This window comes from Caretta caretta, chromosome 7, assembly GCF_965140235.1.
Source record: "Caretta caretta isolate rCarCar2 chromosome 7, rCarCar1.hap1, whole genome shotgun sequence".
Taxonomy (NCBI): Eukaryota; Metazoa; Chordata; order Testudines; family Cheloniidae; genus Caretta; species Caretta caretta.
Genome location: NC_134212.1, coordinates 48,717,591 through 48,855,992, shown reverse-complemented (window position 1 = coordinate 48,855,992; position 138,402 = coordinate 48,717,591). Strand labels below are relative to the sequence as shown.

Genomic DNA, 138,402 nt, shown 5'->3' with positions numbered 1-138,402 from the left:
GAGCACAGAAACAAACCATCCCGATGTGCAGAAAGAATAGCAAATATGGCAGGCGACCAACTTGGCTTAACACTGAAATCTTTGGTGAGCTTAAACGCAAAAAGAAGCTTACAAGAAGTGGAAATTTGGACAGATGACTAGGGAGGAGTATAAAAATATTGCTAGAGCATGCAGGGGTGTAATCAGGAAGGCCAAGGCACAATTAGAGTTGCAGCTAGCAAGGGATGTGAAGGGTAACAAGAAGGGTTTCTACAGGTATGTTAACAACAAGAAGAAGGTCAGGGAAAGTGTGGGCCCCTTACTGAATGGGGGAGGCAACCTAGTGACAGATGATGTGGAAAAAGTTGAAGTACTCAATGTTTTTTTTGCCTCGGTCTTCACAGACAAGGGCAGCTCCCAGACTGCTGCACTTGGCAACACAACATGGGGAGGAGGTGAGCAGCCCTCAGTGGTGAAAGAACAGGTTAAGGACTATTTAGAAAAGCTGGACATGTACAAGTCCTGGGCCCGGATGTAATGCATCCAAGGGTGCTGAAGGAGTTGGCGGATGTGATTGCAGAGCCATTGGCCATTATCTTTGAAAACTCATGGCGATCAGGGGAGATCCCAGACGATTGGAAAAAGACAAATATAGTGCCCATCTCTAAAAAATGGAAGAAGGAGAATCTGGGGAACTACAGGCCAGTCAGCCTCACCTCAGTCCCTGGAAAAATCATGGAGCAGATCCTCAAGGAAACCATTTTGAAGCACTTGGAGGAGACGAAGGTGATCAGGAACTGTCAACATGGATTCACCAAGGGCAAGTCATGCCTGACTAACCCGATTGCCTTCTATGATGAGAAAACTGGCTCTGTGGATATGGTGAAAGCAGTGGATGTGATATACCTTGACTTTAGCAAAGCTTTTGATACAATCTCCCACTACAGAAAGGATGTGGACAAATGGAGAGAGTCCAGCGGAGGGCAACAAAAATGATCAGGGAGCTGGGGCACATGACTTATGAGGAGAAGCTGAGGGAACTGGGCTTATTTAGTCTGCAGAAGAGACGAGTGAGGGAGGATTTGATAGCAGCCTTCAACTACCTGAAGGGGGGTTCAAAAAGGATGGAGCTCGGCTGTTCTCAGTGGTGGCAGATGACAGAACAAGGAGCAATGGTCTCAAGTTGCAGTGGGGGAGGTCTAGGTTGGATATAAGGAAACACTATTTCACTAGGAGGGTGGTGAAGCACTGGAACGGGTTACCTAGGGAGGTAGTGGAATCTCCATCCTTAGAGGTTTTTAAGGCCTGGCTTGACAAAGCCCTGGCTGGGATGATTTAGTTGGGGTTGGTCCTGCTTTGAGCAGGGGATTGGACTAGATGACCTCCTGAGGTCTCTTCCAACCCTAATCTTCTATGATTATATGACTTAACGCTGCATTTGCCCCACCCCTCTGAGCTCAACTTGGACCCTGCCCAAGACCTGGGCATTGATATTTATTCTTACTTTGTTGGTTGTTTCCCTTCGCGGGAGGTATGAGTCATCTGGCCAGAGGTGCATGTGTGTCGAGGGGAGATGTACCAGCCAGGCACCCCCAACTCCATGTGTGAGAGCGGAGCAGAGGCAGCCTGCGGGCAGCAGTCTGTATTGTGTCTCGTTTCTCGCCCTGCATTTCTGCTGTGGAAGAATGTTCCTGATCGGCTTAATGGCCCCTTGAATCCATTCCGAAGGGAAGTTCAGCTGTGCCTTGTGCCAGCTAATTCCCAGAGGCGTCCTGGGGGGGGGCAGGGGGGGCTGCCCGGACAGTAAGCTGGGGGGCGAGGGGGGAAGGCAAGTATGCATTTGCAGATTAGCCGCTGACTCTCCTTTGCTGCCCACTCCAGCTCTTTTCTTAAAGGCACCTCCTCCAAATTCTCTGCTCCTCTCTAAACCCTGGACTATGGGGTCGCTGTCAGGACGGATTGGCTGTGCCTTCCCTTCCAGCATCCCTCCTTCCCACACAGACCCAGCAGAGCCCCATTTCCTCGCTCCCCGTGGATCTTGGGAGCAGGATTAAGCGGGTGTCTCTCTGCAACAGTGTATGCCATCCTGTTTGCCCCGCCATGCTCCCCAGATGCCTGCCCCCGAGCTTCCTCTAGTGTTTTCAGGTAGTTATTACAGGTGCTCGCTCCTGCTCTGTTCCATTATTATGCGTTAAACAAGATGGGGTCTGCTTCAAGGGGGCCCAAAAGGGGGTTTTTAATGGTGCATGGGCCCGGTGTCGCTCCGTTACCATAGATAAATACAGGCTGGAAAGGGTTTTCTTTTCAAAAGCAGGGCAGCATTTCTCTTTCCGCTTGTCTTTTATCCTAGGCCTCATCTGCGTGTGAAATCTCTCCTCTTCTTGTTTCTGTTGATGGTATTAAAGTGATGGATCAAAGCCCTGAACAGGCAACCACACAGAGCTTTGTATCCACACAGGGCGACGCGCTGCTGCCCCAAGCACGTGGCATTCTGGGTGGGACTTGCAGGGTGCCCATAGCTGCTGCTAGGCTCTGTGCAGTAATTTGGGGCTAGATGTGGGGGTCTCCTTCAGTGCCTGCAGGGACATGAAGACCCTCCTGGTGTATCCCAGAATTCCTCTGGCACTCTTGGACAGCTGTCAGCCAGCATGGAGGGGGGAAAGGACCCTTCTATCGCCACACTCTGTCAGCTAGCCAATCCCTTAGCAATGTCCAGACTTGGGAGCCCGATGATCCTGGCCATCACTGGGGGCTCTCCGGGAACTATGGTTACTGGGATTTCGAACACACTAAACAAAGGGGCGAGAGTGTCATGTCTTTAACCCGGGCTTCCTTTATTCGAGCTGTGAGCTAGCTGTAGCAGTTAAATGGGCATTAATGAACAGCACCAGGTTTAGCGCAGCGCCCCGCATATCCCTTCCCCTTGCTATGGTCTGACTTTCCCTCTTGTTTCTCTAGTCCTCCAGTCACCACCGTCTGCCCGACTAGACAGGACCCACGTTTCTAATGCCAAAACAAGCTGGACCCCCCTGTTCCCCAAAAGCCTTTCCAGACTCGTCCCTTCTTTGGCCAGCACCCCAAGGGCCGGAGCGATATGCTGCTTGCAGCCTGTCTCTTCCTACCACTTCCCCCAGCAGGATCTCTCCGCTCTGCTGAGTTTGTTGGCATCGCTCTCTTCTCCTAATGGGATCCAGACCAGCACTCCCGGCCCGGCCCCTCCCGGGCAGTGCTGGGATCGTGTCATTCCCGGTCACCCCAGCCCCCTCCCTCCCTTTCCAGCAGGGGGAAGCTGGAACTCACGTCCCAGCCACACATCACTTTCCACACGTTCCCAGCGGAAACGGAGCCTGGCCGGCAGAAACTGCAGCCTGTGCTGTGCAAAACAACGGCCTTGTTCATCTCCCCCTGCCAGCCAACCTCAGCCAACGCTCCCCGGGTCCACCACGCCCTGTGCAGCATCCGAGCCCCCAGGGAAGGACGAGGGTGAGAGGCCCCGGCTATGCCCCGTCCCCCGATCTGCCGGCACAGGCTCCAGCTGGCTTCGCAGGACGTGCTGCAAGTCTGTACAGTGAATCGAGCAGAACAGCCAAGGAAGGGGGAATGTGGCAGGGGCCAGGCCAGCACAGTAATACTTTCAATCTGTCATGTGCACCGCCAGGCTAATTTCACAGGCAGTTTAGGAATCCCCTGGCCACTGTCTCTTTTCCCCGTGTGGGTGGGTGCACAGGTCGGGGCTGCAATTAGTTGTCAGTGGCTCAGCTCTGGCAGAAAAGTGAGCCCGTGTCTCCTCCGTGAGCTTCTGGGTGCTGACTGTATGAAAATCTCACCCGCTTTGCTAGTGCCATGGATATTACGCCCATTTCACAACCCGTTCCTCACCTGCACCAGCATCACCCGCTGATTTGACGTGTGTAAATGCAGTACAAGAATCACTGCAGCTCTCCTTTGATTCCTAGGAATTGGCCTCTGCTATTTTCCTAACCCTACTACTTACCCTCAGGGCCAGTGTGTCTTGGATCCTCCAGCTGGAGGGTTCATCTAACCCAAACAAGGCCTACCAGAAAGGGATGTTCTCATTTTTATCCTACCTCGGGTGGTCACTCGGCAGGAGTGATAACAAGACAGAAATGGCAGCTTTACCCACAACATCTTCATGCTTCTGAATTCTGGGGCTTGCTGAAACCCGCCAAGCTTGAGGTTATCCAAACCTTTCTCCTCCAGTGGAGCCTGGAGAGATGTTTCCACAACATTCCCCCTGGCCTGGATCCATCTGGGAATGGCTTTGGTACAGAGACAAGTACTCACTGCATTTCGGGTCCTTCGGATTTTAACTCACGATGTACAGCTCTGCATCACAGGCGTCTCCAGCATTGCCTGGATTGAGCTATGGAGGCTGCACTCCTGATGAATCTCTTTCATTTCTCTGGGTTGGGTTTCCTTTGACTCCTAGGGTAGAATTAGCATATACACAATCTCCTCTAAGAAAGTCAAGCATATGGTGGTTTTTAAATGTGACCATGGGACACCAGTAGGATATTGCATCTCTCACTATCACAATAAGTTTGGCAGGATGGGAACTTTCTGCAGCTCCGAGATGTATCTGAAATTGGCTAATGCTGTGGAAACCTCCTAGCACCTCCCGTAGAGAGCGGGATTTCCATTGGCCAGTCCATGCTCCCACTGAAGTCACTGGGGGCTCTCCCAGCAATTTCAGTGGCAGCAAAGTTCAGCCGAGGCTGGGCATACTTGGAAATGCTGCCCATTGATTCCAGCTTTTGGAGTGGAAGGCTGGTTCAGTGGTTAGGGCTCCAGCCTCGATCTCGGGAGCCCTGAGCTCAAGTCTCTGCCCTTCCACAGATTCCCATGTGCCCTTGGGCAAGTCTCTCTGGGCTGCAGTTTGTCATCTGCCCAAAGGGGATATCAGCAGTGCCCTATCCCACAAAGGCGTTGCCAGGCTACTGGAGATTACAGCAGTGGGGGCCAGAGACGTCCCTGGTCTACACTTAAAATTTAGACCAAACTAGCTACTTCGCTCCGGGATGTGAAAAATTCACCCTCCACGCTGTCTTCCGCAGTTTGGCCCTGATCCTTCCACTTTTAAACCCATGGGAGTGGGGGAGAGAGGGGAAAGAGCTAGTGACTCTGAAGGACAACACTGGCAAGAGACCAAATGGGGATAAACTGGCTGTGCGTAGAGGCTGGCCGTGAGACAAAAGTTTTGAAGGCAGACAGGCTCTGGAATAGCCTCTCAGTCGAGGATGGGGGCAAACAACTGACCTAGTTTTAAGACGGTGCTTGGTAAGTTTAGGAATGGGATGATCGGCTGGGGCTGCCTGCTATCACAGGGTTTGGACTCTGGGACCCAGGAGGTCCCTTCCAATCCCATGTAATTTACAGACTGGACACTGCAGGATTGGGGCTTTTGACCAGAGAACTCTGGAGGGGCGGAGGTGCCAACATGAGACCTTCACTGCGTGCTGGCAGCTAAATGTAAGGGGACTGTTGCCCCCTTACTAACATTCAGTGGGGGTGTTTTAGTTGCTAGCTCCCAGTACTAAAAAGGGGGAAGGGTCGATGGGGAATCAGGACCCTGAGACTGACAGCCCCCAGAAACAATGGGGAGAAGCCAATGCTCCAGGTCAGCCTGAATGACAGGGCGGGCAGGCTAATCAGGGAGTCAGGAGGCCAGGGTGGGTCCTGTCCTCCCTGTGAGCTGGATTTGCCTGAGACAGACAGAGTGGGGCCGAGCTAAGGAGAAAGCAGGGGCCTGAGCTGAGCTGGGGAGCAGAGCCATGCCAGATCCAGAGGGACCAGAAAAGCGGCCCAGAGAGAGCAGACCCTGTCCTGGGAGCAGAGCTGCAGCCCCAAAGCCGGAGGCACAGCCCAGAGAGAGCAGACTTGCCCTGGGAGCAGAGCTGCAGCAACCAGAGCCAGGGAGGCCAGAAAAGCAGCCCAGGAAGCAGGTCAGTGCTGGGAGCAGAGTCACAGAAGAAGCCTGCAGAGCAGACCTGTCCTAGGAGCAGAGCTGCAGCAACCAGAGGCAGAGGGGCCAGAGAAACAGCCCAGGGAGCTGGAGGCAGAGCAGCAGCAGCAGTGCAGAGACCGAGGGGTGGAGCTGGGGCTGGAGCAGTCTGGAGCTGGGTGCGGTGAGCAGCTGGGGAGACCGAGGGGGACCCTGGGCAGTGGGCCCAGCACTGGGAGATGCCTCAGCCAAGAGGCTCTGCAGGCCAGGCTTGGATCGTAACCCCGACAGGGTGCGGGCGACACTGGGAAGAAGGGTCCCACCACTTAGAGCCTGAGAGCATGTGGCCACCACCAGAGCAAGTGTCCAACCCACAGCATCCCTGCAGCACAGCCAGGGCCTGAGATGAAGGCCTGGGACTTACAAGGAACAGACTGTGAATGGCCCTGACATTCCAGAGACACTGTTTGTGATGTTCCCTGCCATAGAACGGGGTGATGTGTTTCATTTAACCTTTCCCATTTTCCCTTATTCTTTTTAAAATTAATTGTTGATTAAATAACGTGTATTTGCTTTAACTTGTATGTAATGGTCAGTGATTCAGAGAAGTACCCAGTGCAGAGAGAGTACCCCAGAGTGGGGACACCCTAGCCCCTGTCCTAGGTGACCACAGCAGGGTTGGGGGTTGAGCCCCCAGGAATCCTGGGCCCAGCCTTGTTGGGGTTACGAGGACTCTGCCAGACAGGAGAGTGGAAGGGGAGTCCTCAAGGGCAGCTAGGCCACTAGGTAAAGGAAGTGGGAGCGAGGACTCAGATCCTTTCACTAGCCCACTTCACCGGGGTAGTGCAGAAGCCAGGAAAGTTCCCCACAATAGCAGGACTATTCCCCCTCTTACATAATTCCTCCCAACACGTAGCCACTGCCTCGTCCCCTGCTCACCTTCCCAAGGAGCACCGGCTCCAACAGGCATTGGATCGGGCTGGTCCCTTTGTGTGTTTGTGTGGCCCAAGTAAACCCCATGACTTCACTGGAGTTACTCTGAAGAGAGTGTGGCCCAAGCTGTCTTGTGTGTGTCTGGCTGAACACTCAGCATGCTGGCTGCACTTACAATAATAATTCACTGCAGCTGGAGGGAGAAAACGCTGGCAGATCTTTAAAGGCAGGGCCCAAATTCTCTGGTTCAGATGAGCTGTGCTCAGCTCAGGCAGGGGGCAACAGATACTTTCTGCTACCTTCAAGGTTCCCAGATCTAGAAGCTGGTTGGGGGTTGCTGTGACCCACCCACAGTAACTTAGATCTGCCTCAGGGTGGCTCTAAATTGCACTCAGCTGCCTATGCCCACAAGGGGTCCTATGGACAGCTGGGGATCACCAGGGCATAAGGATGCCAAGGCCACACACCCTTTCCCTGAATGCATCCGATGAAGTGAGCTGTAGCTCACGAAAGCTTATGCTCAATTAAATTTGTTAGTCTCTAAGGTGCCACAAGTACTCCTTTTCTTTTTGCCCTTTCCCTCTTATCACTGCCTGCACCAGGACCAGTAGAGGGTGATGTAGAGCCATTACTCTGGCCCTGGGCCACTGGGGGATTCCCACTATGTTGGGAGAATCTTACAGGAGCCAGATCCATGTTTCTGGTTCTTTGTGCCCCCAGAGCAGGGCAAAGCAGCCAGAATAGAGGTGAGTGTCAGGTGCCGAGGCTGGAGTCGTGTATGGTACCTGGTGTCTTCCCTCGTGAATGGCAGCAGGTAACGCAGAGACCAGCAGGCCAGGGCAGCAAGCTCCATGGTGCTGCCTGTCAGACACAGCCCCAGCGTGCATGCCAGAGGCGACTTTCCATACAATCACCTGAGAGACAATTTTTGCCATTCGCAGAGGATCAGCAGAGGCCTGAGGATTACTAGCCTTGTTACCAACTGGCGCTGGGGGGTTATAGCCGGGGAAGTGCCCGCTGGGGGTCCAGCTCTTAGACATGGGATGCCAGAAACTGAGGGAGGCCGATGGCTGTTCTGGCAGAGAGCCCCAGCACAGGGAGTGGTTCAGTGGCATCTCGCCTCGTCGCTCAGCCCTCTCAGAAAGGCTGGATCTCCCAGTGAGACATGGAGACAGGCCCCATCCAGTCTCTACACGGTCACTCTCTCCTCCCCACCCCCAGCTCTGCCATGCGGACCCAACACCCAAGCTCCCAGTGCTGGGCTGGGACCCAGGAGCCCTGGGGAAGCTCAGATCCAGACTCGAACTCTGCACCTGGACCCTACGTCTGTAATAGGCAGAGCCAAACCCCTGGACAGATCTGGAACCCAGGCGAGCTGGGATCTGGATTGGAACCCCTTAGCACCAGCCCAGCTGTCCTTTCAAAGGAAAGGCATTTTCCATTCACAGCAATGCAGCCCGGAACTGGGGAAGGGCCTCTTCTGGACGGGAAACCCTGCTGGTGCATTAGTTGGGGAAGAGCCAGAGAAATTCATCCCTGGGAACATCCCAGAATGTCCCTGAGGAACAGTTTGCGCCCCCCCCCCTTGTTGGATCATAAAGAAGTTCTGTATTAAAATCACAAATGAGTTTGATTCCCCATAGTTTAAATTCCAGGGTATTACTAATTAAGTGGTCTCTTGGTTTTTGGTACTGTTTCTCTCCCTCTCTGTGTGAAACTTGCAAGCTGCTAATTGTGTTAATACATTCTAAGACAAGTCTGTTTGCAAAGCAATTCTTTGTAACAACAACTACTCACAGAGAGAGAGACTCAAAGCAATACTCTGTAACAACAGAAAGAGCACCCAGAGACTCCCCGCCCTTTTGTTGTATTCATCTCGCTTTGTTAACAATTGTGATTAAAATAGAGATAGAGGATGTATGTGGATGGATGCTTGGTGTGGATAATAACTGAATGATCAGGGAGGTGCCAGCCTAAGAATCCAGTGTCCATCGGCTGAAGAAGGCATCAAGTGGAAATAACCAGAGGACCCCCGGAGGGCAGACTGGAATCCACCCAACAGCCTCAAGGATGGAAGAACCAAAGAACAAGATAACATCTGGCAGCACAGAGCCGTCAGGAATGTGCCATCTGCTGATTGATTCAGCAACAGCATGATGAAGCAATTCCCATAGACTGGCATAGGAAGAAATTCCTATAAAAATGGACTCTAGAAAGTGAGAACTTTGGGGTCTGATTCTGCAAACCAACTTCCAGGAGCATCAGATGTGCATCTGACGAGGCCCTGCTCCCTCCTCATGTCCAGGCCACCTGGCCAGTGGCTTGACATGAGCAACGCTAAGGCTGGTAACTATGATAACAACCTTGCAGAACCTGTGTGTGTGTGTGTGTGTGTGTGTGTGTGTGTGTGTGAATGAATGTGTGAATAAATATGAGATTGAATGGAATGTTATAGCTATAACTAACTGCTTACTATGATTCTCTCTGTATTCACAATAAATGTGGTATTTTGCCTTTTCCCCTTTAATAAGATCCTGCGGGTTTTTATTTTATTGGTATAACACCCTCATCCTTTGGTGCTGGAGAGCCCACCCCTGGCTGGGCCATGAGCTGCAGGGACTGAAGCCAGGAGCTCTAGATCTCAGAGCATGGGCAGCTACTTCACAAGCTCAGAGACCCGACCCAGGAGCTGAGGCTGTTGCAGGCTCATCAGCCTTTACGGGGGGCTTGGCCCATGGTCACCGGCACATTGCTCCGTCCCACTCCATATACCCCTCTCACCTAAGGGGAAGGGCAAGTCCAGCCCTATCCCTCCCGCCTCGCATCCTCATAGCAGGACCTGCCGCTCCCCAGCCCCCTGACGAGAATCTGACCCCACGCCCACCAGCCCCACGAGCTGTGAGCTCTCACACCCCATAGCTTGTGACACACAAAGAACAGTCAATGATACGCTGCTCAAGGACCCACATATTTCCTGGCTAGTCCATGCACAGGAGCCCGAGCCGTCAAGTTCAGATCTGGGTGCCTGTGCCTCTGCCTGGCCATTCCCTGGGCACAAGAGCTGCAGAACCCCCTTTCCCTTCACAGACTGCCCATGCAGAGAACATGGCAGGGGGATCTTATACTCAGCTATCTGCCCAGCCCCACTTCCCTTTGACAGACAGGTGACTCAGCCAGTCGCTGCCTCCCCTTTGCACAGAGTGATGGTTTCACAGCCTCCCGTTCCAATTCCTGAGCTGGGATGGGGGGTGTCTTGTTGCTCAATGGCTGGCCGCTGTTTCACCACAGCCCAGGGCTCAGCTGGCCTGGGCTGTAGACGTGAAGGAAGGAGGTGTCTGGGGTTGGGAGACTTACTGCTTTATCCAGGTTCTGCCTGTGCTGAGTGCCCATGGCACTTCCCCCTCGGCGCTCAGTAGTACAGACAGAGGAGAAGACAGTTCCCAACCACCCCTCCCCAGGCTCGGGGAGCCCTCCAGCTTCCAGCATATGGGCCCCTGAGTCTCTTCTGGCCCAGTTCTCTCCGAGGCACCTCAGGCTCCCGAAGGGGAGAAGAGAACACGTGCTGCTTCTCCTCCACCCCTGCCTATCCCCCTGCATTGCAACAGCCTGGCCCCTTGACAGCGATTTCTCTGGGGCAAGGCCTCTCAACCTCTGAAAGGGGCCAGGGCTGCCCTCCTACGTGCTGCCCAGGGGCCCTGCTTTCCTCTCTCCCCTTCCACAAGGAGCCATGCATGCTTTCCATCTAGCCCAGTCCCCCGTGCTGGAGGGCAATTAAAAAGGGATTAGCCGGCCCCGGAGCATCTGGGAGCTGGCGCCTAATCCAAGCAAGAATTCTGCACATGGCTAGGGCTGTATTTGGGGGCCCCTGAGTGACAATGGTGATAGGAGGCTTCCCCTGCGAGATCCCCCATGTCCCACCCCTTTAAACCTCAGAGGAAAACCTGGGCACTGAGGTAGCTTTGACCAGCCACAGGTGCTTGGTCTTCTCTGATGCGTTTGTGCCATGGCAGGTACTTCATGATGGGAAAGCAGGGAGACCAACTACCTCTCTGGCAAAGAGTTGGCTGCTGTGTTTGTACCACTGTCCTCTACTGGGCGGAACTCAACTGTGTGTCATAGGCTCTGTACTACTATTGGAAATTCTCTGCTAGCTCAAGTGGCAGAATCTTTTAGCTCAAGCAGGAGGAGGGAGCTGAATTTTAATGGATTTTATTATCACAGCACCCCTGTGAGGTACGGGAGCATTACCCCCTTTTAGAGGTGGAAAACTGAGGCATGGGACAGATTGAGTGATTTGCCCAAGGTCATACAGCAGGGCCATGGCAAAATCAGGTCTCCTGAGGCACAGTCCAATGCTTTACTCACTAGTCCATCCTCCCTACCATGTGTTGTTACGGGATACTCCCTGGGGTTCTGGACAGATGTGTCCACTGCTCTGGAAACTCAGCAAACACAGACAACAGAAAACCAAAGCTGTTGGGAAGGGACCGAGGCCCAGATCCTCAAAGGCGTATGACTCCCATTGAGCTCGCTCTGTCCCACCCAGCCAGCTGGCCAGTTAGACTCCTTGTTAAAGACACCTGAATAGCATGCAAAGTGGAGGCTGGTCGAGAGGAGATAGTACTGCCCTCTGGCCTCCTAGAACACGCCTGGAGAGCACCTCACCACTTCCCTCTTTTGGCGGCGGGAAGATGCAGCCTCCGTCTGACGCATTAGAAGCCAGGACAGGATGAGACCTTCATGACAGGGAGGGGAAACCTGCCTGAGGCCGCCGAGAAGGAGCCACACATCGTCCACTGCACAGCAAAGCTTGCACTAGTGTCCACAGAGAAGCATGGGGGTGGGTTGAAAGGCTCGGGCAACACGTGACGCTGGTAGCAATCTTGAGAAAAGATCCAACCTGTCAAGCATGGAGCCTTGGAAATGTCTGTCGCCCTATCCCAACGGTATCTGCAGATATAACTGGTAGCTATGTAGGTTCATGTCCTGCAGATAGCACGATCTTTGCCCTTCCACTTAGTGCCAAGGGTTTGACCTTCCAGCCCTGAGCTCCTGGGGGAAGCAGCAAGCGACGCATTTCCAGCCATGCTGGGGGCATCTGACACAGCTGCTTTCCTGGCGGATTCCCTGACTAAGGAGATCCCAGGCATTTGCTGCCGTTTGGAATCTGCTCAGACCTTGGGGCATTCCACAGAAGCCTCCTCCAGTGCCAGGACGTGCACCAATGCAATTCTTATCCTGGGCTGCATGGCAAGAATGCCACATGTGTCTTGGCACCAGGCTGGCAAGGGCGAGGGGCTGGAATGGAATAAAGCAGCTCCAGGGACCAGTGCTCTCTTCTTTGGGAGCAATTAGCAGGATCAGACCAGATCCGCTCAGAATCCAAGCCAGGCCCAGAAAGCCTAGTTCAAAGGGCTTGCATGGCTACCAGGGGCCGGGCCACAGGGCATCTGCCTGCTAAAAGAGAGATGCAAGAAAATTGCTTGTCAAGGCCGAAGTGGGCTGGGGGACAGGAAAGTGAATACAAAGGATCCTGTTCCCACAGAGCCATGGCGATGGGTCCTGCCCCACAGAAACATCTAGGGATGCTTCAAAGGCTGCATTGGGTCTGGGACAGGCTGGGACTGGACACCCCTAGCACAGGCAACAATGCCCATTGGATTCTGCCGCAGAAAGGAATGGGCACCCCAGCATCAGATCTGGGCTCTGAACGCTGGGGACTTGCCTTTGGGTTGGCCCCATGATAAAGATGGAGGCCGAGTTCTCCATCTGGGGCCTGGCTTGGGACCCTTCAAAGGGGCCTGAGGCTCAGAGGGCTGGTGTGCCCCAGTGGCTGAACAATTAGGCCCCTGGAAGATGTCTCGATTGGGGCCCCCAAATCACTAACCACTCATGGAAACCTTGGCCAGATGGAGTGACCCCTCTCCCCTGAGCTGAGCGGTTTTGGGTGGTGGGGTAGGGCAGGCCCAGCCCTGGTCACTTCTACGCTAGTTCCTAGATCGTCATTGGGGTCGCCTCGTCTGGTCTGATCTGGAAGGGGAGGGGTCAAACTTATAAGGCTTGGAGCTGGTTCAGTGGCCAAAGTACATCCCCTAGAGCCACTCACAGTCACCCGGGGTGTCTGCAGCATGGATTGCTTCCAGCACCCTGACTCCCACTGGGGTTCTTCATCGCTAGGCCAACCTTCCCCTCTGCCATGTGCTAGCTGTGGTCCCCCCCAGACACAGATCCTCTAGGCTCAGAGCATGTGTGTATGTTCCGGTGCTTGTGTTCACGTGGGCGGGGGGAGAGGGGGTTCATGGCATGAGTGGCTTGGAGCATGTGGGGTAGGGAGGGGGCCCTGGCCTGTGTCTCCTCACCCACCCTCCACTCCCCAGCATTATTTTCCTCTCTTGGTGAACAAGCAGAGCCTCCACCCCCGGCTGTTCCTCGTCCCAGTACACACAGCACAGCAGCTGAACGAGGCAGGTGCGACTGGGCATTTGTCCATCTTGCCACTCGCCAACTTCTGGCTCCTCTTCAGCCCTTCCCACCCCCCCCCATTTGTTTGTCTCCCTTGTGCCATTTGTCCTGCTCCCTTTCCGCAGCAGCATTTGGACTCAGCCATTCCCCAGCTCCCCACGAGGCAAGGGGGCAAAACATTTGTTAGATGTGGAGACCGGGGCTTTCACTGCGCCGCTGGGGCATGCTGCCCCTTCCACTGACGAGCCTGGCATGGGGCACTCTGCCCTTCTGCTTCTGTGTCACTCTAACTGGGTGAGGGGTCAGCGTGGGACAGCCCAGTCTGTCCTCGGGTCGGGATGGTGCTGCGTGGCCAACATGCCGTAGGCCTGCTGACTACCCAGTGCTTGGTCTCTCTGCCAGCATAGCGCCGGGGATTGGGTGCCAGTGGGCTCAGGAGCTGGACAGACAGGTCCTGAACGCATTTCATGTGGGCCACCTGGCAAGCCTCAGAGGATTGTTTCTGGAGGTGCCCTCAGCTGGATTTGAACTGGTAACTGGGAAACCTCCGTAGCTCATTCCTAGGCCCATGAGCCCCCAGTTCCCATGCAGCACTTGCTGCCATGCTCCTGCATTGCAGAGTGGCTTTGACTGGCTGAGTTGTACGGGGTCATGTGCTGCCAGAGATCCTGACCATTTGTGGTTATCAGAGAGCTCCAAGTGGAGGGGCCTTAACTGCTGTGTCCCAGCCAAATCCCCTTTGTGGTAACTGTATTCGGCCTCCCTGCATTCCCACTGAAGTTTTAGATGGACACAGGATGCTTCTTCCCTTCCTGTCCTAAGCGGTTGTTGCCGTGCACTATTAAATAGCTGCCGTGTTCCTCCCCAGCAGTGGATGAATTCCAGTAACGAGAGAAAGGACCGTACTAGATACTGTAGCAAGAAAGGGCTTTGGGGTCCTATGGGGTGGGACGTGCTAGATGAACGCATGACACTGTGATGATGCCATTAGGCCAGTGCACTCGCTCTGCCTTCTGAGAGATGGGGCTAGGGTGACCAGACCCCAAGTGTGAAAAATCAGGACGGGGGTGGGGGGTAATAGGCTTTTATCTAAGAAAAAGCCTCAAATATCAGGACTGTCCCTATAAAATTGGGACATCTGGTCACCCTAGACGAGGCAGATCTCACCTTAACCGTGATGGGCTCAGATGAGAGTCTTAGTCCATGAAGTTTGTGCCAGGATCTGACAGCCCTGGGGCAGAAGGGCTCTGTTACCTGGCCTGGATTCCTGTATCCCCTGGAACTGGCTCTGGGTGCAGCCAGTGCACCAGGAAGTACAGCACTTGGAAGAGTTTTCCCGTTGATTTCCGATTCTGAGATGGATGCTGCGACCCAGATCCGGGCTAACATGGGCCGGGGTGATAGAGCCCCCTCGGCCCTGCAGCCGCCATCAGCCTTTGTTTCTGCTGGCGCCGGGGGCGGGATGGTGGAGGGAGGGGCAGGAAGTGGGTCAGCCTTTGGGTTTCCATAACCAAGAAGAGGAGCCTGTGAGTTCCTCGGCAAAGACAGGCATGTCTGGCTAGTTACTGGGCAAATAAGCGACCCCTGGATCCTCAGCAAGAGGGAATCCTTGGAGGATTGGGCCAAAAGAAATCTGATGAGGTTCAATAAGGATAAGTGCAGGGTCCTGCACTTAGGATGGAAGAACCCAATGCACAGCTACAGACTAGGGACCGAATGGCTAGGCAGCAGTTCTGCGGAAAAGGACCTAGGGGTGACAGTGGACGAGAAGCTGGATATGAGTCAGCAGTGTGCCCTTGTTGCCAAGAAGGCCAATGGCATTTTGGGATGTATAAGTAGGGGCATAGCGAGCAGATCGAGGGACGTGATGGTTCCCCTCTATTCGACATTGGTGAGGCCTCATATGGAGTACTGTGTCCAGTTTTGGGCCCCACACTTCAAGAAGGATATGGATAAATTGGAGAGAGTCCAGCGAAGGGCAACAAAAATGATTAGGGGTCTAGAACACATGACTTATGAGGAGAGGCTGAGGGAGCTGGGATTGTTTAGCCTGCAGAAGAGAAGAATGAGGGGGGATTTGATAGCTGCTTTCAACTACCTGAAAGGGGGTTCCAAAGAGGATGGCTCTAGACTGTTCTCAATGGTAGCAGATGACAGAACGAGGAGTAATGGTCTCAAGTTGCAGTGGGGGAGGTTTAGATTGGATATTAGGAAAAACTTTTTCACTAAGAGGGTGGTGAAACACTGGAATGCGTTACCTAGGGAGGTGGTAGAATCTCCTTCCTTAGAGGTTTTTAAGGTCAGGCTTGACAAAGCCCTGGCTGGGATGATTTAACTGGGAATTGGTCCTGCTTCGAGCAGGGGGTTGGACTAGATGACCTTCAGGGGTCCCTTCCAACCCTGAGATTCTATGATTCTATGATTCTTCTTAAAAGGACTGTGTCAAAACAGCCCCTCTCTCACCCCGCAGGCCTGCTCCCTGGGTGTGTCTCAAAGTCAGATCTGCCAACTTTAGTGTTACTGACCAGAACACAGTATTGCAGCTTTTTGGTAACAATGGTTCCGAAATGAGGGTTTTCCCCCCCAAAATTTCATGTTTTCAGCAAAAAACTGAAATGCAAAATACTTCGGCCAAAAAAGGTTAATTTGGGATTGGCACCATGGTGCCTCATGGGAGCTGTAGTTTGGTTACCTCAGGCTCCCATTCTCCTCTACAGGGCCAGGCTCCCTCAACCGACTATATCACCCATGCTGCGCCTCAGTCTCTCCTCTTGGTGCATCATGGGAGATGTAGTCCGGCTGGAGAGCCCAGAGAGGAGAGGAGAATGGGGACACAAGGCAGCCAAACAACAAATCCTACAAGGCACCACAACAGCGCTGCAGTATTAAAATATTTTGGCTTTCAGGTTGGTTCAGTTCTTCGATAACAACTCGCAAATGCCATCTTTCGACCTCTGAGCAGAGCCTGTCTGATCTGGAGTACCCAAGAGACCCCAGCCATGCAGCCCACATGCCCATCAGCCATGTCCCCGGGCAGAGCCACATTTTAACCACCAATCTTGTAGTCCAATGAGATTTTGTCTCCTGTCACACCGGGCAGAAGCAGGGAACCAGGGCTCTGGGGTTTGCTGCTCACAGAGCCAGTGCAAACCCCAGACAGAACAGCTCTTTCAAAGCAATCTTCTGCGTTTCATGGGGGCATGGGGAGCTGGCCAGACGGCCCTGCGTCCCCTCCTCCGTCCAAGTCAACTCATGGGGCTTAGCTGGGACATGAGCTCATGGAGGTGAATTTCACCTGTCTCCAGGACCGGTGCTGTATGAGTAACTTCTGCCACCTCCCCGGCTGCTACCATGCCTCAGCGCTGACCCGGGTGCCTGCTCCAGGGCCGAGCAGCCAGGTCACTCTTGCAGACCACTTGGATCTTGGCCCCTCTGTTGCGTCTGCCCACCAGGGGGCAATTAGTGTCTGACGAAGCAATGGGCTCTGTGCCCACCACCTCAGAGAGCTTCCGTCTGTTGGTTAGGGTTGGAGCAATCACCCTTGGGCCTTGCCCTGCATTTTCCAGCTGGGAGGAGAGATGGGCTGTTGACATCTGTCTCCTAACTCACCAAAGACAGCTCTGTGGAGAGAGACAATCCCGGGCCTGTTTTATTTATTTCCCTCACACCCTAGCCTGCTCCTGGGTGCCAGTGAGTGAGGACAAAAGCCCTTTTCCTGCAATCTCACTGGTGCTGGCCCCATTTTGTTAAAGGACAAAACACTGTTTGAAAAGCAGCCGTTGTGGATAATTAATGAGTTTCCCCCACCACGATAGCAGGAGTAGGAAAGAACTAAAGACTGGCAAGATAGACAGACAGTTCAGGAGAGATCAAAAAGATTGGGACTGTTTAGTTAGAGATGAGACGTGTAACGGGGGATACAGTGAAGACATACAAAGTTGTGAGCAGTATGGAGGACAAAACTCCTGTTTACCAGCTCGCAATACAAAAGCAGGGGGATGGCCGAAGCCAATACATTTAAAACAGATGCCAGGAAATATATTGTTGTTAACCTGAGGGACACCCGGCCACATGATATTATCAAACTTTTCAAAGGATTTCAATGGGAGTAAGGTGCCTAAATACCTTTGACATCAAAGCTACATTTATCAGGATTTACTTTAATCTTCCCCTTGCTAAGATACTTTCAGGAGGACAAACACCCCCTCTGGTCAATGGCTCCTGTCCCTTCCAGCGTCCCTCCCGGAAGAGAGTGTTAGATCTTAGCAGCGAAGGGAGATGTGTGGGTGTGGAAACGCCTCCCTGCCAGCAGCACCAGGTGGGCTCTAAATAGCCAAGGCTCCCGCAGGAGGTGAAGGTGCATTGATCAGGCCATCGCTGTCCAGCCCCCGGCACAGCCGTTCTCCGCCCCTCCAGCCGGGGGGGAAGCTGAACAGAGGTTATTTCAATATTGTGCGAGCCATTAGTCAAGCGAGTTTAAACCTGTCAGGGTGTCTGCTGGGCGCCTCCAAAAGGCAGCCTCTGATGGATTCCCCCTGCGGCAAGAGCCAGCGCACCAGGCTTGTCTTTAACCTCCTTCCCCGGGTGATAGATTACATTTTTGGCTGGGGAGCTCTCCTGAGTTCTGTTCTGGCACAGGGGACGCATGGCAGCAGAGACGAAGGAAGTGCACCCTGGCACAAGCCGTGCCCTAGGCAGGCCAGTAGGTTGGAGTCCCAGCTGGCATTGTCAGGGCATTCACTATATCTGCAGTCCCAGAGAGCTAAGCCATAGTGATGTTTCTGTATAGCTGGCAAGAGCAGGGCACTGCTGTGAGGAAGCTCACAGCATCTCAGTGGTGGCTTATGGCACCAGGGCCAATCAGAGGGGCGGGCCAGGAGAGCCATTTGGCCTGGGCCTCAAGCTCAAAGGGGGCTTCAAATTTAGACACTTGTTAATTTTTTGGCATTTGATAAATTTCACAATTTGTTTTTATGAGCATCACTATCGGACCAAAATGTGACACTCTCCCAGCTTAGAGCTGTAAATTTAAGTAAATAAGAGAACTATTCAAATTATGTCTCACTCTTTTTTTGGTGCCTTGTTTTGTTTTCATGTGTCATCATTTTTTATTTTTATTATGGCTAGGAGCCTCAAAAGCTGGAAGTGGCCCAGGCCTCTCTGGACCTCTGAGAGGGGCTGCATGGCACCACCTGGCCCCCATCACCGTAGTCTCGGGGGCCTCACAAGCTCCGATGTATTTCTCCGTACCCCTGTGCGGCAGGGCAGCTCAGCACCTGAGGGCAGGCTTGCATGGGCAAATGGCACTGCCCTCCCAGGAGCTGAGAGTAACAGAGGGGAAAGGGCCAGAGGGGGTTTGGCGGGGCAGGAGCATAAAACCCAAAAGCTGCAGTGATGGATTAGGGGGAGGGGCCTGACTTCCAGATGTGGCAGTGGTGACTGATGAGCCCCCCAGAAGGGTTAAATGCACATCTCAAAACTGCAAAGGCTTATCAGGGAAAGGCTCCAGAATTCAGGCTGGGGAGGAGCCAGCAATAACCGGCCTCTTCCTTATGGTGCCAGGCAATCCCTCCAGCGAGAGGCAGCTCCAAGCTGCGGCTTCCCCCCCCATACGCAGTGGCTGCTGCGCTCGCGGGGGCTGGGCTCTGTGCTGGGGGCTTTTCTCTCTGGTCCCGCAGCTGCCTTGCACTGCTACACACGCAGCTCTGCCAGTGCCCCTCAGTCCCGACATGCAGCCCCCTGCCATCCCAGCCCTGGGTCCCTCTACCCAGCTCTTCCATTCCACCTTTAAGTCTCTCCTGAGCCTAGAGCTGGGAAAGCCCCGTTAAATGTCCTCTAATCCACTGCCTTTGGGCCCAGAAGGATTCTTTCCTACAGCACAATCTTAATGCCTGTCTGCATTTAAATTTCCCAAATGAGGGAGCTTTCACCCCTTCCATGGGGGAGAGGAAGGAGGCCATGTGATCAAGGTGCTAGACCAGCACTTGGGAGTGCAATTCCTGCTTTGCCATAGACCTCTTGTGGGGTCTCAAGCAAGCTGCTTACGTCTTGTCTGCACAACTCTGGCAGAGCCCACTGGAGAGGTGCGAATAGCAAAGAATGCTCTACCTGCCTCGCCCAGACCCTGCTGGTGTGCTCTAATGGTACCGCATTCACATTCACGCGGTCCTGTTTGAAACAGGCCAACGGGAGCCGGATACCTCTTAGCATGTGCCACCAGCTGGCTCTACACAGGGCGGGGTAAGCACACCACGGGAGCACGTTTCACAAATCATGCCCCTCTAGTGCACTTTGCCGGCGCTGCGTGGATAAGCCCCTTCGTCTCACCATGCCTCACATCCCCATCTGGTGATGACAGCCCTGCCCTGCCTCACTGGGATGTGTGCGGCTAAAAGGTTAAAGATAGGGAGGTGCCCAGATACTAGGGTGAGGGAGGCCAGAGAAGCCCCTAGCTAGATTGGAGATGCTGCCACAGCTTCATACGTCCAGAAAGGTTTTCCTGATAGTCACCTACCCTGAATTTCAGCCCATCCTTCCTAGTTACTCCCCCCCAACACCCCGCCAGGCTGTTGTTGCCCCTTTTTTGACCTGAGGGGCTGCTCATGGTTCGGGGTCCTGGGGCCGTTCCGTCTGGAAGGAAAAATTGGCAGAGTCTGGTATTTTCTTTGGTGCTGGCTTGTTTATTTCCAAGGCCCATCCAGCCTCTGCTTCAGGAGGATCCTGGGAACTACAGGCCAGTCAGCCTCACCTCAGTCCCTGGAAAAATCATGGAGCAGGTCCTCAAAGAATCAATCCTGAAGCACTTGCATGAGAGGAAAGTGATCAGGAACAGCCAGCATGGATTCACCAAGGGAAGGTCATGCCTGACTAATCTAATTGCCTTTTATGATGAGATTACTGGTTCTGTGGATGAAGGGAAAGCAGTGGATGTATTGTTTCTTGACTTTAGCAAAGCTTTTGACACGGTCTCCCACAGTATTCTTGTCAGCAAGTTAAGGAAGTATGGGCTGGAAGAATGCACTATAAGGTGGGTAGAAAGCTGGCTAGATTGTCGGGCTCAACGGGTAGTTATCAATGGTTCCATGTCTAGTTGGCAGCCGGTATCAAGTGGAGTGCCCCAAGGGTCGGTCCTGGGGCCGGTTTTGTTCAATATCTTTATAAATGATCTGGAGGATGGTGTGGATTGCACTCTCAGCAAATTTGCGGATGATACTAAACTGGGAGGAGTGGTAGATACGCTGGAGGGGAGGGATAGGATACAGAAGGACCTAGACAAATTGGAGGATTGGGCCAAAAGAAATCTGATGAGGTTCAATAAGGATAAGTGCAGGGTCCTGCACTTAGGACGGAAGAACCCAATGCACAGCTACAGACTAGGGACCGAATGGCTAGGCAGCAGTTCTGCGGAAAAGGACCTAGGGGTGACAGTGGACGAGAAGCTGGATATGAGTCAGCAGTGTGCCCTTGTTGCCAAGAAGGCCAATGGCATTTTGGGATGTATAAGTAGGGGCATAGCGAGCAGATCGAGGGACGTGATGGTTCCCCTCTATTCGACATTGGTGAGGCCTCATATGGAGTACTGTGTCCAGTTTTGGGCCCCACACTTCAAGAAGGATGTGGATAAATTGGAGAGAGTCCAGCGAAGGGCAACAAAAATGATTAGGGGTCTGGAACACATGACTTATGAGGAGAGGCTGAGGGAGCTGGGATTGTTTAGCCTGCAGAAGAAAAGAATGAGGGGGGATTTGATAGCTGCTTTCAACTACCTGAAAGGGGGTTCCACAGAGGATGGCTCTAGACTGTTCTCAATGGTAGCAGATGACAGAACGAGGAGTAATGGTCTCAAGTTGCAGTGGGGGAGGTTTAGATTGGATATTAGGAAAAACTTTTTCACTAAGAGGGTGGTGAAACACTGGAATGCGTTACCTAGGGAGGTGGTAGAATCTCCTTCCTTAGAGGTTTTTAAGGTCAGGCTTGACAAAGCCCTGGCTGGGATGATTTAACTGGGATTTGGTCCTGCTTCGAGCAGGGGGTTGGACTAGATGACCTTCAGGGGTCCCTTCCAACCCTTATATTCTATGATTCTATGATTCTCTCTGACCGCAGGAGAAACAAAGAACAAGAGCATGCAGCTGCAGGCCTCAGGAGCCAGCAGACCCTGGAGCTCCCTCTCTAGCTTTTCCTTGCTCAGAGGTGACTGCTCGGCTGCCCTGCGATTTGCCTCTGCCTCTCTCTGTTCTGGGCTGTTCTCAGGGTCCCTGCGTTCTGTCTTTTGTCACACATCCACCTCCTTGCCCAAATCAATACCTAGCAAAGCCCACACCGCCCACAGCTCTGGGGTGGGTTCACATAACCTGCCTTAGGCGGGTGCTGGTGAGGAATGCTGTTATGTTAATTGAAAGGGCAGTTCACACCCAGGCCCCCTCAGAGGTCCAAAGAGGCCTGGGCCACTTCCAGCTTTTGAGGCCCCTAGCCATAATAAAAATAAAAAATGACAACACATGAAAACAAAATAAGGCACCAAAAAAAGAGTGAGACATAATTTGAAATTTTTTTTATTTAACAAATGCTTTTCTAGCCTTTTTCTGTGCAAATGCACAAATTATTGAGGAAAAATCTAGATTTCGTGCAATGTTACAGTTGATATAAAGCATGGCAAGCCCATTCAAATGCTCTTGTCCCATAGTTGAAGAGTGATAGTTTTTTACCTGCTTCAACACGTTTAAGGTGCATTCACCTGAAGCCACTGATGCAGGCAAACTGACAAAAATACCCAATGAAATTGTGCTATTAGGAAACATCCCAGAGAGTCCAAGTTTGAGTATTTCTTGAAGCAATTCCTTTGGCTTGCAATCCAATCTAAAGTTCATAGAATATATTTGCTTCATAGAATATCAGGGTTGGAAGGGACAGACCTCAGGAGATCATCTAGTCTAACCCCCTGCTGAAAGCAGGGCCAATCCCCAATTTTTGCCCCAGATCCCTAAATGGCCCCCTCAAGGATTGAACTCCCAGCCCTGGGTTTAGCAGGCTAATGCTCAAACCACTGAGCTCTCCCTTCTTTGTTGTAGACGTTGTTCAGCAGCAGAAAGTAGATCTTCATTACTCAGTCTGTTGAACTGACAAAGAAATCCCAAAAGGGTACAAATTAGTCACAGTGACTCAAATCAACACATAAGACCTGACTGAATAGAGTCAATGATGACAAGGAAGACATTGACCCTATAATGCTGCTTGGCATCGGACTCAGTAGGTTAGTTGTGATTGGAGGAGAACTCAGATGAAAGGCCAGTATTCTGTGCTACTAATTTGGACTCAGTCAGGATCGCATCCCATTATTCACGAATCTGTTGAATGTCATCGGGATGAAAGTAACTTAAAGGACTTACTGGTACGCTGGAGTCCTGAGCCGGGGGGGGCGGGACCTCAATTGGAAGGGGTGGGGCCTCAACTGGAAGAGGCGTGGCCTTTAAAGCCCTGGGCTCTTTAAATTGCAGACGGAGCCCCGGGGGCTCCAGGCTGCCACCACTACCCTGAGGCTCCGGCAGCAGGGCTCTGGAGAGATTTAAAGGACTTGGGGCTCCGCTGTGGTAGCGGCAGCCAGGAGCCCTGGGCCCTTTAAATCACCGCCGGAGCCCCGGGCCGCCGCCACTACCCCAGGGCTCTGGCACCGGGGCTCGGTGGCGATTTAAGGGGCCCGGGGCTTTAAAATATTGCAATTGAGCAGCATTGCTCTTGTCAATAGTTCCAGTGTCAGTCACAGTCAAACCTGTAGTACTCATGAATTGCTCTTGCTGTGTAAGATCTACGTCCTGATCTTCCTGTTGCTGTTGAGTTTCTTGATTGTACACAGGATCTTCTGCTGCATCTGTTACTGTTGGCACATCTCCTTCTTGACTACTGTCCTCACGTTCAGGTATTGGCATTAAAATATCACAGACACAGATAGAGACAGAGGGATAATGGCCAAAATTTTCAAACGTGTGTCCTCATGAAACTCACTGTACAAGATTGTCCTCACAAATTTTCACCTTGAAAATATAGACTATGGCCTATAGACTATGATGGCCTAGGCCTATAGACTATGATGGCCAAGCTACCAAGCTAGGCCTCAACCAACCAACCAGTCACCTCTTTTAGGTACCATATGAAGATAATAATGAAAAATTGTCACACGTAAATAATTCCTTAGTCAACTAGACGTAAAACTATAAAGAAACTAACATGTAACAATTCTCTACCTTTCAACACACACTTGATCCAGCATTGGGGGGAGGGATAGTTCAGTGGTTTGAGCACTGGCCTTCTAAACCCAGGGTTGTGAGTTCAATCCTTAAGGAGGCCATTTAGGGATCTGGGGCAAAAATTGGGGCTTGGTCCTGCTTTGAGCAGGGGCTTGGACTAGATGACCTCCTGAGGTCCCTTCCAACCCTGAGATTCTAGGATCAGCCACTAGTAGCAGTTCATTTATATAATCACTTGATCTGAGAGGACATGTTCATCATGGTCTAATCTTGTGCCATCAGAAGAGATATATTTTTATGAACATTTTTAACTCTTTAATATGACAAAATCTATATCAATTAACAAAAAATTGTGTATTTTACCAAATCACATCTCTTATTTGCTTAAATTTGCAGCTCTAAGCTGTAGCTCACGAAAGCTCATGCTCAAATAAATTGGTTAGTCTCTAAGGTGCCACAAGTACTCCTTTTCTTTTTGCGAAGACAGACTAACACGGCTGTTACTCTGTAAGCTAGGAGAGTGTCACATTTTGGTCCGATAGGGATGCGCATAAAAACAAGTTGCGAAATTTATCAAATGCCAAAAAATTAACAAGGTCTACATTTGAGGCCCCCTTTGAGCTTGAGGCCTAGGCCAAATGGCGCTCCTGGCCCCTCCTCTGATTAGCCCTGTTCACACCCATCTATCTCAGGCAGGTTTGAACTTGACCCATGCCAAGGTTTCACCCAACTCATTACACTGTAATTCATCTCTCTCTTTTGGGTGTCCCCCTGGCCTTTTGGGTACCTCCACCATTTCTCCCCTCTGTGCTGTCAGTGTAGGCCCAGTAAGGAGGAGCCCTGAGCCTGACATGATAGTCCAGGTGCAGCAGCTGGTGGTGCAGAGCCCGGCCCTTCCGTTGACTCCACTTGGCTTCGTGCCATGACCCGCCGCTGTGAGCTCATTTCTCCTGCAGGACCCAGCCAAGTGCCCTCAGCCCTTCCGTTGCCTGGTCGCCTTCTCCTGCTGCAATGCCCCGCTGCTGCCTTTAGACAAGGGGCAAAAACATCTCTTCACAGCACGGAGGTGCCAGGAGCACATCTTATCCACCCTCTGTACTCTGGCCAGCAGTGGGAGACGGACTGTCCGAGCGGGCACCACCCAATGCAGGAGGGCACTCAGGCTCTGACGAGGCAGCTCAGATCCCCTGAGGAAGGCCCGTCAGACTGGGCCGATCCCCATGGGGGCAGTGGTTTCCCGTGACAGCCGTCTCTCGGGGCTCATGCCTGGCTCTGGACGATACCCCATGTTTGTCAGACTCAGAACAGCCACCAGAAACTCCATAGAGTCTGCCCCATGGCAGCTGGCCCTTGCAAAGGAGATGGGGCTCTGCCCCACCTGGGACACAGCCCCCTCCCCAGCTGGGGAGAATGAAGATGATGGGCCTCAGCCAGGCCTCTGCCCTATCCAGCCGTGAGGACAGCGAAGGGAGGGGTGCTGATGGGCTGGCAGATGGCTGCCGATGCTGCAGGGAGGAAACCAGACCCTGCAGTGGACCCCGAGCATCAGGGGAGGGAAGGACTCCAGCTAGGTAGGGCTGGGAGCGACCTGCCCAGGCAGGCAAGAGGCCAGCCACTAGGAAAAGCCCTCGGAGCCAGCATGAGAGAGCTGGGAGCTGAGCCTGGAGGGGTGAAAGACCTTTTGTTTATTTAGTTGGGTTCTCTTATCCAAGGTAGTGATGGAGGTATCCAAGGGACTGTTAGGGCCCTGAAAAGGGGCTGATTCTGAGTGACCGAGCCAGAGGCCTGAGTCGTGCAAATCCCAGGGTGAGACAGAAAAACTTGGTGAGGGGAACCTGAGGCAGGGACTGCTGCAGAGCCCCCTCCCTCCCCCTCCCAGGCATGAGGGGGCAGTCTAGAGACCTGTGACAGGTGTAATTGTGTAGCTGGGTTGCGGCCCATAACAAAAGGAGTGGACTGAAATAAAAGAACAACTGATATTTCCACCTATTCTGGCCCCACATCCTGCGAGCTGCTGCTGCATGTCTAGGAGCAGTACTCGCACCCAGGCAGCTAGCAGGAGGCCCGAGATCTGCACACACAGATGCAGAAAGCTCTCCAAGCCAGCGCAGCGTGGTATGCAGGTCGACAAAGAAGCTCCAGCCATGATGCAGTGCCCAGTCAGGCCTTTTATGATGGAGACAGACCCGAAGACCTTAGTGGCTCCAAAGGATTCAAAGCCCTCTGTAACCTTCCACCCTTGACCTGCAGCTCTGACCGGCCATGCTGATTTCCTCTCTGCACCTCATGCTCCTCGGGGAGGGCTCTCAGAGTGCAAGGCTCTCTCTGGAAATCAGACAGCCCGGAATGGGAGACGAACAAAACGGAAGTCTCTGGTGAAGGCAGCAATTCCAGGAGCAGCCGAACATCTTCCACAAGTGCCTGGCGAAAGCAGGAGACTTGCCAGAAACATACATGGCTCTGCCAGAGTGGACCTGAACTCCCACCAGACCTGTGCTACGTTACAAGGCTGCAGCCGCCTCGCCAGGGCAGAGATGCTCCTGGTGGAAGGAGCGGTATATTCGTATCCCTGTTGTGCTCTGGAAGAGGATTCTCTCCAAAACAGCTGAGGGGCTCTGAGGTAGAAACGAGTCCTGAGCAGGAGATGACAGTCCCTGGAGTCGCAGAGCTGATGGGTATACAGGGCTGTGGAGATAGGGACAAACACCCACCCCAGTCATTGCTCCCGACAGAGCTTGGCCATGCGCAGCGAGAGATTTCCTTTCCTGGAGTGGAAACTCAGCCATCCTTGCCATCAATGACATCTCCAGATAGCGTGAGCTCCCGGCAATGCTCATCAACACAGGCCTCACTGCCGTGTACATTCGGGAGCCATTCCCGAGGTCGCCAGGCCTGGCGGCGGCTCTTAACATTTGTCACGGAGTTCCAGGCTCGGTGCTCGGAACCGCTCGGGGTGAAGCCAGGCAGGGCTCTGGGGCAGCGTGTCCCCTCCGTGAGCACTCTCACCAGGGCAAGGAGCCTCCTCAGCTTCAGCGCCTCCTGGGTCTGACCTTGGAGAGTTCAGTCCCCTGTTCACCTCGTGAGCTCCCCTCAGCAAGTCCCCTTGGATGGGACACCTGGGGAAGCCTCACACACCCCCAGAAGGGCCCTGCACCCCACTCCACAGCCAGCAGCGACTCTCAGCCAGCATGTGACACAGAAAGTTTATTAGTCGACAGGAACACAGCGTAGAACAGAACTTGTTAGCACAGAAATCAGAGACTTTCAGCCAAGTCCATCTTCGGGGGAGGGGGAAATCCGGAGCCCACTCTGGCCCTCCCCCCAGTCCCAGATCAGGAGATTGACTCACCTTCTGCAGCCCGGCCTACAACTTGACCTGCTGCCCCACCTCCTTCCTTTGTCTCTTTCCTGGTCTGACCCTTCTCTTTGTTCTCCAACAGTTCCACTGGTTCTTGCAGGGGATGAGCCCCAGACATTAGTTGCCAGGATACAGAAGGTCAGCCATTCTCTGTGCCCAGGCAGCACCTGCCCTCTAGGAGTCCATGCAACGATCACACACCCTTGTCCCACCACCTACATACGTGAGAGTAACAGGGGAAACTGAGGCACAAACACACAGTATTCAGAGAAAACATTAAGAACATTCCCACTTCGTTGTCCATGGGCAGTGCTCAGAGCGTTTGTGCCAGGAGGAGACTACATCGCACACCCCGAGAACAATGGAGGTGGGGGAAGAACTGCTACAAGCCACAGGAGTAGGGCAGTCAACGCCAGGGCCGGCTCCAGGCACCAGCGAAGGAAGCAGGTGCCTGGGGCAGCTAATAGAAAGGGGCAGCACTCCGTCCGTCATCGGGGTGGCACGTCCAGGTCTTCGGCAGCAATTCGGCTACGGGCCCTGCAGTCCCTCTCTTCCTCTTCGGTGGCACTTCGGCGGCAGCTCAACCAGGCTTGGTTTTTTGTTTTTTTTTTTTCCCTTTGCCGCTTGGGGCGGCAAAACAGCTGGAGCCGGCCCTGGTCAACCCCACTTGCTTGGGGACTGTCTCCAGCTGAACTTCTGATCAGGAAAAAGGCTGGGGACCATCTTTGCCTGCGGAGCTGAGCCAGCATCAAGCCAAGCGGCCGGGAGTGATTCCAAAGGAAAGAGGCAACAACCAAAATTCAGCAGCGACAAAGCTAGAAATTTTGCTGAAAAGTAAAATGCATGACCAGAGCTCAGCCCAGGAGCTGGGGTTGGACTCTAGTGAGCCCAGTGCTTGGGAACAGTTCTGGGTCCAAGAAATCTCCTGGGTCACGCAGACCCCCAAGGGACTTCTCCACCAGGACTGAGTGCATTCCCAGCCAAGAGAGGCCAAACAGGGAACGGCACAGCAGACCTCTCCTAAAAGACTGGGGGCAGATCCCCAGCTGGTGCAAACTGCCCCAGTTCTATTTACTTCATGTTTATACACCGATTCACACCAGCTGGAGGATCCAAACCACCCGATATAGGGACTGTCGGTAGTTCAGGTTAAAGCCAGTGGTGAGCTGGAGCCAATTTGCACCGGTTCGCTAGAACCGGTTGTTAAATTTAGAAGCCCTTTCAGAACCGGTTGTTCCGCGAGGATCAACCGGTTCTAAAAGGGCTTCTAAATTTAACCAGCCAAAAGTGGCCCTTGGGCACCAACTCCATGGGTGCTCCAGCCCTGGAGCACCCAAGGGGAAAATTTGGTGGGTGCAGAGCACCCACTGGCAGCTCCCCGCCCCACCCCCAGCCCCAGCTCACCTCCGCTCCGCCTCCACCTCCTCCCCTGAATGCGCCACCCTGCTCTGCTTCTCCGCCCTCCCCCACCAGCTTCCCACAAATCAGCTGTTCGCGCGGGAAGCTGGGGCAGGCTGAGAAGCAGGCTGCGGCTTCCCGCTCAGGCCCAGGGAGGCGGAGGTGAGCTGGGGCAGGGGGGCGCAAGGAGCGCCACCCGTGTCGCAGCACGTAACCCGGGGCAGGGCACGCAGGGGAACCGCTCCCCGCCCCAGCTCAAGGGTCCTGCTGGATGCTTCCTGGGAGCTGCCCCAGGTAAGCACCTCTGGGACTCCCCACCTTGCCCCCCGGCAGGTGCCTCTGGCTCTTAGGTGTGGGGTGGGCACCCACTACGGTGGCCCACGAGACCCTTCTGCCCGGTTTTGGGGGCAGACGGGGAGGGGGTTGGACAGGGCAGGGGTCGGGGGGGCGTCAAGGAACGCAGGGGGGTTGGATGGGGCAGGAGTCCCGGGGGGCAGGGGTGGGCAATGACCCCCTCATGGGGTGAGGAGGGAACCTGTTGTTAAGATTTTGGCAGCTCATCACGGGTTAAAGCGGCTCTCTCCGTGGGAAGGGTTTCAAAAGTTCAAGAGTTGGTTTGGGGTGAGACTCCCCCAGGTTTCCTCGCACATCTCCTGTTGAATGGGGTATCCAAACAGGATCACCAGCTAAAAGAAGGGAGAGGTGGAGTTAAATGGGAACTTGTAGCCCTAGAGAGGACCAGGTTGGGGTGGGAGGTGGCTGTTAATAAAGATGAAGGGAATTCTGAGGCTAGGGCTGTTTCTCCAGAGAGCGGGAGACCTCCCACGCACGGGCCAGTCAGTTAGGTAAACACCGGCAGACTGGCAGGTACCTGTAAATAGCTGGTGGAGCCCCATGGCATGGAACGGTTATCCCCTACCAGCAGTCCCCCTTGCGGTGCACTATGGGCTCCCGCTCCATGACCAGCCTGCAGCTCACTGAGACTTCAAGTGAGGATTCCCTGGGTGTGGCGAATGTGGTATCTGGGGAGACAGACTGCCCTGGGGCTGCGGGGATGTCAGAACCCAGGGCTCCAACTCAGTCAGGGATCCAGATCAGGATGCCCAGCTGATCTGGTGGGAACCCCACTGGCCTCTGGGATATGAAGCTCTGGAGAAGAAGCAGCAGGGACATAGGGCCCTGTGCATATGTATTGGGGGAGGGGTCAGGCTGGCTATTCCCAGCTCAGAAGGGGATTGTGTCCTCCTGGTGGGAGCAAAGGACTGGACGTCAGGACTCCTGGGTTCTTTTCCTGGCTCTGGAGAAGAGTGTCTTGGGGTTAGAGCATGGCTGCTGGGGGTGGGAATGTTTTCCCTGGTGGTCAGAGCTGGAGGGTAGCTCCTGGTAAGGACTCCTGAGTTATGTTCCTGGATCTGCCACTGATTTGTGAGCCCTTGGGTGAGTCTCTTTGCTACCCTGTGCCTCAGGACAGCAAACAATGCATGGTGGAGCTGAAAAGCACCGCTCAGTCTTTAAGGTAGCGGGGAAATCTCTATGAGCATCTCTGTCTCAGAGGGGGTTTCCATACAGCTGTCCTGACGCTGGGAATCTCTGGCTGGAAATTCAGGGTCCTGTGGTTAGAACTGGGGAGAGGGAGCCAGGACTCCTGGGTTCTCTTCCTGGCTCCGGGAGGGCAGTGTGATCGAGTGATTAGAGCAAGCGGCTGGGAGTCCACCCCCTGAGTTCTGTTCCCAGCTCTGAGAGGGCAGTGTCATATGAGGATTGGAGCAGAAGACTGTGACTCAGGAATCCTGGCTTCTATTCTCAGATATGCCACGGATTTATGTATGAATTCAGGGGCAAGTCACTGCGCGGCTCTGTACCTCAGTTTCCCCATTTTGCAAAGTCTATGGAGGTCTGTGGAAGTGCAGCATCCCATGAAGGGATCATTATGACGTGACCCTCTTGTTTTCTAGAGAGTAGGGAGAGGTTTGGTATCATCTCTGCCCCCTCTGCCCGGCATCTGGCAGGTTGGAGAAGGTGGAGGTTGTCCCAGTGAGGGGAGGAGAGCCTACGCTGGGGCCCAGTGAGTGAGGAGATCCTGGTGACACCACAATTGGTGGCATGGTAAATAATGGTGACAGGTCAGTTCTCTGGATCAATCTGGGTCACGTGGCCTCACTTGAACAACGTGCCTTTAACACTGCCGAATGCCAGGTCACCCATCTAGGAACCAAGAGCAACAGACTTGTTGCCAGGATGGGGGGCTGTCGTTGGGAAAGCAGCAACTCAGAAAAGGACTTTAAGGCCATTGTGGAAACTGGCCCAGGGAGAGTGTCCAGTGCGATCCTGTAGCTAAGTAAGCTGATGTGACCCTTGGATATATGAGCAAGAACATCATGTCGAGTACACCCAGGGAGGTGCCGTTACCTCTGTGCGTGACATTAGTGTGGCCATTAGTGGACACTGTATCCAGTTTTGGTGTCCACGCTGCAACAGGACCCTGGAAAATTGGAAAGGGTTCAGAAAAGAGCCACAAGGATGAGCCAGATCTGGCCAACCTGCCCCATAGTGAGAGCCTAAAGGAGCTCAGTCGATTTAGTTTCATAGAATCATAGCATCATAGAATATCAGGGTTGGAAGGGACCTCAGGAGGTCATCTAGTCCAACCCCCTGCTCAAAGCAGGACCGATCCCCAATTAAATCATCCCAGTCAGGGCTTTGTCAAGCCTGACCTTAAAAACTTCTAAGGAAGGAGATTCCACCACCTCCCTAGGTAACGCATTCCAGTGTTTCACCACCCTCCTAGTGAAAAAGTTTTTCCTAATATCCAACCTACACATCCCCCACTTCAACTTCAGACCATTACTCCTTGTTCTGTCATCTGGTACCACTGTGAACAGTCTAGATCCATCCTCTTTGGAACCTCCCTTCAGGTAGTTGAAAGCAGCTATCAAATCCCCCCTCATTCTTCTCTTCCATAGACTTAATAATCCCAGTTCCCTCAGCCTCTCCTCATAACCCATGTGTTCCCTAATCATTTTTGTTGCCCTCCGCTGGACTCTTTCCAATTTTTCCACATCCTTCTTGTAGTGTGGGGCCCAAAACTGGACACAGTACTCCAGATGAGGCCTCACCAGTGTCGAATAGAGGGGAACGATCACGTCCCTCGATCTGCTGGCAATGCCCCTACTTATACATCCCAAAATGCTGTTGGCCTTCTTGGCAACAACGGCACACTGTTGACTTATATCCAGCTTCTCGTCCACTGTAACCCCTAGGTCCTTTTCTGCAGAACTACTGCCAAGCCATTCGGTCCCCAGTCTGTAGCGGTGCATTGGATTCTTCCGTCCTAAGTGCAGGACTCTGCACTTGTCCTTGTTGAACCTCACCCGATTTCTTTTGGCCCAATCCTCCAATTTGTCTAGGTCCCTCTGTATCCTATCCCTACCCTCCAGCGTATCTACCTCTCCTCCCAGTTTAGTGTCATCTGCAAACTTGCTGAGGGTGCAATCCACACCATCCTCCAGATCATTTATGAAGATATTGAATAAAACCGGCCCCAGGACCAACCCTAGGGGCACTCCACTTGATACTGGCTGCCAACTAGACATGGAGCCATTGATTACTACCCGTTGAGCCCGACAATCTAGCCAGCTTTCTATCCACCTTACAGTCCATTCATCCAGCCCATACTTCTTTAACTTGCTGGCAAGAATACTGTTTATGTGAGAGAAGCTTAGGAGATGACTTGATCACAGTCTACTAAATAGCTCTCCTGTTAGCAGCTTTCTCTTCTACCTAGCCAGCAAAGCAGAAGGAGGTCAGTCGCTGGAAGCTGAAGCTAGACGTATTCTCATTAGAAATAAAGCTCAGCCTTTTAACTGTGAGGTTGATCAACCATTGGCGGTGGGTGGTAGATTCTCCATCACTGAAGTCTTTGCCTCAAGGTTGAATGTCCTAGTAAGAGATTTGCATGAGCTCAGCTAGTAGGTGTGGGTGGGATGCAGCAACCCCTGGGGGAGGCTCTGTCTGTTTCCTGCAGGACCTCAGACTAGATTCTCACCTTCAACTCGGTGCATCAGAATGAGATCGAGGGGATATGGCTGTTGTCCACGTCCCTGCTGAGCGTTTTGGTTGGATGAGCTCCTTGTGCTTGGACACTTCAGGCTTCCCACCCTTTGGAGTGAGGTTTGCTGCCTCTGTACCGTTATCATACAACCACATCCCTCTGAAGAGGGCCTCCATCAAACGGAGCGGTTCTGCGAGGGCCACGTGGTGGCCGTCGGAGCGCACCCAGGCAATGGGCCATCTGGGCGGCGTGTTGGAGAGCAGGGTGGGGCGAGCTGGGACAAGGCTGGAATTCCTCCTGGAGAGGCAGCAGGTGGGGAGGCATGTGGGGCGAAAAGGGGGAGTTTGAGCCGGGATTTCATGCGTGCTGAAGCAGTGTTGTGCCTGTGGAGAGATCCCCGTGGGTGGGGCCTGCAGGGCGCACTGTGGGGGCTGAGTGGAAGGAAAGTGGGAAGTGGGTCTAGGGCTGCGACAGCCCAGTGCCCAGCGAGGGGGGAAGCCCCAGAGAGGGGTCCCGATTCTACGCCCATGGGCCCAGGGTTGTCACTGATGCCTGTGCAATGTGGCACTGTCGCCCTCACCGGGGAACTGTCTCAGATCCATGCCAGGGCCAAATGGGGCCTGGGAAGCGTTGTGACCAGTGGGAAGTGCTGGGGCATAGCCCTGCGCCCTTCCCAGCTCCCCTGCTGGCCGGCAAACCCCACTTGCCCCCAGATGTTGTCTTCAGCATCCACTCCACCTGGCCTGAGGCTGGGAGCTTCCCCGTTGTCCTGGCCTTGCCCAGCCTCTGCCATCTACCCCGACACTGCTGGGGAAGGCCCGGGAGCCGCAGTGCAGATCCCAGGGCCACCAAAGGAGCAGAGGATTCTGGTCTGGGGCAAGAAATTGGGGAGCACCTGGCCTGCTCAGCCTGCAGATGGGCCACGAGCCGGCAGCCACGTGGGGGAGGCGGCTCTGGGCTCAGTGGGAGCTGGGTGAGCTTTGGAGCTGGATGGGCCAGGTGGGCGACCCTGCCTGGGGGAGGCTGCACTGGGGCTCAGACTGAGCAGGTGGCACCAGCTTGGGGAGCCACGGGATGCTCACAAACCGGCCAAAAATTCTTCCCATCGATGATGGAAATGTGCAGGGTAAGAAAAACGCTGTGATTGATAGGCAGGGTAAGAAAAACGCTGCTTAAGAACCTATTGGGGTTTAATTGAAGGAGATTTACTGTTATGTCATGTCAACAATTTGTGCCTTAACTTTGCAAATCTCCCTGTCTGCTGTCTTTAAATCATTATTGTCTGATCCACCCACTGTCCGACCCCCCATAACTTCCTGCAACTGTGAAAATTTAAATCAATGAACATTTTTAAAAAGGCTTAAAAAACACATTGATCTCCTCCGTCCAACTTATTAATAAAATAAAAACCGAATCCCGCCAAATCCACTGGCACGAGCCCCCAACACTGCTTCGTGGAAACTGAAATACATTGATTCAAATGAAATGAACGAAACCACAGGAAGACCTTCTCCTCACTGTTTTCGCCAGCTCATGTCCTAGAAAATGACGTTTCCTAATGGAGAAACCATTGACAACTGGGTTTTTTGGCATTTCTTTGCCAGCCAATCAAATTTGAGCCTTTTGAACAAGAAGCAACCTTTGCTGGAGGAGTCAAGGATCCTTTTCTCCTTATGCTTTTACAGTCAGCCTGTTCCAGTGCTGATCTCAGGTAGATTCTGGCTGATTCGTTTATTTATTTATTTATTAAGGTTGGGCCGTGTATCTTCACATGACCGAGGAGCGAAAGTTCCTTTCTCCTATTCCCTGAAGTATTCTTTCAACTTTTTTTTTAAAAGCACAAACCAGATGTTGCTCTTAACTCGAATTCACCTCTTAGGGGAATGGGTTTAATTTTGGGGGGGGAGGGGGGAGGAGAGGAAATCCATCCATTTCTGAGTTTGAACAACTTAGGGCCCATATACTGCTCTCTGTGGCAGGAGGAGGAGGGCACTGATCTGAGAGTCAGGACTCCTGGGCTCTCTTCATGGATCTGGGCAGGGAGGGGAGCCTGATATAATGGTTAGAGCACGGTGGGCTTGGAGTTCTGTTCTCAGCTCTGGGAAGGGAGAGTTGTTTCATGGCTACAGCATGGGGGGACTGTTAATCAGGACTCCTGGCGTCTGTTCCCAGGGGTGGGGGAGAAGTGGGGGCTGGTGGTTACACTAGGGAGGCTGGGAGTCAGGACTCCGGGGTTCTAGTCCCAGGTCCAGAGGGGGAGGTGACGCCTAATGGCTAGCACATGCAGGACTAGTCAGGACTCCTGAGTTCTGTTTCCAGCTCCAGAGCGGGGAGTGGGATCTAGTGGTTAGTGCATGTGGGACTCCAGGACTAGTCCAGACTCCCAGCTTCTAGTCCCAGCTCCAGAGCGGGGTCTAGTGGTTAGTGCACCGGGAGTCAGGATTTCATGAATTCTATCCCTAGCTCCCCCGATGACTCACTTGATGACTTTGAGCAAGTCGCTTCCTTGCTCCCTGCCTCTGTTTCCCCCTCTGTAAGAGGATGCAGGTGACCATTCCTCTCGTGCAGGCTGCCAGGATGGGCCAGGCCCTGAGCTCCTCCCAGGGCAGATGGGAGAGTGATCCCCCAGGCATCTCACTGGAGCAGGGATAAGTTCTCAGTCCCGCTTCTGCTACCCAGCTGGGGCACCACCAGAGCCCCTCTTCCAGGAGCAGGGGCCTGAGGCAGGAAGCAGGCGGCTCTCTTCCAGGAGGCTGCAACATCGTGGCCAGGCTCAAATTTCCTTCCTCCTCTGGCTAGTTTTGGAGCTTGTTTTTCTCCCGTGCAGCCCAGCACCCGGCCGCCGGCCTGCACCCATCTGTGCGGGAAGAAAGGCTGGCGCAGGAGGAGTGGATGTGGCAAGTGCCCTCCCCCCCCGCCCAATGACCTAAGCAGAGAAGGAATCCAGGCGATTGCTGTGCCAGGTGTTTGCAAGAGGGCTGGGCCGCTGCTTGGGGATTGCAACTGAGCTGGGCTGGCACTGAGCATGTGCGGGGGGAGCAGGGCCCAGCTATTGCAGGAGCCATAACTCCTGTGGAGGCCGCGTGGTGACCCCCGTTCTCTGGCGGCCGTGCCAGGGACCCCGTGCTGACCCCCGTTCTCTGGCGGCCGTGCCAGGGACCCCGTGCTGACCCCCGTTCTCTGGCGGCAGTGCCAGGGACCCCGTGCTGACCCCTGTTCTCTGGCGGCAGTGCCAGGGACCCCGTGCTGACCCCCGTTCTCTGGCGGCAGTGCCAGGGACCCCGTGCTGAACCCCGTTCTCTGGCGGCAGTGCCAGGGACCCCGTGCTGACCCCCGTTCTCTGGCGGCAGTGCCAGGGACCCCGTGCTGACCCCCGTTCTCTGGCGGCAGTGCCAGGGACCCCGTGCTGACCCCCGTTCTCTGGCGGCAGTGCCAGGGACCCCGTGCTGACCCCCGTTCTCTGGCGGCAGTGCCAGGGACCCCGTGCTGACCCCTGTTCTCTGGCGGCAGTGCCAGGGACCCCGTGCTGACCCCTGTTCTCTGGCGGCAGTGCCAGGGACCCTGCGCTGCCCCCTGTTTGCTGGTGGGGGTGCCAGGGACCCCGTGCTGACCCCTGTTCTCTGGCGGCAGTGCCAGGGACCCTGCGCTGCCCCCTGTTTGCTGGTGGGGGTGCCAGGACCCCGCACTTCCCCTGTTTGCTAGTGGCAGTGCCAGGACCCCGCACTGCCCCCTGCTGGCTGGTGGCAGTGCCAGGGACCCTGTGCTGCCCCCTGTTGAGTGACTGGGAGTCAGGAAAGGACACCTGGTTCTTTTCGCAGCTCTCGGGGGGGAGTGGTATCTAACAGTCAAGGCAGAGGATTGGGCAGCAGGATTCTTGGGTTGTGTAGATAGTTACTGCTGACTCGTTATGACACTGAATGAGTCACTTCCTCTCCCTGTGCCTCAGTTTCCCCCTCTGAATACTTTTCCGTCCTCTGGGAGCTCCCGGGAAGGCGGGAGTCAGGATTCAGAGTGCTGTGGTGATTGTTACTCACCCATCCCTTGCTCCAGCATTGCCAAGGCCCCTGTGCTGACACACCAGGCATTGTGTGACTCAGCACTGCAGGTGGATGGCCTGCAGATGTTATCCCCGTACCTCTGGAGGAGCAGCAGCATCTGCTGGACTCAGAGTGGAGCCCTTAGCTCTGCCCTCCAACCTGCACCCTGCTTGGTAGGAGAGATTCCCCCCTCCATGCCCCTAGTGAGGGGGTCTCAGAAGGTCGCAGTGTCTGGACCCCCCCATGGCAAATTGCTGAACGTTCCCAGGGGCTGAGCTGGACTATGCAGGAGGGAACACGTTGGGTTCGCATGGGTCTGGATTACAGTCATGTCTCAGTCTTGGGGATCATGGCTGCTGGACTCCGTCCGCTACTGTGGGAGGGGGGTCTGGTTCTGTCCCATCAGCGCTTCCATCCCGCCTGGGTAACAAAGCAGAAATGGCCCATTAGTCTGGAACAGCTGCTGGAGCAGTGGCCCTTGGAGATACCTGCAGGGGGCAGAACCCCTTTGGTTGGGACTGACCAAGGGCTGTGGGAAGATCCTATGTCCTTAGAACCCGGTAGGCAGCATGCAGGGCCATTTCAGTGGCCCACACAGCCTCTGTGAGCTCCAGAGCCTGGAGCACCCCGCCAGGGGGCGGCCTCAGGAAGGGCTCTGGGCAGGCAGGCGGGGAGCAAGACGTGGGCAGGCACTTGGGGAGCGTCTGGGATGGTGCCCAGAGGAGATGCTCAATCCTGTAAATTTCGGCCACTCTGGCTCTGCACGTGGGGGGATAGGCCTGCTGAAGCCAGGAGAAGGTGCCCAGTGCACCAAGGAGGTTGGAGCGAGGAATCTCCAATGATGAGCAAGACAGGACCTTCCACGGAGGTGTCCTATCTCAGGACCGGGCACAGACAGGCTGCCACAGAGACCCCAGTCTGTGAGCCACACAGGTACTGTGCTCTTGGCCTGGGGTCAGTGCTTTCAGCTCGGGGTGATGCCAGGCCACGAGATATTGCACCACCCAAGCCGTTGTCTGACAGCTGCTGCCCTATCTTCCCAGTCCTTGGCAGGACTCGCTACCACATCTACCTTGGCCGGCACGGCTGGATTGCTGCAGAAACCGCCGTCTGCTGAGCAGTGCGAGTCTAGACACTGCTACTGAGCAGCAGGAGCTGAGATGCTGAGGGGCCCCAGGTCATGGAGCTTCTCTGAGAGAGGTGCTCCCAGAGACCGGCCAGCGCTGCCCAGCAAGTCTGCGAAGGGCATGGCCCCTACAGGGGATAATCTGTGCCAGTGGGACCCAGACTAACCCATGTGGGTCACTGCCCCTCTCTAGTGGCTATAGAATCTGGGAGTCTCCTACTGCACCCAAGATAATGGGCATGGCCCTTTAGCTCAAGCAGGAAAGACTTGTGCTTTGAGATCCCATGATCTCAGGTCCAGTCCCTGCAGACGTCCCAGCCAATGCATCCCTGGCATGTCCGACGCTGGGTGAAATGGACTGGACGCTGTTATTTGCATGGCAGGAGTACCCACGAGACGCCCTCCCAGACCAGGCCCTAAGGTGCCGGGCGCTGGACACCACATATAACAAAGAGCTCACAACTATGGCTGGAGTCAGCAGGAGCAGACGGGCAGGCGGACAGGGAGCACAGGGCACCGAGGAGAAGACACTGATCATGCAGGTTCTTCGCAGCAGCTGCTGGACAGAAAGAGCTGTGCTTCTTCTGGGCTCTCCTGCTCGCAGCCTGGGCTGCCTGTTGTCACCACCAGGGGTCTCCCAACACCTTTGCCCAGGCTGAGTAGTCCCAGAAGGGCCTGCGGTGGGCGTGTCCCCGACCAGAATGGGGCTGGGGCTGGACCTGGGTCCCAGGTGGGTCCAGCATGCTCCCCACTGGGCCAGCAGTGAAAGGGTTACATGTCTGCATGCACCCTGGGAACTCCTTGTTTAAACAAATAAGCCGGGGCGGGAGGGCGTGGGTGAGGAGAAGCGATAACGTCCCTCCCCTGCGGAGCCATCTGGGTATCCTGGCCACCTGGCAAATGTGGCCAGTCATGGGCAGCACTGCTGGCACACACCCCCATATCTCCTGTTAGCGCCCGCTGCTGTGCCAGGCAGACGCACGCCAGCCCTACTCCCTGATCGACTCCTGGACCTCCCATCCCAGCCATCCGGAAATGCTACGGTGACACAGCTGTGGACTTTCACTCATGAGGTATGGCCAGCTTCTCTGCTGGGCAAAGCTGGCAGTTCTCGATCACAAAGGGGCAGGGTGAGCGTGTCCGGGCACCTCGGTCACGTATCCGGTGGGCAGTGGGCACAGCTGGTACCAACAGCTAATGAGGGACATGGTGGCTTTCTTGTGGTCTTACGGGTTGTAAAAAACCCTGGCGTGGCCTGTAATCTTCCCCTCTCTTAAAGCCCCCTGATGCCAGAGCACCCTTCCTCACTTATAAACCGCCAGCTTCCTGAGTCAGGTCAGGGCTAGCAGAACTGGTCAGGAAATGAGGATTGTTTCCCTGCCAAATTAAAAAAAAAATTAATCTGAAACACTTGGGGGGGGGGATTTTTGATCATTTCCTTTTTAAAATGTTTGAGAAATGTTTCAGGTTTTTGTTGAAAACCCAGGAACCCTCAATTGTGCTTCAATGGCTACAACCTCAAACAGCTGCAGTTTACAGGGGGAGGGGGACAACGTGGAAGATTTTGACAAAAATTAACAATTTTTGTGAAAATTTCTGGCTTTGCAAAAAAAATTTTGTGTCTAAAAGTTTGGCTGGAGAATTTTTGCCCAGATCTAATGAACTCACTCTTCTTTCTTTCTTTCTTTCTTTCTTTCTTTCTTTCTTTCTTTCTTTCTTTCTTTCTTTCTTTCTTTCTTTCTTTCCTTCCCACATGGCTCACGCTGGGCTCTGGGATTTTATTTTTTTGGTGCAAGGACAATTGCAAAGCCCAGGCTGTTCCTTTACTTAGCTTCTCAATTCAGATGCAAAATTTCCACAGCCTGGTGGGACTTTTGGTGGCGCATTTGGTCACGCTTTCCGGAGTCTTTCGCCCCCTGGAGGCAGTGGGGTGCATGACAGCCCCGTGCATGTGGGGGGTGAAAGTGGGAGATAAAGAGACACCGCCTTTCTTCCATGCTGGTTTTGTCTTGTCTAGTTAGCTGGAGAGCTCTTTGGGCCGGGAGAGCTCTTTGGCGCAATGAGGCCTGGTCGAGTTATTAGCTTGTATTGCTGTAGCACCAAGGAGCTCTGGAATCCCAGTGTGCATGGAGCTGTACAAACCCAGACAGGGCGCCGCCAGTTGCAATCGGGCTATTTGGGGGGTACTTACTATGCAGAAGGAGGCTGAGGGAGGAAGGCAGACCCTGGGCTGTGTCAGAAAGTGGGAGAAGGGCTGTCGAGACATGGGGTTGTGACTGGGGGTAAGGGGATGGTAGGACGATGTGCCATGCATAGCTCTCTCTAATAGGGGATTAGTCATGCTGTGGGGTGCCCGGGGGACTGTGCTGGCCTGTGGAGGAGGTGCCGTGAGGAACTGCCCTGGGCACGGGCCCGATGGACCTTCGCGGGTGCCAGGGAGAAATCCAAGCGATGTGTTTGCTCAGTGCTGGCCTTGGCCTCTCCCCAGAGGAGCCTCTGCGACGGGCTGAGACCTTCAGCTGGGGACATGCCAGCCAGCAGCCAAAACACAGCCCAGCCAACACTCGCTGCTCCCACCGGGCTCAAAGCGCTGCCAGGGAGTGTTTACACCTCACTCCGTACAACAGGACCCCAGCGCTCAGCAGGCAGATATGGAGCAGCTCCCGCCCCGCCCTTCCCTCTGCTAGGACAGGCTTGGAGCATGGGGCTCCAGGCCTCAGGACGATCCTGCAGGAGCTCCCCTCTCCCCTTCCCCTACAACACAGCTACACCACCTCCCCCTGACTACCCAATTCCCTGGGCATCAGATAGCCTTCCTGGCTTCTGGGGCAAGCCTAAATGGCCTGACTAGCTGGCAGGTAGCACCACGGCTGGTGTCATTCTGGGAGTGACAACAGGGCAAGCAGATGCCATGCCAGGAGCAGCATGGGCATAGGCACTGCCATCATCCCATCACTGGGTTCTTGGTGAGCTCTGGGCAGGCGCCGGGTCTGGCAGCCCTGGAGACGGAGCCTGCTACATACCCTTCGAGCATACCCCATGAGCTCCCCCGCCCTGCTGGCCTTGGACGACCCCTCCGTGGGTGGAAGGGGAGCAGTGGCCTGGTAAAGGATGGACGAGGACTCCCGACTTGGGTCACCCCGGCCCCTGGAAGTTGGCATGTTGCAGTGACTTCACGGCAACTGCTGAGCGGGGCTTGGATTTGAACCCCACTTCCCATCTTCGCTAGCCCCTTCCTGAGCATGCAAGGAACTGCCCCTGACCAGAGAGGACAGATCTGCCTACACAGCTACTTCCACCCTGCCCCCAGTTCGTTGCTTTCCCATCCCCAGGCCCGTGTTTCCCTTGGAGCGCAGCACCAGCGTGGCGATGCCAGTGGCCGAGGGGTGAGCACAGAGGTGTCCATGTGACCCGACAGCCGCTGGCCGGCCGTGGGATATGCAGAAAGGTGGGGAGCGCGCAGCACCGTCCACTGCACGGCACTTGCTATTCTTGGCAGCGCTGGGTGGAAAGTTAGAAGCATCAAAAGAATTTTGTTTTCCTTTGGCTGGGCTGAAGCCAGGCAGCTGGGCCACAGCTGAGCAAGGAGGAGGCTGACGGATTCCATCATCTACCTCTAAGCCGATGGCCAATACTTTGGTCCGTGGGATCTGTGATCAGCCATGAAATCATTGCACCCGAGCAGGCTCCTCCATGCATTCTATGTCGCCTTCATGCACACTGATTCTGCTGAATACGTACGTCTCTGGTTCAATCCCCACCCTCCAAACCAGCCCTTGCAGGAGCCAACCAGAGGAAATGGGAGTGGGACCAAGTTCCTGGTGTCTCCCAACAAACAGGGACCATTTGCCCCCCATTGTTTCTGCGCCAGCTGGGAGCGTGGAGAGCCGTAGAGCGTCCTCCCAGCTCAGCAGGATGCTCTCTATTCTCTGGTATCACTAGAGGGCTTCTCCCGCCTTCCTCCTTTGGCCTGGAAGAGCGATCAGGAGGCGCCGAGCTCTGAGTGGGCTCCTTGCCTGAACGCTCAGGGATGGAGGTGGACAGCTGCTGTGCCAGTGTTGGGCGCACAGCATGGGGCACAGCTGTACAGTCACCGGCATTGCAGGGGATCCTACAGACAGCAAGGAGCGTCCATGAGCTGAGAAGCCGATCTCCAGGGGAAATGGCCTCACTGCGTCAGCCTATTCCCATCCTGGGCTTCTGCCCTGCTCTGCTGGTGCCCCAGAGTCCTGCCAACAGCCCCGTCTGCACAGCCTGGCCTGGGCTGAGACTGCGCTAATTCTGTGCAGTGGATCAATATTCCCCCTGGACCGGGTGGACCTGAGCCTCCCACCCCCATACACGCAGCCCCACCACTCAACAAATTCCCACCCAGCTGCTGAATCCCGAGTACCCCCCATGGGTGAACCTGTGAAGCAACAGCCCCGAAGGCCAGCGCCCCGGAGCTCCACCGCAGCCTGGGGAAAAGCCATGTCTCCAAGAGGAAGGGAAACAGAAACCCACCAAGATGCTCACGCGGCATCTGCCTGTGAAGCCCAGATCTGCAGCTTCTCCAAAGATGGGGGTGTCTGGTCTCCCCCCTCCCCCACATAGGGCACAATGTCCGGTCCTAGATCAGAGCCAGAGTTTGAGAGTTTTAATCCCACTCAGGCCTGTGCCTACCCCACATGGGAGCCACAGCGGAGGGGACCAGGACTGAAGGAGGCGTTCCCTGCGTGGCTGGGCAGTGGGGGTGTGGTGGGGGAAGGGCAGAACTTAATTTGTAATGAAATAGGGACTGGGGCTCAAGCAATTTTTTTACATTCATAACTGACGCAGCAAGCCGAGGGACGCCGGGGCTCTGAACTGCCAGGCTCGGAGGTGCCAAGGCTCTGAACTGCCAAGCCCGGAGGTGCCGGGGCTCTGAACTGCCAGGTGCAGAGGTGCTGGGACTCAGCCCTAGCACAAATTAAGCACTGGGAAAAGGTGTCCTGTCCCTGCCCTGGATAGCTGGAGGCCGTGGCTCCAGGGCAGCCCCCCGTCAGTCTGAACAAGGGTGCAGGCAGGGAGTGGGGTGGGAAGACGCCAAGGCATGCGTGGGGAGCAAAGAAGCGCTCAAGGTCACCACACTTGGATGGCTCCATCCTGCAGCTGCAGGCCTGCCAGAGCCATTTCGGCCCACACACGTCCCGGAAGATCCGGGGCAGGCGAAGACTCAGGGCAAAGGTGGCACAGCCCGGGGGCCTGGCCATGCTCCAGGGACTCTCTGGACGCCACTCTGGAGTTCATGGGAGGAGACAAGACTGGGCCCCTCTCTTTGCCTGTCACCCCCCTTCACCCCTCCCCCCCCCCCAAGGATCACGCAGGGAGCCCCAGGCACAGCCGTGGGGCTTGGCCAAGGAGGGGGCTGGGCCGTGGCGGCTCTGTGGGCAGCTGTGGCTGTGCGGAGGGGCGGCTGCCAGTCCCTGGGGCATTGGCAAACAACCTGTTCTGCAGGATGCCGTGGTGGGCAGGGTGGGGGAGGTCCGGCTCCCGCCTTGGGCAAAACACTGGTTGCAGTGGCCAGGTGCTGCCCGGAGCAAAGGAGTGAGCCACTCGCAGCCCATGGGGTGGCAAATGAGCCCCGAGCCCCTTCCCCACCCCTCCCGCTTCCCAGGATAAGGGCAGGAGCAAATGCAGGGGTCAGGGCCTTGGTGTGTGAGGGGCCCTGCTGGTGGGAGCATGGCTGTGCGTGGGGGTGAGAGTGTAGCAGAGGTGTGAGGGATGTGTCTGGGAGGAGCTGCGTGCTGGGGATGTGTGTGGGGGAGGGCTGTGTATGAGGTGGATAGGTGTTGGGGGTGCATGATGGGAGTGCAAGGGGGTGTTGGGGTGTGTAGATGTGTATGATGCTGAGCTATGTGTGTGTGCTGGAAGTGTGTATGAGGACAGGAGGTGTGCGGGGGTGCAGGAGGAGGGGTGCGCTGGGGGTATAATGAGGGGTGCTCTGCAGGTACAGGAGGAGGGGTGTGCTGGGGGTATGATGAGGGTGTGGGGGGTACAGGAGGAGTGCGCTGGGGGTACAATGTGGGGTGTGGGGGTGCAGGAGGAGGGGTACACTAGGCAGTGTCCTGGGGGTCGATGAGGGTGTGGGGGTGCACTGGGGGTCCAGGGGTGTGTGCTGGGGGTCAATGAGGAGTGTAAGGGTGCACTAGGGTGCATTGGGGTGCAGGAGGAGAGGTGCACTAAGAGTGCCCTGGGGGTACAGGAGCAGGGGTGCACTGGGGGCTCCACAGGGGTACGATGAGGGGTGTGGGGTATGCTGGGGGGTGCCCTGGGGATGCTGGGGGAGTGCTCTGGGGGTATGATGAGGAGTGTGAGGGTGCAGGACAAGGGGTACACGAGGGGGTGCCCTGGGGGTGCAATGAGGGTACGATGAGGAGTGTGGGAGTGCGCTGGAGGTACAGCAGGAGGGGACTCTAGGGGGTGCCCTGAGGGTGCAGGGGGTGCTCTGGGGGTATGATGAGGAGTGTGGGAGTGCACTGAGGGTGCAGGAGGAGGGGTGCAATGAGGGGTGTGGGGGTGCGCTGGAGGTACAGCAAGAGGGAGGCGCTAGGGGGTGCCCTGGGAGCGCAGGGAGGTGCGCACGCCCAAGCTTTACAGCTCCTGTTCTCCGCCCGCGTGGCTCGGCGGGGCCCCAGCCCACTGCCCAGGGAGAGTTTCCCCCTCCGCCCCTGCAGCCTGCGGGCCGGGCAGCGCCCCCTTTAAGCGCCGGGAGGGAGCCGCCCTGCCTGTGGCTGCGCTGGGCTCTCCCCTCCCGTTGGCCCCGCCGGTCCCCGGGGTTGGAGCCAGCAGCAGCAGCAGGCGCCGCCGCGGAGGCGCAGGCCGGGTCCGAGGAGGGGCGCCGCGGGGTGCCGAGCGCACGGCCGCCGGGGACTCCAGCTGCGCCCTGCCGGCTCCTGCCAGCGCCCCGAGTTCGGAGCCCCCGGGAGCCCGCGGCGAGTCAGGTTGGTCTCCCTCCTTCCCCGTCCACGCGGGCTCTGCAGCGCTGCCTGCCTGAGGGGCGGCCACAGGCGGGAGGCGCAGCCCCCGATCCGGGACGCCGGGGGAGGGCCCGGCCCGGGCGTCCTCCTCCCTCTGCTGCAGCCCTGTTGGGGCCCCCCAGGCGGGCGATGGGTCCCTCCCCCTCCCGGCCGGCCAGCCCTGGCGCAGAGGCAGCGCTCGGAGCAGGTGTTGCGGACGGAGCCTTTCCCCAGAGCTGCTGGCTTCCTGCTACTGCGGGGCGGTGGACGCCACGGTGAGGGGCGCGAGGTGGCTCCGCGCGGAGAGGGCTGGGCGGGGAGCAGCGGACGGAGGGATCCTGGGGGTGCAGGGGGACCACGTGCGGGCGCTGCGGGGAGCGATGGCGGGGCTGTGTGGTGCAGGGGTTAGAGCGGGGGTGGGCTGGACGTCAGGACTCCTGGATTCTATTCCTGGCTCTTGGAGGCTGTGGGGGCGCAGGTGGCAGGGGCTGAGGAGACCTGGTTTGAATTCCCAGCTCTGTCCTGCTTCCTGAGTGAGCCTGGGCAGTCACTGCCCCGCTCCGTCTCAGGTTCCCTGCCTGCGCAATGCAAGTGCCCCATGTCCAGCACTTCGCGCTGAGCGCCTGTTAGGGCTGGATGGGGTGTATGTGGGGGCAGGGGCACAGAGTCCAGGTCAGACTGGGGCTACCAGGCCCTCCCGGGGGCGGAGGCAGAGATGTCCGAACCAGGCGCTCCGGCCTTCGGGGCTGTACTATGCAGTTAAGTCTCTTAGGAGAGTGGCCGGCTTTCCCAGCGTCAGCACTTCCCTAGGCGGCTCCCGAGCCAGCCTGCAGGGGACGGGATGGAGACAGGCTCTGCCTGCTGCTCCCCTATCTCAGCGCCACCCCTGTCTCTGGTAGCACTGTAGTACTGAGGGGTCTGGATGCCGGGGGCTGGGCTGGGGGAGCAGAGGGCCCCAGCACCCCCTGTCTACTCTGACGTGTCCAATGTGGAAAAGTGTTTGGGCAAGAAAACTGGGTCCCCAAGGGCTGATTCTGGCAGATCTAGGATCTGAGCAAGCGTGCGGGGGGCGGTGGGGAGAGTAGCTTAACTCCCTGCAACCTCCCTGTTGCCTGCAGTGTCCTCCTGTCCCATCGCTCTCCTCCCCCCATCTGGTGGCAGGCCCCTGGGGAAGGCATAGATGGCCGATCCTGAGGCGTTTGGGGCTGGGAGCCATGCTAGTGCGGAATAGGGAGTGGAGGAGAGGATTGCAGGGGCAGACCTCCGGGGGGAAGACTGCAGGGGTGCGGGCTAGATAGTGGGGGGGGGAGGCTTCTAGGGTAGAGCCAGGGGCAACTGCAGGGAAGGCAGGTTGCCCCCCACCATGGCCATCGCCCCCCAGTCTCCAACCTCCCATCCAGCAACGCCATGTACTGCCTTGCTGGCCTTGATTCCCTTCCTCCTGCTTCCCCCAGTGCAGGCGGCTCGTTGTGGGGTCTGTCCCAGCCCCAGAGGGAGGCATTTTTAATCATGCTGCGTTCACAGTTGCACCCAGTGCTGACCTTGACAACCAGCAGCTCGCCTGGGCTCTGGGGTGAGGGGGCAGGACTCTGGCCTTCCCAGCTGACTTCTGTTTTGCCTGTCATCTGATCCCATAAGACGCTTTTGCAGCCTTTCAAGTGTGCAGCAGTTCCCAGGCTGGCACCGGCCCCAGCCCCGCCAGCCAGCCACAGCCTCGCTGGAGTTTGATTTAAAGGGACAACGTGCGACCTTTGGCCAGTGGGGAGCAGGGAGCACATCCTGTGAGAACAGCGCTGTCTCGGAAAGGAGCAGCATCTCAGGGGGTGTCCCACCACCCTCCAGGAAACCTAGAGACACCAGGCCTCTGCCACTGAAACGGGAGGTGTGTGCGACGCCTCGCTCCTCTGTTCTCACCAGGTGTCACCTAACTGGATTATTCTGCACTCTGCATTGCTGTGGTGCCCGCACAGGTGTTACCTGCTCGATGGAATGCGCGTTATTCTGGTCAATCAGTAACGAGACCTTCCATTTCTCTAGGGAATTATATCAAAGTCCATCCACTCATCCCCATACACACGCAAACCCATCCAGCCACCCCTGTACACACCCACCCACCCATCCACCCACACTTACCCATCCATCCATCCCTTGTATACACACCCCCCCCCAATCCACCCATCCCAACCACCCCATACACACACACCCATTCATGTACACACACACTCATCCACCCCGTACACACACACCCATTCATGTACACACACTCATCCACCCACCCACCCCTCCACTCCGTACACACCCCCCCATCCACCCACCCATCCATCCCCATACACACACACACACCCATCCCCATACACACACACCTGTCTGCTCATCAATCCATCCCTGTACACACACACCCCCATCCACCCACCCATCCCTGTACACACACACCCCCATCCACCCATCCATCCCCGTACACACACACCCATCCATCCCTGTACACACACACACACACACACCCATCCCTGTACACACACACACACACCCATCCATCCATCCATCCCCGTACGCATGCACACACACACACCCCCACCCATCCATCCCCGTATGCACGCACGCACACCCATCCACACACGCACCCATCCATCTATCTATCAATCCATCCATCCATCACACACACACATCTATCCATCCATCCCCACACACACATCCATCCATCTGTCCATCCCTATATCTACCGTTCTATTTCTCTATCCCCCTATGCACCCACCCACCATCAAAATGCAGCTGCCTCTGTGGAATAACACTACTCAATGGGGAGGGGTAAGTGGTTTTTTTCAGGGGGGACGGGAGTGAAGAAAATCTTCCCCAAGTGACACCCACCAAGGAGGCAGAACTGGAATGTGCTTTGGCCGGGACACTGGGATTAGCACTTACAGGATCACAGGATTTTTTTAAATGACTGCGATGGGCCGTTAGTCTTGGTGGAGGGCTGAGTGCTCACAGATCTTGCAGCAGGATTTCTTTGGGAATGGGCAGTGATTCTATCCTCTAGGGGCAGTTCAGTCCCCCACCCACCCATACATGCCATGCTGAGAAGCTGTTGGTTCCTTTGGCTAAGGACACAGCTGGGCACAGAAGCTGGCAGCATGCCCTGGGCCTTCCCTACCTGGCTAAGGACCATTGACACCTGCCTTACAGAGGGAGGTGAACACCACCTGTGTAGGGAAGTGGGAGATGTGTTGGCAGATATTTTCGTGGGGGTGTTGGCTGTAGGCTGCAGTGGGGGGCGGCTGGCCAGGCAGGGGAGATGCTAAGAGGTAACAATAATTGTAGTTGTGTTATTTCTTGGTCCTCCCCTGCTACCTGCAGCTCCTCTTGGTCTGGAACTGTCATGACCCCATGCCCCACAGTGTTCCTGAAGAGGTCAAATCAGGCTCTTTCCAGCACTGACCTGTGCTGTGTCCCCCCCCACCCCCCCGCCCTCCACACACACATCGGCCCCCTGCAGCTTGACCCATGGCCGGTCGCTGTTATGGCTGTGATGGCCCTGCAGCCAGGGTTGGGTCCCCCTGGCCGCGTGTACTCAAGCTGATTTGACTTAATTGTTCAGTCCGGGATTCCGAGAGTCACAGGGTCCATCGCTGGAGAGAAACCAGGACCTGCCACATTTCTCCCCCTGCCCCCCTGCCTTCTCCTAAAACTGTATTGTCACGAGGAATTTATAGTGTGGACGGATCTAGAGGTCACAGTTCGACCAGCCCTGCCAGGCGCTGTGCAAACCTGGAAGAAGCTGCCAGGCTAAAAGACAAGACCTCAGTGATTCAATTTCAAGCCGTCCAGCATGATCGTGGGTGGGGGTGGATTGTTTGGTTTTGCGGGGGCAGGGGAGTTGTTTGGCTAACGAATGTACGCAAATGACCCCCCAGCTCCGGTACAAAAGTGACCGGATGATGTTCAGAGCTGTTGGCACGCTTGCCTGCATCTGCCGCTAACCAAAGCCGCTCTCAGCTTCACTAGAAATGGGGCCTGAGCTAAGGCGTTGATTTCATGGGGCGTTAGATGGGGCCCGGGGACAGCAGAGCCATGAAAAGTCAAATCTGATTCTGAGTGTTCTGCTGCGTCTCGGCTCCCGTGCGACTGGCCTACCCGTGACTCCCAGATCGGGAACTGGTTCCCGTCGTGTTCAGGTTTCGAAGGGTCAGATGCTGTGGGGGGAGGCTCCCCCATGAGCTGCAGGGGGCCCCTGCGTCCCATGGAGTCACTGCTGTGCCATCTCCATGACGGTGGGCAGAAATTACAGGCTTCCTTCCCCAGCAGCGATGCTGGCCTGTCCCCGGGCTCCGGCGCTGAGCTCTTCTGGCTGCCAGACGGGTGCTGCGAGCCCCGGACCTGCGGTGTGGGCACGTGCCCTGATGGCTGCAGGCATCGGCTGGGCTGGAGGACTGAAAAGCAGGCGTCCCTGTGGCTGAGATGCTAGGGCCCTTGCAGAGCCGGTTTATGCTTTGCACGCGCCACCCAAGGTGGATCATGGTCAACTGGTGGAGGTTGCACGTTGCTCTGGGATGGGCAGGAAGCTGCGTCTCTTACCTACGGTCCATGGGTCCTAGCCCTGCACCCCTGAGAGCAGCTTCCAGGCAGCAAGGGCACAGATTGATTTCCAGCATAGCGGGGTGACGCGGCCACGTCTTCAGCTCAGGGCATGGAATGGCCTCTGGGCAGCAGGGGGTCGTGGCGGGTGGCACTGATGGCATAACGCAGCGTCGGTGCTGGGCTGTGGTGGTTTGATTCCCTGAGCAAAAGCCACGAGGTGGCCACCTGCCTACCCAGCAGCCACCTCACTAGGCTCAGCCCTGCCTGGCAGAGGAGAAGGATGTTATGTATGCGTAGATGTTACCTTTCTAAACACTGGAACCAAGGAGTCCTGGCGCCCAGGCCCCTGCTGTAACCACTAGACTACACTCCCCAAGCAAGAGATGGGGATAGGTCCCAGACTCCCAGGAGTCCTGGCTCCCAGCCCCACAAATCCCATCCCTGTCCCAGAACTGGGGAGAGAACCCAGGAATCCTGGCTCCCAGCTCCCCACCACCAGCAGGCAGCTCCCGGCACTGGGGCCTGCCCAGTGCCTCCCCAGCTGGCTAACTGCACCTCCATGTGGGAGCCCTGATGACGGGGGCTGCCCCCCACACAGCCTAGGGAGCTGATGCCACGGGAAAAGAGGCCGTGTTTTCTTGGCTTCATCTTCTCCTTCTCCTCCAGTCTAAGGAGGCAGCTGCTTCCAAGCAGTCGCATGGGGGAATTTTCTGCTTTTTGATCTAAAGGAAAGTGAAAGCTGCTTTGGCTGGAGCAGCCCAGCCCAGGGGCGTGTGGGACAGCCAGCGTGGGGGGGAACAGAATCCGTTCCAGGAGGGCTCAAAAGTTCGGATCCAGTGGTATTTCTTGCCCTCGTTCCCCATGGACTCCCAGGGCAGAGAGCTCACTGATTGCCTGATTCAGATGCACACCCGTGGTGCCTGGAGTAGCTCCAGAAGATGCCCTGTGCTGGCTCCATAATTGCTTTGGGAAGTTGATGTCACTTAATCACAGCCAGTGCAGGGAAGCCATTGCACAAGCCGCATCAGCTGTGATGCCGCAGTCCATTCCCTTGGCAGAGGAGCAGGACAGGACCGGGAAATAATTCCTTGGGTGGTCGGGGGGGAGGGAAGACAGGAGGATCAAATTCAAAGGGGGATTCAGTCCCAGATGTGAGGGTGGGGCCTGGCAGCCCTGCTTTGCTGAGCTTCTGGCTGGCGGAGGTTAGTGGGGGTCATTCTGTTCTCCTTTGCACCCGCTGACCCTCATGGACTGCCCGGGGGTGGCACAGTGCAGCGTTTGGCCTCTTCTGTGTCAAATCAAATGATAGCAAACAGATAATCCAGCGGTGATGGGGCTTGGGCACCGATCCAGCGAGCATTCTCAAGTTACTTGCATCAGAACGACACACAGCCCTTTTAGTCCATAGCTCCCAAAGCACCTCACTTTCCAGGGGTGGGAAACTGAGGCACGGATGTGGCTTGCCTAGGGTCACATGGCCAGTCAGTGGTCATACTGCCTCAGTCTGGTCTGCTCCTCGTGCATGGGGCAAGCCGCAATTGACTCCACAGGACTCTGGGGGAGAGGAAGTATGGTCTAGGGGTTAAAGCACTAACTGGGGCTGTGGGAGATTTGGGTTCAATTCCCAGCTCTGCCACAGACTTTCAGTGTGGTCTCAGCCAAGCTACTCTCTGTGCCTCCGTTTTCCCTCTGTGAAATGAGATGTGAGCCCTGCCCTGCCCTGTTGTTCAGTAGATCCATAAAAGGTGGTGGGTTGAGCTGCTCAGATGCTGTGGCGGTGGGGGGGAGAGTCAGCTGGGAACATAGCCCTGGGACTGAAATATTTCAAACTCCTCTGTTGTCCTGACATTGCACGTCATACAGATTATTGATATTCTCCAGGCTGTCTCATGGAAACACACTCCTCAGCCACATGCTGCTCACGGCGCCGCAGATCCTTCAGCCCAGGCGGACCTAGTCTGATCTCTTCCATAATGCAGGCCAGAGAACTGAAGGGGTAATGAAATCCAGACAGTTTGCTTTTCTGCTGTAGGCCGCTGGGTGGCATTGTATGCGTGGCTGTGGGTGAGTGGGGCATTTGCTGGAGCCAGACAAAGCAAACCTAGGGCAAGTGCTTCCAACCAAAAAACTTTGCTCAATAAAGAGTTAAGGCTGGAAGTGTGGTTTGGGGGGCCCGGCAAACTCCCCACTGCAACATTACTCCAAATTTGACACCGTTATGCTAGAAAGTCTGGAAATGAACAGCCAAGCCAGTGCCTGCCCCACCCCTGCCCCTCCCCATCTGATCCTGTCCCCTCATTCATCCTACCCACATAACCTTAACTCTGCCCCCTGAAATTTGCTAAGATACATGCAAAGGTAGAAATAAGTAGTGCCTGGAAGATCATTGAGTCTCATACCCTATTCAAGGGAGCTGCTCCCAATAGGCTGCAGCCCACACCCTGCAAGCAATCTTCGTAAATTCACTTACCCGGGCAAGGCCCATAACGTTCCCTGCTAGCAAAAAAGCAACGTGCAAGAGTTACTCTGCAATGTAGTTAAAATACAGAGGTCAATTGGTGTGAACGTAAAACCTACACAGCCATAGAATCATAGACTTTAAGGTCAGAAGGGACCATTATGATCATCTAGTCTGACCTCCTGCACAACGCAAGCCACAGAATCTCACCCACCAACTCCTGTAACAAACCCCTAACTTATGTCTGAGCTATTGAAGTCCTCAAATCGTGGTTTAAAGACTTCAAGGTGCAGAGAATCCTCCAGCAAGTGACCCATGCCCCACGCTGCAGAGGAAGGCGAAAAACCCCAGGGTCTCTGCCAATCTGCCCTGGGGGAAAATTCCATCCCAACCCCAAATAAACGGTGATCAGCTAAACCCTGAGCATGTGGGCAAGATTCACCAATCAGACACCCAGGAAAGAATTCTCCGTAGTAACTCAGATCCCACCCTACCTAACATCCCATCACAGGCCATTGGGCATATATACCGCTAGTAGTCGAAGATCAATTAATTGCCAAAATTAGGCTATCGCATCACATCATCTCTTCCATAAACTTATCAAGCTTTGTCTTGAAGGCTGTTCCAGAACTTCACTCCTCTGATGGTTAGAAACCTTCATCTAATTTCAAGTCTAAACTTGAAGTCTAAACTTCCTGTTCTTGTGTCCACATTGGTACTGAGCTTAAATAATACTGCTCCCTCCATGGTATTTATCCCTCTGATATATTTATAGAGAGCAATCGTATCTCCCCTCAGCCTTCTTTTAGTTAGGCTAAACAAGCCAAGCTCTTTGAGTCATCTTTCATAAGACAGGTTTTCCGTTCCTCGGATCATCCTAGTAGCCCTTCTTGGTACCTGTTCCAGTTTGAATTCATCCTTCTTAAACATGGGAGACCAGAACTGCACACAGTATTCCAGGTGAGGTCTCACCAGCACCTTATACAATGGTGCTAACACCTCCTTATCTCTACTGGAAATGCCTAGTCTGATGCATCCCAAGACCACGTTAGCTTTTTTCATGGCCATATCACATTGGCGGCTCATAGTCCTCCTGTGATCAACCAATAGAATCATAGAATATCAGGGTTGGAAGGGACCCCAGAAGGTCATCTAGTCCAACCCCCTGCTCGAAGCAGGACCAATTCCCAGTTAAATCATCCCAGCCAGGGCTTTGTCAAGCCTGACCTTAAAAACCTCTAAGGAAGGAGATTCTACCACCTCCCTAGGTAACGCATTCCAGTGTTTCACCACCCTCTTAGTGAAAAAGTTTTTCCTAATATCCAATCTAAACCTCCCCCACTGCAACTTGAGACCATTACTCCTCGTTCTGTCATCTGCTACCATTGAGAACAGTCTAGAGCCATCCTCTTTGGAACCCCCTTTCAGGTAGTTGAAAGCAGCTATCAAATCCCCCCTCATTCTTCTCTTCTGCAGGCTAAACAATCCCAGCTCCCTCAGCCTCTCCTCATAACTCATGTGTTCCAGACCCCTAATCATTTTTGATACTCCGAGGTCCTTCTCCTCCTCTGTTACTTCCAAGTGATGCGTCCCCAGTTTGTAACAAAAATTCTTGTTTTTAGTCCCTAAATGCATGACCTTGCACTTTTCGCTATTCAATTTCATCCTGTTACTATTACTCCAGTTTACAAGATCTTCCAGTATGCTATCCTGGTCCTTCTCTGTATTGTCAATACCTCCCAGCTTTGTGTCATCCGCAAACTTTTTTAGCACATTCCCGCTTTTTGTGCCAAGGTCAGTAATAAAAAGATTAAATAAGATTGATCCCAAAACCAATCCCTGTGGAACTCCACTAGTAACCTCCTTCCAGTCTGACAGTTCACCTTTCAGTGTGACCTGCTGTAGTCTCCCCTTTAACCAGTTCCTTATCCACCTTTCAATTTTCATATTGATCCCCATCTTTTCCAATTTAGCTAATAATTCTCCATGTGGAACCGTATCAAATGCCTTAGTGAAATTGAGGTAAATTAGATCCACTGCATTCCCTTTGTCTAAAAAATCGTTACCTTCTCAAAGAAGGAGATCAGGTTGGTTTGACACGATCTATCTTTTGTAAAGCTGTGTTGTATTTTGTCCCATTTACCATTGACCTCAATGTCCTTAACTACTTTGCCTTCAAAATTTTTTCCAAGACCTTGCATACTACAGATGTCAAACTAACAGGCCTGTAGTTACCTGGATCACTTTTTTTACCTTTCTTAAAAATAGGAACTATGTTAGCAATTCTCCAGTCATATGGTACAACCCCTGAGTTTACAGATTGATTAAAAATTCTTGCTAATGGGCTTGCAATTTCATGTGCCAGTTCCTTTAATATTCTTGGATGAAGATTATCCGGTCCCCTGATTTAGTCCCATTAAGATGTTCGAGTTTGGCTTCTACCTCGGATGTGGTAATATCTACCTCCATATCCTCATTCCCATTTGTCGTCCTACCATTATCCCTACGCTCCTCATTAGCCTCGTTAAAGACTGAGGCAAAGTATTTGTTTAGATATTGCGTCATGCCTAGATTATCCTTAACCTCCACTCCATCCTCAGTGTTAAGCGGTCCCACTGCATAATAGCAAAGAGCTCGTTCACAGAAATATTCTTCGCTACCCACACAGCAGCCTGTGACATGAGAGAGAGCTCTGGCCTAACAACGTGCCCCTGCTATATTCCTTCTGAAATTATTATTACATGTTTAATAAGCAGTATGTAGCCCGCTGCAGCGTATGGTGGTAATGGAACAGAGCAAGGGAGCAGATTTCGCCTCAATGAGCAGTGTGAGTCGGGGTAGTGCGGCGAACGATGGAGCATCGTCACACCCTGCCTGGATCTCTTTATTGTTCATTTCCAGCCGTTGACATCTGAGGGCTTTTTCAGGGGTAGAATCTGGGCAGAGGTTGTGTAAAGAGGTTTTGGGAGAGCGTTACAGCCTCTGGATTCTGCTCAACCAAACTCACCCAGTTTGAACGGAGGGCTGGGTTGGGGAATTTCCCGTGGTTTGTCTTATTAGTGAGAACCAAAGATTAAAATCAAGTGCTCCTCCAACATCCGCAGGCAGGCTTTGAGCCAGCACTTCTGGGTCTGATGCCATGCAGAGGGGAGAGGCTATTTGCTGGCCTCTTGTATGGGTTGTGCCTGGGTCCCCCTAAGGGAGCTGGGGTTGTTGCTGCAGTCCAAAGGGGTGTGGGCTGGTGGACAGAACATTGGGGCGGGACTCTGTAGATGTGGGTCACCCATTGATCTGCTGAGTGACCATGGGCAGGTCCCGTCCCGTCGCTGGGCCTCAGTTTCTCTGCCTGTCCTTTGTCTTGTCCCTTTAGATTGCTGGCTCTTTCTTGGCCCAGTGCCCAGATGTTCCAGGTTGCTGTATCGCTGTGATGCTCAGTTGACCTCAGCTTATCAGGGGAGGCTGCTTGTACTCAGACCAGAGCGGAATGGGTTCCTTCACTGTTTGCTTTACGGCCCCGCGTCATGCTGAGCTTAGAGTGGCTTTAGTGGGAGGCTGGGGAATGCCAGCGCGTTCCCAGCCGCATGGTTTGTTCTGGTCGCGACGCCGCTGCAGTCACGTACCAGAGCAGCCTCCAACCCTTCCCTTCTGCCCTCCGAGCCGCCCGCTGCGGTGGGGTAGGTGGAGAGCAATGGGGTGGGGTAGGCTTCAATCCACACTGGAAATGTGTGGGGCTTAAAGTTTTCTCTTTAGAAGATTTTAAACACGTGGGGTGAAAGCTGGGGGCTGTGGGGCCAGGATTTTACCCTTGGAGTCTTTAACATGGGGGTCAAGTCCTCTCTCTTCCCTGTCCCCTCTGTGCCCCCAAAACACCCCACCTGCTCCCCTTTCATTCCCCCTCCACACCCCACCAGTCTCCTGCTGTCCTAACCCTGCTAGACCCTGGCCCTCTTTCCTCTGCCGCGCTCTTTGCCTCTGCCACCATCTTTGTGACCCCCCCCCTGCTTCACCCCCAGACCTCTGCCCCTCGGGATTTGTCCCCTAGCCTCTTGTCGCGCCCCCCCCCCCCCACACACACACACACCCATGAGCCGGGGGCAGCAGCAGCTCAGGTTCTAATTTTAAATCCTGCTGTGTAGACGTCTTTGCTGATCTCCTCTTCCCCGCCCGACGTGGAATTTTGTTCGGGGAGTGGGGATTTCAAGGGGATTGTTTTGTGTCAAGTCAGAGCTGTGACAGGAAGCTCCTGGCTTTAGCTTGGATGATGTCGCAGCTCCATAATACAGTAATGAAGAGGCTAATGCATATGTGCGCCATTGCCCTCTGCTGGAGTACATCAGAATTGCACCCCCATGTGTCATAAGCCCTACATTGTGTGCCTTCAGTGGTGATTCTCCTTTAGCTCTGGGGGTCAGCACTCAGCTCAAAGTGCGTACAGGGGGGTCTTTCTGCACCGATTCACTCCTTCCTTCTAGCTCATCTGTAGATGTTGCCTTTCCCTTGGGGAATACAATGGTTTCATCATCCCCTTTGGTTTTGCGTGGCAGTTTTCTGCTGTCCTTTGTGTGTAGCCACTTCTGCAATGCAGCTTTGCATTCCTGCTCGGTCTCTTTGTCTCTCGCTGCTTGGAATGCAAAGGCCTTTTGTTGGCTGCTTTGCGTTCAGTTAGCATGGGGAGCAGCGCTGGCCACTGGGAACCAGCAGGGGGCACTCAATGACACAAAACCTGGCTATTCTTGTGCGCCCTACATTAAAGGAGACAGCTAAGAAGTGGCTGACATTAAAATATGTAAATAAATAAAAATAAACTCAGCCCAAGTTGCTAATATGAGGTCAGGCACTGGAGTTCTCAGTGCTGCTACATTAATCCCCAATTGCAATTTGGCCCTGTTGTGTTAGGTGCTGTGCAAATGGGTCATGAGCGACTGTCCCTGGCCAAAGAGCATACCACCGAATCAGCTGAGGGGTAGGAGCTGAAGTGAGTTGCCAGGGCTCTCACGGTAGGTCAGTGGTAGAGCTGGAATTAGAACCCAGGTGTCCTGACCCCTTGCCTACTGCTCTGCCCACTGGGTGGCACTGCCTCGCTAATTGCTCCGTTGTAACTGAGCTGATCTTCGTGACGGGGGTTCACAGCAGCTGGCCAGGAAGCAGTTTCCTCAACCCACAAATAGTTTTGAGAGTTCACGTTTTTCTCCCAACTCAAGTGAGGAGGAAAAGTGGAAATCTTGGAAAAATTTGCAAATTGAAACACTTTTTTGTTTTGGGTCAATCGAAATGTTTCCTTTTAAAATATTTCCTTGTCCCTCTCCGCTTGGCACTGGTGAGGCCCCAGCGGGAGTGCTGTGTCCAGTTCTGGGCCCACAGGAGAGTAACAAAAACGATCAATGGTTTAGAAAACCTGACCTGTGAGGAAAGGTTAAGAAAACTGGGCATGTTTAGTCTTGAGAAAAGAAGCCGGAGGGGGAACCTGGTAATCGTCTTCCAGTACATTAAGGGCTGTGATAAGGAGGATGCAGATAGATTGTTCTCCGTGTCCACTGACAGTAGGACAAGAAGCAATGGGCTTAAGCTGCAGCAAGTGCGATTTAGGTTCGATATTAGGAAAAACTGTTGAACTCTCCCAATAGTTCAGCTCTGGAACAAGCCTCCAAGGGGGGTTGTGGAATCCCTGTGTCACGGAGTCCCTGGGCGATGCTCTGGAACTGCTCCCCATGAAGCCAGTCAGGACTCTGGGGTAGTCGCCTTTCTGTGAGCAGCCTGTCTTCAGGACACACAGCTCACCCGGCTTCCACCTTCCTGGGTCTGACCTCGGAGCATTCAGCATCCTCTGCCTCTCCGTGTGCTTCCCCCAGCGAGTCCGCTCAGGCGGGGCTCCTGGGGAAGCCAGAGGGTCCTGCACCCCAACTTCGCAGTCAGACGTGACTCTCAGCCAGCCAGTAAAACAGAAGGTTTATTAGACGACAGGAACATGGTCTAAAACAGAGCTTGCAGGTGCAGAGAACGGGACCCCTCAGCTGGGTCCATTTTGGGGGGCAGTGAGCCGGACAACCACGTCTGCACTTCACTCCATGTCCCAGCCAGCCCCAAACTGAAAACCCCCTCCAGTCCCTCCTCCTCTGGGCTTTGTTCCTTTCCCGGGCCAGGTGGTCACCTGATTCCTTTGTTCTCCAACCCTTTAGCTCTCACCTTGCAGGGGGGAAGGGCCCAGGCCATCAGTTGCCAGGAAACAGGGTGTTGGCCATTCTCTGTGTCCAGACCCCTGCACACACCTGCCCTCTAGGGCTCTGCAATGATCATACACCCTTACCCCACCCCCTAGATACTTAAGAACTGCCTAGGGGAAACTGAGGCACCCCCACACTATTCAGAGGAAACATTAAGAACAGTCCCACTTCGTCACATCTCTCCCCCCTTCGAGATCGAACTGAGCGGGGTCACTTTAGCCGGTGACCTGGGGAAGTTCGAAGCCACCAACGTTCCCATGGATGCCCCAGCATCTCTCCCATTCCTTGGTAGGAGTTACACCAGGCCCTTCCATTTTCACACCCTCCCTTAGGTCAGGGGTGGTCGATAGCACTCGCAGGCCGCATGTGGGAAGGTTTATGCAGCCCATGCCCTTTGGCCACCCCAAGAATGTCTCCCCATTGACCATCACCTTCTGATCCCACTGGAGGTCCGAGGGGCCTGGCCCCAGGACACTCCACACAGACATATAGGTTGGGGTCAGGAGTGGGAGCCTGTCCACATCCCCAACCATCTGGCTGGCGGAGTCTATGGCCTTGGGACCCAGCAAGGGAGCTAGACACCGGGGCTTTTCCGCAGGGTCCCCCTGGTTCAAATCGCCAGCCTGCTCAAAGGCAGTGAGGTGGGCATCCAAACCCCCCCCCTTAACCAGGGGCAGCAATTTAGTCTCGAGGTTCCCTGCGGAACTGGCCCCCCGGGATCTATCCCCACTCACCCCTGGGAGGTCCCCTAGGCCTCTCCGCCCCACCACCGCCAGTTCATGCTGCTGCTGCTTCTGCAGCTCTTTCTCGGGCTCTCGCTGTCTCCCAGGGTCCTCTTGCTCTCTCAGACTCAGCTCCAATCCCGTCCGTCTCGATCCCCCGATGGGGAACCCGATCGTGAAGACCCCCGTCTGGTCGGGGACAGGAGTCTTGGCGATGCCTGGCTCCCGCTCCAGCTGCTCCCAGATCCTGCTATAGCCCCAGTTGGGGTCAGGAATCTGTTCCTTAGAGCGGTCATCCTCCTCCAGCTGCACGATTAACTCTGCTTTGGTGAACTTTCCAACGCTCAACCCTCTCTTTCTGCACAGGGTTACAATGTCCTTCTTAAGGAGACGGTGACAGGCCATCACTCCGCTCCTCCCAAGTTGTTGTGGACTCACAGGCCCGTGTGTTCTCAGCTCCCCACGGTTTCCAGGGAGAACCCCTAGTGTGCCAGCCCTTCTCGAGGTCACCACCTCTTTGCCAGGGTCGAGCTGCAGACTCCTCCGCCCCTTGGACTGCTCGCTGCAGTCCCCAGGGGAACCCTGTTACTGCACAATCCTTCTCGCTGGTCACACACTCCCAGGGGTTAACCGCCCCCCGAAACCGCTCCTTTCTGAGCCTTCAGCAGGCCTGGTCCTCGGCAATCCCCCTTCGTGTTACTGCTCCCCAGTCACTTACTGCAGGAAGCGCCATCCACGGGGTGCAGTACATCCCACCACTGCCACCAGTTGTCACGGAGTCCCTGGGCGATGCTCTGGAACTGCTCCCCATGAAGCCAGTCAGGACTCTGGGGTAGTCGCCTTTCTGTGAGCAGCCTGTCTTCAGGACACACAGCTCACCCGGCTTCCACCTTCCTGGGTCTGACCTCGGAGCATTCAGCATCCTCTGCCTCTCCGTGTGCTTCCCCCAGCGAGTCCGCTCAGGCGGGGCTCCTGGGGAAGCCAGAGGGTCCTGCACCCCAACTTCGCAGTCAGACGTGACTCTCAGCCAGCCAGTAAAACAGAAGGTTTATTAGACGACAGGAACATGGTCTAAAACAGAGCTTGCAGGTGCAGAGAACGGGACCCCTCAGCTGGGTCCATTTTGGGGGGCAGTGAGCCGGACAACCACGTCTGCACTTCACTCCATGTCCCAGCCAGCCCCAAACTGAAAACCCCCTCCAGTCCCTCCTCCTCTGGGCTTTGTTCCTTTCCCGGGCCAGGTGGTCACCTGATTCCTTTGTTCTCCAACCCTTTAGCTCTCACCTTGCAGGGGGGAAGGGCCCAGGCCATCAGTTGCCAGGAAACAGGGTGTTGGCCATTCTCTGTGTCCAGACCCCTGCACACACCTGCCCTCTAGGGCTCTGCAATGATCATACACCCTTACCCCACCCCCTAGATACTTAAGAACTGCCTAGGGGAAACTGAGGCACCCCCACACTATTCAGAGGAAACATTAAGAACAGTCCCACTTCGTCACACCCTGTTACCGAAGGGTTTTAAGAACAGGTCAGACAAACCCCCGTCAGGGCTGGTCTAGGGTGACTTGATCCTGCCTCAGCTCAGGGGGCTGGGGTTGATGGCTTCTTGAGGTCCCCTCCACCCCTTCATTCCTGTGATTCTGTGATTTCCACTTTTTTTTAATCTTTGTTTTTAGTCTAGTTTGCTTCAATTTAGAAAGGAAAAGTGGCTTTGAACCAGCAAATTGGAATTTTTCATTTCAAAACTGTCAAAACAACCCGATGGCAAGTTTGAAACTTTTTTCCAAGCTGGGAGATTGGCCGAGCCCAGCCCTGCTTCGGGGACAGTTCCAGTTTCAATGAATTGGCATCTTCTGACAAAACACAGTGAGTCACAAAATCCCTGCCTGGCCCTAGCGCTCGGCTGTCAGGTCAGCACAAGCCCAGCTCTGCTGGGCTCCAGATGTGCAGAACCCAAGGGGGGCTCCCGGCCCAGATGTGGCAATTCTCAGCAGGCCAGATGCAGATCCTGCCAGGAGGCCACATGGGCCAGATCTGACCCACCTGTTGTTTACCAAGCGAGTGCCAATGCGCCCAGATCAGAGAGGGGCTGGCCCGGGCATAAACAGCTGTGCAAGGTGCAGGGTGAGCGAGTCTCCGTCTCAGCCCCTCATCCGGAGCAGAGACCCCTCCAGTTTCTGGCTTTGGTGGGGTCCTCCCACTGCAAGGGTTGGACGGATCTGGCCCAAGTCCCTCCCAGCCACCTGCCCCACTCCAGGGAGAGCAGGAGGAATGTGTGTCTTGCCAAGGGTCATTCCTCCTCCCCTGAGGCGGACTCTGAAATCACCCTCCCCCCCACGCCTTGGGGAGGGGGCTGTAATCTGAGCTCACTGTCTCCCTCGCGCCTCTGCCTTTCCAGCTGTCTGAGGCTCAGAGTCCAGCCTGCGGAGGAGCTGGAAGAGTGACCATGATCCACGCGCTGCTGCTGCTGCTCTGGATCCTGGGCGGATGGGGCAGGATGGCGGGCCCCCACCCCAGGCTCAGACTGTCCTTCCAAGGTAAGCACAGTGCGGCCCAGGCGATGTCTGGGACAAGAGGTCCTGGCTGGAGCACGCGAATCTGTGGGATCCCCATCCTGCCACCAGGCCTCGGGGGGGTGAATGACCCGGTTGGATCTGTAGGTATCTCTGGGGGCTGCGCCTCCCAACGCCCTGTTAGATGGGCAGTCACGCTGAACCCGTATGGCATCCCTTATCCAAGCTGTATCCAGAACCGTGCACCCAAGTTAAACAATACGGGACACGGCAATGAATGACAGATCCCCGCAGGACGGTTTCTGCCATCAGCTGCCGCTGGCATAAATCCAGTTTCTCCACTGACTGCCGAGGAGTCCAGGCCGGATTCTGATCTCGGTTGTGTCAGCGATGCAAATCCTGCATCAGCAGGGGTAACTAGGATCAGGTTCTGGCTCCGCGTTCGGGGAATACGGTACATTAAAGCCTCCAGTCCCAGAGACCGAGACAGAAGAAGGTGGATTTTCCTGGAAATGAAAGCTGCCCTCCCATAGTTGTCCCGCCATGCCCTGCAGCATGAGGGGTGGCATTAGGGAGTGGCATTGGCATAGGCTCTGATGATCAGTATTCAGGCTGGATTCCTAGCAGCAGCCTCAGGAGCTAGATTCCCAGCAGGCTGGAGTCAGGGGTGACTGTAAAGTGACTTCAGCAGAGCTGTGCCGGTCGGTGCCAGCTGGGGATCCGGCCCCCAGGGCTTGGCTGCAATTTATGGGGGTGCCCCGGCTCTGGGTGATCCCCGGGGGGCAGAGTTCTGGGAGGGATTATGGGGCTTTGGGCTGGGCCATGTATGGCACCAGGAGGGCTTTTCTTGTGGGGTTCTCGCTAGGATCAGAGCCAGCCTACACGAGGCAAATGCTGTGCCCAACCTGAGGGGCAGGTGGGGGCTTGTGATGAATTCTTATTACAGCCATGCCAGGCTGTCCATCAGTGTGTTGTGCCCTTCGCCCCTGCCAGGCTGACACTCGGGCGGCTCCACACCCGGGCCTTGGGCTCCACCTGATGCTGCAGAGAAAGCATGGGGCGCAGAGATGCTGCATCCCGCTTGGTGGCCCGGGAATGCCCACGGGCAAGCAGCAACGTCATCCACGGCACTCTGTCCCCGCAGGGGTGAACCGCATCAGTGCTGCAGGCCAGCCCGGGAGCTGGACGTCTGCAGCCTGGCCGGACTCCCCATTTTGCGGGGGGCTGGCTCACCCCATTCATTGTGGATGGTTGATGTTGCTGGGGGAGCAGCTGCCTTCCCATCTGGTAGTGGGGGCAGGGCTATAACTTGGGTCACCTCCCTCCCCCTACCCCCCCCACAGCTCCTCAGGTGGGATTTCAGCTCAAGGAGATGTGAACCTTCCCCCTTTGCCCAGACTACAGCCTGTGATTGCCCCATCTTCAGAAGGTCTCAAAGTTACATTTTCAAAGCAAGAGGAAAGGTGGTTACCCCCAGCCCAGCCTGTACGCCCTGCCCTGCTGGGACATGTATATGTCTCGGGAGCTGGCTGGTTCGAGGAGGAAATTTGGACCTTTTCATCTCCAGGTCCCCAGTTCTGATCTGGCCCTAGAGCAGGGGGACTGGCTGGCCCCAGGTTTGGGAAATGCAGCCCTGAGCCGTTGCTCTCCAGTTCACCTTAGGGTGTGAGTGACCCCTGGCATTTCCCAGGTGTTAATGAACATGTGACATGGGTTCGGGGGTGGGAGGTGGCAGGTGTCCCCCAGCCCCTACCCTTTAGGCAGCCTTGTCCCCTTGCTGGAAGCCTCAAACCCAAGGAGCAACTGTGGGGTGGAGACACTTTCCCCTCTTGCTCCTTACAGGACCCACCCTGGGGAAGGTGGGGGTAGGGCTGGCCCTGCTGCTCCAGCTCTCTGGAGAGGGGCCTGGAGGGCTGGAGCTGGCCCCTCTCAGCAGCGGGAAGAAAGGGGCCTTCACAGGGGTGATGCTGTGGAATGAGTGGAAGCCGTGCAGCCCGCCCCCCCATGCACCCCCGCCCTCCCCCCACACCCAGGCACAGCTCCTGACAGCCTCTTGCTGCCCAATGAGCGCTGACCCCGGCTCCGCCAGGAGCTTGGGCATGGCAATGGGCCGGGCTGCAGCAGTGCCTGGCCTCAACGCTGATCCCACACACAGCGTGCCAAGAGGCCTGGTGCTCGCTGCTTGCGGCCTCAGCACTGAGGTGCCTCCTGGCTTCAGGGGCCGGTGCGGGCTCTTGTGCCCTCAGGGGCCGGTGCAGGCTCTCGTGCCTTCGGAGACTACTCTGACTCTCTTCCCCCCCCCTTCCCCCCGGCACTGGGGGCTGCCAGGGAGCATGACATGAGGCCATTGCGCCAGGGAGTGCCTCTCGTCCCAGGGTACCCTGCCAGTGGGCAGATCGGTCCAGTTCTGGTCCCTTCCCACGGCCAGCGCGGCACACAGGAACTGGGGTGCAGCTCAAAACATGGCTCTGTGTCCTCCCTCCTGGGAGATGAGGTGGCTGGGGCGATCGGTAGCAGGGCACTGCTGGGCTGAGAGCGGAGGCCTCCGGGAGGCCTTTGCCCTTTCCTCTAATTTGTCCATCAGCCAGAAACTCATTAAAGAGGTATGTGGGGGGGGGGGGGGCTGCCTTTTGAGCAGTTTCCAGAATAGTTGCTAAGCAGCAGCGTGGGGTTGCCAGGTTACCTCACATGATGCCAGTCCTTGAATGCTCCCGGTCAAGTCCCTGAGCAGCCGGTGTCAGGCGGGATTGAACCAAAGGAGAAATGGCCGGCATGGGACGGGGAACGGTTCGCTGTAAGATGGGGGGGACCTCCTGGCTTCTCCAGCCCCAGCCTCTCTCAGTCGGGGGCTCTGCAGGGAGGGGGGCCGGAGCACTGGCTGTCAGGGGGGAGCTCCTGGCTTCTCCAGCCCCAGCCTCTCCCAGCAGGGGGCGCTGTGTGACATGGGGCAGGAGCGCTGGCTGTCAGTGTCCCCAGTCCCACTGAAGTGTGTTTGCTTCCAGTTCCTGTATCTGCTGTGTTACTTTCACTGACCCCTGATTGGACCCCCGCCCCCATCCCCACTTCAGAAGTGGGCCCAGCTCGGGGAGCAGCAGTGCCTTGCTCCCAGGTGTCCTGCTGCTGGACAGGGGCCACGGCTGCCAGGCTGAGGGTCCCTCATACTTGGAGCTGGGGCTGTGTACCCCACTGGAGGAGACCTAGCTGGGCTAGCCCGCGGGCAGCCAGGGCAGTGCGAGTCCATGCCTAACCAGCAGCTCTCTATTAGCCCCCAGCTCCAGAGACTGGGGATAGCTTGTGGCCCCTCCCGGCGATACTGACTAGAGAGGAACGTGAAACTCACCAGCCTGGCTTCGCTCTCCTGGCCAGTTAGCACTGGGAAGCCGTGGGGCAGGCAGGCGATTGTCCCCCCGTGTCCTGGCAGCAGCAGGAACCTGCCAGCCTTGTGCAAAAAGATCGCCACAAGAGGCAGTGGGGTCCTCGACACAGGCTCCTCCCTGTGTGGCCCTTCCCCCCACCCCCCCACCGCATTGAGCCCTTCCCTCCTTAGGCTGGCTCCAGGGTCCTGGATAACAGGGGAGGCTGTGGGGGGGTGCAGGCAAGGCCTGGCTGGTGCCGCAGCAGGAAGGGGTCAGAGCACAGAGAGGGATGTGCTGGCACGGTGGGGGAGGAGGCAGGAAGGGGTGGCCTGGCAGCGGGGGAGGGGGCAGGGAGCAGTGTGGGAGGGGATGGGCTAATGCTGCAGGGGAGGGGGATATCGGGTGAGCTGGCTCAGTGGGGAAGGGGGCAAAGGGGGGGCTGGGAGCAGTGGGGAAGGGGCAGAGAGGGGGTGAGCTGGCTCTGTGGGGGAAGGGGCAGAGACCTGGCTGGGCTCTGGCCCCTGAGCCGTGCTGCGCTGGGTGGTCCTTGCAGGCGCTTCAGGCCCAGGCGGCCTGTCCCCTGCGAGCTGCTCTCCCCCGCCTCCCCACAATGACCCGTTTGTTCCCGCTGTGATCAGCAGATCAGGCACCATGGGGCAGAGAAAGGGCCTTTTCTCTGAGGAACAGCCTGTTGTGCTGTGCCGCCACTGACAGGGTGAAGCTGATGCGGGGAGGGGGCGCCAGGACAGCGGATCCAGGGACAGGCCAGGGGTGCAGAGGGAAGCAGCAGCCCCTCGGCACCCCCTTCGCTCCCATGCACCCTCTGCCCACCTCCTAGATTGCCCCAGCCAGGGCAGGCTGAGCAGGTCTGTGGGGTGCACAGCTGCCACAGCCCATCTTCTGGGATGATGGCATCCAGCTGACTGCCCTGCCCCCCCGGGATCTGGGGGCTCTCTGTGCTGGGGTGCCCAGTACATTCAGAGCCACTGGTGCCCAGTCCCGCTGGGTGCTTCAGTTTCTCCTCCCCGGCCTATTTAGATTGTGAGCGCTGGGGACTCTCTCTCACTCTGGGTCTGGCACAATGGGGCCTCTAACTGTCCCCCTAAGGCACCGCACTGTGCTGGGCAGGGGAGCCCTCTCACCAGTGCCGTGGTCCCTGGGCATCCTGACGCCATGCAGCATCACTTGTGGGGCATCTGGCCCTGAAGGGTTAATTCCTTCTGTAGGAGCCTTTGCAGGACAGCAGTGCCAGCGTTCGCAGTGCTCGGATCGGATCCAGGGCTGATTCCACAGCCTCTGCCTTCCCTGGCATTTAACCCTGCCAGGAGGTAGCTGGCCTGGCCCTGTACTCCCTAACCCAGGGCTCCAGCCTCTGTATTAACCTCTTCAGTGCTGCCTCTGGCCTGGGCTAAGCACAGTTCCAGGGCTGTGGGGCCGACCTGCAGACGCTGCCAGCCCCGGCATGCCTGAGCTGCATACAGCCTGCGGTATGAGATCCTACAGAGAAGGGGGGTGGGGGCTAAATGGGAAACATTAACCCTCGGGGTGCCACTGACATGAGTGTTGTTGGGTCTGCCCTCTGGAAAGGGAGTGGGGTCTAGTGGTTAGAGCACGGGGGGTGAAAGGGGGTTGGGAGGACTCCTTGGTTCTATCCCTGGCTCTGGGAGGGCAGTGGTGTCTTGTGGTTAAAGCAGGGGACTGGGAGTCAGGACTGCTGGGTTCTCTTCCTGGGGTGGGAAGGGGGTCTAATAGCATGGGTTAGAACTGGGTGGGCTAAGGGCCAGGACTCCTGGGTTCTATCCCTGGCTCTGGGAGGGGAGTGGTGTCTTGTGGTTAAAGCAGGGGACTGGCAGTCAGGATTCCTGGGTTCTTTTCCCACCTGTGACAGTGTCCTTGGATATGTCTACACTGCAATAACTGAGAGCCCAGATCAGCTGGCTCAGGCTCGCAGGGCTCAAAGCGTAGACATTCAGGCTCCAGCCCCAGCCCAAACACCTACACATCAATTTTCCAGCCCCACAGCCCAAGCCAGCCGCCTTGCGGCTCTGTCACTGCCGCAGAGACGCACCCCCGGTGGCCCAGCTCTCGGAGGGGCGGTGCCCGTGGGGGCACACTGGCTGCCCTGCTCTGAAGAATCGGGCCCCGAGCGCTGTCCAAAACTGACCGTGGTGGCACCCAGGGCAGGTCCTGTGCGGTGGGTGCCAGGAACCAGATGACTGGGGCTTGGAGCGGCGCGGTTCTCTGGGCCTGCGCTGCCCATCCCTGACACTGGCCATCTCCAAGGCCCAGATCCACAGAGGTGCTTAACTCCCATGAGAGGGTGGGAATTGAAATACCTTTGAGGACCCAGGCCCAGGGACTTTGCATTCCATTCCCTTGGCCTCTGATCCCTGAAAGAAGCTGAGAGCCGGGGCGGGGTGGAGCCGGCCTGATCCCAGCCCCCATGTCTCCCCGCAGAGTTAAAAGCACGCCATGGGCTGCGCACCTATGGGCTAGAGCGCTCCTGCTGCTACGAGGCGCTGCTCCTGGATGAGGAGCGGGGCCGGCTCTTCGTGGGCGGCAAGAACTACCTGGCCTCCCTGAGCCTGGACAACATCAGCAAGCAGGACAAGAAGGTGATAGGGCTGCACAGCAGAGGGAGGGGGGATCTGGGCACCCACCGGGGGGAGGGGCAGTGAGCAGAGGCGCCTGCTCGGGAGGCGACATTGCCGGCATTCCAGCCGCCTCGACTCCCCCGTGAAATCGCTGGACCAACCGGCCGGCTTGAACGCCGCAGGGGGGATGAGCCGATGCCTCCGTTCCTGGGACCCTGCCTCCCCGCCACAACTGCTGGAGTAGCCTCTGCTCCCAGGGCACTGTGTGGCTTGCATTGCATGTCTCGAGCATGCTGGTGCTCAGCCGGGCAGGCGCGGCCCTGCTCAAAGCGGCATGGAGGGCTGGCACATTCGAGCCACGTCCCCAGGCAGCTCTGGCTGCTGCTGTCTCAGGGCACGAGACAGAGAGGGAAATTGGGAGCCCCTCTGCATGGGGCATGGTGGGGCGCACTGTCAGAGCAGGGTCCTTCTTCCACCTCCAGGGACGCTGCCCCTCCATTCCTAGTGTGAACTGAGTTGGGAGGGTCTCAGCCTCATGCTTTGCAGGCCAAGCTCCCGAGCCCAGCACCACAGTTCATGCAGGAACTTGGGGCTGGGCTGGCAGGGAGCTGTGGGCTGGTATTGAGGAGCCCATGGGGGAAGAGGGAGATACCTCCCCCTGACCTGTCCCACTCTCTTCCCACAGATCTACTGGCCGGCGCCTGTGGAGTGGAGGGAGGAATGCAACTGGGCCGGCAAAGACATCAACGTATGTGCTTCGGCCAGGCTAAGCTGGGGGGGGGTGGGCAGGCTCCCCCACTGAACCTGGAGCCCCCGTCCTGGCTTTGCAGGGGTTGCCAGACAGCATGCCCTACAGGGGTTTCTAGCCTGGCCTTTGCGTTGGGCACCTTGGAGCAGCTCCTCAAAGTGCCTCATTGCAGCAATGGAGCCCTGCCCCAACCGCCCTCCTCTGGCCTGGTCTGCATGGTGCCCAGTGCGGAGAGTGGGCAGCCCAGCCCAGCACTGCCCCATGGGAGTCAAGTGTGTTGGGGGAGTCAGACGTGCGGAGTTTGGGATTTGCCCCCTGTTCAGTGAAGATGGGACGCCCTGTTCGTATCTCCCCTGCTCCAAGGCAGGGCGTGGGGCCTCGCGAAGCCCAGACCTCCTGGCCACAGGCCGCCTGGGGTCCCGCAACAGGCTGGAGTGAGACCACATCTGACTCGCAGGGAGCTGGCTCATGGGCATGGGGACAGCGTGGAGTGAGCAGGCTGCCCCAGGCTGAGGCCACTGCCCCCAACGGTTCCGACAGCCCCAACGGTGAGGGGCCCCAAGGATTGGGCGATGCCAAGGCACCCAAAGTGGCCCAGCCAATGTGCTTTTGGGAGGGGCCTCTGTGAGGCTGGGAGTGACACGGCCCCCCCTCCATTGATCCCCACAGAGGGAGGCTCTTGATCCCTATTGGGCAGGGGTGAGCCCCTGTGGGGCAAAAGGGATCTTTCCCTGTCCCTCGCTGTGGCACCTGGAGGGCCAAGCCAGAGGCTGCCCGCCAGCCCCTCCACTCCTATTGGGCAGTGTAGGCCATGCCATCCGGGGACCTTGCCCCACTCTGACCAGGCCGCTGTCCTCCCTGGAGATAGACTAGGCCTGGCCCTGGGACTTGCCCCTGGCTCAGGTAGTGGAGGAGTTCCCAGAGCTGCTAGCACACAGCAATGGGGCCTGCAGGGGGTGCGGGGAGGTACAGCACTCGCTGGGGGCCTAGGGTCTCTTCAGGGAGCCCCCTGGGCTGCGGGGGGAGGTAACATCCTGGCAGGCTGCTGGGAACTGTCCAGGGGCTGGGCTGCCAGTAGTAGTCTCGGCCAAGGGGGGTATCAGTGCAGTGATGCAGGGGGGCAGCAGTGAGCAGTCAGCAGGCTGCAGGACATGTCATGGGTACTGAGTCCCCCTGAGCTGAGGGATCCCCCGGGGGCCGATTGCTGCAAGGCTGGGCCCAGGCTGGATCGGGCCCAGACAGGATCAGGTCCAGGGAAGCCAGAGGCAGGAGAGGGGGAGGCTGATCCAGGCAGCTGAGAAGATGCTGGATGAAATCCCAGCCCCACGGCATTTGGAGGCCAAGCTCCCATGGAGTGGGTAGGCGGGTGCCCCAGTGACCGTTTATTGAGCGTTTAACCCCTTCCCAGCCAGACACCCGCCTGCCACTTTCCAGCGTGACCTTTATTCTTCAGAGCCTTGGCCGTGCCCAGCAGAGGGGAGGGGATCCAAGGACCCGCCCCGAGGCCCCAGTAGAAGCTACTGATGGGTGCTGCCCCCCCGGCCCCCCCTTCGTCAATCAAGTGGCTGGGAGACACAAGGGCCGATTGTTTGCCTGGCTGGGCAAGTGCTGGGCCTGTCTGCCGGGCTGGGGCGTGGGTGGCGTTCAGAGCAGATGCGCTGGGTTGAGGGTCCCCCACCCGGGGGGGGTTGTGGGTCACAGCCCCAGGCACTCCCCAAGGGATGCTTTTTGTTTTTCTGCCCCAGTGCACTCTGGAATGCCTAGTGGCATTGTGCAGGCAGGATGGGGGGTCCTCTGGATGGATGGGGAGGGGGACGGCCATCTCTGTGTTGAGCCTGGAGGTGAAGAGGAGCAAGGAGTTTTTGCAGCCTGGGCTTCTCCCAGGGATCTTGGGCTAGGCACTGCCTCGCTCTGGGCCTCAGCTTCCCCACTGTGAAATGGGGATAATATTTCCCTACTGTGATGGGTTGGATCACAGAAACCACTTTGGGACTGCCAACTGATGTGCTGAGACTACTTCTGAGCCCGTTTTCCCTGTCAGCTTGTGACTGCAGAACCCTGCCTGGTTTGAGCCAGACCCGCTAGCCTGCTGCAAACACAGACCCAGGTCTGAACCACGTCCCACAAGCTGCAGGCTTAACTGAAAACAGCTTAAGAAGTGTTTCTGTCTCCAACACTCAGATACCCAGCTCCCAATGGGGTCCAAACCCCAAATAAATCCGTTTTACTCTGTATAGAGCTTATACAGGGTAAACTCCTCAATTGTTCGCCCTCTATAACACTGATAGAGAGATATGCACAGCTGTTTGCCCTCCCCTTCCCCCCCATCCCCTCCCCAGTATTCATACCTACTCTGGATTAATTAATAAGTAAAAAGCGATTTTATTAAATATAAAAAGTAGGATTTACGTGGTTCCAAGTAATGACAGACAGAACAAAGTAATGACAGGTTTCAGAGTAACAGCTGTGTTAGTCTGTATTCGCAAAAAGAAAAGGAGTACTTGTGGCACCTTAGAGACTAACCAATTTATTTGAGCATGAGCTTTCGTGAGCTACAGCTCACTTCATCAGATGTATACCGTGGAAACTGCAGCAGACTTTATATACACACAGAGAATATGAAACAATACCTCCTCCCACCCCACTGTCCTGCTGGTAATAGCTTATCTAAAGTGATCATCAGGTGGGCCATTTCCAGCACAAATCCAGGTTTTCTCACCCTCCACCCCCCCACACAAATTCACTCTCCTGCTGGTGCTAGCCCATCCAAAGTGACAACTCTTTACATAATCAAGTCGGGCTATTTCCTGCATAAATCCAGGTTTTCTCACATTACCAAACAGAATAAAATAAAGCACGCAAATCTATGCCTCATACAGTAAGAAAACTGAATACAGATAAAATCTCACCCTCAGAGATGTTTCAATAAGTTTCTATCACAGGCTGGACGCCTTCCTAGTCTGGGCACAATCCTTTCCCCTGGTGCAGCCCTTGTTCCAGCTCAGGTGGTAGCTACGGGATTCCTCATGATTGCAGCCCCCTTTTTTCTGTTCCACCCCCTTATATAGCTTTTGCACAAGGCGGGAATCCTTTGTCCCTCTCTGGGATCCCACCCCTCCTTCTAAATGGAAAAGCACCAGGTTAAAGATGGATCCCAGTTCAGGTGACATGATCACATGTCACTGTAAGACTTAACTCTTCATTCCTCCCAGCCTGACTCACAGGAAGGCCTGTAGCTCACAAAAGCTCATGCTCAAATAAATTGGTTAGTCTCTAAGGTGCTACAAGTACTCCTTTTCTTTTTTAGAGCCACCCACAGTCACTTGTCCTGGTTGATGGGAGCCATCAAGATTCCAAGCCACCATTAATGACCCACACTTTGCATAACTACAATAGGCCCTCAGAGTTATACTTCATATTTCTAGTTTCAGATACAAGAGTGATACATTTATACAAATAGGATGAGCACACTCAGGAGATTATAAGCTTTGTAATGATACCTTACAAGAGACCTTTTGCATGAAGCGTATTCCAGTTGCATCATATTCACACATTAGTATATTTTTATAAAATCATCATATAGAGTGTGATGTCACACAGGGTGGGAGAGGGCAGGCAGGGCAGGTGGCAGGAGGGGCCCAGGCAGGGCCAGGCTGGGGGCAGGCAGCAGGAAGGGGCTGGGCAGGGTGGGGTTGGGGGAGGGTGGGAGGAGGGGGCAGGGCAGGGCAGGAGGGGGCAGGCAGCAGGAGGGACCCGAGCAGGGCGGGGCTGGGGGCAGGTGGCAGGAGGGGGCCGGGCGGGTGGCAAGAGGTTGTCTGGGCGGGGCTTGGGGCAGGTGGCAGGAGGGGGCCGGCCAGGGCGAGACTGGGGGAGGGTGGCAGGAAGGGCCAGGACGGGGCTGGAGGTGGGTGGCAGAGGGAGCCAGGCAGGTGGCAGGAGGGGCAGGGCGGTGCTGCACGGCACACTGGTCTGGCTGGACACGGCTGTGGCAGTTTCGCTCCCATCTGGTTTCCTGCCAGCAGCCCTGAGCCCGGCTCCTGCATTGGGGCGAAAGGCAGCAAACAAGCAGCCTGAGGCCTGTTTATCTGTCTGGGGGCACTGAGAGGTCCCCCCTGACCCCACTGTTTACCCAGCCGCTGCCCCGAGGGGAGACACTGGGCAGAAGTAGCCTTGCAAGTGCTCCTGTTCCCGGTCGGCTCTGCCCTCTCATGCCAGGGTCCCTTGGGCCAGATCCAGCTCTCTCTCTCTCATACACACACACCAGGCAGCTGGGGATAGCCAGGGCTGCTGTGGGTCGGGAGTGAGGAGCACCAACAGAGGTGGGGAGGGAGCCAGGGGCTGGGCTAGCAGGGACTGCAGATCGGGATTGAGGAGGGGCACCAGCAGAGTTGGGGGGAGCCCAGGGCTGGGATAGCAGGGGCTCTGGGTCGGGAGTGAGGGGTACCGGTAGGACTGTGGGGGCAGCCAGGGACTGCGGGTCAGGATTGAGGAGGGGCATCAGCAGAGCTGTCGGCAGATCCCAGGGCAAAGCAAGCAGGGGGCTGCAGGTCAGGACTAAGGACACTGCCCAAGATGGGGGACAGCAGGGATGGGGTCTAGGACTGCAATATTAGCTCAGCTCCAGGCTGGAAGTGCGGGGTGGGGGTGCCCGGCCCGGCCATTCCCTTCCTTTGGGTTCTCATTAGTGTTACTCATTTTCCAGGAGCTGTTGGACCCTCAATCTGAGTCATGTGAGGATCCCCCGGCAGCACCCTCTCCTGGCACTCTGGCCCTGCCCACAGCACCAACAGGGCCATGATAAGTAGCAATGAGCAGAGGCTCAGACATGTGTGTCCAGGCCCTGGGTGGTACCATCTGCACCATGGCCTAGTGCCCTGATCTGACCCGCCTGCAGCTATTAGCCAAGCGGCAGGGGCTGGGGCAGCACCTGGTGCCCCCTTCCCTCGGCTCCAGGAGCAGTGCCGCTGCTCTTGGGGTGCCCTTCTCCCCAGCCCACTGGCCTGGCTAGCGGGGGTCCGGGTCACACCCCGGCTGGGGCAGCCCCTCCTGAGATTGCAACTCCAGACAGGCAGGCCCTGCCGCTCACCAGGCACTGGGTCTAGGTGACTCAGGGCTGGGATGGAACGTCCCTGTCCACACACCTGGGAACAGGGAATCACTGCCCCGGCCAAAGGGGCAGGGATACGGGCGGGGTCCCACTACCCTGAGGGCAGCTCCAGGGTGCCTGACGGGGACCAGCCTGTATCCTTGTGCCCCTGCAATGGTTCAGGGCAACCGCTGGGGGGAAGGACCTGCCTGGATTCCCATCACCAGCTGCCCTGGCATATGAGTCAGCGTGTGGGAAGCCTTGGCCTGGGGGCTCCTTGTGTGGGGCAGGAGCTGGGACCTGCTGGGAGGGGCTGGGGCTGGAGTAGCTGGGACCTCCCCCACAGCCAGCGCTCCTGCCCCACACACCACAGTGCCCCCTGCTAGGAGAGGCTGGGGCTGGCATAGCTAGGAGCTCCCCCCATGGCCAGGGCTCCTGCCCTGCTCCCCACAGTGCCCTCTCCTGGGAGAGGCCAAGGCTGGAGTGGCTGGGAGCACCCCACACACAGCCAGCGCTCCTGCCCCACACACCACAGTGCCCCCTGCTAGGAGAGGCTGGGGCTGCTGGGAATTCAGTGTATTTCTGAGACAAGTGCAGAGGAATGGGGGGCTGAGCAGCCTTTGGGCCGTGCTGCAATGAGATCCTGTTGGCCAGGGATGCTGGCACCCCCGGAGGCGAGGCAGGGAGCTGGCGTTAAAACTGACTGGCCTCCAACTCCTAGCCATGGATCCTAATGCTGGGACCTTGCATTCCAGGGGTCAGGGCAGAGGGGCCAGGGGGCCGGCTGGAGCCCTGGGCTCAGACGTGTTGTTGGCCAGACCCATCTAGAAACCCCAAGGGGGCTGTCGCTCTGGTTTCAGCCCTGCGGGGGTGGGGGGAGCTGTGGATCCGGGGCAGCCGCCACCACAGCGGGGAGCCCATAGAGAGCTGGACAAAGGTGCCGGCTATAGGGGTGCAGCAGGAGACATGCCCCCTGCCAGGCCCCGCCCCACTCACCCCCAGCTCCCCCCCCCCGTATCTTTCAGGCCGAGTGTATGAACTTCATCAAGATCCTGCACCTATACAACCGCACCCACCTGTACGCCTGCGGCACAGGCGCCTTCCACCCCGCCTGCGCCTACGTGGAGGTTGGCCAGCGCATGGAGGTAGGGCCCGGCGGGCACTGGCGGTACCCCTGCTAAGGGACAAGTGTGAGCCGCCCTCCCAGCCCCAACCCCCAGGGCATCCCCTGCCCGCCACCTGCCCTGCAGGGGGGGGGGCGGGGTGGGTTCTGTTAGCAGCCTGACCCCAGACCCGCCCTCCCCCCAATCGCTGACGTGCTTCATTCCTTCTCTCCAGGAGCCTGTCTTTAAGCTGGACCCTGCAGCCATGGAGGATGGCAAAGGGAAGAGCCCATACGACCCACAGCACGTGGCCGCCTCGGTGCTCGTGGGTAAGAGCCATGACCCTGAGCTGGCACGGGCAGGCCTCCTTATCGTCTGCTGGGCCCTGCTGACTGCCACCTGCCCCTGCCCCTGCCCCTCCCCCACAGCGCCCCCTACTGGGAGATGCTGGGGCTGGAGTAGCCGGGAGCTCCCCCCACAGCCAGCGCTCCTGCCCAGCTCTCCACGGCGCCCCCTGTGGGCAGAGGCTGGGCTGCCTCAGGCACTGCAGGCTCGTGCCCTCTGGGGGGGTGCTGAGGGCGAGATGCCAGTTCTGTGCAGAGCCAGGACACAAGAGCCCCTGTTGGTCATCAGGGACTGTCCCCGCTGAGGAATCTGAGCCTTGAACTCACCACTGAGCTGGGGGAGGGGAGTGAGCAGGGCCCAGGCTGTGGGAGCCGGGGATTCACTTGTTAACCCTCCTAATCCCCCGGGGGTGCCCCTGTAAATTCCCCACCGCCACCAACAGTGACGTCTGGTGAGGGGGGTGAAGTGGATCCCTTGGCTGTCTGAGGAGCAGGACACCCGGCCTTTCCCCTGCCGATGGGGTGAGGTAGGCAGGAAGGGCTGGGCAGGCCCGTGTTTAATGCCCCCCACCTCTCTGATCCCTGCCCCAGGGGAGGAGCTGTATTCCGGGGTGGCCACCGACCTGATGGGCCGTGACTTCACCATCTTCCGCAGCCTGGGGCTGCGCTCGTCCATCCGCACCGAGCAGCACGACTCCCGCTGGCTCAACGGTCAGTGCCAGGGCTCAGGGGGTGTCTAGGGGGTGAGGCCAGGCCTTGTGGGTCCCCAGGAACATAATCCTGTTGCTGCCCAGGGGCCGATCCCTCGGCTCGAGGATGCTGGGCCGCGTCCTGAGTGTGGTGAGTTTGGCAGCCTCGGCCAAGCTCCTAGTGAATTTCACTCCCTGTCCCAGGGCCTGCTCTGACCCAGCCTCCTGCGAGGTGGGCGGGAGAGGCTCCCAGATCTGAGCATGCCAGTCACTGGGCACAGGTGGGAACAGCAACATGAGGGGGGAGGCAGAGGCAGGCCCTGAGTGTCTGTCTCTGGGGGGAGATTTCAGAACTTGGGGACAGGCTTGTGTTCTGTGCTCCTCCTGATTACTGAGGGCCCTGTATCCCTGCTTGTCCCCCCTTGTGCATGCCCCTGATTGGGGGTCATTTCCCAAAGGCTGAGGGGCACCGGCAGGGCTCTGGGGGGGAGCCCAAGGCTGGAATAGTAGGGGCTGCAGGTTGGGAGTTAGGGGCACTGGCAGAGCTGGGGGAAGCCTAGGGCTGGGATAGCAGGGGCTGCAGGGTGGGAGTGAGGGACACTGGCAGGGCTGGTGAAGAAGCTTTCCCAGCCCTAATCCTGTGGGCAGCCGTGCTCTGCTCATCCCCTTTGGCATTTCGCTGACCTGCCCTCTGAATCTCACCATCTGTCATGCTGGGATAATGAACTCATAGTCCTGCAAGAGCTTCTGGCCTCATTCACCCTTGGGGGGCCTCATTCCCACCCCTCCCCAGGCCATGCCTGGCCCTGGGATTCTCTCTCAGCTCTTCCCCAGCATCCCCATCCCTGCAGACAGCGGCTGAGGGGACTGCCAGGCTGGGGCTGCCATGGGCCCTGCCCACGCTCTGCCCCAGCCCTGTTCTGCCGAGAAGGTGCCATCACCTGGAAATGGGCAGCACCAAGAATAGCAGAGCCCCTAGGAGTGGCTCGAGATCAACCTGAGACAGTGCAGTGACCTGGCACCCCCAGGCTCTGCCTCCCAGGGCACCAGAGCTGGGCTGGACTGGGTGCAGGAATTGCCAGGCAGAGCTGTGGCAGGGAGCCCAGGGCTGGGATAACAGGGGGCTGCGGGTTGGGACTGAGGGGCACCAGCAGAGTTGTGGGGAGAGCCCAGGGCTGGGCTAGCAGGGGGTAGAGCTGGGGGGTGGGGCTGGGCTAGCAGGAGGTTGGGGGACTGCGGGTTGGAACTGAGGAGCATGACCCGTCTGCCCCGTACCCACTTTTCCTTCTCTCTGGCCCTGGACCCGCTCTCATGGCTGGGCTGACTCTCCCTGTGGGAGCTGGTGGATCTAGGCTGCCACCTAGTGGTGTGTGACTGCAGGGCCCCCTTTGAGTGGGGGGCACTTGTGGGGTGATGGAGCTGGGGCAGGGGACGGTCTGGCTGCGTGGGCATGGGGAGCCCCCCAGCTGCGCATTCCAGGGGCAGGGGGCTGAGCACGGCCAGTTGTACCCAATCACAGGCTGGTCTGGCTGGCCGGGGTGGGTCCCCGATGTGGCACGGGCGAGGGCGGTACTGGGGGAGCCCTGAGCTGCCTGTGGCAGGGCAGGTACCGCGGGGGCAGCATGTGGGTGCCCTCCAGCCTCCCCCGAACCCTCCCAGACAGGCAGGGGACCTGGGCTGCATCTCCGACCCCAGGTGCCATTCCCTGCCGAGCCAGTTTCAGGCAGCAAAGACTCCACCCATGGCACTGGCCGCGGGTCCTCCCTGACGATCAGGGCAGGGCCTGGCTGATCCCCTGGCAGTGCAGAGCCCATGTGGCCCTGGCCTGGCTCAGGCTCAGGCTGTTAGCTTCACCTCTCGGGAAGGGAGAGCTGGGGGCTAGAGCAGTAGGGGTCAGGACTCCTGGGTCCCGTTCCCTGCTCTGAGAGGGCAGTGTGTGTAATGGTTAGAGCAGTGGAGACGGGATGTCAGGACTTCTGGATCCTATTCTTTGCCGTGCCACAGATTCACTGGCTAACATCCCTTCTTTGTACCTCGGTTTCCCCGTGTCGGCCAGGGGTAGGGCACTGCGCCGCGTGGGTTGGCACGTAAGTTGGGTAGCAAAGCGCTGGCAGCCCCGATTGGGTCGAGTGCAGCCGTTACTCGCTCTACTTTCTGTCTGATCACCTGTGCTGGATGGCATGGGTGCCTGGTGCTCGCCCTGCCTGACCCTCCCTCCCTCCCCCGGTTCTGCCATGCCCAGAGCCCAAGTTTGTGGACGTGTTCTGGATCCCGGAAAGCGAGAACCCGGACGACGACAAGATCTACTTCTTCTTCCGTGAGACGGCGGTGGAGGGGCAGCAGGGGCTGGGCAAGGCCAGCTTCGCCCGCATCGGGCAGATCTGCAGGGTGAGTGCTCCCATGCCCACCCAGCCCCGCTGGGACAATGGGGCTGGTCCCTTTCCCTGCACCCCTGGGGGGCCGGGAGGGATGGGTGTCACCCCATCTGTGCTCCTCCTGCACAGCAGCGACACTGGGGTTGGAGCCGAGCCTGCCTGGCATTTGGGCAGCGGCTCTGCCAGCCAGGCCGGTGGGGTCGTTCCCCGGCTGTGCTGGCAGGAGCCCCACGCTGGGGACAGCTCAGTCGTGCTCTCCCATGCCACCGCGGCGGGTCCGGCCCGGAGATGGGGAGTCCACCGTCTGTCATGTCCCGGGACGTCCTGGTGGGTGGAGGGTTTCTCTGGGGACGGGCATCCTGCTGAGCCAGGAGCTCCCTGCATGCCCCCTGCCCGGCCCCCTCTCAGCCTGTCTGTCCGGCCCCACAGAACGACCTGGGCGGGCGGCGGAGCCTGGTGAACAAGTGGACGACGTTCCTGAAGGCCAGGCTGGTGTGTTCAGTGCCAGGCAGCGACGGGGGCGACACCTTCTTCGACGAGCTCCGTGAGCGGCGTGGGGCGGGCGCCAGCTGCAGGGCCACTGACTGGGGTGGGGGGCGCTCTGTGCCCGGACGGGGATGGGGTGTGTGGGGAAGCTACACGCTGGTGGTGGTGGCGGGGCGCTGGTCACGTCAGGCGGGGGAGGTATTGCTGTGCACCCTGGCTGAGCAACAGGGGCCTGGGTTTGATCAGTGACCCGCACTCACAGGTGACGTCTTCCTGCTGCGGACGAGGGACACACGGAACCCCCTGCTCTACGCCGTCTTCTCCACCTCCAGGTACAGTGGGGCCCCCCCAATACCTGCCCCTGCCAATGCCCAGCCCCCCAGATCACCTGGCCCCCCCCAGCCAGTTTTGCGCTGACCCCCAGCTCACCTGCCCCACTTCTCAGAGCGCCTGCCCCCCCACATGTCCGTCCCCCTACCTCGCTCTCCTGCCAGCCAGCTCCGAACTGACCCCTCTGCTCACCCAGGGCCCCCCTCAGCACACCCAGCCTCCTCAGCCAGTTCATCCAGCCCCACAGTGCATCTGTCCCCCCAGCTCGCCCATGCCCCAGCTTGCCTATCCCCCCAGCCAGCTCCACGCTGCCCCTCCATGGACCCCTCACCAGAGCACCCACAGGTTCTGCAGCTGGTGAGACCCCTCATCCTTCCCCTCCAGCCCCATGCCCACTCTGACCCTCTTCTCCCTGTGCCCCTTGCCCTTCCCCCACCTCAATGCCCTTTTGATTCCAGTGCCCCATGCCCCCCTCACGCCCTTGCCTGTTGCTTTCCCCACAGCTCAGTGTTTAGGGGCTCCGCCGTCTGCCTGTACAACATGCACGACATCCGCCGAGCCTTCCTGGGGCCCTTCGCTCACAAGGAGGGGCCCAACTACCAGTGGGTGTCGTACCAAGGCCGCGTGCCCTACCCTCGCCCGGGCATGGTACGTGCTGCGGGCCCCAGCTGGCTGGGAGGGACGTGAGGCACGGGGCTCCCCCCGCAGCCAGTGGGGATCAGGCCCCCCCACGCGGCGTCATCCCTCAGCGGGGCTGTGTGGCTGCCCGGCCCCTTGATACCTGCCCCTCCAGCCCTGCATCCTGCCCCCATCCTAGACCCCTTGAGCCCCATGGCCCCTATACCTGAGCACGAGGCCTGGTGCCTCAGCGCTCACACACAGCTCTGCCAGCCTGACCTGGGGGGAAAGTCCGTCCTGCCCCCGCCCAGAGGCCTGTGGGGGCAAGGGGTGGCCAGCTGTGAGAGGGGCCTGGGCAGGGGGGAAGGCTCAGCGGCTGTCGGTGCCCTGCAGGAAGGGCTGTGCTAAGTCTCAGCACCAGTGGATCTGGGAGGGTAGGATGGGCGCTCAATGCCCAGCGCAAAGCTGGTTCATTGACCAAAACATCCCCCCACGCCTCCCAAAGGGAAATGACTGAGCTGGCTCTGACCAAGGGGCCCGGAAAGGATGAGCCACAGGGGCTGCGGGTCCGGAGTGAGGGGCACCAGCAGAGCTGTGGGGGAAACCCGGGGCTCAAAGAGCAGGGGGCTGTGGGTCGGGAGTGAGGGGCACCGGCAAAGCTGTGGGGGGAACCCGGGGATGAGAGGGCAGGGGGCTGCGGGTCGGGAGTGAGGGGCACCGGCAGAGCTGTGGGGGAAACCCGGAGCTCGGAGGGCAGGGGGCTGTGGGTCGGGAGTGAGGGGCACCAGCAGAGCTGTGGGGGAAACCCGGGGCTCAGAGGGCAGGGGGCTGTGGGTCGGGAGTGAGGGGCACCGGCAGAGCTGTGGGGGAAACCCGGAGCTCGGAGGGCAGGGGGCTGTGGGTCAGGAGTGACGGGCAGCAGCGTCTCATGTGCAGTGGCCAGTGTCCCGTCCCCCATTTTCCCCAGCTGACCTCGCCACTCTCTGCCCCCTCAGTGCCCCAGCAAAACCTTTGGCACCTTCAGCTCCACCAAGGATTTCCCCGACGATGTGATCCAGTTCGCCCGCAACCACCCGCTCATGGCCAACCCCGTGCTGCCACACAGCCAGCGGCCCGTCTTCCTGCAGACCAGCGGGGACAACACCTTCTCCCGCATCGCCGTGGACCGGGTGACGGCCGCCGACGGGCACTATGACGTCCTCTTCATTGGCACAGGTGCACCCACTGCCCCTCCCGGAGCCCGGTCGCTCCTGCCAGCCCCACATTTCCCTGGAGCTGTCATGGGCGGAGCCCGGGACCTCTAATGTTCCGCCCGTGCCACACATGCCCAGTGAGCGCCAAGGCTGCCCTCCGCTGCCCTCCTGCAGCGCAGGGAGCTGGGCATGTGGCTAAGTGCAGGGACAAATAGGGGAGCGACAGTGGCTCAGTGACTGGGATTCTGTTCCCTGCCCTCGCACTGGCCTGCTGGATGAGTCCCTCTCCCGCTCTGTGCCTCAGTTTCCCCTCGGTAAAATGGGGATAACAATACTGCCCCGGCCTGAGAGCTGTGGGGGCTGAGAAGAAGGGGATTCTGCCGTCCTTGCTCATGCTAAGCCATGACTGTGACCCCTTCGCTTCCCTGGGACTGCCTTTGCCAGTCAGGGCCCCCTTCTCTCGGTGCCCACGTATAGATCTGGGAGGCTAACCCTGGGCAGTGGGGTCCTGGGCCTGCGTCTCTTTCCAGTCGGGTGTGAGTGTGTGGGAGCTGCCCGGGGATGGGACATCTCAGCTGTGGATGTTACCATGCCCTGTCACCCCTTTCCCCCCCCCCCCCCGGCAGATATTGGCACGGTGCTGAAGGTGGTCTCGGTGCCCAAGGAGAGCTGGCAGAACATGGAGGAGCTGCTGCTAGAGGAGCTGCAGGTGTTTAAGGTAGGACAGTGGGCAGGAGAGGGAGGTGCCGGGGGCCTGATTTCCCCCCTCCCCTCCCCCCACACACCTGTCTTGTTGCAGGCTGGCACGGTTGTGCCCCCTCACCCCTCTTTCTACCCCTCGTCCGTGCTTGAGAGCTGGCGAAGAGCAACCTGAGCCATGGGCTGGAACTACTTTGCCTCCATGTATCCCTTCCCTCTTCCAGGCGCTAAAGGCGGGTGCCACATACTAATGAGCTGGGGGCCTCAGCCCCAGGGGAGCAGTGGCCATGTGGCAACCAGCCCCTCCCCCCAGCAAGGTGTGTGACTGGGTGCCTGCCACATGGGCCCGTCCCCCTCTGCCCACGTGGGGTGGGGCCGGCGGTGCCATGGGCAGGCAGCCCTGCCCGTGCCCCTGCCACCCACGTTAACCCAGCATCGCCAGCCTGACCCGACAGCTGGAGCCAGGATTCCTGAGTTCTATCCACGGTCCCACCATTCTGTGCTCTCGGGCGCATCATGTGGCCTCTTGGCACCTCGTCCGTGGAGCGGGTCAATGGAGCTGACACCACCCCCCAGAGAAGTACAGTGAGACCTCCCCCCGGGCATGGTCTGGACGGACAGGCAAAGTACCAAGCACCAGGCTATGCCAATCTGCCTGGGCTCCCCCTTAATGAGCTTTGTGCTCTGTTTGTCTCGGCAGGATTCATCCCCCATCACCAGCATGCAGATCTCGTCCAAGCGGGTGAGGAGCCCAGTGGGCACGGGCAGCATCTGAGAGGGTTGGATGGGAAGAGATGCGGGACGGGGGGGAGAAACAGCTGTGGGATGTGCTGGCTGTGCCAGGGTGCTGGCTGTGGTGCTGTGCCAGCCGAGCTAGGGTGCCAGCCGTGGCTGGATCCAGGGCAGGCACTGTACCCATCTGTGTCTGTACAGCCCCTTGCACCCAGTGCCCCAGAGCCAGCCATTGTAATAACAAGGGTAGGGCCTGCTGGGGATTAGCGCCGTATTCTGGCACAGCGTTGTCCTTGCACCACCGGAGACCGAGGAAAAGTAGTCCCGAGTATAGGGGCTGGAGGAGGTGTAGGGAGACCGACCCACGTGTCGGCCCGTTACTTGGAGAGCTTGGGGTTGCCCTGGTGACACGTCCAGGACAACCAGTGCGGGTGGGTGCTGGGCTGGGCAGCCGTCTGCCCCTCCCCTGTGCCGGGGCCCTTGCTGCAGTCTCGACGGCTGTCCCTCGGCCTCATCCCCTGCAGGAGAGCTGGGCTGGCCCTGACCCGCCTTGACCCGAATGCCCCCCAGATGCCCTGGCATGGGCATCCAGTGAGTGAGGCTGGGCACTGTGGCCGCCCCATCCCAGGGGAAGATTCTCCCCTCCTTTCCCCAGGCTGGCACCTCCTTAGACGTAGGCCCCATGGTGGCAGTGACATCCTGGCCACGTGCTGTGTGGGCACTTTCGCGGGGATGCAGGGCCTTGGCATGCGCCCAGGTGCTGGATCCGCCCCCAGCTGTCTGGCCTTGCCTCTCCAACAGCAACAACTCTACGTGGGCTCCCCGACGTCCCTCTCCCAGCTGCCCCTGCACCGCTGCGGGATCTATGGCAAGGGCTGTGCCGAGTGCTGCCTGGCCAGAGACCCCTACTGCGCCTGGAACGGCACCAGCTGCACCCGCTACATGCCCAACACCAAGAGGTACGGCCCCTTCTACTCCAGCCACATGGGGCCCAGGGGCGCCTCGCTCAGATCACTTCCTAGCTGCTCCTGGAAGCACCGAGCCATGGGGAGGATGTCATGGGACCGGAGAGGATGTCGGGGGACTGGGGAGAGGCATGCAGGGGGTACCGGCTGCATCAGAGCCCCCCCCACGCTGCAGGGCTTGGGGTAACATCTGGGGTAGGGTTGGCGCTGAGATGATCTTGTGCCAGCCTTATCCTGGGGCTAGGTGAAGCGGTAAGATCCAGCCCGGGGCAGGAGACCTCTGTTCAGTGCCACAGGCTCCCAGGGTGACTTTGGCCTCAGTTTCCCCATCTGTACAATGGGGAGAAGAGCCTTGCCCTGCTGCCCAGGGGTGTGTGAGGGGAGCGACATTAAACAGCGTGAGGCACCCAGATGCTAGGGTGATGGGGGGCCTGGTAGGGACCTTGGCGCTGCCAGCAGTCAGCACGCCAACAGACTGTTCAGGACAGCGACAGCCCCTCGTTAGGGACTGACAGGAGCGACGCCCTGGTCTCGTGTCGCAGAGCTGTGGGGCTCCACACCCAGGGTCCAGCAGGGCGCCCGGTGTAGGGTGCTCCTGGCGGGTGCTGGGGGAAGGGGGCTTGCTCCCCAGGCACTAGGAGAGGCTGCCAGAGCCCTTGTGCTCCTCAGAAAATGTCCATCCGTCTGTCCGTCCCCTGCTGTGCCCCACCCTGACCTCTCTCCCCGCTCCCCCCTACAGGCGTTTTCGACGACAGGACGTCCGGAACGGGGACCCCAACACGCTGTGCTCTGGAGGTCAGTGTGCCCACTCTCTGCCCCCAGGGTACCAACTCAGCCCTTAGCCACCGTCTGCGTGCCCATCCTCCCAGAGAGAGAAGTGCCCAGGCAGGACCACTGCCGCTCGCTCATGTGCCGCAGGATGTGGGGCGGGGCGCTGCCCCTGCTCACATGCCTGACATGAAGAGAAATGGGCACATGCCTGACATGAAGAGACATGGCCTCAGCGCAGACGCCTGGGGGGTGCTAGTTTATGCCCACTGCGTGGCCCATGGCTCTGGCCCATGCCAGCCACGCTCTTCCTGTCCCATCCACCCTGGTGCATTCGCTTGTGCCTGCTCCATGCCACGTGGCCCAAAGGCTCGGGCACGTTTGTTTGTGCCAGCCCCATGGCCTGGCTGCCCCCGTGTTTTTCCCGTGCTCACACTCTCGGTGGCCTGTGCCCGGCAGATCCACACCGGAGCAGCGTGCCGGAGAAGAAGCTGTATGGGGTGGAGGGCAGCAGTGCCTTCCTGGAGTGCGTACCCAAGTCCCTGCAGGCCCAGGTGCTGTGGACCTACCAGAAAGCCAGCAACACCCCGAGGAAGGAGGTACAGGGCCCCTCACCCCCAGGAGACAGGCTGCTCGGCCTGACCCACGTGCTGCATTGATATGGGGGCATCAGGCTGGCTGTGCCCAGGCTGGTCAGAGCCAAGAGAGACAGGCTGGCACCTATCATACCCCAGGATCCTGGATCCCTGTGCCGTCCTGGCTGGGCTCCAGCTCCCCACTCCCATCCTCTGCCCCTTCCCACTCCACTCACTGCTGCATATGCATGATGCGTGGCCACCCCCAGCCAGACCCCTCCCGGCTGCATAGACCCTCCAGCCCCACCACCTCACTCTTCCCTCCTGATCCCTCCCTGGCGTGAGGACACCCAGTCCAGCCTGGCCCTGCCCTGAGCAGGGGGAACCGGGAATAACTGCCCGGACCCATCCTTCCCTTGTGCCAGCTCAGAGTCAGCTCCAGCTCTGAACCACGCTCTCGGCACATGTCAGGCATCTCTTTGCCCTGATGCCCCCTCGGCCCATCCCTGCCCAGCAGCACTGGCGCAGCCCATGGCCCGCTAGCAGCGAGCCCTGCCCCCAAGCTACCCAGACCCTCCTGGGAGGCCAGGGTGGTGCGCTGAGGCACTGCACTTTGGCCCTGGCGCCGGCCCTGCTCCCCCGGCTCCAGCTCTGCCTTGTCTCCCCGGGCCCACAGGTGCAGCTGGACGAGCGGGTGCTGCAGACGGAGCGGGGCATTCTCCTCCGCAGCGTGGCACGCAAGGACACCGGGCTTTACCACTGCCAGGCCACGGAGCACGGCTTCACCCAGACCCTCCTGCGCCTCTCGCTGGAGGTGATTGGCGCCCGGGAGGAGGCACCTGCCGAGCCAGCCAGCAGCAAGCTGTGGTACCAGGATTTCCTGCAGCTGGTGGACCACCCCAACCTCAGCACCATGGACCAGGTCTGCCAGCAGCTGTGGGGCCGCATGAGCCACCAGCCCAAGAAGAAGCTGCCCCTGCCTTCCCCGCTGAGCATCCAGGCCAAGCCCCACAAGTGGAAGCATGTGGAGGAGACGCGAAAAGCCCGCAAGCGGCGCACACACGAGCTGCCCCGCGCCGAGAGGGGACCCCGCAGTGCTGCCGCCTGGTGACCTGCCGGACTCCTGCTAGGAGGCAGGGGAGGGTGGGGTGGGGAGGGGGGAGACCGGCGAGCCGAGCCGGCCATGGGTCCCCTCCATGTGTAGCTAGGTGGGGGCGGCCGCGCCCTTGAGACAACCTTCTCCCCTCTAGGCGTGGGGGAGCCCCCGGGGCCTGCCTCACAACCAGAGAGGGGGGCCCAGGCCTCAGACCATAGGCTTTGGGAGGCCAGTGCGACAGGAGCAGGGGCCATGCGCCATCCAGACACTGAAGAGGCCTCCTGGATCCAGCCGTGCCTCAGCCTGGATTGTCCCCCGTGAGGCAGATCAATCCGCATGGGACTGTTTTTGTTCGATTGGCCCTCGGCCCCTGCCCAACATCCTTTAACCCAGCCCCCTCCGGAGTCGGGAACCTCCCAGAGACAGCTCCCCACACACCCCTGTTTGGCGTGCGTTGGGGGGCAGGGAGACCGGTACCTGGGTTCCCCCGGCTCCCCTGGGGACATGACCACTGTTGTATTTATTAACAGACTGTTACTGATGAATGTAAACCCGCCTCGGGCTGCACCCCAGCCCCCAGTGGATGGAGGGGCACTGTTCTGGTCTTAGATACATGGACACGTGCCTGGCTGGTGGCTTTTGGGACGGGCGCATGTGGTCCCATGGTGCAGTGGGGGCGGGGTGGGGGGGTGCAGCAGGCAGGAGATCAGAGCCCAAGCCTCTCCCCTCACTTGGGACACTCCCTGATTAGAAGTAGGGGCAGGGTGCCCACCCAATGAGGCAGCATAGGAGAGATAACCATGTGGCCGGGAAGGCTCCAGCTTCCTGCAGGGTGGGGGGAAGGAGGGGAGAGTGGTGCGGAATGGGAGAGTCGCTGTGTGGCCAATGCCCCAAGTCTTTGGCCCGATCCCAGACCCAGGGAGAACTGATCCATGGCCCCTGGGGAAGCATGGGGCACGCTGGGCAGCCAGCTGGCCCTGAGGCCTGAACCACAGAGTGCTTCCCCATGGCCGCCATCCCAAAGCTGGCTCTGTGAGATGGGAATAACCGCAGGCCTTGTGGAAGTGGGATGTGGGTCCAGACCAGGCACTTTCAGCCCGGCTCTGGCAGTGTCCAGCGGCCATTTCTGGCTGCTGGCTGTTTGTGTGGCTGGCGCTGAACGGGTGAGCCCATCGCAACTGACCTCCCTTGTTGGGTGTCCCCACCGGAAGCCTGAGGCCTGTCTGGGGATGGAGAGCAGCTTTTGCCCAAGAGGGGGGTCGGGTGAGGGAGCTGCCCTGGGTGGGTGGAGGCGGCTTTCCCAACTGCTCCTGGCTAGGGACAAAGCATTTCAGCTCCAGGCTGCGTCCGTGCAGTGCCTTTCGCCAGCTGGGTAGCGCAGCGGGCTTCAGGTGACCGGGGCTCCACCACTGCCCTGCCGGGGGACCTTGGGCAAGTCCCTTCACCTCTGTACCCACTCCTCCCCCCAGCCATGAGGCCCGGGGAACAGCCAGCGCATGGAGAGCAGTCACCGAAATGCTCCAGGTACAAGCTGCATGTTATGACATGAAGCCTGAGCCCTGGGTGACCATGCCCACACAGGATGGAGTGCATGGCTCAGTGGCCACAGCTGAAGGTCATCAAAACAGGGCTTCTCCCCCAAGGACCAAATTTCAGCCCAGATCTACAGAGGTATTTAGGCTCCTAACTCCTGTTGTAGTCAATGGAAGTTAAGCTCCTAAAGACCTTGAAGGATCTGGCCCTTGGGTGGGTATGTCAGTCGCGTAGCAGCTTCAAAACCTACCAGCCTGAGTCTCCTGCTTTTCCTCTCCCCTTTGGGGGTGACGCACTGACCCCTCTGTGGAGACACAGGTAAGCAAAGAGAAAAGCGCTGCTTACGTCTTCAGGAGCCGGCTTGCGTGGATGCGATCTCCACTGCGCCGATGGGAGAAAGGCGAGGCAGGAAAATAGGAGGTGGAAAGAGAAGGAAGGAGGCGGTCGCAGACCGGGCGGGCCAGTGCAGCCCTGGTGCTCTGAGCTCGGCTTGGGTGCAGGAGAAAAGGGGAGCGTGGCACGGAACTGGACCCAGCCCAGCGGGACTGTATTATATTAACACAATAAAAGCAATTGATGAACGCTTGTGCTCCTGGTTTTCTGAAATGGGCTGAACCTGCCCTGGTCAGCGCTTTGCCCCTGCTACAGGTGCCTGAGCCACAGAGCCAGGCTGAGGAGCCTTGGCTACCAGAGCTGTAGTTGGCCAGGATCGAACCTGGGGTCTCGAGAGCTAGGAAGCAGGTACCTTTGGTGGAAGCTCCTGGGCTCTAGCCTGCTCAGCTGCTCTCCACCAGCAGGCAGGTGTGTAGTAGTGTACGTGCAGCAGGGGGTGCTATTGTAGTGTGCAGATTTGGCCCGAATGGCATCCCTGGCCCCGGGAGGTGTGGGGAAGCGGGGCAGGGGACAGGAAGCGAAGGGACACCCCAGGAGCGATGGCTGGCTGGATCCTGAAGCCTGCTCGCTGCCCAGGCTCAGTGAATGTGGTACCCACGCGTGGTTGGTCCCAGTGGCTCTAGCAGGCCCCGCTTCGGCTGGCAATCCTCTCTAGATGTCTCCTCACAGGATAGGGTCATTGGAGTATGCGGTGTGACGGGTGCCTCTCCAGGGCTGGGATCGCACCAGGGGAAAGGAGGGGGTCACCAGCTCCTCTGCCCATCAGCCTGGAGGGCTTTGGGGAGGCTGGAGGCACCCCTCATAGCTGCCCCATCTCACACATCACATCCCTGTGGGACTTCACACAGTACCCCTCACAGCTGCCCTGTCTCCCTCCAATGCCCCTCACAGCTACCCTGTTTCCCCCCCACACCCCTCAGAGCCACCCCATCTCCCCCCAGTACACTTCATAGCTGCCCCGTCTCCCTCCCACATCCCTGTGGGGCTCCCACAGTACCCCTCACAGCTGCCCCATCTCTGGCCATTCCCCTCACAGCTGCTCTCTCTTGCTGTACCCCCACCTTCCCCCTACAGCCCCATCTCCTCCCCTTGCCCTAGTCCAGTGCAGGTCCCCTAGCAGCACCCTGTCCATTTAGCCCCTCACCCTGGCCTTTGCTGCCTGGCCCTACTCTGGCCTGGGCTATTACCCGCACAAAATTCTGTTACTTACACACTCAAGGGCACCCACCTTTACCCAGTTCCTAGGGCTCAAGGCATAACCCTTTTAATTTAGGCACCCCCACCCTTTCCCAGTTCATAGGGCTCCAGGTGAAAATCACCTAACTTTACCCCTCTGTGGGCTCTGGGCTCTACTCCTCCATGGGCTCTGGGCAAATAACCTTTCCCTGTGGAGTCAGGGCTTAATCTTTTGAGGGTTTACAGGGTCTTTTACCAGTGAAAGTGCCTTACGCAGTAATATACCACTTAACCTCTGTTTATTAACAATCACCAAAACCAGACTGCACACGCTACACATACAGTGCTCACCACTCCCAATAAGACAGATGAACTTTTCTTGATGGCCAGTCAGGATCAGGTCCATCTGGGGAACTCCAGTTTCTGCAGTGTCATTGGTAGAGTATTCAGAGTAACAGCCGTGTTAGTCTGTATTCGCAAAAAGAAAAGGAGTACTTGTGGCACCTTAGAGACTAACCAATTTATTTGAGCATAAGCTTTCGTGACCTACAGCTCACTTCATCGGATGCATACTGTGGAAAGTGTAGAAGATCTTATTATATACACACAAAGCATGAAAAAATACCTCCTCCCACCCCACTCTCCTGCTGGTAATAACTTATCTAAAGTGATCACTCTCCTTACAATGTGTATGATAATCAAGGTGGGCCATTTCCAGCACAAATCCAGGGTTTAACAAGAACGTCTGGGGGGGGAGGTAGGAAAAAACAAGGGGAAATAGGCTACCTTGCATAATGACTAAGCCACTCCCAGTCTCTATTCAAGCCTAAGTTAATTGTATCCAATTTGCAAATGAATTCCAATTCAGCAGTTTCTCCCTTGAGTCTGGATTTGAAGTTTTTTTGTTTTAAGATAGCGACTTTCATGTCTGTAATCGCGTGACCAGAGAGATTGAAGTGTTCTCTGACTGGTTTATGAATGTTATAATTCTTGACATCTGATTTGTGTCCATTTACTCTTTTACGTAGAGACTGTCCAGTTTGACCAATGTACATGGCAGAGGGGCATTGCTGGCACATGATGGCATATACCACGTTGGCGGATGTGCAGGTGAACGACACTCTGATAGTGTGGCTGATGTTATTAGGCCCTGTGATGGTGTCCCCTGAATAGATATGTGGACTCAGTTGGCAACGGGCTTTGTTGCAAGGATAGGTTCCTGGGTTAGTGGTTCTGTTGTGTGGTATGTGGTTGCTGGTGAGTATTTGCTTCAGGTTGGGGGGCTGTCTGTAGGCAAGGACTGGCCTGTCTCCCAAGATTTGTGAGAGTGATGGGTCATCCTTCAGGATAGGTTGTAGATCCTTGATACTGCGTTGGAGGGGTTTTAGTTGGGGGCTGAAGGTGACGGCTAGTGGCGTTCTGTTATTTTCTTTGTTAGGCCTGTCCTGTAGTAGGTGACTTCTGGGAACTCTTCTGGCTCTATCAATCTGTTTCTTCACTTCTGCAGGTGGGTATTGTAGTTGTAAAAATGCTTGATAGAGATCTTGTAGGTGTCTGTCTCTGTCTGAGGGGTTGGAGCAAATGCGGTTGTATCGCAGAGCTTGGCTGTAGACGATGGATCGTGTGGTGTGGTCAGGGTGAAAGCTGGAGGCATGTAGGTAGGAATAGCGGTCAGTAGGTTTCCAGTATAGGGTGGTGTTTATGTGACCATCGTTTATTAGCACTGTAGTGTCCAGGAAGTGGATCTCTTGTGCGGACTGAACCAGGCTGAGGTTGATGGTGGGATGGAAATTGTTGAAATCATGGTGGAATTCCTCAAGGGCTTCTTTTCCATGGGTCCAGATGATGAAGATGTCATCAATATAGCACAAGTAGAATAGGGGCGTTAGGGGACAAGAGCTGAGGAAGCGTTGTTCTAAATCAGCCATAAAAATGTTGGCATACTGTGGGGCCATGCGGGTACCCATAGCAGTGCCGCTGATCTGAAGGTATACATTGTCCCCAAATGTAAAATAGTTATGGGTAAGGACAAAGTCACAAAGTTCAGCCACCAGGTTAGCCGTGACATTATCGGGGATAGTGTTCTTGACGGCTTGTAGTCCATCTTTGTGTGGAATGTTGGTGTAGAGGGCTTCTACATCCATAGTGGCCAGGATGGTGTTATCAGGAAGATTACCAGCAGGAGAGTGAGTTTGTGTGGGTGGGTGGGGGGGTGAGAAAACCTGGATTTGTGCTGGAAATGGCCCAACTTGATTATCATACACATTGTAAGGAGAGTGATCACTTTAGATAAGTTTCAGAGGAACAGCCGTGTTAGTCTGTATTCGCAAAAAGAAAAGGAGTACTTGTGGCACCTTAGAGACTAACCAATTTATTTGAGCATGAGCTTTCGTGAGCCACAGCTGTGGCTCACGAAAGCTCATGCTCAAATAAATTGGTTAGTCTCTAAGGTGCCACAAGTACTCCTTTTCACTTTAGATAAGCTATTACCAGCAGGAGAGTGGGGTGGGAGGAGGTATTTTTTCATGCTTTGTGTGTATATAATAAGATCTTCTACACTTTCCACAGTATGCATCCGATGAAGTGAGCTGTAGCTCACGAAAGCTTATGCTCAAATAATTTGGTAGAGTATTGAGGTCTGGCAGCTCTGATCTTTGGGGCTGCGTCCTGGAGTTGGTTCCCAAAGAACTTCCTTTTGGATCCGTTTGTATCGTGAAATTTGAGTCCTGTTTAGCTGTACCTTAACCAATCATTTTACTGAAATCTATCTAACCAATCCTAACATATTTTGACAAAATTCTCTCGACAATTATATCCCACCACCTTAATTAATTTACACCTAGCAAAAATTAATTATGTCACAGACAGAAACAATTAAAGAACCAGACAGAGACCAGACAGGTTAACAATAGGGAAGTGGGGACCATAATGACAAAACAATAAAGAAATGAGGCTTTCACAAACACAACTATTGAGAAATGATTTCTTGGCAGACAGGATGCTATTAAAGTAAGTTTTCTTTAGCCACCTTAAGATCTGTTTCTTTATCTGGTGACAGTGGGTACCATTAGGATGGGGGTCTCCTCCTTAACAGCTCGATATCACATTGTTTTAATGTAGTTTAGCTGGAATGTGAGGATGTGATTTTCTGCTTCTCAGCTAATGGCTGCTGCTGGGCTGCTCTTTTAATCTGGCTGCAGATGAAGGCCTTGTCCTTACAGGGCGGGGTGCCTGCGTGGTGACCTCTGGGTGGAGGGCGGGGTGGTGACTCACAGGGCAGGGCACAGCCCCGGCACAGCCCAGCCCAGGGCTGCACCTTGGGCTCTGTTCAGTTCCCCGTTTGCCCAGGCAGGGCTGTGCGGCCTCAGCTCCCTCCCAGCAGGACCTGGGCAGGATTTGGTCGCCCGCCCCCAGCTCACCTGGGGCATTGAGCGCTCTCCCCCTCCCCCACCCACCCCACCACTATCTGAGCCCTAGGATGCTCCCCGGCTACCTGGCTGTGAGACCTGGCAGCACCAAAGTCACCAGCTCCCAGGGACTAGAAGAGGGAGGAGCTGCCTGTGGCACTCGCTGGCCAGTGCTGAGCTCTGTGGCTGGGAGGCAGCCCAGGCCCCCTGCCCTTCATAGAATCTCAGGGTTGGAAGGGACCTCAGGAGGTCATCTAGTCCAACCCCCTGCTCAAAGCAGGACCAATCCCCAACTAAATCATCCCAGCCAGGGCTTTGTCAAGCCTGACCTTAAAAACCTCTAAGGAAGGAGATTCCACCACCTCCCTAGGTAACCCATTCCAGTGCTTCACCACCCTCCTAGTGAAATAGTGTTTCCTAATATCCAACCTAAACCTCCCACACTGCAACTTGAGACCATTACTCCTTGTCCTGCCATCAACCACCACTGAGAACAGTCTAGAGCCATCCTCTTTGAAACCCCCTTTCAGGTAGTTGAAAGCAGCTATCAAATCCCGCCTCATTCTTCTCTTCTACAGACTAAATAATCCCAGTTCCCTCAGCCTCTCCTCATAAGTCATGTGTTCCAGTCCCCTAATCATTTGTGTTGCCCTCCGCTGGACTCTTCCCAATTTTTTCACATCCTTCTTGTAGTGTGGGGCCCAAAACTGGACACAGTACTCCAGATGAGGCCTCACTAATGCCGAATAGAGGGGAATGATCACATCCCTCGATCTGCTGGCAAAGCTCCTACTTATACAGCCCAAAATGCTGTTAGCCTTCTTGGCAACAAGGGCACACTGCTGACTCATATCCAGCTTCTCATCCACTGTAACTCTTAGATCCTTTTCTGGAGCAGCCAGAGCTGTTGCATGCATGGGAGGGAACTGGGGGCAGGAGACACAAGGGTTGCATCTCCTTTGCACTGTGGCCCTTTTCGGCCCCTCTGGCAGGACTAGGGGCTGTTATTGCTCACCGCCCACCAGGGCTCCCTGAGCTACCGGCACCTCCTAGCCCTGGGGCAAGCAGCTCGAACTGGCAGGGGGACAGGTCCCCAAATGGCCCCAGAATGGAGGACAGTGCAATGGTGCTGTGAAGCCACCTCCCCTCAGTCCTGCGTGCAGGGACTCAGAAGGTGGGCCTGGGGGACTGGGGCTGGAGCGGGAGTCTGAGCACGGGGTAGGAACCCAAGGGGCAAAGGGATGCCCAAGGGCCCGTTGCAGGGGCACCACCTGGGAGCAGCAACCAGCCTGGGCTCGTGCTGCCTGGCACCACCCAAGGCCTTACCATCCGTGATGGCTTCCCATGCACTGATCTCCACGTGTCTCCGTGCCAGGCCAGGGGCGATGCCAGTGCAGGTACGTCAGCCCTGAGCAGCGCCCTGCACTGTGTGGGGGGATTGTGGGAGCTCCATCACTGGCCAGTCTTACACTCAGATCAGCTAGTTTTCCACAAGCTCTGCCCTGGACATCAGAGTGGGGCAGGGCTCTGGCCTGTGACAGGGGCTGGGGGTCAGACTAGCTGATAGCAATGGCTCCTTCTGGCCTTGCAGTCTTTGACTTGCCCCTCTAGGGCCCCCTAGGACATTGCGGGGGTGGGGAATCACCGAGGGGCAGGTGTGCCCCAATCTTCCTCTTCCCAACTCTTTGGCCCTTCACGCCCAATCAGCATCAGGCTTGTAAAGGCAGCCCCCTCCCCCCTCACCGCTGGGGAGCTGAAAAGGGCCTCGGGCAGTGATGCCTGAGGCCTGGCTATTTCTGACCCACTCTACATGCACATGAAATCTCCCCGGTTTGGCTCGAGCTCCGTGTCGCCCGCTCTCCAGTGGGCAGCACTGCTGGGAGCTTTGTGCTGCTCCTTGCAGCTGGTGACATAATCTGCACTGCTCAGTGTCCACTTCCAGCCAAAGCAGGCCAGGCTGCTTCCTTGTCGCCTTGTCACTCCCCCGCACCGCCCCAGGCCAGGCAGGCATGGGAACTTCCCATGCAGGGAAGAGATGGAAACCGAATCTGATGCCCCTGCCCGACTGCCAAGGAGTAATCCCTGGCTTCCAGCAGCAGCCCGCATGGCCCCTCCCTTGTCACCCAGCTGGGCCTTTGCAGTTTCCTTTCTCTAGCAAATGGAAAATGAAACTTAGCACATCAAAACCGGGGAAATCCTTAGCTCAGCTGCTGCTAGTTAAGGTGGACTTAGGGAGCAGCTCGAAAGTGCTCGCCCGGGTGCTCCTCTGTCCTGGATCCCACACTGGGGTGCGCTACAGGTGCCCCCCCTCCCCCAAACCCCGCAGCCAGGCTTGAAAATGCCCCTCAGCCAGGGGGCGGGAGTCGCTGTCCAGGGCAAGGAGGAACCTCACCACCACTTAACCAGCCCTTTCATAAAGGAAGGGGCCGGCCTGGCAGGCTTGCTGCTGGAGACGAAGCGCAGCGATGGGGAGGCTGCCGTGAGGTTGCAGGCAGCCAGCTCCAGGACCCCCGCTGCTGCTCTGGGGTGTCCAGACAGCAGGTGGCAGAGTGACATTAACAAGACTCTGGGCTGGGGGTTCACGTCCCCCCCACCGCCCTTCATTTGGATCTCATTGATTCCTAGATTCCAGGGCCAGAATGGACTCTGCCCTCCTGTCCAGCACAGGTCAGCAACCCTGCCCTAAACTAACCCTGAGCGCAGCTCTGCCAGCAAAGCATCAGGTCTTGCTCTAAAAATGGCCAGGGATGGAGGAGCCACCAGCCCCCTTGGTACGGTGTTCCAGTGGTTAATTACACTCTCACTCTCCCAGTTTACAGAGAGTCCCTGTGTCCCAGCCTGGGAGCATGAAACTGATACTGATGAGATCAGTGTCATAGAATATCACAGGGATGGAAAGGACCTCAGGAGGTCATCTAGTCCAACCCCCTTCTCAAAGCAGGACCAATCCCCAATTTTTGCCCCAGATCCCTAAATGGCCACCTCAAGGATTGGAACTCACAACCTTGGATTTAGCAGGCCAATGCTCAAACCACTGAGCTATCCCTCCCTCCCAGGTGGAGTGGGGGAGATAGATACTCAGGTTAGGGGCTGGCATGAAGGACAGCGCCCCCAAGCAGGGCCTAGGGGCAGCCCCCTCCCAGGAATCCCAGCAGCTGGGGATGGAGGAAGTATGTTGGGCTGCCTCTGGAACTGGGGATGAGGACCAGCCCCCAGGCTTCTCTCCAGGCCCATGCCCAGCAGGTGTCTGGTGGACAGTTCGAGTCCTGTAGCCCAGGCCACCTTAACAAGCTCAGTCTGACGCCATCCACGGGGGAGGAGATCAGCAGGGTTGGGCTGTGCCAAGGATGCTTAAAAGCAGCAGCAGCAGAGGAAGGCAGGGACAGGGAGCAAAGCAGCAGAGATGGAGCTGTACCAGGTGCCCGCCGGCTCGCTGGATGCCTGGATCGCAGAACATCTCCAGCCCAGCGAGGAATTCCGGCTGCAGGTGAAAGACACTGTCCGGAGGATCTGTGATTTTCTGAAGGAGATGTGCTTTGACGACATCAAGGTGTTCAAGACGGTGAAGGTGAGTCTGTTCTGGACCAGCTGCCGGTGTAAAAGAGCATGTCCGGGCTCCTTTGGTGCAGGCTGTCACGGAGTCCCTGGGCGATGCTCTGGAACTGCTCCCCATGAAGCCAGTCAGGACTCTGGGGCAGTCGCCTTTCTGTGAGCAGCCTGTCTTCAGGACACACAGCTCACACAGCTTCCACCTTCCTGGGTCTGACCTCGGAGCATTCAGCATCCTCTGCCCCTCCGTGCGCTTCCCCCAGCGAGTCCGCTCAGGAGGGGCTCCTGGGGAAGCCAGAGGGTCCTGACCCCCAACTTCGCAGTCAGACGTGACTCTCAGCCAGCCAGTAAAACAGAAGGTTTATTAGACGACAGGAACATGGTCTAAAACAGAGCTTGCAGGTGCAGAGAACGGGACCCCTCAGCTGGGTCCATTTTGGGGGGCAGTGAGCCGGACAACCACGTCTGCACTTCACTCCATGTCCCAGCCAGCCCCAAACTGAAAACCCCCTCCAGCCCCTCCTCCTCTGGGCTTTGTTCCTTTCCCGGGCCAGGTGGTCACCTGATTCCTTTGTTCTCCAACCCTTCAGCTCTCACCTTGCAGGGGGGGAAGGGCCCAGGCCATCAGTTGCCAGGAAACAGGGCATTGGCCATTCTCTGTGTCCAGACTCCTGCACACACCTGCCCTCTAGGGCTCTGCAATGATCATACACCCTTACTCCACCCCCTAGATACTTAAGAACTGCCTAGGGGAAACTGAGGCACCCCCACACTATTCAGAGGAAACATTAAGAACAGTCCCACTTCGTCACACAGGCGAAAGTCTGCGTGCCTACGCTGTGATCAGGGCAAGCCTAAACCACCAGCCAAGGGATGCCGAAGGGGGTTCCCACTTACCGCTGGCTGCAGGGGGCATTATCCAAAATCCGCCCTGGCTTGCCAGTGGGGTCAGGTAGGAACATAGGAGTTGCATTGTCAGGTCAGAGCAGTTTTAGCCCAGTAACCTGTCTCTGACACTAACCGACACCAGCTGCTTCAGAGGAAGGCACAAGAGCCCACTTCGTGGACAATTATAGAATTATTTGCCTATAGGGGAAGTTTCTTTCTGACTACGGGCTGTTAGTGGTCGGTTTATGCTCTGAAGCATGAGGGTTTGTCTCCCATGGACATTTCCCTTCCTGCCGAAAACAAGTAGGGATGTTCTAGTTATCCTTCCAATGTCTAATCCTGCGGAGAGGGCTGAGAAGCTCATGGCCTCTTTGAGCGAGTTCCACAGGTTAACTATATGCTGGGTCACAAAAAATACCTTTGAGCCGTTTTAAATGTGTTGCCTTTTAATCTAGCATTATTAGACATCCAATTTTTCTTCTCTGAATCAATGGCTCTCAACCTTTCCCCTGTTGGGTCACGACCTTGTAATCAGCACTCCCTTTACCAAAAACAGGACAGGAAGTTTGCAAAACCTCTCCTCAGTCCCATTTATTACCTCCAGAAAAATTACACTAAAAGAGAGTTATTGAGATTGCAACTCAAACATTAGGAAATGCCAGAGGGAAGGTGGCCTGTTTAACCTTAATTCAGCCCCATTGTGCATATGTATTACAATACAGGCTTTAATTACGTGATCACATATTATTTTTTCCATGGGACCCTGCTTCATTCAGTGCACAGGGTGGACTTGTTCTACGGGTGAATCAGGGCCAGGTAGTGAAGGAGACTGTTGTCTGTAGGACCCCTACAGACTTTGCAGCAGATGGAAAATGTGCAATGAATGGGGCAGGGGGTTGCAGAGAGAGAAAGGAAGGTCTCCTGGGTAAGACAGTTGAATGCTTCCCTGGAGAACTGGAGTCTATCCCTGCCTCTGCTACTGAGTTCCTGTGTCATGCTGGGCAAGTCACTTAACCCAAACTGTTCCCAAAGTGTGCATTCTTCATTTTTGGGGTGCCCAACTCAAGCCCTGGGCTCTGATTTGCAGAAGTGCTGAGTGCTCACAGCGGCGACTGAAGCCAACGGGAGCTGGGCTTTGTCCGTACAATGTTCTGTATAAATGCTATGTTATCTGTGGGGCTGGCCAAACTCTGACACATCTGTACTGCGCACGTGCAAAGGGAGATATTTCAAAGGTTCTTAGTTTGGTCAAAGTTGGGTGGATTTTGACGGGCATGGCAAAAGGCGTAAGGCAAAAGGCTTATCCCTGAGACGCAGGCCACCCTGCTGCCAAATTTCAAGTCTCTGCCCCATAGCGTACGTGGGGGGCGTGATCAGAATGGGATGCGGGGGGAGGGCACCCCAGCAGTGTACACTGCAACACTGGATTCAATATTTCCTATCCCATCCTAACACTTCTGGTATGTTTCTGGCTGCCCAGGAGGGGCCGTTGTGCCTGAGGGGTGACCTGGCTGAGTGGGTGCAGGGGCACAGCCCCCATGCGGCTCAGCGCCCTGGGGTTGTTGAGAGGGCAGCGCAGTGAGCAAATGCTTCTGTTCCGTGGCAGGGCGGCTCCGCGGGGAAGGGGACAGCCCTGAAGAACAATTCGGATGCAGATCTGGTCCTTTTCCTCAGCTGCTTCTGCAGCTACCGGGACCAGCTGGAGAACCGTGCGGCTGTGCTTGACACCATCAGGCAGAAGCTGAACCAGTGCCGACAGACCATCGCCTTCAGCATTGACGTGGAGGTTTCCCAGCCAAAGGAGAAGGGCACCTGCCCGCGCTCGCTCTCCATCATCATCCAGTCAAAGAGGAGGCGGGAATCCATCGAGGTGGACGTGCTCCCAGCCTATGATGCCTTAGGTAGGGACTGTATCCCTGCCCCTCAGCTCGGCCTCCAGGGATCCAGCAGGTTTGGGGGTACCCACTCCCCTCAATGTCCCCAGGGCTTATCCTGACAGAGCTCATGGAAATGAAGGTGCAGCCTGTGTATGGGACACGGGAATAGCCCAAGGCCCATTGGGACAGGACTCCCCTCAGATCTGTGTGGTGACCCTCCCTCCCCTCTCTCCCACAGGGCAGGTGACTCCTGGCAGCAAACCTTCCCCCCAGGTCTACGAGGATCTCATTCGGACCAGAGCCAAGCCTGGTGAGTTCTGCACCTCCTTCACCGAGCTCCAGAGGGACTTTGTGAAGCGTCGCCCGGCCAAGCTCAAGAACCTGCTGCGGCTGGTCAAGCACTGGTACAAAGAGGTGAGGTGCCCTGCCCTGCCCCAGTCACTGATACCCCCCTTGCTCCTTCTCACCGGGCCACCAGCCCTGGGGGTTACCATTGTATGTTAATGCAGGTTCAGATGGAGAGCTCTCCCGGCAACCTCCCACACCTTAAAACCCCCTGGAATAAAGCTACTCACTGGAGCCCCTCCACCTGCCAGGGCTGCTCAAGTCTTTCCAGAAGATCACTTTGCTTCCCATTATTTTGCTCCCAGGAGATGGTGGTCATCTCAGCTTAGGCTGGTCTTTCCTAGCTCACTGCTCTCCTGGATGCTCTTGGGTTGGGCTCTGGCGGCTGGGTTCAATCATCCCGTCAAAGGGCCCCAGGTGTCGCTGGAGGCAGGCAGGACACTGGACTAGATGGATCTTGCCCCTGATCCAGTCTCGCAAGTTTGCTGAGTCCCTCTCTAGCAGTCCCAGAATATCTGTCCAGATCACTGGTCCCCAAACTGTAGGGTACACCCCACCAGGGGTACACAGAGGAACATTAACTGTGGACATGGCAGGGCCTGGGACAGCCTCCACAGAGGGCATGGAGGGAGCGCCACCCAGCCCCGCTCTGCCTCCAGCTCTGCCCCCAACCCCATGGCTATGCTCCTGGCCGCAGCACCAGCCACAGCTCCGGCCATGGCCTTCGCCCCCGGCTCCCAGTTCCCACATGCGTGCAGACAGATTACATTACAGTTAAGGGGGGCGCGACATGAAAAGTTTGGGGAGCACTGGTTTCGATGGCTTCGGTCACTTTCAGGCAAGCGCTCACAAGATCTTCTGATCATGAACTGGACCAGAGGTTAAACAACAGAATCGTTGACCACACTGAACAGTCTGATTGGGAAACAGATTCCATTAAAAATCATTCAAAAACAAAACGACAATTAATATAGCAATACAGATAGATATAAATTCCTCATTGGAACTAAATTCTGTAGCTTCATGACAAACACACACTCAAACATCCAGTCTCACATCTCTCGTCCTCTAATCGCAGGGCAAGCAACTGCACAAAGAGCAAATTTCAGATTATGATTTCACGACCTATTTGCTGCTCACTTGAGTGGAAATTACACTAGCCTGTCAAATGACACTTTACAGGGTTGGGGGAGAAGGATTTTCTTTATCCTAATAAACACCTGAAATGATTCAGTGCCTGATGCCACAGCCTGTGGGGACTTCACAACGGCAGTGGGAATAAAATGTGGAGCCTTCTGTTTCAGAAGCACGGACCTCTGCCACCTGAGCTAAAGGAGAATCCCCACCAGATGTTAGCAATATAGGGCCTTGACACACAACAGAGCAGGTCTGATTACATGCTCTCTCTCTCTCTAGCTAGTACATTACATCCTGGCTCCCATTCTCTGGCCACTGCTCAGTAGTTGAGTGTTGTGGTGAGCACAGGACATGGGCTGGGGAGAGGTAGCGGGAGGTCACCCACCTGACCATGCAGCAAGAGGGATTTGAGGGCCCTGTACCCCCACCCCATCCCGTGTCTCAGGCCGGCTTCCCCCCATCTCCTTAACAGCTTTCCAAGACGACGTCGGGCTTGCCCACCAAGTACGCCCTGGAGCTGCTGACCATCTATGCCTGGGAGAGCGGCACCAAGGGGGCGGAGAACTTCAGCACGGCCGAGGGGTTCCGCACGGTGATGGAGCTGCTGTGCCGGTACCAAGAGCTCTGCGTCTACTGGACCGAGTTCTACGATCTCCAGTCCTCCGTGATAGGGCCCCATGTCAAACGGCTGCTGCGGGAGCCGTGGTGAGACCCCTGCATCTGCTCCTCTCGTCTCTGCGCGGCTCGCTCACGTCCAGCTGCAGCTCGGCCTTCCTTCCTGCGTGGGAGGGAGGCTCTGTCCTACCCTGGGACACCCGAGCAGAGAACTGGCAGCTCTGCTCAGCATCTCTCAGCCCTGCCACCCCAGAGGCCCCTGCGGTTACACTCAGCACCAGCCAAGCAATACGGCCATCCCAGCACGCGCTGCGCCACGTGTAGCCAGGTTGCCTCTGGGGGCGTTCGCCCAAGGGGAGCCCTGGCCCCATGGAGCTCACCGGCCAAACCCCATTAACTGAAGGGGGCAGGATTCCACCCGGCAGCACCCGTATGAGCAAGAAAGGGTTGGGGGCTCACAGCCTGGCACAGGTCTGTCCCCACTCCTCCACTGTTAGCCTGTGCCTCAGTTTCCCCCAGGGGCATGGTGGGGATGACGACACTGACAGGGTGAGGGCTCGCAAATGAGTGTGTGTGGTACCCAGCAACACCCCTGGGCTGGCATTAGAGTGCAATAGTACCACAGGGACTAGGGCAGCGGCTTCTCCAGCCCCTCAGCTGCCTGCACACTGGCTCTTCCAGGGTGGGTGACACCGACCATACTCACCCTCCACCATTGCCCCATCCCCAAGCCCCTGGGATTCCGGCTCCAGCCGGCCAAGCCTGAGACTCCCTCCTCCAGCTCCCCTCCGCACCCCAGGGCCCTGCCTGAGCCGGGGCAGGCACCGTCAGCAGCAGGCAGCTGGGATGTGTCAGCAGCCTGGACGCAGAGCAGGGCCTGGCTCACGGGGGAGAGGGAGCGGGCTGGGGCAGACAGCAGAGCCACTGGCCACATGGGCAGGTGGCTCAGCCCAAGAGCCATCGACAGAGAGAATCCATTGTGTTCACAGCCCCGTGATCCTGGATCCAGCCGACCCGACGGGAACCTTGGGGCAGGGAAAGAGCTGGGACCTGCTGGCGAGAGAAGCCGCAATCTGCCGGGACCAGCTGTGCTGTAGGAACAGCCTCGGCCCCATCCGCTGCTGGGACGTGCAGGTACCGACGCCTCTCGGGGTCCCTTCCCACCCCCGCCTGTGATGAGCTCGTCACTGAGCCTCCGGAGCATGGAGTAGCCGGGTAGCTCCCCTCATGGCTCCTGCTCCTGCCCCACTCACCACAGCTGCCCCTGCTGGGAAAGGCTGGGGCTGGCCTAACTGGGAGCTCCCCGCAACAGCCAGTGCCCCCCTCCGCTCCCCACAGCACCCCCTGCTGGGAGAGGCTGGGCCTGGGGTAGCCAGGGCCTCCCCCCACAGCCAGCATTCCTGCCCCCTCCCCACAGCACCCCCTGCTGGGGAGGCTTTGGCTGGCGTAGCTGGGAGCTCCCGCACAGCCAGCACTTCTGCCCCCTCCGCACAACACCCCCTGCTGGGAGAGGCTGGGGCTGGAGTAGCTGGGAGATCCCCCTCCCCCCACAGCCAGCGCTTCTGCCCAGCTCCCTGCTACAGAATCTGATGGGCCCAGAGCTGTGGGAAACGATTGTGTTGAGATTCCACTCCCCAGCAGAGGTTCCTCTGCCGCGTGCCATTAGACGTTCCCCGCTGCCCCACCTGGGCTGTCCGACCCCCACCCATCCCCATCTCCTTGTCTCTCTTCCAGCCAGCCAGACCCATGCAGGTGACGGTGAAGCAGCTCTCAGGGGTCAGCCAGGACCTGGGGCTGAGCCCCTACACGACCATCTGGGAGATTAAGGAGGAGCTCGAGCGTGCCTGGGACATCTCTCCCTTCATGCAGCGCCTGACCCTGCAGGAGCCTGGCCTGGGAAACCAGCTGCTGCTGGACGATCAGACCCTGGCATCACACGGCATCTTCTACGACACCACGGTTCTGATGCTCACGACCGAGCCCCAGTGGATGGAGATCTTCGTGAAGGACCATAACAGCAGAACCCTGCTCTATGGTGTCCGCGCCAGTGACACCGTCCTGGGCCTGAAGAAGAAGATCGAGGATCGCACGGGTGTCTCCACCAGCCAACAGCGCCTGACGTTCAACAGCAAAGAGCTGCAGGACGACTGCACGCTCGCCCATTACAGGATCCGGAGCAAGAGCACCATCTACCTGCTTCTGCGCCTCAGGGGTGGGTAAGATGCTCACTGGGTCACCGGGACCTGCACCTTCATGGGCAGGCGTCTGCTGTGTCCCCAGCCAAGAGAGCAGCACAGTGGGCTATGTTTCCCAAGAGCCTTTGCATGATAATTCAGGGCTTTGCTAATGTGCCCCTGTCACCTTAACAGTGAAATATAATATCTCACTAAAAGGTGACAGAGGGCCAGAAAGAGTGAATTAACACACAGACTGACCTGACCCATGGCCGAACTCTAAAGACTTGTTAGGAAGATATGTGAATGAATAGAGCTTTGAAATGCAAGCCTGCCTTGTTAGAAGGGTAGCTGTTTGCTCAGGTCTTGTGATGGAAGCAAACAAGTCTTGTCTATTGCTGTAGCTTTGATTCAAAGATCAAAAAAGAGATTTTAACATTTATGATGACACTTGAGTGAAATAGTATTATTGTCTGTATGTCTCTTTGAAGGTTGTGATAAACTGTATATGAACCATTTAATGGATAAATTACACTATGCTAATTGCCAGGATGGTTGGGAGACAGAAGATTAAGCTTATTCTCTCAGGCCAAGAGGCTGGTGGAAAATGTATAAAAACCCTGGGACACCATCCTGTTTTAACTCAGATCTGCTTTGGGTTTCAAGAAGGGGATACCCTGAGCCATAAGGATTGGGATCCCCAGTCACTGACTGGAGTCACCCCATGGACATTGGACTATACCTAAAAGGACTTTTAGACACTACAAACTCATCTCTGATATGTTTCTGAACCTCAAGAATTGAATTCAAGTCTGTATGCATATTGATCTTTTAACCAACACACACTCTCTTTTCTTTTTAAATAAAGTTTAGTTTAGTTAACAAGAATTGACTGTAGCGTGTATTCTGGGTAAGATCTAAGTTATAACTGGACATGGGTATGTGGCTGATCCTTTGGGGTTGGAAGAACCTTTTCTTTTTTTTGATGAGATAAGATTTTCAGTAATCATCATCATATCTGACCTGTGTGTCTGGACAAAGGCCTGAGGCTGGACACTTTAAGGGAACTGCATTGTCTGGACTTCTGAGTAACCAGTGAGGTAATACAGAAGCTGCTTTGTGCTGGCTTGGTAAATCTAAGAATTGGAATATCCACCAGCTTTTTGGGGTTTGTTTGCTTTTCACCTCAGCTGGCTCCCACGGGCACCATCGTTACACCCCCACGTTCCAGAATCGGCACCACATCCTTCTGTAGTGCAGGCTGTCCCCACACCTCCCGCTGCAGCTCCTGGGAGCTGTTTCCCCCCTGCTCCGCAACCCTTTCGCGATGTACTGCCCCCAGTGCAGAGCTGGGTGCTGGGCGCCCACCAGACATTGTTCATTAGTCCCGTTGTTGTAGTCCCCTTCCTCCTCCCTGTCCCAACTCCACTGCTGTGTGTCACCATCTCTGTTGTTGTGTCATGCCAAATCCCAACCGACGTTTGCCACTTGGAATCTGAAATAATAAGCTTCTGCTAATCCCGCCTCCTGGGTGTTCTGTCCATGGGATATGGGTCCCGCCTGCCCTATGAATACAGCCGGGCGTCTAGGATTCAGAGATTCTTTCACTGAGATCATTCGGTCTGACCTCCTGTGCCACACGGGCCTGAGACCTGCCCCACAATAATTCCTGCAGCAGATCCAGCAGCAGTTCTGTGACCGGGTCATGGCCCCCTCATCCGACCCAGCTACAGCAAACTCAGCTGAGTTGTCTCCCCCAGCAGCTTTGTTCAATGCACACAACCCCGCCGGCTGCATCAGGCCCCCCCACATGTGCTATAATACATATTTTGCTTACTGTATTTTTCACTCCATGCATCTGATGAAGTGGGTTTTAGCCCGCAAAAGCTTATGCCCAAATAAATTTGTTAGTCTCTAAGCTGCCACAAGGACTCCTCCTTGTGAGTGACTCTCAATCAGCATTTGCATTGCAAACCAATTGCTGAGAACCCAGGAGAATAGGGTTAGGTCATTTTTGCTGCATTCCCTGAAATCAATTTATTCCTGGACTTGTTTGGGAACAAACGGAGCCTGGATTTTTTCTTTCTTTCTAATAACAAGAAGTGCTCTGCGTTAGATGCGCTGAAATACTGAGAGCACCTTCTAGATATCACCGGCTCATTGGCTAATGACAGACAAGAGAAAGCTCGGCTAGAGGTCATATCTGTTGGATAATGTGGTATATTTGGGTGTTTTGTTAACTGCTTTTGATTTACAAAGGGAGGAATAAGGGGAACAGAGAGAGATAAGGCTGCGAAAGAGAGAATTAAACAGAAGCAAGGAGTGTGATGGATTCTTTTTCACTGGCAATTTTTAAAACAAGAGTGGATATTTTTCTAAAGGATCTGCTCTAGTTCAAAGGAGAATGAATTCAGGGAAGTTTTCTGGCAGGAGGGCTGTCATAAATATAAAGGGAAGAGTAAACCCCTTTAAAATCCCTCCTGGCCAGGGAAAAGCTCCTCTCACCTGTAAAGGGTTAAGAAGCTAAAGGTAACCTCACTGGCACCTGACCAAAATGACCAATGAGGAGACAAGATACTTTCAAAAGCTGGGAGGAGGGAGAGAAACAAAGGGTCTGTGTGTCTGTCTATATTCTGTCTTTGCCAGGGATAGACCAGGAATGGAGTCTTAGAACTTTTAGTAAGTAATCTAGCTAGGTACGTGTTAGATTATGATTTCTTTAAATGGCTGAGAAAAGAACTGTGCTGAATATAATAACTATTTCTGTCTGTGTATCTTTTTTGTAACTTAAGGTTTTGCCTAGAGGGGTTCTCTATGTTTTGAATCTAATTACCCTGTAAGGTATCTACCATCCTGATTTTACAGGAGGGATTTCTTTATTTCTATTTACTTCTATTTTTATTAAAAGTCTTCTTGTAAGAAAACTGAATGCTTTTTCATTGTTTTCAGATCCAAGGGTTTGGGTCTGTGGTCACTTATGCAAATTGGTGAGGCTTTTTATCCAACATTTCCCAGGAAAGGGGGGGGTGCAAGTGTTGGATCTTAAGAACAATCCTCCCAACACTTGCACCCCTCCCAAGCAAATTAGGGCATGTCCTTTCCCTTTGGTTCTTGAGTCCAGCAACCCAAAAATCACCTAAAGTCCCAAGACCCAAAAATCCCTGTCCTTGGTCAGGGCAGCCCCAGAGTTCAAAAGTTTATCTGCAGAGTTTTACCTCCCAATCTAGGAGGAGATTGGAGGGGGGTTAAGGGGCACCTTAGGTGGTCCAAAGCTGCTGGCCCCACCTCTCCATGGGGCTCCGCTCTGCCAGCCACCCCATGAGCTGCTCTAGCCATCCGACAAACTGCTCTGCTTCACCAGCTGCTCTGCTCTGCTCGCTGTCCCGCAAACTGCAATGCTCTGCCAGCCGCCCCGCAAACTGCTCCACCATATATTTTCAAAAAAAGAAAAGGAGTACTTGTGGCACCTTAGAGACTAACCAATTTATTTGAGCATAAGCTTTCGTGAGCTATAGCTCACTTCATTGGATGCATAAAGTGGAAAATGCAGTGAGGATGTTTTATACACACAGACCATGAAAAAATGGGTGTTTATCACTTCAAAAGGTTTTCTCTCCCCCCACCCCACTCTCCTGCTGGTAATAGCTTATCTAAAGTGATCACCCTCCTTACAATGTGTATGACAATTTGTGCCATTTCCAGCACAAATCCAGGGTTTAACAAGAACGTCTGAGGAACGGGGGGGGGGGAAACAAGGGGAAATAGGTTACCTTGTATAATGACTTAACCACTCCCAGTCTCTATTCAAGCCTAAGTTAATTATACCCAATTTGCAAATGAATTCCAATTCAGCAGTCTCTCGCTGGAGTCTGGTTTTGAAGTTTTTCTATTGTAATATCGCAACTTTCATGTCTGTAATCGTGTGACCAGAGAGATTGAAGTGTTCTCCAACTGGTTTATGAATGTTCTAATTCTTGACATCTGATTTGTGTCCATTTACTCTTTTACGTAGAGACTGTCCAGTTTGACCAATGTACATGGCAGAAGGGCATTGCTTGCACATGATGGCATATATCACATTGGTAGATGTGCAGGTGAACGAGCCTCTGATAGTGTGGCTGATGTTATTAGGCCCTGTGATGGTGTCCCCTGAATAGATATGTGGATACAGTTGGCAACGGGCTTCAAAACCAGACTCCAGCGAGAGACTGCTGAATTGGAATTCATTTGCAAATTGGATACAATTAACTTAGGCTTGAATAGAGACTGGGAGTGGTTAAGTCATTATGCAAGGTAACCTATTTCCCCTTGTTCCCCCCCCCCCCCCGTTTCTCAGATGTTCTTGTTAAACCCTGGATTTGTGCTGGAAATGGCCCACCTTGATTATTATACACATTGTAAGGAGAAAAGGAGTACTTGTGGCACCTTAGAGACTAACCAATTTATTTGAGCATGAGCTTTCGTGAGCTACAGCTCACTTCATCAGATGCATCTGATGAAGTGAGCTGTAGCTCACGAAAGCTCATGCTCAAATAAATTGGTTAGTCTCTAAGGTGCCACAAGTACTCCTTTTCTTTTTGCGAATACAGACTAACAGGGCTGTTACTCTGAAACCTGTCATTGTAAGGAGAGTGATCACTTTAGATAAACTATTACCAGCAGGAGAGTAGGGTGGGGGGAGAGAAAACTTTTTGAAGTGATAAACACTCATTTTTTCATGGTCTGTGTGTATAAAACATCCTCACTGCATTTTCCACTTTATGCATCCGATGAAGTGAGCTGTAGCTCATGAAAGCTTATGCTCAAATAAATTGGTTAGTCTCTAAGGTGCCACAAGTACTCCTTTTCTTTTTGCGAATACAGACTAACACGGCTGCTACTCTGAAACATATATCTTCAGGCTCCCCCACTACTTAACACAACTGTTAGGCGGCTTATTCCTTCACCCACTTACTTCCCTGGTCCTTCTCGCTTGAACAGAGAGCAACAATACCCGAAGTCCAAACGTGCAAACAATTCAATGTTTATTGGGGTGAACTTCCAGCAAGCATGATTCCAGTTTCCTTCCTTAGTGTCCCCCTTCCCAGCTCTGACACCACAGAGCCTTACACCTGTGTCCCTGTTCCCATTCCTGCCCTTAGCCAAACATGATTCCAATTTCCTTACCCCCATTCCCTGTTCCCATTTCCCCCTTTAGCAAAACATGATTCTAATTTCCCCCCCCCACACACACACTCACTTCCTGATTATATAGTAAAACTTGAGTTCTGCTTAACTATACCTTAACCAATCATTCTACTGAAATTTAACTAATCAATCCTAACATATTGTAATATGATTAGCTAACCAGTTATATCCCACCACCTTAATTAGTTTACACCCAGCAAAATTAATTATACAGCAGACAGAAACAATCACAGAACCAGACAGAGACCATGCCAATAAACAATAGCAAAGTGGGAACTATAATGACAAAACAATACAGAAGTGAGGATTTCACAACTACATCTATAAAGACATAAGAGTTTCCCAGCTGTGTCTATTGATAAGTGAGTTCTTACCAGGCAGAAAACTATCAACCTAAATTTCCTTTTACATCTTCTAGGCACTTCCCTTTCTCTGGAGGGGATAGGCATTATCAGGACAGGGTTGTATTCCTAACAGCCCAATAGCATCTTCTTTCAATGTGACTAGTTTGGAATGTGAGGATGTGACCGGTCGCTTCCCAGCTTATGGCTGCTTCTGCTGCTTAGCCAAAGAACCTAAGAACAGGGCCTCAGACTGTCACAGTAAGAGAAGGACCTTACACTAGCAGACAGTGATTTTGATTCTTTCTTTTATACCTCAATAACTAGCCAAGTGATAAGAATACACTTAAATTCTTAGAGTACAGGCCTTTACATCTATATCCTAACAACAACACTCAGTGATTTCAGCTCTTAGTAAAATTAGCTCTTTTGTGATTTCAGCTTGTAGTAGGGGAGCCTTAGTACTGGTGCACCATTGGCCCAAAGTGAATCCAGCTCAACAGCCTGTAATTAGACTCCTAATGAAATCAAAATTAGCTCTGATATTCCACAACGGAAAGAGAAGGCAATACAGTTAACATGTAGGACCCATACCACCACATATTACTATCTAACCCCAACCTCTCTCAATTCAAAGAGTTTTGGAACCCGTGTTCCTTGTCCAGTGAGTGCTACTTAGTTGATGGCGAGTCCCTCCATCATAACAAAAGTCCAAGTACAGTTCCACTGTCCTTGATTCCCATAATCAGGGTAATAACATTTTATTCTTCCAATAACAGAGACACTGGGGATCCCACAGCAGCCAGAGTGACCATTTGGGCAGCTATGGCCTCATTCTAGGCGGGGTGAGTGTGCCTATGCAAATGAGATCCGCCCCTGAAGTTCTTTTCCACAACTTGCCACACCTCACCACCAGATGTCAGGGTGGAGCTCATCCTGACTCTGCTTACATGAATAAATCTTTAGATTTTAGATTCTAAAGGACTGGCAACAGCGTGATTTGTGGGTAAGATCTGATTTGTATATTGACCTGGGTCTGGGGCTTGGTCCTTTGGGACTGGGAGAACCGTTTTTCTTTTACTGGGGTATTGCTTTTTATAACCATTTGTCCCCATAATGAGTGGCACTGGTGATGATACTGGGAAACTGGAGTATCTAAGGGAATTGCTTGTGTGACTTGTGGTCAGCCAGTGGGGTAAAACCAAACTCTTCTCTGTTTGGCTGGTTTGGTTTGCCTTGGTGTGCGTAGAAACCCCAGCCTTGGGCGGTAACTGCCCTGCTTTAAGCAATTTGTCCTGAATTGGCACTCTCAGTTGGGTCCCACCAAGGGCAGCACTGTTATAGATGGGAAGCTGGAGTTACCCCACAACTTGGGGCTAGCGGGGCGTAGCTAGTTCCTGCGTGCCCATGACCGGCACAGCCTGACCAAGACAGCAGTTCTTTGGGACTCACAGCGGGGGAGCAGTGAGGGGGCTGGCAGGTGTGTTTGCTGCAGGGGGGGACATCCCTAGGTTGTCTCAGTCCTGCAGGTACCTGGGGGAGGGGGCCAGCACAGGGACCCACTCTGTGGAGTCCAATTTCTTCAGCTGCTGGCAGTTCTTCCATAATGAGTCCAAATCAGCCAGGCCGAGTCAGTGCCACCTGGGGTCAGGGCCAGATTAACACAGGGACTTTAGGGGCTGCAGCCCAGGGCCTCGGCCTAAGGGGGACTCCGCAGGCCCATTGGCCGGATGTGGCCCGCTGCTTCTTTTCATCCAGCTGGACACCAGCCCCAGAGCCTCGGCGCCACCCCCATGCTGCAGGGCTGGAATCGTGAGCGCCAGCTCGCCAGCGTGCCCCTAGGCAAGGGGCATTCAGGGAATCTCTGCACGCTGCCCCCACCCCCTGTGCCAGCTCCACAGCTCCCACTGGGTGGGAACCGCAGCCAATGGGAGCTGCTGGAGCAGCACCTGTGGACACGGGCAGCGTGCACCGCACAGACAGGCCTGCCTGGCCCTTCCGCCAAGGAGCTGGGCATGCCAGTCACCTCGGGGAGCAGAGCGGCATGGAGCCAGGGATCCTGCCTTAGCCCTGCTGACCAGGAGCTGCCAGAGGTAGCCACCTCCAGGCCTGAGCCTGCACCCCCTACCCCATCCCAGAGCCTCCTCCTTCACCCAAACTCCCTCCCAGACCCCGCACCTCCACCTGCACCCAAACCCCTGACCCAGCCCTGAGCCCCCTCCTGCACCCAAACTCCCACCCAGAGCCTGCACCCCAACCTCCAAGCCCATCCCTGGCCCCAGCTGGGGCTCCACCCCAATCCCCGGCCCCAGCCCTGAGCCCACTCCCGCACTCCAAACCCCCAGGAGCCCCACAAAATTTAATTGCCCCAGACCCACAGGAGAATTAATTCAGCCCTCCCTGGGATGCTGGGGCAGGGCTTGGGGATGCACATTTCGATGTTAGCCGGCCCCCCAGATCTGTCCCACAAAGATCAGAGCACTTTCTTTGCTGCTGTCCCAGCTCTTCCCAGGCCGGACCCCCGGCCCACGCAGCCCCAGTCATGGGCATCTGCACTTGACTTCGCATCTCCCCAAGGGCTGCCACGTGAAACGCGCCCCAGGAGGGCCGCCCGTAGCGGAAGGGTTAACACAGCTCCGGCCGGCGCGCGGCGTCTGCGGGACTTGTAGTCCGTGCCCCAGGCAGCGGTTGCCCCAGGCGCGGAGCATCATGGGCCTCGTAGTCCCGAGAGCCTGTCACAAAGCGCGAGGGCCGTGGCGACTCCACCCCTCGCGGACTGCGCCTCCCAGGGGGCAGCGCGGCGGTGGCGGCGGGCGGGCCCTGCCCTGCCCCGTCCTGTCCTGTCCTGTCCTGCCCGCGAGTGAGGGAAGATGGTGGCGCCGGCGGCTGCCGCGTGGTTCCCCCCTCAGGCAGCGACCGGCCCCGGCCACCCCGAGCCCGCAGAGCGCGCCCGGCCCCGCACCGCCCCCTGAGAGCGCCCGGCCCGGCCCTGCCCGCCATGCCCCGCTCCCGCCGGGCGCACGCGACCCGGAGGGGCGGCCGCGGTGAGTCACCGTAGGGGTGGGGGGTGGCTGTGGGGTGGAGGTGGCAGGAGAGGGGGTGCCCAGGGGTGGAGCCGGCCGGCCGGGTTACCTTGTAGGGAGGGGCAGGCTGGGTGGGACGCGCTCAGGCTCTGCCAGCTCCTGCCTTAGGCCTTTCCAGGCAGGGCTGCGTGGCCTTCTGTACACTCCCCTCAAACAGATCTATAGGCTGCTGCCCTCCCCCTCCCATGACCCCACTCCCGGCCGTAGTTCTGGCCTGGGCTGCACGTGGTCTTACCGAACTCACTGCTCAGCCTGAGGGTGGGGTGACTGGGAATGGGGGAAGCACTTTGGGGCAGGGGCTGTCATTTCAGTCTGTGTTTGTGCAGCGCCTGTCACAGGGAGGGCTTGGTCTGTGCCTGGGACTTGTAGGTGCTTCCAGAATAAAATGCCGTTATCCTCAATGTACGGAGACTGTGGTCTGGTTTACACCTAAAACTGAGGTCGATGTAGTTATGGTGCACAGGGGTGTGAAAAATCCAGCTGTGCCAACCTAAACCCCCCAGTGTAGACACGGCTAGGTTAACAAAAGAATGCTTCCATCTCTCAGGGAGGTGGAGTTACTACAGCATAGGGGAAATCCACTTCTCTTCACTGCAACCTGCATTGACATTACTAGTTCCTGTAGCGGTGATATGGCTTAAATGACTGACATGGAATCTGTGGAGGAACAGCAACTTGAACCTAGGTCTCCCAAATCTCTCACTAGCACCCTGTCCGCTAGACCCTGTCCATCCTTCCTCTCATTGTGGTTGACTGAACTCTCCTTAGCTGAACAAATCTTGCCTTTCCTAGTCATTTAGGGACCTGTGAATTGAAACAGCAGGTGCAAATACACTTCATTCTGTGTGCAGTTCTGTTGCTGTTTTGTGCATTGACTGTCCCCTTGTGGTGATACTTGGTCAGGGCATCTGTTTAAAAATGTTTAATTGAATGATACATTTACAGGGTGCTCAAACTTTGACGAAGTACTAAAAATATAAATCCAACAGCAAAATAATGCTTTTGGACTTTTAAGATTAAATTTGGGGGCAGTGGTATGCCTGCGAAATCAGGGCAGCTCAGGATCATCTTCAATATTGCTTTTCAGTCTGTGAAGACTACAGATTCCAGCGTGCATGTTCCGCTGTAATCAAAGCACCTAGAAGTGTAGTTGGCAAACAGCACCTCCTATTAAAGATGGGGGCAGCTGGGATCTGCTTCCTTCTCCCAAATTAGGTACATACTTTCTGCCAAAATGGAGCCCTCAAATGTGTATTTAAAAAAAAAAAAAAAAAAGTTTGGGAACTGAATCTAGTTTTAAAGGTGAACAACAAGGGGGAAAATTGAAGTAAGTGGAGATATGTCCCATGTGCTCCCACTAACAAAGCTTAGAGGGGGGGAAGATTTCAGCACAGGAGGAAAAAAATTAGACTCCTACGGAAGTTCTGGATTCAGTAGAGAAGGCCCAGAATATATCCATGGTTGTGTGGGACTTAAAGTGGCTCTGGCTTCATGCGTCTTAAACTGGGAAGAACAGGAGGATGTTCCAGATTTAACATTTAAGATTTAAAACATTTAAAGGATTACCTTGAATTTTTGAAACTAACTTAAAATCCCAGTTTCTGATAGTCTTCTTTAGATAGTAATGCCTACGCTTTTGTCTAATTTCCTCTCTTTTAAAAAATGGAATGGTTAATTTGCTCAGCTTGCTGCTTCTGTTCAAGGCCTTTTCAGCAGGGGAGAAACTGATTATATATGGGAAACAGAAACTGACTAGTGCCGTCAAATGCGCAAAGTACACTGTGGTAAATAGAGAATTTATTCTTTCTCATTTCATTTTTAGTCATATTATTTGGGTTATGGTAGCGTCTTAGAGATCAGTCACGGACCAAGTCCCGTTGCGCTAGGCATTTTAGTAACACAAACAAAAAAGCCTTTCTCTGCATCTTTTGTGTTTGTAACTATATAATCGGTTAACAAAAAAGTTGACAGGAATGTGACTTTTTTTCAAGTTGACAGTGTCTTTTTAAATCTTATTTCTATGCTGAAATCCCTCTTTGAAAGGCACATTTCTGTTTTATCTATCTCCATTTTCACTTTCCAGTTCACTCTTAATCTTGTTCCTAAGCAGCATTCTTGCATGAAAGGATACTAAAAGTAGGGTACGTTCTGTCAGCCTATGTCTGAACTAAAAGGAAGCAATGTGTCTGTTACCTAGCTTATGCTTGCTAGCTACTGGAGTCTTCTGATACCTGGGTGCAAACAGGAAGAGCTTCCAGGTGGGAATTTGTCGCGGTTGTTATACAAAGCTGTAGCTCTTTTGCAACCCACACTTGTTCTGCTATTTCTGTGCGTGCATTTCCTCTGAAATCCTGTACTCCATCTCCTCTCCATTTCATGTTCTTTGCTGCTAGTGAACTGCCCACAATGAGATTTATGCTGTATGCCATGCGAAAGTAGCCTGTTTCTGCCTCAGGTAGCTAGCTTAGCATTGGGAAGGCACTGAAGACAGGACATGCTGTGAGGTCCAGAGGAGGGAGCAGACATACCTGGATGTATTTTTTCAATATCCGTAAAATGCAGTAGTAAAACTTCTCACTTAGAGACAAATGTTTGAGTGGACAAATCACGGAAGCTGTTACTGTCAGTCTGCAGTTCAGTGACTGCTGGGGAATGCATTGCTAGCCCTGTTTCTGTTCTTTGCGGACCACGTCATAGTTGGCGTTATGGGGGAATCTTCAGCAAGGTTATTGCAAAGGGAACAACTTCACTAAGTGGGATATATTTTACACTGCGGTGTCCCTGACCCAGCCTGGAACTTTCCATTCTTCACAGCTGTAAGAGAGGCATGCCGAGCATGTCTCTTCTGCAGGTGTGTTGGATGAGTGCACTTTCACGCATGCAGCTGTTTGCAGTACTCCAAATACACGCAGCTGCAATTGTGCCAGACTGCTGTTTGCTTACAGACTTGGAAGCCAGTGCTGTGCAAACACTTGTTTGGTGTCCTGGGCATTGTAGGATCACCTGGAAGGTCTGGCTGATGTGGATCTATCCCAAACCACGGAAAGCCCCTGCCTATGGTGCAGGTTATTCTTTAGGTTGCGGTAGCACCTGGATGTGCATGGCACTCTCCAAACAACCAGTTTAAGCAACTGTGCTCAACAGAGATGTGAGACACTCCCCTACCAAAGCTGGATTTGAACGTGGTATTCTCTAAGATGGATATAACATGGTTTTAAATGTTTGCAATGTGTAAACAAAGGCTATTAACCAGGGCTGGAGTAATTTTCTAGGCACTTATTAGCCAAAGGGTTAAATCTAATATCCAGAGAGCAATGCAAAAGATGAGGGTGCAGGATAAGATCTGGGGGCTGGTTTTGCTGAAATCCACAGCAGGGCACCCTTTGCCTGTGCTGCTAGGAATGGGCTGTTTCTGGACTCTGCTCAGGCAGCCCCATCTTGGTGTGGCTGGTGGCCATTTGGCTAGAAGCCATTTTACAGAGACTTCCTTCTGAGGATCTCAGAATGCAAATCTGTTAATAGAAGGTGGGTCCATGCACGCCTGGCTGTGGTGAAAGAGGGGGGTTGCAAAGGGGGCTTCTCTCTTCCTCCCCTGCTTGGGAGGTGTGAGAGATAGATGCTGAGAAGTGGGGTGAGCCTTGCCATGTGTCAGGGTGTATCATTAGACAATACAGAGCTGTCTTTATTGCTCGCCTGACAGAGCTCCCTGTACTGCTACTTGGCATTGGCATGAGTGGCAAATTGCAGGCACTTAACCACAACAGCAACTAGCTGAGCATGTAAAAGTTCGCCAGTGTGCTCTGCAGAGCTCCATGTAGAAGGTTGCATGGGGTGGGCTGTTCTTGGGAGCGGATCTGAGCCCCATCCTGCTCCGCATGTCTCTCACCTGCCCAGGGGGCTCGGGACAGGTTTTGTATCTCCGTTAGGTTTGAAAGGCCCATAACCCCCACGTGCCCTGTTGTGAGGGACTTGCTGACTCGGCTTCCCAAAGATCCCAAACTGCTGCTTTTCCCCCTGGCCACTGCATTGTGCGGCACCCTGCTGGCAAGCTCCAGGGGGAGGGATCTCTGAGAGGGCAGGCTGTGTGCTCAGCATTACACTTTCATCTCTCTGCCAATCCGGCTCAGGCATTCAGTGCCACGCTGTTCTCACAGCAGGCATGGAGCCTGAAGAACATTAACCCTTCAGAAACATGTCCCTGGCGCTCTGCTTGCTGTGATGAATAGGATTCGATATACCAGCTGCCTTCTGGTCTTAATCCTTGTGCCTTAGCAAAGAGGCTAAAAATAAAACCCAAAGGTTTGTCCCAGTTCCCCTTCCCTAGCATCCTTCTGCCTCAGCCCTGTGCCCCAGTCCCTGTTCCCCTTCTCTCTCCTGCACCCCAATCCAGGCATCTCCCCCTCCCCCCCCAACTCCAGCACCCCTCTGCTCTACCTCTGACCTCTTTTGGCAGTGCTTAGTTGGGTCGCTGTAACTTAATGTGGTGCTGTTTTGTTCTGGTTATAGCAGCAGAGCCCTTGGCTCTCTTCCCACAAAGCTTGTCCGCTTCTGTGTGGAGTTATGTAAGGTGAGCCTGACTCTGTTTACCACTCAGCTCAGCATTTTTGTGCTGCATCAGCACACAGTTTCCAGGGCCTGTGTGCCTCTGGCCTTGCTGGGAGGGTGCCACCCGATGCAGTCTGTGGATGTGCCACGCCCCCACTATGGGTGCCCGCTTGGGTTAAAGGCTCACTCCATGCAGTTCTCCAGAAGGGTTCCTCCAAACTACCCTTTAATATGTGTATAGTGCTGCTTCTCCCAGTGATCCCAAAGTGCAGTCACGGGTACCACCACTGACCTGCGTATGGGGGGAGGGGTGCAGGCAAACCCTTCACGCAGTGTTCTCTGCCTGGCCTCCTTCCAGCTTCTTCTGAAGTGCTGGGCTTTAAAGAGCAGGCAGCTGTGTGCTGAGCTGGCGCTGGCTGGTTTAACACTGAAAGTGGCATTAAATTGTTTCTGTTTTGACAAAGTTCCCAGCTGTGAGCAATGTCCCCCCTCCCCCAAGCCAGGCCTCAAGTGGGGAGGGGCAATGGGGCAGTCTGAAGGGGGGTGGATCCAGATTGCCCTTGGGGGAATACTGAGGCTAGTTCAGTCTGCACTGGACTGGGCTTTCAGAGATCGCAGCTGTTTCAGGAAGAGATGCATTTGGAGGCTACCTGTGACGTCTCCAGCTGGTTTAGCCCCTGGAGCATCCTCGCTCTGATGTCCAGCTTTCTGTAGGGTCCGTGTCTTTGGCCAGTATGGCTTGCACTCTTCACCACTCCCTCCCGTGGGGTGTGAGGGAGGACAGTTGGCTCTGTGAGCTTACGTGATTAAGACACTTATCTCTCCACGGCAGCTGCTGGGTTCCTGTTGCTGCCCAGTGTGTCGCTGAGTTCCCCCATCGAAACTGCATGCACCCCTTCTCCAAAGCACCCGGTCTCTGGTGCTGTCATGCCCCAGGGCCGGCTGCAACCCAAGCTGCCTAGCCGACTCCTCCAGGACACAACCCTGCGTGGGGAGCACCGATTCAATGGCTGCATGCCGCCTCACAGGCAGAGAGGAAGGCCAGGTGTGGGCACTTAATCCTGGACTTCCCTGGCCTTCAGCACCCGGCTCCATCAACACTCCTGCTGCCTCTCGCACTGGCATCCCTCCCCCTCGTGCTCAGAGGCTGCTCTGGGTCAGCTCAGCCATTCGTGATCCTGCTGGCCTGTTGCTTGTGCTTGGCATGCAGAGTAACTGGTGCTGCTTGTTGTTCATGAGCTAACTTCAGCGTGTAGTCAGTGTGCTTGGTGCTCCACAAACCATGAATGGGCCCTGCCCCAAGGAACTTGCAATCAAAGCCAAAAAGGGGGAAGATGGATTGGACTGGGAAGATTGGGATGGACTGAACTCTTAATAGCCACATACCAAGGGAACTGATGGGCAGGATCCCCTGGGAGAATGACATGAGGGAGAAAGGAGTCCAGGGGAGCTGGCTGTATTTTAAAGAATCCTTATTGCGGTTACAGGAACAAACCATCCTGATGTATAGAAAGAATAGTAAATATGGCAGGCGACCAGCTTAGCTTATCAGTGAAATCTTTGCTGATCTTAAACACAAAAAAGCAGCTTACAAGAAATGGAAGATTGGACAAATGACCAGGGAGGAGTATAAAAATATTGCTCGGGCATGCAGGAGTGAAATCAGGAAGGCCAAATCACACTTGGAGTTGCAGCTAGCGAGAGATGTTAAGAGTAACAAGAAGGGTTTCTTCAGGTATGTTAGCAACAAGAAGAAAGTCAAGGGAAGTGTGGGCCCCTTACTGAATGAGGGAGGCAACCTAGTGACAGAGGATGTGGAAAAAGCTAATGTACTCAGTGCTGTTTTTGGCCTCTGTCTTCATGAACAAGGTCCGCTCCCAGACTACTGCACTGGGCAGCACAGTATGGGAAGGAGGTGACCATCCCTCTGTGGAGAAAGAAGTGGTTTGGGACTAATTAGAAAAGCTGGATGAGCACAAGTCCATGGGGCTGGACGTGCTGCATCTGAGAGTGCTAAAGGAGTTGGCGGATGTGATTGCAGAGCCATTGGCCATTATCTTTGAAAACTCATGGCGATCGGGGGAGGTCCCGGACAAATGGAGAAAGGCTAATGTAGTGCCCATCTTTAAAAAAGGGAGAGAGGAGGATCCAGGGAACTACAGGCCAGTCAGCCTCACCTCGGTCCCTGGAAAAATCATGGAGCAGGTCCTCAAGAAATCAATTTTGAAGCACTTAGAAGAGAGGAAAATGATCCGGAACAGTCAGCATGGATTCACCAACAGCAAGTCATGCCTGACTAATCTAATTGCCTTCTATGACGAGATAACTGGCTCTGTGGGTGAGGGGAAAGCAGTGGATGTGTTATTCCTTGACTTTAGCAAAGCTTTTGATACAGTTTCCCACAGTATTCTTGCCAGCAAGTTAAAGTAGTATGGGCTGGATGAATGGACAATAAGATGGATAGAAAACTGGCTAGATCGTCGGGCTCAACAGGTGGTGATCAATGGTTCCATGTCTAGTTGGCAGCCGGTATCAAGCAGAGTTCCCCAAGGGTCGGTCCTGGGGCTGGTTTTGTTCAATATCTTCATTAATGATCTGGAGGATGGCGTGGACTTGCACCCTCAGCAAGTTTGCAGATGACACTAAACTGACAGGAGTGGTAGATAAGCTGGAGGGTAGGGATCGGATACAGAAGGCCCTAGACAAATTAGAGGATTGGGCCAAAAAAAATCTGAGATTCAACAAGGACAGGTGCAGGGTCCTGCACTTAGGACGGAAGAATCCCATGCACCGCTACAGACTAGGGACCGAATGGCTAAGCAGCAGTTCTGCAGAAAAGGACCTAGGGGTTACAGTGGACGAGAAGCTGGATATGAGTCAACAGTGTGCCCTTGTTGCCAAGAAGGCTAACGACATTTCGGGCTGTATATGTAGGAGCATTGCTAGCAGATGGAGGGACGTGATTGTCGTTCTCTGTTCGACACTGGTGAGGCCTCATCTGGAGTACTGTGTCCAGTTTTGGGCCTCACCCTACAAGAAGGATGTGGACAAATTGGAAAGTGTCCAGCGGAGGGCAACAAAAATGATTGGGGGACTGGAACACATGACTTATGAGGAGAGACTGAGGGAACTCGGATTATTTAGTCTGCAGAAGAGAAGAATGAGGGGGGATTTGATAGCCTTCAACTACCTGAAAGGGGGTTCCAGAGAGGATGGATCTAGACTGTTCTCAGTGGTAGCAGATGACAGAACAAGGAGTAATGGTCTCAAGTTGCAGTGGGAGAGGTTTAGGTTGGATATTAGGAAAAACTTTTTCACTAGGAGGGTGATGAAGCACTAGAGTGTGTTACCTAGGGAGGTGGTAGAATCTCGTTCCTTTGAGGTTTTTAAGGTCAGGCTTGACAAAGCCCTGGCTGGGATGATTTAGTTGGGGATTGGTCCTTCTTTGAGCAGGGGGTTGGACTAGATGACCTCCTGAGGTCCCTTCGAACCCTGAAATTCTATGATTCTGTAAAGCTGTCTTGTGGCCAGTCTTGGCTCCTTTCTCTCTCATCTCCTGTGCCTTGTCTCCTTTCCATATGGTGCTGATTATCAGAGGCTCCAGGTCTCCCTTCTTTATCAGCAGGGCATGTCTAAACTGGGGTTGCTAATTTGCCAATATCCTCCCTTGCTATCTGCGTAGACACTTGCTGCTTCCTTATTTGCAGGCTACATATGGTGCAATCTGATATTCCTGTCCCCATCAGTGCTTGTGGCAATAGTAGCAAGGCGTGTGAGTCGCTGAACCCAGCCCTCGGGGCAGACTCGTCACCAGTGGGGATCTAGTTAGCACCCCGAGTCACAGTACAGCTGGCTACAGGCATGTGGCGCCCGCACAGCCTGTTGGGAGGCATGGTGGTTTGTAGGCATACAGCTAGGTCCCTGCCTGGCGGAGCTGGCAGCCTGAGTTGGATGACTCGTGAGTGAGGCTTAATGGGCAGAGGATGGGGAATATGGGAGATCCAGGGGAGTGGAGGGGGAATTGACTAGATCTCCCTTTTGCAAGCTTCCCTGGCATGTTATGTGGGCAAGTTCAGTCTGCCTTTGTACACCTTAAGCTACTGGCAGCTACAGGAAGCTGGGCCAGCTAGCTCAGTGATGGCAGACCCTGAAGGAGGAGGATTATATTTCTTACAGTTGCTGGGGCAGAGTAGGAAGGTGATTAAAGGGGCAAGCGAGGCTCCCCAGGAGTGGAGTGTGGGGCTTTGCTCTCTCTGGAGGCTGCCCCTGTCGACCTAACCCCAGCCCCCTCCCCTTCTGGTTCCCCAGGAGCTCGGAGCAGCGCCAAGGCAGAGTCCCAGGCCAGCGATGATGAGGCAGCCAGTGAAGTACTGAGTCACTACAGCAGCACCAGTGAGAGCACCAGCGTCGCTGAGGAGGGCACCGGTGAGTGAGAGGCAGGGGGCGTGACAGGTGGAGAAGGGCTGGCTAGAACCTGCAGCCAGGCAGGAGCAAACCAAGCACATAGCAACAGAGCGCTCTGTGTCTCACCAGAACCTCCCTTCTCCCCAGCATTTTTTTTTTCCCCTCCCTCCCTCTGGGCCCATAAAAATCAGGGGCAGGCTAAGAAATTCCAGGCCTCGGTTTTGTAAAGGACTTTAACTGATGGCGTGCGAGGGCTTGTCCCAGGCCCAGTCACTCTAGCTGACCATGGAGCTGCCTCCAGGTCGGCCCTGCAGGGTCAGTGGTTCTGATCAGGTGTACGAAGCACAGGGCCAGGTGGCACAGCTGCTACTCTCCTTCCTGGGACCGGATGTGGGGGTTGGCACTGGGGCCTGAGGTGGGAAGAATGGGTCCATCTGGCTGCTCGGCATTTGACTCTGGCTGTTGCTTGCAGGGAGCGATGCTGTGGACGAGCAGGCCCAGCAGGAGGAGGTGGAAGACAGACTGAAGGAGTGCATTGACAACGTGACAGACAAGAGGTGAGATGGGGATGGGGATGGCCCATGCCAAGGCTTCCTCCCACTTCTCAGCACTGGCCCTTCCTCGGGGAAAGCACAGGCGTTCAGTGTGCTGCAGCTGTCCTGGGAGCTCTCGCCTCCTCTCTCCCTGCTATGGGTGTCCGTAGGTGCCAGGAGCCCTTTGCTCCTAGTAAGTGCAGCACATGCCAGTGGGCTCAGCCAGACAGGGAAGAGCTTTAAGAGCGTGTCTGGATTTCATCCCCAGCTTTGCTCTGTCCAGCTGGGAGAGGGAAAACTAGTCTGGGAGGCATCTGCAACTTGATGGGAGCCATGGCAGATAGGGTACAAAGGCAGCTCCCCTGGGATCTCATCCTGCACAGCTCCAGGGAAAGTACTTCTGTTCCTGCTCCAGCTGCAGCGAGGCCAGACTGGACAGGACTCCCCTGTGGAGCAACCCTTAGAAGCGTGTCGTCATAGCTAGCACCCCCTTTGCTCCGCAGCCCTGCTGGGCTGGGCACCTCCCTCAAGAAGGGTAAGCTGGCCTTGGAAGGGGTGTGCTCTGCACCCCCTGTTGAGAAGAACCCATTGGGATGGTGACTCACCCTTTTCTCAGGGCTTCCCTGGCTTGGGAGCTTTGTAAGCCCTTTGGGACTGGCCCCAGAATGTCTTCCCTCTCTTTCCTCCCCTCCCCCTGCTGAGCCTGCCTGCCTACAAGGAAGCTGATCTAGGTGATGAGTGGCTGGGGTGGCCCTTGCCAGCTTTTTCAGGTCCCCACCTCCCTCTCAATGTCTAGCTCAGGGTATCTTTTCCAGCACCAGGACCCGACAGGTAGCCCTGGAGAGCTTGCGGCTGGCTTTCTCCTCCAAGACACTCTTTGACTTCTTGCTGGAACGCAGGCTCACGCTCACAGACTCCTTGGAGAAGTGCCTGAAGAAAGGTAAGGCTACCCCTGCCCTTCCAGCCCTGGGAAGGCCCTCCGTAGCGGGGCAAGGGGCTACCATCTTCCCTGCAGATCCGGCCCCTTGGCGTGAAACCAGTCTTTATCTGCAGCCTAGATCTTCTCCTGACCTCAGCAGATCATAGCAGGAACGCCCGCAGACCATCAGCTGCAGGGGGGCGGGGTAAGTAGCAGGAGCAGAGACACCCAAGGGGGACGACCAACAGAACATGCAGTGTCTTGAAACTAAACCTTTGCAAACCCCTTTTGCAAATCTTTTTTTTCTTGCCTGCCAGGGCTCTGTCCTGGCAGGGCTAGCCCCTAATGCAGTATAGTGAATGCAGGAACTAACTCTGCCTTCAGCTTCTACAGTGGGAGCGCCAGTTTCTTCACTCTTCTCTGGGCAGGTTGAAAACCTCAACTCTACCAAATAAATCAGCTTGGCTGAGAGCCCCCCTCCAGTCTCAGGACACCAGCCCGAAGTGCTGAGCAAAGTTCTGCTCTGCCTGCATTGGACATTTGCCTCCATCCAGCAGCTGAGGGGTGTCGATGCACCTCGCTGCGTGTTCCTTGGTTGCATGCACGTGCCCTGTTCTGCTCTGGCGCTTGAGGCAGCCTCCCAAGTAGAGGAAGGGAGAAGATCTTGAGGCTGATGGAAGTTCTCTTCTCCTGCCATGCAGGTAAAGGGGAGGAGCAGTCTCTAGCTGCTAGCGTTCTCACACTACTGTGCCTTCAGATGGGCTCGGGCCCCGAGGGGGAGGAGGTTTTCCGCAGCCTGAAGCCCCTCCTCATCAGCATCCTGACTGACTCCTCGGCCAGCCCCATCGCTCGCCAGAGCGTAAGTAGCAAGTCTCCAGGACACAGGAGCCCAGCTGGGTTCCAGGGGCGCAGAGCAGAGAGTAGCGCTAATGTGCTTTAAAGAGAGCTGTGTGGAGCTGGGTCTCCCTTGCACCTGGGTCTGTCTCGGGTTAGCTCTAGGCTTGTAGCAGGACTGTGGCTGGGTTATCATCACAGAATGTGTGAAACTGACCAGTGGCTGTGGAACTCAGCATTCACTTTCCACCAGTTCCAGCTTCTACAGGGAGGAATTCAGCTGTGGGTGTGATGGGGAGATGTGGCTCTGAGAAAGGTTGAGTGCCAGTCCTGGCTGGGCCAACCTGCTTTTGGACTTGCTCATGCTGAGCCTGCAGACCTGGCCCCTTGGAGAATGGACCAGACTCAATACTATGTCAGGGGACAGGCTGGGACAGGGTCCTCTCTCCCCTGAATCCTCGTTCTCTTCCCATCTCTGCTCTGTCGGTGGTCTCATCTGCAAGGCTGGCTCCGTGATCCAGGGCGTGGGAGGGTACTCTCCAGAACTGAGAAGTGGAGGCCTGACCTTCCCCTCTGTCCAACCCGCCTGGATCCATGGACAGGGGCTAGAGGAATCCAAGCAGGCGGACCAGCCCCAGGGATGCAGAGACAGGAGGCCTCCCTCCTGAGCCCCCGTGTGCACAGTCCCTCAGGCCAGCAGGGCAGCACCCCAACCCCTGCTCTGCTAGGAATCAGACTGCAGCTTGCCCCGGTCACGGGGTGCCAAGGCTCCTGACCACATTGGCAGCGCTGAATCCTTAGCGTCATGTGCCATGGGGTGCGGCTTTGGAACGTACTGGTGTAACAGCCACCCTCTTAGCCAGCACCAGGGAATGAACCGGGAGCTGCCACTGCTAAACAAAGTCTCTCCAGCTTGGACTGAAGATCCAGGGCTCCCTAGCTGGGCTGTAATACTCATAGCTTCTCCCCGACCCTTCGAGGTGGCACCCCCCACTTTGAGCAGTGCTGCTTGTGTGCTCCCACAAGGAGAACAGCCTCGACCTTACTGACTTAGAGCAGTTCAGTGTGAGCCCAGTTTCCCGGGCCCTATGGGATCACGCAACCCGACTGCCCCACTCGGCCTACTCCCTGCCATGCTCAGAGGCCAGGGATTGACTGGGCCTGGGAGACTGTACCACTGTCTTGCCCATAGACAGGTCCCTGCAGGGCACAGGTGGCGTAACACTGGCAGGCAGCATGAGGGCAGCTTGCCCTGCCTTGTGCCTGCATTGTGCAGAGAGAGCTCCTAGGCTGGCCACCAGCAGGAAATCACCCCAACACAGTCTGCTTCTGCTCTGTGCCCCCTGCTTCCTGCCAGTGTGGGGCACACAAAGAGCCATGGAGGCCAGGAGCAGGCCAGATCAGCCAGCACAATCCCCAGTATGAACAGAGGGCTTCCTGGCCATTTCCCACAGGAGGGGAGGCGCCCAAGCATAGTCTTAGAGCAAAGGCACCTGTGTTAGCTCGTGGCGCTGGAGGATTTTTCCAGAGGAGTGGCTTGGAAGGAATTAGGCACTGGGATCTAGGGGTAGGGATTGGCCCTGCATTACTTCCATAACCCGTTCCTCTTCCTGTCTAGTGTGCCACGGCCCTGGGCATGTGCTGCTACATTGCTGCTGCGGATGTGGAGGTAACTATGCCGCGGGCTAGCACCCAACGGGTGCTTTAAATGGAAAAGCTAGGGAAGGCTGCTCAGCCCCAGTAGGGTCTGGTGTCCCCTTCCTTTCCCACCCCAGAGCCAGATGCACCGAACCACCACTGCCACCATCTCGCGGGGTGCAGCAGTTGCTACTGCTCATCACATGGCTGCTTCAGAGAAGGTGGTCTTAACCCTCCTCGTCTGCAGTGCTATCGTACCAGCCTGGGGGTCCTGCCTGGCTGCTGTCCCTGCCCTGGAACTGTCCAGTTCACTAGTCACTAGCTGTGCCCTTGGCTTGTTTGGTCCCACCTGGCTCTGCCTAGTTGGATGATGGGATGTTCCCCTCCAGTGTGGGAGGGGCTGTGATCCTCATGCTGTTACCAGAGCAGCTGTTCAGAGGAGAGCAGAGTCCTGCCCCTCATGATCAGACCCACCCGTGGGAGGGACCCAGGGAACTGGCTGCCATGTCGCATAGGATCCGGGAGTCTTCAGCCCTCTTCTACACGTCCTTGCACCTCCAGCTACTGCCAGTATCCCCAGGCAGCCAGTCTCTGCGGCTGGTTCTTCATCCATGACCAGGGCAATGTGGAAGCACCAAGAGACACCCCCACCCCCAGCAGCTCATGACAGGGAGTTCCTCTGGCACAGAACCTGGAGCTTCTCTGGATAACAGGCTGCTTCTGGGTTGGGCAGTCAACACACAGTCAACCTGTGGAACTCCTTGCCAGAGGATGTTGCGAAGGCCAAGACCATAACCGGGTTCAAAAGAGAACTAGATAAAATCATGGAGGATAGGTTCTGCTATTAGCCAGGATGGGCAGAAATGGTGTCCCTAGCCTCTGTTTGCCAGAAGCTGGGAATGGGCAACAGGAGATGGATCACTTGATGATTACCTGTTCTGTTCATTCCCTCTGGGGCACCTGGCAACTGACCACTATCGGAAGACAGGATACTGGGCTAGATGGACCTTTGGTCTGACCCAGTAGGACCATTCTTATGGGCAGACCCCAAATGTGTTGACCTGGTTGACGTGCTCTCATCAGAGGCTGCTGGGGCTCATTCCTGCCCTCCGATTCCCCTGGCTGTGTAACTCCCTGGTGCGCTCACACTCTCTCCTGCCCTAGGATCTGGTTTCCTGTCTCACGTGCCTGGAGGGCATCTTTGGCACTTCCTGCCTGGAGGAGGGCAGCTCTGTCCCCACCCACCACAGCCCCCTGCTTCAAACTTTGCACTGCAACTCCCTCCAGTCCTGGTCCCTGCTCCTTACCATCTGCCCCAGCTCCCAGATCAAGAAGATCCTGGACAAGTGAGTGACTTGACAGTGCTAAGGAGCTAGATGTGAGCAGGGAGTGAGCTGCCATTTGACCCTTTCATGACAAGGGTTCAGAGGGCAATGCATGTCCTGTTGCACCAGCTGGGTGGCAGGGGGTTGGACTCTGGGGCTGACTGATCGGAGAAGTATCCCATCCATTGTATGGGGTGGGAGCTAGCCCAGACTCCAGCACTGGCCAGGTCAGTCCCCATTGTGGCTGGCAAGTAGCACAGGAGTGTGCTAGCTGCTCTCCATAGGAAGTGTGGCAGGCCGGCTCCCCTGCTCTGTCTCCACGCCCTCCTGCCTGAGCAAGGCCCAGGAGGGTCTCCCCTGGCTGCCCATTGCCCTCTGAGATGCCCAGGCGAGCGCAGCGTATCTGGTGCTGGCTCAGCCTTGATTCCCTGGCTCTCCTCCTGCAGTCACCTGCTCAAGCTGCCGCTGCTGCTGTCCAGCGACAACGTCCACCTGCGGATTGTGGCGGGCGAGACCATCGCGCTGCTCTTCGAGCTGGCCCATGAGCTGGAGGTACGTCTCAGGGTGCTGCTGGGGCTCAGACAGGCTCAGTGCTACGTGGGGCGCGAACCCTCAGCTGTGGTGTGTCTGCCTCGAGTTGGTGGCCAGCTCCGTGCTGCAGTAGCGAGGAGCAGAGGAGGCTGGCTGTCTCGAAGCCTGCCCAGGGCCCCTGCTGTAAAGGGGCTGGCTTGCTCTCACCTCTTGCTGTTTCCTTTCCCTATGCTCCTGGCAGGGTCCCTGTTCTGTCCCCTGCTGCCATGATCCACATCACTGGCAAGGGATGCCCAGGGGCACGGGCTGGTTATGTGTTCAGTTGGTGGTGTCCATTGGGAAGACTGGCAGTAGGACCTGCTCCCCCACTAGAGAGCCCTCCCAGCCCAGCTGCCCCTATCCAGAGAAACCCTAGCTAGGCTCCAGGTTAACCCCCGCCTAGCACTCCAGCCATGGCTAATCCCTGTTCTCTGCCAGGCTTCCAGCTGTGGGGTGAATTCCAAGCAGGCTGCTCATCACCTCCCCAACCTCGTTCCCTCCCACACAGGAGGAGTTCTTCTATGAGGACATGGACCTGCTGTGCACCAATCTCAAAGCCCTGGCCACCGACAGCAACAAGTACCGGGCCAAGACGGACAGACGCAAGCAGCGCTCTATCTTCCGCGATGTGCTGCACTTCATCGAGGTGCTCGCTAATCCCTGCCAGCCCTAGAGAAGCCTCACTGACGGGGAGGGGAGTGTGGGCGCTAGAACCGGGCATGCCCATGGCAGAGGCCAGCCTGGGTCCTGCTAACAGGCTGCTTGGCAGGGTTCTCTGTTGGGATACAAAGCTCTAGGCCCCTTCAGCCTGTTACTGCCCCAGCCCTGACTGCATGTCCCAGCTGGCACCTCGCTGGGATCTCTCTGGGGGTGGAATCATGCCATCTTGAGGTGACTCCAGACCAGTTACCCTGCCCCAGTGGGGCAGGAGGTGTAGCCTGCAAAGGGCTCAGTCACTAAGGACTTCGAGTGTCTCAGTCCAGCAGTGCCCAGTGTGTGACCCACTCAGGTTGCAGGGCTGAGCGTGTATTAGAATGCCAAGGGGTTGGGATGGCCGCCACCAGCCAGTCTCCAGGAATTATGAAATAGTAAGTGGCTGGCAGCTATGTTGGCATCACAGCTGGCCCAAGGCGAGTGTCTTCCGCAGGGCACAGGGGCCTGTGCGTCTGAGGAGAACTGCCAGCTGGCTTATGCCAGCGCACTGTGGGTGAGTCATTAAGCTGGGAGCTGCTGGGCTCATGGGCCCTGCTTTGTCCAGTGGCATTCCCTGGTAGGGGCGGCTCTTTCCCCATGCTCCGTGGATGCATGTCGGATGGGGCGGGGCTCGTGCTCTCCTGGGCTGCCTGGCGAGTCACTAATGCCACCTCCCTGCCCCCAGAACGGCGAGTGCCATGAGGAGACCATCAAGTTTGGCCTGGAGTGCATGTACGTGGACAGCTGGGTCAGGAGGAGAACATACAACGCCTTCAAGGAGGTGCTGGGCTCCGGGGTCAGGCATCACCTACAGGTACTGAACTGGGGGCAGGATGCTGAGAAGGTCTGGCTGGGGGGAGGTGGGATCAGAGACCCTCCCAGGTAAGGGGGAGCGTCTCCTGAACAGGTGCTTGGCTTGCCCCAGGTGGCCGTGTGTAGCGGGAAGCTCGTTGCTGGTGCTGGGTGTGTGGGGAAGCAGCTGCCCCCTCCCTATGAAGGCTGGGGGGCACACCAACAGGTCTCATCTCATGTTGCCCTTAGAACAATGAGCTGCTGCGCGAGATCTTTGACCTGGGGCCTCCACTGGTGCTGGATGCTGCAGCTATCAAAGCCAGTAAGATCTCCCGCTTCGAGAAGGTAAGTCGCTCGGCAACTCGAGCCAGGCCTGTGGTCCCTTTCTGCCTGGCCCCAGCGCCCCCTGCGGTGCTGCCTGTGTCCCAGGAGGTGCTGGGCAGAGCCCTGGTTTGCTTCCCTTCCACCTCACCCGCAGCCCTCCTTGAGGGGGTCACTGAGCCTAGTGGGGAGGCACCAGGGAAGGGCTGGAGAAGGCTGCAGGTAGCTGTGATGGCTGGGGAGGACTCTTCCGGCCCTGCTAAAGCCCATCACTGGCTCCTGCGGCCAGGCTGGGGAGAGCAGAGGGGACAGCTCCCCATTCCAGGCAGAGCTCTCCCCACAAGCCTTTGGGGTCCAGAACCAGGAGTTCCCTTACCACCTGGGGCCAGGATCCCAGGGCTTGTTGGGATTGTGGGTCCAGTCCCAGGAGCTCGGTTAACACGGAACTAGGCCCGCACACCTCCAGGCTGGTGGCCAAAGCACTGGGCTCCCCCAGCCAGTGAGACAGAACCCCACTTGGCTCAAGCAGCTGCTTTCTTCTCTGGTGAGGGGCTGGCCCCCCTCTGATTTCACCGGCTGGAGGGGGGAGGATCTGGTGGAGTGCCCCGTGCAGGGATGTAGAGGGATAATAGGTGGAATACCAGGAAGAAGCCCCCAGCGTTGGCTGAGTAATCTCCCCAGGGAAGGTCTGGGAGCCCCATGGCTGGGGATGTGGAGGGTACCAGCAGAGCTGCCCGTGAGCAACCCTGCTTTGTGCTCTGGGGCCAGCCAGGGTGGGTAGATGGGCCCTAATGGCACAACCTGGTAGTCCTGTCCCTCCCCCTCCAGCTGACTGTTCCCTCTCCTCTCACCCCCAGCACCTGTATAACTCGGCCGCCTTCAAAGCCCGGACGAAAGCCAGGAGCCGCGTGCGCGATAAGCGAGCCGATGTCCTATGACAGAGGCCGCTCTCTCCGCCGCCTCCTGTACAACCCACGGACTGCAGACCCTGACCACTGTGACACAGGGGAGGAGCTGCGGGGTGGGGCGGCCCTCCCAGTTCATCAGCTCCTGCCATGCCCCTCACCCCTAGCCGCGGGGGCTTTTAGATATGTACAGACTTGTATTTAAATGGCGTGGCTGGTGGATCCCAGCGAGACGGCCATGGGCCAGTTTTATTTTTTTAACCAAAAAAATGTAAGTGAGGTTTGGGTGGGGGGGAAGCCCCCCACTTTTAGCTGGTGATTTTAGCCTCCTCTGGCCACCCCCCGCTCCTGCGAGCGCGTTGGGCCATCCAGGTGCTGTCCCATGGAAATGCTGTGAATCAGTGCGCAGGCTGGAGGCACCAGGGAAGGGGGGAGGTGGATTTTCAGGTGAGTGTCTTGTTCTCTCCCCTGCTGTGGGAGCTGTTTGCCTTGGCTGGGTGAAGTGGGAATTGGCAATTGAAGTGGCTTTTGAAATGCTGAGGGTGTGGCATTACTGCAGGGGCTGTTCGCCCTGCCCTCCCCAATACATACATGCTTGCATTGGGCCCCTCCCATGTGCACAGGCCAACCAGCTCTTCCCCCGCCCTTCCAGGAGTCCTGAGCATGGCTCAGGATGTGCCCAAGGGGCCGTGGGCCATCAGCAGCCACTGGTTTGAGAGAAATCCCCAACCAGTGTCAGGATGGAACTAACAGGGCCCCATGGGGGTAGGGTCACTGCTGAGGAGCTGCTGCTCCCCTCAGATGCTCGTTTTTTGTGGGGTGGGGTCTTGGGGTTCATCTCCCATAGCAGGGTGCAGGGAAGGTCAGAGTGTGAAGTGGGGATCGATCGCTTGCCAAGAGGGGTTGATGCAGTCCCTAGTGTGACCAGTGAGGGGGAGATGAGATTCCCCCACCCCCTCCAGGAAGAAGCTGGAGATCTTGGAGCGAGCAGCAGCCTGCTCAGGGCCCTGGGCCCCTGGCTGCTAGAGACGAGGGTGGGATTGTGGGTGATGAAGGCAGAGCCTAGAACTGAGCACTGGAGCGGGCTACCAGCACAGCCGCCCCCTACCCCCCCCACCCCCAGCTCTGTCCCCCTCACACAGATCTCACCCCGAGTAAGCCAGGTCTGACGCAGTCTAATAGTAACTAATGGAGTGTAGTGCCTGGACTAGCCCCAGACCTGTCTGCCCCCCACCCCAAAGCTGAGAGAAACTGAGCTGGTGGGAAAGGTGAAACGCACCATGCTGAGGGAGCAAAGGGCTGCAGTGGGGGCGGGGCAAGCCTTGTAAAGGCTCAATGAGGCACTGCAGGGCTGGGAACTGTGCTCGCTTTAACTGGGCATTGTCTCTTTAAAAATCCCCTTTGGAAGTGATTCTTCCTCTCCCCCTCACTCCGACCCCCCCCCCCCCAAAGAAAACACAGGCAGGCTTAGCGTGACCCTACAGCGTGTGCTGGGAGGGGAGGGCCCCCTGTTTCTGTAGTGCCCCCTCTTGCCTTGCTTGGCAGGTGCTTGCAGGAGGGGGGTAAAAGGCTAGGAACCACACTCCCTCTGCCCTCCCGGATGAAAAATTGCCCCTCTGAAGGCTGCAATTTCACTTTCTTCTGAGCCTTGTTACCTGCCTGTTGGGGTTGGGTCCCCTCCCGCTCCCACTAGCCTCTGCCCAGAGCTGTGGGAATGGGGCCAGCCACCCCTTGCTAGGAAGCATCTCCCCTGGAGTTCTTTGAAGGTGGCTCCCTGCCTGGGGTTGAGGCCTTCCTTATGGTCTCCCTCTGACAGCACAAAGCTGGTCCAGGTGCTCTCTGGCTATGAAGATCACATCAACTTCTCGCCGCTGCTCTGCGGGGCTGGGCTCTGCCATAGTTTGGGGGGGACGCACAAAGAAACCATGCCAGAGGGGGAGGAGAAAGGCAGCAGGGGCAGAGCGAGGTGGGACAGGGCAGTAGCATGGCCCAGCTTGTGCTCTGTATCATGGAGGGATGGGGACTTTGCTATGGGGTGCTCACCTGGGCCACTGGGGTGTTCACCCTATCCTACAGGGCTTCCCTCGAATGGATTGCTGGAGTGGTTTTATAACAGGGTGATTAGCGGAGATCATTAAAAGGCAAATGTCTTGGCTGCCTAGTCTGATTTCAAAAGCGGTAAGTGCAGGGCAGCACCCGCTGCTGGGGAGGGCAGGGAGAGGCGATCAGGGCTTTGGATGTGGGTGGGCCTGCTGGGTTGGGATGGGCTGTTCAGGGCAGGGGTGTGCCCTAGGGCCATCTCTGCAGCTCCTGAGGACATGCTCTGCCTGCAGCAGGGCTGCCTCCCCCATGCAGGAGCCAGGCATTCCCTCCTCCTGTCTGCGTCTGGCAGTGCAGGATGGGACCCTTGTACTTTCCTAGCCCCCTGCCATGCATGCTGGGCCGGTGTCCCCATGGCAGGCTGGGCCGGTGTCCCCATGGCAGCCTCGGCCACAGAACCATCCTCCCTTGCAAAGGGAGCAAGAGGCAGCATTCCAGCTTCCCTGCCTCTTGCACCTGTGCTGTGGCAGCTGCCCCTTGCCACTGGGGGAAGCCAGCGAGGAGCTCTCTACTGCTTTGTCTCCTGGGTTCCATCCAGTCCGACCGTTTGTGAAACACAGGCCTGAGCCCTGCCCCTCTAATCCCCAGAGCAGAGCTGCTAGGAAAACACCCTGGCTTGATCTGAACATTGCAAGGGATGGAGAATCAACCAAGGCCATTATTAAATACTTCCAGGGGTTGAGGCAGTGGTTCTCAACATGGGCTGCATGTGGCCTGTGCGGCAGGGTCCCAGCTGCCCAGCCTGAGGGGGTCAGTTTGGGGTCCCAGCTGCCTGCCTGGCTTGCACAGCAGGGTCCAGGTTGTGTTGGGTTGCGGCTGCCCTACTGCCCGGCAGGATTGGGGCTGCTGCCTGGCCTGGCACTGCAGGGCCCTGGGCCCCTGCCACCTAACCCTGCACCCGGGGCTCTGCTCCTGGCCCCACTCTGTGGAGGGGGTGCTGGGCAAAGAGGTTTGGGGGGTGGGCACTGTGGTTCTCAACCTGCGGCCCAGGTAACATCATGTGGGCTGCATATGCTGCCCACAATGATAAATAGGTTGCAAACCATGAGTTAAGGGTAAGGAGGGGAAGAGATTTGGGGCTGATTCTCTATAGAAAAGTTCTGAAGGCCTAAACAAGCCCTCAGGGGCTCTTGCTTTCTGCAGCTGCGGAAGGTCAGGCTCCAGCGTCTGCCTTTCCTGGTCTAACTGCCTCCCCCAGCTGGGCTGGTGCCCCTCAAGCCTGAGCCGTAGGCTCCCCCCGGCCACCACTGGGCTGGGACCCCTCTAGCATGCCTCCTGTTTCAGCTCACAGGCCCTTTGTGCCCTCCCCAGCAAAGGTAGAGTAGCTTCAGGGTGTGCCCAGGTGGGGATCGTGCCCTGAACTCCAGCCCCAGCAGTTCGAGCAGGCCATGGAGCTAGCTGGTAGCTGGGTCCCATGGGGCTGCTGGAGGGTGGGGGGCGTATGCTAGTACAGCTTTATTGTCATATACAAAATTTATATTTAGAAAGGACAAATAGTGCTGGGGGGAAGGAGAAGCTGGGGTTAGAGGGGGAGGGGTTATAAATAAGGCGTGACTGTAGAGCAGATAATAAATAGGCTGCTGGGGGGGGGGGGTGATGATGGAGATTCTCCTCATTATCCACCCTTAGTCCTTTGCAGGCTGCCTGCCCCTGAACAGGCTCCCAGTACTCCAGCAATGACCCCCTGAGACCAGGAGTGCTTGGCCTGGCCTCTGGTCAGTCCATGTTCCCTGCAGAGAGGGGGCGCTTGCCCCGGGGTGCGGGACGCAGTGCTGGACTTATGCCCTCCCCCATCAGAAGGAGCAGCAGGCCCGGGGTGGTCGGCTCACATCTGGTCTGCAGCCTCGCTGACGTTCAACCGCTTCCACAGCTGCAGGCTGGTGGCCCTCATCTGCCGCACGGACTCCTCCTGGGCCTCCAGCCACTGGGACAGGACCCGCAGCGACTCGCTCTGCAGGACTGCAGGGGAGAGAGGAAACCCTGTAGGTGGCGCTCCTGGCTCCCCAAGCCCCTTCTTGCCTATGGCCTCGGTCACCAGGGGCTTAGAACTCATAACCTGCAGTCGAGGGACCGTCTCTAGCCAAACCATGCCACTAGGGGCAGACCCACTGCTGCTTCAACCCTGAGCTCCCACTGAGGCCGAGAGCCCTGTCCCTCACGCTACAGCGTCCCCTTGGGGGCAGCCTGGGAGCTCAGCTAGAGAACAGGGTGATGCTCAGGGAGTCTGCCATTGAACCCAGGAGGATCCCACCCACGAGAGCATGCCCGCTGCTGCCACCAGGCTGGCCCCCTCGGCCCATCTCTGTTAGCAGCGACCCATGTGGGTTGTCCTGCTCTTCGCCCCCTGCAGCTGCCGGCAGCAAGCTCTCCCTGAGCCAGTGCCCGGCGAGGGCTGAGAGTGGGAATGGAGCCTGTCTCTGCCACAGGGAGGGGGCGCCACTGGCAGGGCTCAAACCCAGCTGCCTCGCCATACCCACCCATGCTGCTGTGCCAGCATGGCCGCAGGCTGGGACCCTTTCCACAGTGCTCTCCCTGGCTCAGGGTGGTGGAAGGGGCAGCAGGAGGATGGGAGGTGCAGAGAGTGGGATGGGGCAGAGGCTCAGCTCCTGCTCCCACTGGGGATGGGACGTGGGGGCCCCAACAATGCCTCAGCCTGGCCTGGGAACTCTGCCCCTGTTAGTCTGCTACTAAAGTGGCTCCTGGCACGGCTCCCACATGGCACCTTGCTACTCGCGCTGCCTCCTTCACCCCAGGGCCAGCAAGTGCTCTGATTCTACATGGGCCACCCCTGCCACTCCCTGCCCAGGTCCCATTTGCACAGCAGGTGCCCCCAGCCCAGTAGGGCAGGGCCAGCATGGCAAGCGCTGAAGGAGATGGTCCCACGTACCACTCAGGTACACGGCCAGCGTGGCGAGGGCGAGGCTGGCCAGCACCAGGGCCCCGAGCAGGGCGAAGAGGGCTGTGCGGCAGCAGGCAGGGTGGAAGCAGGGGCAGATGGGGGTGCTGCGGACGGTTCGCAGTGTCGGCAGGAGGGCTGGCCTAGCCCCACAGCGCTTGGTGGAGTGGGCCTGAGGGGTCTGTGGGGTGGTGGACTGAGACAGGCCGTTCCCTGGGGAGAGAGGTTAGAAAAGAGTGAGATGCCAGCCGCTAACGCTCACTGCCCCGGTGCCCCCTTAGTGCCCAGCAGTCCCACTGAGAAGCATCTGCATGAGGGCAGGTGGTGAGCTTCCCTGCTGCAGTGCCAGGACCATGCCATGCAATGGACCCATTGCAGGGCCATGCCAGTGCAGGCTGTCCCAGTGCCCCTCCTGTGCCAGTCAAGGCATAGCACGGCCCGACCCCTGGCTGAGCAATCCCAGGCTGGCAACAGAATCGGTCGGGGGGCAGGTGTACTGAGGGAGGAACCAGCCTGATCTGAGCAGACCCCCCCTCACCCTGTGACTGCTCCTTTCCTCCGCCACCTCAGGGCTATCCCATACTTGCCCTATCTCTGGGGGGGATTTGGCATTAATTACCCAGGCTGACACCCCCTCTGCCCCCAACAGCCACTGGATCCCCAGAGCTGATCTGTCCCCTGACCCCCAGTACTGAGAGCCTCTTTGTTTCAGCCCCAGACTCTCCCCCCACCTCAGCCATCACCATGCTCCTAAAGCAACCAGGATGCTTTGGTCTGTGTAATGCCCTGCTGCTGCCCTCTAGTGGTGGCTGATGAGCCTGCTATGGCCCTGGCTAGCTGAGCTGGACCCTTTAGCTCAGGCCAGAGAGATCCAGACATCAGAGGTTCAATCCCCACTGCCCCAGCCCAGCTGGCCTGCAGCATTGCACAGGCAGCAAGGAGATTAGGGATCACCCTTGGCCTGTCTGGTGCTACAGTCAGAGTTCCCCCCCAGTGAAGGACACAACCACCAGCCCCTGCGGGGAATGATCCTCACCCTCTGCGGCCTTGTGGCCCCCAGACACCCAGTACAGGTCACTGATGGACTCCACCGAGTGCAGGTTGATCTCTGCCAGGTCGTTGCCATTGAGGTCGATGGGCTCCCTGGGTGGGGAGGTGTCTGCCTTCACCTCCATTTCTGCCAGAGAAGGAGGAGGAGCTTTGAGGCCTGCTGCCTTGGCCTCTAGCCCTCAGCCTGGTCAGTTTCACTCTGACTCTGGTTAGTTTCAGTGGAACATAGCTAGTGATGGAGGTGCCCAAGGCAGGCTTTTTCCCCACACTCTATTCCCCTTCGTGTGTTGTGTCCAGGTTAAATGGCCAAGTTCTGGGGCTCTCACCACCTTTCCCCAGAACCCATGGGGGTACCTGTTAGCCTGGCCCCCACAGCGCTTTCCCTCCTGTTCCAGTCCTGCCAGGTCTCATCTGGCAGCTTCTGGCCATGCAAAACCCCTTCTTGTGTACAGTCTCCAGGGGAGCTGCAGAGGGACTGGAGCGCACAGTCCCACTGCTTGGTGCAGACTTCCGGTCCCCCCAACCTGGAGTCACGTCTAAGCTGTGCCAAGCAGACATCGTTATAGTTTGTAACAGCCGGTCACACCCCCGAGCACTTAGCTGGATTTATCCCACAGGATGCAGCAGCTGTGTGATTCCCGGCCAGCCCATGGCAAGACTCAGTGGCTGCTGTGAGCTGTGCCCTAGATGGGCATCGCATACTGATGTCATGCTACTGCGGGGCCATAAATACACAGCTGACTTGTTAATGCCACCCGGCTTAATCATGCTAATGTCCCACTCTCCTAAAACGGCTCCTGTCCTTAGCTGTGGCCATGCAAAATCCAATTGAGCTGGACATCAGAACCTAACTGCCACTTGTCATTTGACAAGCAAAACCTTCTGCAGAATGGGACAAATCATTGCTAAGAGGAAGCAGTTCATTGCCCCCACCCACCCAGAGAGTCCCATTGATTCCTCATGCCCTCCCCAAACCCTTTTCCTCAGTCCCCACAATTTCGAAGAGTCAGTTCTGGTTACCCCTGTCGCTCGTAAGGGGGCCCACCTTATGTTATCCCAGGAAATGGTTGGCCCTTTTTTAAATTGGCAGTAGATGGCTGGGGGAGGGAGGGCAGTTGGCGCCTTTCCCGGCTGGCTCACTACTGTGATCCAGCCCTTATCAGCACTGACATAACATACAAGAATGGTTAATGCACATCTGGAAACATGGGCCGGGGGAGAGTGTTGAAACCCCATTGCTGTCAATGGGGTGAGGTTTTCACCCCCATCTATTCCACAGACTCACTGCATGACCTTGGGCAGATCGTATTGCTGCTCTGTGCCTCGGTTTCCCCAGCTGTATAATGGAGGGGGTAATTCCCTCCCCCCACCCGCCTCATAGGCTCGTTAATGCACATGGTGGTGGTGGTGCTCAGACCTGATGGGCAGAGGCTCTGATGGCTGACAATGAAGCAGCGCTGGACGATCCTGACTAGCAGTGCCAGACTAGCGCGCTTTGCTTTGCCCACAGACCAGATGCCAGCAGAGCGAGTGTCTCTTTGCCAATGCCCCAGACTTGACCTCTGGGATCTGTTCAACCCTTGGCCTCTCTGATCAAGGACACCAGGAACGGCCAGTTGTGAGGCTGCAGTTTGTCACATGAGCTGATGAACCAGTCACAACCTTGCCAGAGCCTGTTACCAAGCGCCCCCCACCCCACCCCCCGGCCCATGTGACATGTAGCCGCCGGCAGCAAACACTGGAGCTTCTTAGCCCTGTCACCGTAATATAACTGTCACATGGCCAAGCTGCCCAGGGAGGAAATTCCTTCCCGACCCCAGAGCTGCGAATGGATGGACTCTGTGCGCAAGCCTCACCAGCCAGGCATCTGTACTAGCTACGGATGAGACGTTTGCGTTGTTCTGCTGCCCACACCACAAAGCCAAGGGTTGCTGCAGCCTACGTGCCACAGGCTCCCCCCATAGGGTTTCGTTTTCTGCAACAATGGGCCCCAGCTAGCTCAAGCCAAGCCCAGCATTAAGGTGTTTGTGCTTCGAGGGGTTTAACCAACCCAGCCCCAGTGTGGGGCTCAGCCATATGGCCAGCCCCAACTACCATGGGGGGGCTCTAGCAAAATCATGAGAGTGTCTTAAAAACTGATGGGGTTTTTTTAAAGCTATTTTGGTGTCTTTGCCTTTGTCTTCTCACTTTTGAGCCTGTCGGACAATTCCTGGTCACATTTTTCAAGTTTGTCGCTGCCACTATAATGGCTGGAAATGTACATTTTAAAAAAAGGTGCTCACATTTTCATGTGTTCCCATGACTCCAGAAGCTGGGGCTTTAAGGCTCACCAACCTTAACACAGCACATGTGACCCACTGCCCTGTGTGGTATGGGTCCGCCTCTGGGCCAATCAGCAGAGACTATGAATCGATTACAGGCACGCTTGGGTCTTTAGTACTGGAGGGCTGTGGGTCAAGCCCATCATGTGTCAGCCAAGATAGGTGAGGGTTGGAGGTTGGTACTTTAACCTGGTACCATGAGGGTCCCCTGCAGGCAGGTTGAACTGGCACTCATGTTCAAGGAACACCCAGTTCCGCCAGCTTCTCCCCGCTGCACGCTCTAAGTGTGAGCTGATGGCACCCCCCACTTGTGCCCAACTGTCAGGGAGGGGCAGTGCCCAGTCTGGGGTTAGCGAAGTGCAGAGCAGGCACTGAGCCAGCCCCATAGGACGGGGGCGGGGGGGGAAATCAGGGGGTTAATGGGGTGTTAACATGTTCCTGTGCTGCCAGCAATCTCGCTGGGGTCAGCCTGGCCTTGGCCCCACCTGCAGCCATCTCCCCCATCTTGGGCCTGAGCTGGGGGCTCCACCTTTAAGCCCGGCCTCTCCTGGGCTGGACTCATACTGGGGCCCTCTCTTAGGCGGCTGCTGGCAGCTACCTCCTCCGGTCTGATCTCGTCTGGGGTCTCTGTCCTCCCAGGGCTGGGCCAGGTGGCCTCACCCTGCCCCTCATAATCCCACGGCTGCAGCTGGCAGGATGAACACCCAAGGGAGGCAGCTCAAGGCTGGCACAGGAGCAGGGGAACGGCTCCCATGTTCTCCATCCCACCCCCTTCCCACACGCTGACGGGTACGGTGCCCCTGCCGACCGCCCCCCCCCCCCGCCCCCCGTACCTTCTCCAGTCTCCCTGAGCATCGCTGTGGGGCCAGCAACCACTGCAGCCGTTGTGCCTCTGCCAGTGGCCATGCCGCGGGAGCCGCTGGAGGAGGGCCCCACGTCCCTTGGGAGCTGCCCGGGAAGCCGGCGTTGGTGCCTACAGCACCAGCTGCTTGGGCTTAAAATAGGCCGGAGAGGAGCCCATGCCACGGAGGAGCTATAAATAGAAGGGGAATGAGCTGGGGCGGGGGCGAGATGGGCTCTATTCGGGGAATGCTTGGGATGCCACCACAGCTGGGGGCAGCCGGGGGAAGGGGAGGCAGCCAGCCTGGGCAGCAGCGTGGGCTGAGCCAGATCTGGAGCGGGGCGGGAGGGCCACGAAGCAGTGTAGGTCGGGGGAAAAGGGGCCCCAGCCCATGACTTGTCTCAGACCCTCCTTCAGAGCTCTGGAAATAGTTAACCCCATGAGACCCATATCCGCTTCATGGCTGGGAATGAGAAGGGCTCAAGCCTTCTGGAACACCGTCCACCCCCGATAGGAGCAGGGGCAGGGGACATCCCCCCCAACTAGTCTGAGGCTGGAACTGGAGGGGCTGCTATGGCGGGGTGGCCTGTGTGACTAGGGACTGGACTTGACAATCCAGGAGGGCCCTTCCAGGCTGATGATCCAGATTGGGGAAACTGAGGCACAACAGAGCAAGTGACCTGCCAGAGGGTCTGCAACAGCACTGAGGAAGGCAAACCTGGTGGTTAAGGCAGTGAACTGGCACTCGAGGGACATGGAGGGACTCCCAGTCACTTAGTCCCTCCCTGTGGGAGGAAGAATAATTCTGCCTTGTCTAATTACTTTGTAGGGACTGACTCTCACTAGGGGTGGGTGCAATGGCTGGTGAGTCCCTGGCTCTGGCTTGTGTGCTCTGCCCACTAGAGAACACTGCCTCTCACGTGAAACCGTGTTACTGCATCGTCTTCCCTGGGATGAGGGCTTTTGCTGGTTCCAGACACATCACATCAGTTGCGGAGGAACATGACAATCCCATCAGGGAATGGGAATTAAATCAGATTACAAAAACCCCTGGGGTATCCTGGGGAAAGCTTGGAGACCTGCACCCTCAATTTCCCAGGCAGATCCCATGGGCCTTGCACATTCAGCCTCCCCCACTATTGTCAGTGGAAGTTGGACATATACAAAAGCTGCAGGCTGGCATTTGCTTGGTGCTATGCAAAGAGGATGACCGGCACCCCAAGCAGAGGGCCAGCACA

General features: G+C 56.4%; 4 protein-coding genes across 9 annotated transcripts; 3 read left to right on the top strand and 1 right to left on the bottom strand.

Annotated features, from left to right (window-relative positions):
* The first annotated feature begins 44,332 nt into the window (after window positions 1-44,332).
* SEMA3B (semaphorin 3B) lies at window positions 44,333-86,886 on the top strand. 4 transcript variants are annotated; one of them, XM_048858375.2, is made up of 19 exons: window positions 44,626-44,802; window positions 50,984-51,098; window positions 60,901-61,039; window positions 66,829-66,986; window positions 67,651-67,713; window positions 73,825-73,944; window positions 74,138-74,231; window positions 74,838-74,957; window positions 77,178-77,323; window positions 77,740-77,854; window positions 78,059-78,128; window positions 78,630-78,774; window positions 79,740-79,959; window positions 80,564-80,655; window positions 81,337-81,378; window positions 82,170-82,327; window positions 83,073-83,128; window positions 83,561-83,700; window positions 84,353-86,886. In XM_048858375.2, exons 3-19 carry the CDS (start codon window positions 60,949-60,951, stop codon window positions 84,785-84,787), a joined length of 2,265 nt encoding a protein of 754 aa, XP_048714332.2. In that variant the 5' UTR covers window positions 44,626-44,802; window positions 50,984-51,098; window positions 60,901-60,948; the 3' UTR covers window positions 84,788-86,886. The 4 variants fall into 4 exon arrangements, with proteins under 4 accessions (XP_048714333.2, XP_048714334.2, XP_048714332.2 ...); XM_048858376.2 differs by lacking the exons at window positions 44,626-44,802; window positions 50,984-51,098 and adding an exon at window positions 44,333-44,512; XM_048858377.2 differs by lacking the exon at window positions 50,984-51,098 and having other exon boundaries at window positions 44,583-44,802.
* A 7,750-nt stretch (window positions 86,887-94,636) lies between these two features.
* On the top strand, window positions 94,637-102,761 carry LOC125640044 (2'-5'-oligoadenylate synthase 1). The gene is made up of 6 exons (XM_048858107.2): window positions 94,637-94,849; window positions 97,325-97,619; window positions 97,834-98,009; window positions 99,550-99,782; window positions 100,682-100,826; window positions 101,427-102,761. Exons 1-6 carry the CDS (start codon window positions 94,685-94,687, stop codon window positions 101,910-101,912), a joined length of 1,500 nt encoding a protein of 499 aa, XP_048714064.2. The 5' UTR covers window positions 94,637-94,684; the 3' UTR covers window positions 101,913-102,761.
* Window positions 102,762-110,224: 7,463 nt separating this feature from the next.
* Window positions 110,225-130,109, top strand: IFRD2 (interferon related developmental regulator 2). 3 transcript variants are annotated; one of them, XM_048856081.2, is made up of 12 exons: window positions 110,225-110,438; window positions 119,331-119,447; window positions 119,899-119,983; window positions 120,775-120,899; window positions 121,580-121,737; window positions 123,331-123,381; window positions 124,515-124,696; window positions 125,122-125,227; window positions 125,754-125,891; window positions 126,624-126,752; window positions 126,980-127,075; window positions 127,909-130,109. In XM_048856081.2, exons 1-12 carry the CDS (start codon window positions 110,393-110,395, stop codon window positions 127,987-127,989), a joined length of 1,314 nt encoding a protein of 437 aa, XP_048712038.1. In that variant the 5' UTR covers window positions 110,225-110,392; the 3' UTR covers window positions 127,990-130,109. The 3 variants fall into 3 exon arrangements, with proteins under 3 accessions (XP_048712038.1, XP_074986736.1, XP_048712037.1); XM_075130635.1 differs by lacking the exon at window positions 110,225-110,438 and adding an exon at window positions 112,663-112,735; XM_048856080.2 differs by lacking the exon at window positions 110,225-110,438 and adding an exon at window positions 118,793-118,980.
* A 1,401-nt stretch (window positions 130,110-131,510) lies between these two features.
* LSMEM2 (leucine rich single-pass membrane protein 2) lies at window positions 131,511-137,636 on the bottom strand. Its single transcript, XM_048856088.2, has 4 exons — window positions 137,157-137,636; window positions 133,989-134,129; window positions 132,944-133,165; window positions 131,511-132,015 (listed from the first exon to the last, which is right to left on the bottom strand). The coding sequence occupies exons 1-4, from the start codon at window positions 137,227-137,229 to the stop codon at window positions 131,882-131,884; spliced, it is 570 nt and encodes a 189-aa protein (XP_048712045.1). The 5' UTR covers window positions 137,230-137,636; the 3' UTR covers window positions 131,511-131,881.
* Between the last annotated feature and the right edge of the window lie 766 nt (window positions 137,637-138,402).

Bases quoted from the DNA above. Each gene is read 5' to 3' on its own strand.
- LOC125640044 (XM_048858107.2), top strand. From the start codon at position 94,685: ATGGAGCTGTACCAGGTGCCCGCCGGCTCGCTGGATGCCTGGATCGCA. The intron at 97,620-97,833 runs GTAGGGACTGTA...TCTCTCCCACAG, and splicing joins CCCAGCCTATGATGCCTTAG to GGCAGGTGACTCCTGGCAGC. The intron at 98,010-99,549 runs GTGAGGTGCCCT...TCTCCTTAACAG, and splicing joins TCAAGCACTGGTACAAAGAG to CTTTCCAAGACGACGTCGGG.
- IFRD2 (XM_048856080.2), top strand. From the start codon at position 118,884: ATGTGGCGCCCGCACAGCCTGTTGGGAGGCATGGTGGTTTGTAGGCAT. The intron at 121,738-123,330 runs GTAAGTAGCAAG...CTTCCTGTCTAG, and splicing joins GCCCCATCGCTCGCCAGAGC to TGTGCCACGGCCCTGGGCAT. The intron at 125,228-125,753 runs GTACGTCTCAGG...CCTCCCACACAG, and splicing joins AGCTGGCCCATGAGCTGGAG to GAGGAGTTCTTCTATGAGGA.
- SEMA3B (XM_048858376.2), top strand. From the start codon at position 60,949: ATGATCCACGCGCTGCTGCTGCTGCTCTGGATCCTGGGCGGATGGGGC. The intron at 77,855-78,058 runs GTGAGCGGCGTG...CCGCACTCACAG, and splicing joins CACCTTCTTCGACGAGCTCC to GTGACGTCTTCCTGCTGCGG. The intron at 79,960-80,563 runs GTGCACCCACTG...CCCCCCCGGCAG, and splicing joins CGTCCTCTTCATTGGCACAG to ATATTGGCACGGTGCTGAAG.
- LSMEM2 (XM_048856088.2), bottom strand. From the start codon at position 137,229: ATGGCCACTGGCAGAGGCACAACGGCTGCAGTGGTTGCTGGCCCCACA. The intron at 133,166-133,988 runs GTGAGGATCATT...CTCTCTCCCCAG, and splicing joins GGGCCACAAGGCCGCAGAGG to GGAACGGCCTGTCTCAGTCC. The intron at 132,016-132,943 runs GTACGTGGGACC...TCTCCCCTGCAG, and splicing joins GCTGGCCGTGTACCTGAGTG to TCCTGCAGAGCGAGTCGCTG.